General features: G+C 35.9%; 1 protein-coding gene across 9 annotated transcripts; it reads right to left on the reverse strand.

Annotated features, from left to right (window-relative positions):
* Positions 1 to 10,566: 10,566 nt before the first annotated feature.
* On the reverse strand, positions 10,567 to 118,252 carry B4GALT6 (beta-1,4-galactosyltransferase 6). Of its 9 annotated transcripts, XM_001369324.4 has the most exons (9): positions 116,759 to 118,252; positions 90,005 to 90,121; positions 63,928 to 64,041; positions 51,568 to 51,692; positions 46,794 to 46,910; positions 33,422 to 33,609; positions 21,475 to 21,597; positions 14,352 to 14,453; positions 10,567 to 12,931 (listed from the first exon to the last, which is right to left on the reverse strand). In XM_001369324.4, the coding sequence occupies exons 1-9, from the start codon at positions 116,871 to 116,873 to the stop codon at positions 12,784 to 12,786; spliced, it is 1,149 nt and encodes a 382-aa protein (XP_001369361.1). In that variant the 5' UTR covers positions 116,874 to 118,252; the 3' UTR covers positions 10,567 to 12,783. The 9 variants fall into 9 exon arrangements, with proteins under 9 accessions (XP_001369361.1, XP_007487263.1, XP_007487264.1 ...); XM_007487201.3 differs by lacking the exon at positions 63,928 to 64,041 and having other exon boundaries at positions 116,759 to 118,235; XM_007487202.3 differs by lacking the exon at positions 90,005 to 90,121 and having other exon boundaries at positions 116,759 to 118,216.
* Positions 118,253 to 144,179: the final 25,927 nt, after the last annotated feature.

Here is a 144,179-nt window from a genome sequence, read left to right on the forward strand (position 1 = left end):
AGTTTTTCATGCTAGACTCTGTAACTCTGGACTTTTCTTGTGCTGTTTTCTGCTTCTTGCTTATTTCCTTCTCTTTGGGGATTTGGAGAATCAAGTGAAAGCTTTGGATTTGGTAAGTTTTCTGTTGTGATGCTGGATGTAATTTAAGAACTTGTGAGGAATCCCTGTGTTGCTTGTTCCCAACCCATATTTGCATGTTAGAAAATTCTCTAAGTATGTTTTGACTTGTTCCTTGTTCATCCCATTATTCTCTTATGTGTTTCAAAGATTTTGTTTTTCATGTCTAATATCTCTTTTTGTAACTCTTCTTTTTCCCTTTCCCACTGTTTTAATTTTTCATTTTTGATCTCTGCCTCCCTAGATTCATTTTTTCCACTAAGAATTCCTTTAGCACCCTCCATGGTGAAGTGTAGCCCTTGCTATGCATCCCTGTACCATTTCTGAACTATGTATGATTTTCTCCCAGCTTCATAAGCTATGTGTATTTCCTTTAGCTACCACTGTTGAATATCTGGGTTTTTCCCCATCATTGATTAGGTTTTGCATTGTTTTAAGATCGGGGGTAATTTTATTTCTTAGCTCACAGTGATCACAAAATTTTGGTCTGTATGTGTTGTAGTATGTGTTTTCTCTATCATTATTTTTGTCATTTCTATTTTGGTTGTAGTGGTTGTATTATAGTGTCCTATTGTTCCCTTGCTAATATTGGGATTTCATGGGACAAAATTTGACTATATGACCAATTCTGTTGCAAAGGAAGCACCTTCTTGCACTCCCCTGACCTCTCTGTTGGTATTGGGGTCTTATTTGTGGGACTGTTCTAATTGTTGCTAGATTTTTTACTCCTTCTATCTCCTTTTGTTTCAACGTTTCTTTGGCTTCCTCTAACTTTTTTGCTTTAAGTCCCTGATCTGGTCATCCTTCTCCCTTTGTTGTTCTGAGTGTGTGTTATGCAAGTATGTTGCAGAATCACACAATTCTTGCAAGGAAAGCAATTCAAATTGTGGGCAGTAATGTTCAAAGAAATTTTTGAGTGTGTTATTCCATCCCCATAAAAACTGTCTCTTGACATGTGATATTGCCTGTTCACTGTCCTGAGAATACCCAAAAATTGACTCTGTGTTCTCTAGGAGCCTATAGAGATAAATAGAAGGGTGCTCTTTGGGGTCCTGCCTAATTCTTTCAAAATTTCCCCATGCATTCAGGTGAATACAGAAGGATTTGATTGATTCCAGCAAATCTCCCCTAGCTTTTCTTAAGTATGTTAAGTTTTGTGGTCTCGAAAATTGGACATCACTGTAGAATTCTGGCCAGCTGGCCAGATTTGCATCCTCCCTTGTTTTCTTAAGAAATTGAACCTGCCCTTGGGGGCTAAATAATTCTCCCAATAAAAGTTCAATGTCCTCAAAACTGGGTTCAAAAAGCCTGAAAGCATGTTTCAGCTCCTTAAAGTATTTGAAAGGTTCATTGCAGAATTGGGGCATTCACTTGCGAATTGCCTTCAAATCCTGGGCCAAGAAAGCTTTATGGACTTTCATATAGATGATAGCAGAGTCCTGTGTAATCTTTGCAAAGTCTTAGAGAGGCATAATCTTTTGTGCCCCTGCAGTCCCCTCAGCTTGTGTAGCTTCTGTGTTAATTTGCCTATCCATCATTACTTTCTCTGTGCACAGCCCTATAGTCAAAGCTGTTGATGTCACTACCCCATTGTCCTTGTTTTTGTCTGTGCCCATGTCTGTGTTTGTCATTATGTCCTTCCCCATCCCCAGTTTGTCCATCTTTGTCATGAAATCTTGATAAATGTCTGTCATGGCTGCCATTTGGGAAAATACTCTCTCAAATTTACTGTCCATGTTGTTGTTGCAGTCACCCTTGCCCAAGATCACTTTGAGTCCCTTCCTTACAATAGTGTAAAGTTGCCATGCCATCATGAGGGACCCATAGACAGCTGGAAACGTTGGTCATAAAGTTGTGATCTTAAGTTTCAATTGTTCCAAGTATTTTGTTATATTCATTGCTGCCCTCATGACATCATAAATCATGCTGGTTAACATGCCAGAGTGAATAGTAGAGGTTTACCATTATTAATAGTACTAGGCCAGTCCACAGAATTTTTTAGTACATTTTGTTCTTCTTTGTACCCCACCTTCACCCTGATTTCTGTCCAAACCTCCCCACAGGAAAAAAAGATGTCCATTTGAATCTGTCTTGTAAGCCCCTTCTCTGCTCTGAACAGTGTTCACAGGATTCTATGTAGCAAGATAGTTACCCCTTCCCCCAGTCACTCCCAACTGTCAGTTGTAACTGTTATGTGGATTCTTTGTTCTCTAACCAGGGTGCCACTTGTAATGTAAGGCCTAAAGGGAAACAGGGAGGATGGAGGGAGAGAGTGAGAAATGGGGAGAGAGGGTTGAGAGGGTGAAGAAATTGTTCTTCCCCTCTCTTCCTTTTTTTGGGGAAAGTAACCAAGTCTTGTTTCCTTGTCAGAGGGAGTATATCTCCTCAGAGGTTGGTTCTGGGAAATGGAGGACAAAAACTAGAGGGGGAAGCCCTAGTAAGATGACACACTGCCCCCCTTAAGGTCTAATCTCTGAGAGGCAAGATGAATTCTTCTGCCTCTGGGTTCCTTGGGGACCCCAACTGCCAGTTCCCTTCAAGATCCTGGGTCTATACCACTACCAAGGAGAGATATTTATTCCTTGGGTTTGGCAGTTTGGATCCAGAGGTTAACCCCCCTTTGGGGAAGATGTATGACCTCCCCAAATCTTCAGTCCCCTTTATTATTGCTAGGAACTGACCCAGACCTAATTCTAGAGCAACAGATAAATTTACTGGGTTCAAACAGGGAAGGAGTGGTAAAGGGTATCAAGCAGGGAAAATGAGGGTACAGGAGGCCCTACACTTGTCCCCTCTGGCAAATTGGCCCTCCAACATTTAGGGGTTCAAGGCTTTCTTGGCCTTGATCCCTCTTCTTGTACTCTGCCAGTTGATCCCTATTCCTAAGCTAACTAGCTTTAAATACAGGAGTTCAGGAAAAGGTTAGGGAGAGAGATAAAGAATGATATCTTTGAAAAGGGATCTCTGTGGACAGCTTCCTTCAAAGTCCCAGTCCACAATATCCAATGATGGCTCTTACTGCTGTTGAGAGCTGAGTGAGAGATATCCAGGGGTTCAAAGGGAAACAGTTGATCTCCAGTGAGACATAAGCTTCTTCCCAACCTAGGAGATCTGCCTCTTCTTTCTGGCTCCCAGCCAGAAGCGAAGCCTCCAGTTGGAGTTCTCCAAGCTTCTGGTTCCCTCCTAGAACTTTTAATTTTTCTTCTTGCACCTCCCCTGCTCTCCCTGCAGATGATCTCTGTCAGAGACTGCTCTCTGTTAAAATTAGATTGTCTCTCATCCTACCTTTCAAACCCAAGTATTCTACTTTGAGCATAACCCACTGTAATTTTTTTCTTTGACACTTTATGCCCCCTCTTATATAATTCAATCAGCATTGCTTTAGAGTCTTGTATGTATATTTTTGCAGTTAGTGATGAGATCAAAATGTTATCCACATAGTGTACCATTTTGCTGTATTTAAATTGTATTGATTCTAGATCTCTTTTCAATAATTGGCAAAATACATGCACTTTCAGAAAACCCCTGAACTAGTCTCATCTAGCAGTACTTGTTTTTTTTCCCAGGTGAATGTGAAAATGTTTTGGCTTTCCCTATTGAGGGGCACTGTAAAATATGCATCTGCCAGATCTATCACAGTATACCACTTTACTGAGCTTGGAATCTCAGATATTATAGCACTAGGGGATGGAGTGACCGTGTGGGTTTTTTTTTTCCACAAAATTATTGACCACTCTAAGATCGTGCACAAATCTCCAGGCTATCTTGCCATCAGCAGATGGTTTCTATTTCTTGATTGGCATTATTGGGGTATTATATTCTGAGATTGTTGGCCTTAGTATCCCCTGTTTTAGCAAGCTTTCAGTTATTGGGGTGATGCCTTCCACAGCTTCTTTGCTTAGCTTATACTGGGGGATTCTAGGTGGTATGCCCTCCTTGACTTCAATCTTTACTGGGGAAGCTGATTTGATTACACTCACATCATGGGAATGTTTATCCCCATTCCCCATCTGGTATATCTTTGGGTATTTCAAAGATAGATTTGTCCACGTGTAGCTGATCAGGTGTTTCATCTAATTGCCCCAGGAATAGCAGTGGAAGTTGCTAGGCATGTATCTTGGTGAGGTGCTACCCCTTCCTTCCTCCCCATGAGGAGAACCTGCCTGAAAGTACTGAGAGAGGATGGGATTCAAAGCAAGTAATACCAGAAACAAAAAAGATCTTAGGCTCCTCTTCTAGTCCTGTCTGAAGTCTTCAGAAAAATAACTAGGACAGAAATCCCAGATCAAAGGGGAACTAGCAGTTCTATTACTATGAATGAACAGAACTTCCCAGTTGGCTGACAGTTGCTGACATCAGGTGCAGACTACCATTGCTCAGCCCAAACCCAGGTAAGGAACTTTCAGAGTTCAGACTAGGGGGTCAGCAATCAGCCTTTGCCCTGGATCAGATCACTTTAAAAGCACCAAAAACTTGCAGGTCTCCAGTCAGAACTGTTTCTGGGATCCTAGAATAACACAACATTCAATTATCCAATGAAAATCAATGAAAAGACTAGTCCAGACTTTCCCTCCAGAAGACCACTGAGCCCGGCCCTAATATCAAGTTCAAAGCTGGGAAGGAGTCTGGAAGAATAAACAAACAAATAAAATTATCCCACCATATTAAAGTATTATGGTACCAAGGATGCTCAAGACAAAATCCAGAAAAGAATGACTCAAAACATCTATAAGCAAAGCTTCAAAATAAAAAACAGCATTGGCACAAATTCAACTAGAATTCTTAGAATCGATGAAGCAAGTACTAAAGAAAGAAAAGTTAGAAAAGAAATAAAGGCATGGGGAAAAAAGGAATAAGAAAAGAAATGAATAGCTTTGAATGAAAAGTACAAAACTTTATCACAAGCAACAAATTTCCTGAAATCTTGAATGTTCACATAGAAGCCAATGATTCTGGGATACAATAAATATGGAAGGGATGCCCATAGATTGAGAAATGGCCAAACAAATTGTGGCATATGATTATGTTGGAATTTTACTACACTGTAAAAAATGACAAACAGGTTAATTTTGGAAAAATATGGAAAGACATATATGAAATTATGAAGAGTAAAACAAGCAGAACCAAGACAACATTATATACAGCAATAGAAATGTTGTTTGAAGAATAATGTGTGTGTGTGTATATATATCTACAGAGAAAGAACTGATTAATAGAAACAAGCAAGTAATAATTTTATATATAATATAAATATATTTTTGGTCAAATGATGGCTTCTCAAGTAGAGGAAGGGGGGGATTAACAGGATATTTTAATGTAACAAATAAACAAATAGATAAAATGTTAAAAGAAAATTAAAAGACTGAATAAATAAAAGAATATATAAGGTAGAGAGCAGCTAGGTGGCTCAGTGAATTGAGAGCCAGACGTAGAGATGGGAAGTCCTAGGTTCCAATCTGACCTCAGACACTTTCTAGTTGTGTGCCTCTGAGCAAGTCATTTAAGCCGCATTGCTTAGCCCTTACCACTCTTCTGCCTTTTATACACAGTATTGACTCTAAGACTGAATTTAAGGTTTAAAAAAAAAAAAAGAGCAAATAATGTATCTCATAGCAAAGCATCTGACCTGGAAAATAGATCAGGAGTCATTAGACTACCTGAACACCATGGCCAAAAAAATAGAGCCTAGACATCATATTACAAAAAATCTTCCCCCCAAATGCTCAGATCTCTTGGGCACAGAGAGAAAAATGGAAATAGAATCCACTGCTTACCTTCTGAAAGAAACCCCAAAAGAAAAACTCTCAGAAACATTATAGCCAAAATCCAGAGCTTCCTTGTCAAAGAAGAAATATTGTAATATCCAGAAAAAAAAATTCAACTGCTTCAGCAGGGTTATGGTAGGCTCAGAATGAGAAGAAGATAGAATAGGCATTATATTCAAGAGATGTCACACAGGCATAGAGATGGAAGGTCCTAGATTCAAATCTGGACCTTAAAATTAGACACTTCCTGGCTATGTGATCCTAGGCAAGTTTTTTTTAACCCTTACCTTCCATCTTAGAATAAATACTTTGTATTGGTTCTAAGGTAGAAAAATAGTAAGGGCTAGGCAATGGGGGTTAAGTCACTCACCCAAGATTTGAACCCAGGACTTCCCATCTCTAGGCCTAAGCAAGTTTCTTAATCCCCTTTGCCTAGCCCTTAAGAGTCTTCTGCCTAATGATTCTAAGACAAAATGTAAGGGTTAAAAGAGGGAGGGAGGGAGGGAGGGAGGGGGAGAGAGAGAGAGAGAGAGAGAGAGAGAGAGAGAGAGAGAGAGAGAGAGAGAGAGAGAGATCAAAAAGGGAAAATTGACAGAACATGGCAACAAATTAAATGTAGAGGAAGTGAAAAGGTGAAGAGTTGACAATTAGGGTGCCTGAGAGGACGGGGGTGCTCTTGATAGTAATAGAGAACTTTCAGAACAAAATACAATAAAAATTACACTCAACAAAGGGCAGAAGAAAGACTAAACATTAACTGAAACTAAATAATTGTATTCCAAAGAATGGATAGGTCAAAGAAAAAAATCATAAAAGCAATCAACAGTTTCATTAAAGAAAATAACAATGAGGAGAAAACATCGGAATTTATGGGATGTAGCCAAAGCAGTACTTAAGTAGAAATTCATATCTCTAAATGTTTATAAATTAGAGAAAGAGCAACCCAATGAACTGGGCATGCAACTAAAATACTAGAAAAAAGACAAATTAAAAATCCCCAACCAAACAACAAATTAGAAATCCTGAAAATCAAGGGTAAGGTTAATAAAATTGGAAGTAGGAAATTCATTGAACTAACAATTGAAGGAGTTGGTTTTGTGAAAAAATAAAATAAAATAGATAAACCATTGGTTAATTTGATTAAAAAAAAAAGAAATCCAAATTTCCAATGTTAAAAATGAAAAAGGGGAAATCACAGCCAATGAAGAAGATATTAAAGCAATTATTGGAAGTTATTTTGCCCAACAATGTGCCAATAAATCTGACATATGAAATAGGTGAATACTTACAAAAATATAAGCTACCTAGATTAACAAAAGAAATAGAATAAACAACTCCAAAACAGAAAAAGAAATTGAATAAACCATTAAAGAACTCCCTGAAAATAAGGTCCGAAGGCCAGCTGGATTCACAAGTTAATTCTACCAAACATTGAAAGAATAGCTAACTCCAATACTACATAAAGTATTTAGAAAAAGAGGGGAAGAAAGAATTTTTCTGAACTCTTTTAATGGTATTGACGCCTAAACCAGTAAGGGCTAAAACAAAGAAAGAAAACTATAGACCAATCTCCCTAATAAATGTTGATGAAAAAATTTTACATAAAATACTTGCAAGGGGATTACAATATTATATCACAAGAATCATACACCATGATTAACTGGATTTTATATTAGGAATGCAAGAATAGTTCAATATTAAATAGTAATGGAGAACTTTGGAAGAGAAAAAAGTTTTGGGGGTGGGAAATAATTAGTTCAATTCTGGAAATATTGAGTCTGAGACATCTTCCAGGCATTCAATTTGAAATGTCCAAGAGTCAGCTGGATACTCCCTTACTTAATAAACTCAAATGATTCCTTATTGCCTCTAAAATAAAAATTTTAAACTCCTCTGTTTTGCCTGTAAAGCCCTTCATAACCTAGTATAAATCAAATTTCCCAGTTTCATTATTGCTCTTCTTCCTTCTCTCTACAGTTTAGCCAGTCCAAACTACCTAGTATTGTATTTTCTCCGTGCCTTTCTATTGGCTATCCCCCTATGCCTGGAATTCCCTTCCTTCTTGATAACACTTTGATGAAACCCTTCCTTCCATCAGGACTAAGTCCTGGAGGAAGATAACAGTATACTAGAGAGACTTCAACCAAGAAAAAATAGATTTAAGTCAACTCTACCTGTGAGTGTGAACAAGTCATTTAATCTCTCTAAATATCAGTTTCTTCATTTATGAAACGATAATATTGATACTATCCATGTCTCAGGGTTCTACATCAAATGTAAATGCTACAAAATGTAATATGTAGTTCCTATCACATAAGTTTCTAGATGTTACAAGGACTGTTACAGAGTCTAGAACCAAACCTTGTTAAATATCACCCATGGAAGAAGGGGAGAATACAATGATGGGCTCTTGGTATTCAAATAATCCTTTAAATATTCATCCTACTTTGTAAGTGAAAAACAAATAAATGTAATACAACTTGATTTATTGAAGTTCACAAGAAGATAAGAACACATTAAACTTGAACATCTGGGCGAGATACAAACTCCCTAAACAGTCCCCAGATAATTATCTAAGACTGTAAGTTGTAGGTCTTACTCCTGAAGAAAGTTTTCACACTGAGAGTTACCTATGCTAATAAAATCACAAGTCTAGTAAAATGCACACACACAAAATTAATTAGTAGGTAAGTAAATAATAAAAGACAACAGACAGAACTGAGAACAATGGGGTGGAAGCTGAAAGGAGAGTGATTTTGGCTTTATGTAAAGAAAAATTTTCCAAGAATTATTGCTATTCTACTGTGGATTGGCCTGCTTTGGAAGCAGATGGCTCCCCTCAAAACTGGGGTCCTCAAAGGTTGGATAATCACTTTTCAAGGGTGTTAAGGAAGAGATTGTCTTTCACACCCGGGTTTGACTAGATGACTTTTAAGGTCCCTTCCAACTGTGAGATTTGTGATCATATGTCCCTTTAGAAATGTATGATCAAATTGAGATTCTTCCACTAAACTAATTAAAATTATGGGAGCAAAGAGCTGTAGAGCCCATCGTTTATGTTAATATTTTATATCAATCATACTACATGCACTAAAATTAATCTAGAACTTAGGAAATGAGAACAAATCATACTAATAACCTTAAACAAAGCATGTGTGAGAAAAAAATTAAATCACACAAAATCTTTAGAACATTATATTTCATAAAAGACAATGATAAAAAAGTACAAACATTTTCATGAAGAGCAAAATAAAAATCAGGACATGATAATACACAGTAAGTTCCCAGTATTTCAATGCATTTTTGTAAAAGCCTTTCACATATTTATAAATAAGTCTTAAGTACACTTTCTCTTGACATACACAATTTCATCCTTTTTATTTTTCTTAACTAGCATACTCATGATTCTACTGCAACATGTCTAGTAGTCTATTACTTAGTTGAGAAGGACAAAAAAGAAGTATAATACACACCACTAAAGGCCAAATAAAATGAGAAAGTTTGCATTCACTTGTCAGAATATCCTCCCCAAAAGAGAGGTATTCTATTGATTGTTTTTTCCTTTTTGGTTTCAAATGGAAATCAATAATTTGGTTAGGAGAATAGTAGAGACAGTCTTTCCATAAGCAATCACTTTTCTATGCAAATTGAGTGGATAAGGCAAGGTCATTAATGCCCCTACAGCCCCCCACCCCACTTCTATAGAAAGAGAATTTGAAAACTGGATTTTGCAAGTTCATTATATCCTATATTTGGCATATATTTGTTCTATTCTATTTCTTTCAACTGTAGGAGCCAAAAAAAAGATGGTATTTTATACTTAAATTGTGAATTGGAAAAGAACTTCAGTATCAGACAGACCAAGTGTATAAAACTTTGCTCACAAGTCTGTACACCAGTCATTACATTTCCTTTTTGCAAAAGGCACTGTTAACACTTGCAATGGGCACTAAGAACATTTTAAAGTTACACCCTCAAGGTAGTCTTTTTTTAAAGATTCCGGACTGGTATTTAAATTATTGAACAATATTCTTTATATTCTTTTAATAAAATACATATAATTTGAGCCTAAGCAAAGCTGGGGAAGGGTCTATCCAATAATATGGAACCACTTTTATCTTCACTGTTTTTTAATTTAAAAAATGATTTTTTTAGACTTTTAAACAAAAAGTTACGTACAATTTCCAACTATCTGTACCTGAATATTTCCAAACAGTTTCAAAACTAAAAAAAATTAAAGTCATATATATATATATATATATATATATCAGGAAACATATACAACCTAAACAAACATGGCAGGCACCTTACAGTACTATGTTTTCCTTAATACTATAGCAAATGCTACATGAAAAGACCAAATTGTGGGCAACTCTCAACTTTCTAGAAGTTAAAAAAACAAAGATTTATATCTGGTTAAAACATTCTGAGAAAAAAAATTTCTTTAATAAGAAGCAGGAGTTCTTCCCTCAATCTGCAACCTTATTCCCCAATTTTCAGTTTACTAATTAGTGTTACTTTGTTCCCCTCCCCATCCCACCAAAAAACCAACTTAGAGCACTGTAGGCCTTGTTAAATGCTATTATTTAAATTACAGCTTCTTTGTTTTCTAGAAGAAAGAAAATATATTTGATAAAAGAAAAATGGCCAAGGAACAAAATTCTAAAAGCACTTTAAAGAACCATTTTTAAGTTTGGCTGACATTTATTTATGCCACAGAAGGAAGTGAAAAAAATATATTAAAAAAAAAACATTTTCCAAGCAACATCACAAATAATTTCTCATCTACTAACTTTATGACAAACAACTTTCTGTTTTCTCAAAATTACAGGAAACTCCACAATTTTTAAGATTCGGTTTGTGATCCTTTGGACTCTCAAGGTTGCCAGACCAAAAACTACTTTAAAGTTATACTCACAACCTGGGGTAACCTAATCATGGATCTTTCCAGAGGAATCCAGGAAGCAAATATTCAGTTTCAATAAGGTCGCACTTTTTCTAACTCTGCAATTACCAATTTTGTTTAACATTCATCATAAACATCTTGGGATTAAAAAAAATCTTTGGTTCAAGAAATGAATGACTGTGATTGACAGAATTGTCCAAAAAAAAAAAAATAGCACATTAGTATATTTTGCTTCAATGTTGAAAATTCACTGAAAATTTAAACTAAATATAACATGTTTCTAGATAAGGTGAAACTTTTTTACTACTCTAGTATTACAGACTTGACTAATACCTACTTGGGAACTTTTTTTATATGGGAACTTTTAGGCATTTTTTAAATGTAGTTATGGGGATGGGGTTGAGAAAGGGCATCACTTGAATCATCTCTAAATGAATTTCCTAACAGGCTCTTTTATAACAGGGTTCTGTCTGTAAATGCTTTTTTGTTGGCAAATGTAATCAGTAACACCATGTGAATGATTTCCTCAAAATGAATGATACAGAAGAGGCAATGTGCTATAATGAAATGAGAACTGGACCAACAATCAGGAGACCTAATTTCTGATCTTGATTCTGCTCCTTGCTATATTATGATCTTGGGCAAGTCAATTCATTTCCACCTCAGCATCCTCACCTGTGAGATGGAGAAACTGGAACAGATGATCTCTTAGGTCCCTTCCATCTTTACCTTTCTGAATATAAAAAATGTAGACTGAATCAAACTTTAAAAATATGATCATTCCTTCTAATATTTATCTCCACAAAATAGAAAGTTAAATCCTTTATTGAAACCCTCAAACTGATTAGCATAACACAAGCACTGCAGGGTTTTCTATAATTCATTCTTTAGAAACAGCAACAACAATGACATCAACAACAACGAATCTATAGGAGATGGTGGTTTCTCTTTGAAATGAAGACTTTTTGGCTCTTTTGATTTGAGAAGAATAAAAGTATTGTTTACTAGTAATAAGAAAAAAAAATACTACAGTATACAAACACCAGGAATTTGAGAACATTGTTTTAGGCACAGAATCCCTGACACTAACACTAGTGGCACATGTGAAGACAGCTTAAAATAAGAGGTCCTTTATATAATGATATATATGACCTTTTAAGATTTTCTTTGTATTACACATGCAATATGCATAAACAATATGTTGTGATTCAGCAAAACTACATAAAGAATTGAGCAAGGAAATTACATAAACCCAGCAGGAAGAGAACTATTTAATTTCTTTCTTCTTTGCCATTAACATCTGATGCACACTATGAATTTGCGCCATAAAAAAAGGCTGGAGGCCTAAAGCCCAAAACTAGTATAACAGTTTACTATCCTAGCTGTACTATCCATCAGTTATTGACTGTTCCTTCATTTCACACAAGGTTATTTCACACATTTCACACAGGGTTAACCTGTTTGGTAACAAATTTACATTAGTTCTTCCATGCAAATTTTTTTTTTAATTCCTGCAAAAAACAAATAAGAGCATGCAGAATTTCAACACATTATTAGATTTAAAAGCTATTTGATCACATAAATTTACATCACATATATATACAAAACATTTTTAAAAGGAAATAAAGCATTCACTTAAATTAAAATCATAGCTTTTAGTATTAAAAAAAAAGGCTTTTTTTCTGATACAAGAGAGCTCCCTCACTCCTAAGCAATGGTATCTGATTTTTGCAGTGCTATCCATTTTTATAGCCAAGTGGTTTCTTAACGGAGAATACAGGGAAAGAAGGCTTGACCATTAATAATTCCATGCTGTAAACACTGAGTTTTGGCTGCTGGCATTTCTTCTTTTCAGCATACAGTGCACTGTCATGCACCTATTCACTTAACTTCTTTTCACACATCTCTCAATAGCCATAAAGCTCCTATCAATATTTCCCACCAGTCCACCCCAAGCTTCTAGTCCAGTTGGTCTTGCAATCAGATCCATTTCTTTCAATAGTCCTGAACAGGAGCTAAATCTGGAGTGAGGTTTACAGTGATGTTTTTATACAACCTACTGATCAGTATTTTGGGAGTATATATTAAATTATTCAATCCATCAACGTACTGACGCTCTCTTGAATACCGTAGCAACTTGTATCTGCAAGATGAGAAAGGACAGAAAATATGGTGAAATGTTTAGCAAGAAATAACAAAGAAAAATATCTTTGGGTCCATTTTACATTGAAAAAAATGAAATGTCTTGGATATGCAAAAAACATCTCAAAATTTTAAAATTTATAAATACTTATTCTAAGCTCAAATAACTACTAGCATCCTGCATTTTTTTACTTTTCTCCTTTTTTTTAAACTCTGACCTTCCATCTTAAAATCAATACTGAGTATTGATTCTAGGGCAGAAGAGTGATAAGGCCTAGGCAATGGGGATTAAGTGACTTGCCCAGGGTCATCCAGTTGGGAAGTGTCTGAGGTCAGATTTGAACCCAGGACCACCTGCTTCCATGCCTGGCTCTCTATCCACTGAGCCATCCAGCTACCCCCACATCCTACATTTTCAAAAGTTAAAAAAAAAAAGACAACAAAAAAGTAGCCTTTTTTGCAACATGACAACCTTTGGTATTTAAATGACTACCATTCTTACTGATGCCATTAATTTATATGAGACTCACACAGAACCTATAAAGAAACAGTAAGTTTTTTTGTTCACCACTTTGCCTTTGAATGAGATTCATATGTTCCTGAACATTTAATGCCAGATTGCCTTTTTATTAACATACTCTGCTAATTATCACATAGACCTAAAAAGAAGGAATAGAAATTGGAGGCTTTTCTCTGATCTTCATTTATAATCTGTTTAACTGAACAATGTATAGTTTACTTCACATATTCTTGAGAATTCAGGATGCAAGATCAAGTTTAGAAAGAAAACAAATAAAAACAAACTTTAGAAAGAAAACCAAAAACTGACAAATCATTATATATTTTTTGTAGAGATGTCAAGAAACTGTCATTTTTACTACAAGTAAATCAAGTCCTTTAATGCCATGCGATCTTTATTATGGGGAGGAGGTGTCATTATGTTTTCCTTTTATAAAGAATTGCAATTTTGAAATATATAAGCAAAAATTTTAGAGGATTTCATCAACATACCAATAATTCTTTTAAAATGCTTCATATAACTTATGACAAAGAATGCTATTCACCTCCAGAGAAAGAATTATTGGAATCAGAATACAGATCAAAACACATGATTTTTCATTTAAGTTTATTTGGGGTTTGGTGGTATATGATTGTTCTCTTACAAAAACGAACAATATGGAAATGTGTTTTGCATGATAATTCATGTATAACCCAGATCGAATTGCTTGCCAGCTCCAAGAGCAGGAAGGAAAGGGAAGGAAGGGAGATAATTTGGATTATATAATATCAGAAAATTTATGTGGAAATTTATTTACATATAATTGTTAAAAAATAAAATATCTTTGTAAAAATGCTTCATATAGAGATAAGACCATCTATATGTGAAATTTTCATATTGAGATTTCTAGATGTGAACTTACCGTCCTAAAAACTGGACTTCCCCTCGATGATGATGAGGAATAGACTTGTATTTTCCTAAGTCTCCCTCAGGTCTTGTTACATTATATCCAGCATAATGAACTCTAAGGTTCAATATATGTGAAGAGAGGAAAATATAAGGAAGGCAAATTTTACACATGAAAATCTGAACTATGTCTTCTATTTAAATATGCAAAGCAATTCTGAGGAATCTGTTTATAATCCTGTGAGTTATACTAGACTGCCACAGTAATATGGCCCCTCTCCTTTTTTTTTAAAGGCACAGGGTATAGAAAGAGAAAGGCAACTATGGAATAGGAATTAGGAATCCCATCGAAAATGTCATCCAAAAGGAATTCACACATTCTTGAGAAGTCAAGATATACCTAGAATAGTAATATCAAGGCTAGGGAGTTCATGGCAAAACATATATAAACAATAGCCACCTACAGAATGGATTCAGAAATACTAAAAAGGTCTGTTCAACAGACATTAGGAGACAAAAGGTATATAATCAATTCCATTCAATTCACTAAAGATTTTTATCATAACATTGGCAATGTCATGAACAAAATGTTCCATGTTAACAATGGTGTAGTCTGGCTTATTTTTGCATCTGTTCTGAGCTTTCTGCATGCTATGGACATGTCTAGAAGAGAACAGAAGATGAAGGTGTCTTTCTGCAACCTAAAGAATGATAACAAGAATTCCTGCTTAACACAAATCCCCTTTACAGAATCTAGAATAGAGTAAATCTATGATTTCACTGACATAAAGAACTCCTGGGTAGGGAAATCTTATCCACCAATTCAGGCTGGCACTTTCCCTGCAATAAATAGGGTTTGAGAATTAACTAGGGCATTCTAAGAGTTTAAGTGACTTGCCCAGGGTCTCACTGTCAGTATGTATCTCAGAAAGGGCTTGAACCATGCATGGGCTTCTTGGCTTTAAAACCAACTTTTTATCCATGACTACATCATACTGGCTTTCACAATGAGACTTCCAGAAATTTGTAAAGTCAGTCACAATACTACCTTAAAGAATAAGAATCCTTGAATTTTCAATATTGAGGGCTCACATTCTGTCAAGTTTATGTAGCCAGTATATGACCCTGGATGTAACATAAGAAATTATTACAATACAAACTAGAATTTGAGAATTGTTCAGAAGAGGAAGAGGAACAATTTTTACTTCTTACTAAAGCTATAAGACTTGATGCTAACTTCTTTAGCCACCTCCAGAATTTAGAACCAGAAATCATCACATCTCTTTCATCTGTCTTCAATCTTTCCTTCAAATGTCTTACAAATATGCCCAGTTTCCCCTAATATCCATAATCCTTCTGCCTCAGATACCCACCAATCCATATGTCTTCTCTCAGACTTCTTGAAAACAAATTTGTCTGTTCCCAATACCTTCATCACTCCCATCACCAGCCCAAACTCTGCTTTGGCTTCCTTCCTACCATTTTAGTGAAACTGCTCTCTGAAAGTTGACCCAGCTCTGATGGGTTTTGGACTCATCATCTTCAGTAACATATAGCATAATTGATTACCTCTTCACTTTTGAATGCTTTCTCTTCCTTTGGTTTCAGGTGTGATATTCTCCTGCTTCTCCTCCTGCCTATCCAACCATTCCTCTGTATTTGTCATCTTCTTGACAATTTATGTTAGATGTTCTCTCATGATTGTTCTCTCTGCGCCCTTCTCTCTGTATACTCTCTTCCTTGACAATCTCATTCTCTCCAAAAGCTTCCTCTATCTCCACTATGCAGACTCTCGACTTTATAACTCTGAACCCCTTCCCAAAGCTCTATATATAGTCTATAAGCCAGCTCCAGCTGGAGGTGTCTTCAGCATCTCAACAGCAAAATGCTCATAACCCAAGTTCATTCTTTTTTCACCTTCAATATTTTTGTCAGTGTTACAAGTAGTTTTCCAGTCTTCCACATTTGAAACCTTAAAGTTCTTTGTCTCTTCCTTCTCCTTAATGTCTTCCATCCAATAACATGGTTTTGTTGATTTTCCATCCAAAATGTCTCGTGAATCTGTTTCCTTTTCTGTATTCTTATTACTACCCACATAGACTAATTACAAGCTATCATGTCAAGACCTGGAACTAAGTCCTAGAGATTCTCCATGTCCAGAATGCCTCCTCTAGGAGTATCCTGGTGATGCCTTATTTATATACTACATCCAGACCTGGCTCCAGCAGTGCTTTATATAAATTCCCAGCCCTTTCTTTGCTAATCTATGTGTACATTTCACATATCTTCCCCTTTCCATTAAAAAAATACCCTTACTATGTATTAGTTCCAAGGAAGAAAAGCAGTAAGGGCTAGGCAATAGGGATTAAGTAGCTTTCCCAGGGTCACACAACTAGGAAGTGTTTGAGGCCATATTTGAACCCAGAACCTCTCATCTCCAGACCTGGATTTCTATGTTTCCATTTTTGTATACAAAATTAAATCATACCTGTTTTTAGTCCTAGAAAGGATTTGTCAATCAATTCCTTTGTGACTATCCTTACTACCCCTATAACTTTCCAAACTAAAATATCCCTCCATGGCCACCTTTTTCTATGTGTTTTCCCCGCTATTTTTTTTTGCTCCTAAAATATTTAGAGCAATTTTTTTGCATTAATAAAGAACTGGAAACTAAGGAGGTGCTCATTATTTGGGAATGACTAAACAAATTATAGTGTATGAATGCAATGGAATGCTATTGTGGCATAAGAATTGTCAAAAGGGTTTCTGGAAACCTAGGAAGATTTATATGAACTGATGCAGAGTTAAGTGAACAGAACTAATAGGAAAAAATTATGTAATAACAAGAAGACAAAAAACTTTGAAAGATTTAAAAATATTAATCAATGCAATGACCAACATTGGTTCTAAAGGACTGATGATAAACTATACTACTTACATTCTGAAAGAGAAGTGATGGGTTTGAAATAAAAAAGTGAAACATATTCATGGTGGGATGAAAAATTAAGAGGATATTGTTTTGTTTCACTGTGTTTAATTGTTATAATGATTTTGTTTTTCTTTTTTTTCTTCTAAATAGGAGTGGGGGGAGGTTGGAGGGAGACACAATAACTACGTGTTAACTGAATAATAAAATGAAATTTTAAGAAAGAAGTTATACCTTTTGAAGGCAAGACTAGTTTTACTCTTACATTTGTATTTTCTGCACTTAGCAAAGTGCTTGACATGATAACTGTTTAATAAATGCTTTTTTCTCCTTCATTCATTCAGATCACAGAAAAAGGTCAAGTAACTGTGGGTTTTAGGAACCCCGCAAAGCTTATGAGAACCTATAAAATAAGGATACCTTCTAGGAGATAATGTTGCAAGATTAGCTCAGAAAGTATTCAGAGAGTCTAGGTAGGGTGTCCTTGGCCCAGAAATCTGGACAAGCCAAATACCTAGGAATAACTGGCTTTTACTGAACGTCCAGCTTGATTTCTTTACACAGTAGAGGCAAGGAAGGGAAATAATGAAGGGAGGGAGGTTTGACAAATTTCCCACTTCTCTTGACACTTGCTGGTACCAACATACAAGGTTTATGTCTATGTTCCTACTGGGTTGACATAGAAGATAAGTACTAAAGAGGCAAACTTGTAAAGATTCATTACAAGACTCAGTTGTTAACTGACTACAACAAAGGAAACCTGGGGTTGTGGTAAAAGACTCAAAGAAATGAAGGGGCTTACAGATCCTATATACTGGGCCTGGAAAGCAAAGGCTACATAGGACAGTTTAATTTTCCTCTTTAAATATTTGACTATGGTTGGGATGGATGGGGGTTAGGTATATCTGAACTCACCAACTAACCATGGGTAATAACTGACACTGGATGGATAAATATCCTTTCTTAGGTTTGGTGAAGGACTACTCATTATCAGGTCTCTTTCTTCAATGGACTGAGAGTTAGGATGGAAAAATGAATTGTTTTCTCCTTTAGTGTTTAACATGTTTTCTATTTTAAATTGCTTCTTGCTACTGACCTAGGGGAAGGGTTCAAATGCTTTGATCCATTTATTTATCTGGGTTCCTATTTATTCTAAGAGTAAAAATGTCTGCATCTTGACTATGGCCGCAGGTCACCTTTACATTTGGGAAAGCAAGAAAACTTGTTATTAGGTTATTACAAAGGTCAAGGCAAGAGGTAATGAGAACTGGAATGAGGTGATTTTAGTGGGGAATAGAAAAAAAGTTCAATAAACAATGGGGAAGTGGAACTGGCACCACTAGGCAACTGATTGAATGTGTCAAGGTGAGCCAGAGGAAAAAGAGGCTCAGGGTGATTAAGAAATGACTTATAAGGATCCAATTATTGATGACTGAGAGGATGGGGCTACTAGCAATAGAAACAGAGAAATTAGGAAAAGAGGGGGAAGACAATGAATTTAGCTAAGTCACATGTTAAGTTGAAAATGTTAGCAGGACATGCTGGTGGAAAAAATCTAACAAGTAGAAATGTAGGTCTGGAGATGTGGAGAGAGGTCAGGTTAGAGAGAAATAAGTTTGGAGAAAAGTGGTTACTTTAGTCAAGATATGAATTAAAAGAGAGCCAAGGACATAAAGAATGCCATATTTAGAATTCAGAAAAAAGAAGAATATGCAAATGAAAGAAAAGGACAGACTGGTCATAAAAGTAGAACCATGAAATTGTAGAGTCATAGAAGTTGAAGCAGATAATGTTCTCCATTAGGACACATTAGGGTTTTCATTCTTGCCTCTTCTTTCTTTTCTATCACTCAGATACCTTCTATCACTCCTTTACTCCTGTTTCACATGATGAAGTGGTCTTACTCCTTAAGAAAGCTAACACTCTCTATTTGTTTTAAGCAATCTCATTCCATCACATTTCCAACAAAAGATTACCACCCCTTCATCTTGCCTATTCTCTCACTTATTTTCAATCTCTCCCTCTACTGGGTTCATTTCCTACTACCCATATATTTGTCCATTAATTCCCCCATTCTGAAAAAAAAACACCCAGATTTGGTCCTTTCACCCTACTATCATATCTCTTCTGCCCTTTATAACTATAAAGGTCATCTACAAAAGTTTTCTCCTCTTTCTGATCATTTTCTTCTTAACCTACAATCCAGCTGCTGACATTATCATTCCACTGAAACTGTTCACTATAAAGTTACTAATGATCTCTTAGTCACCAAATCCAATGGTCTTTTCTCAATTGACATTCTCCCCAACTTCTCTGCAGTCTTTGACATGCCTCTTAACTTTGGGTCTTTCTCTACTAATTATTTCCTATTTAGCTTGCTTTGGGTATATTTGTTTGTATGTCATCTCATTAGATTGTAAGCTGCTTCTTTTTTAGTACAGTCCCTGGCACGTGATAAATACTTAAATGTTTACTGATTGATTTTCATTAGGATAGGGAGGTCAACTATGTCAATTGATTTGTAATATTCAAGGACAATGAAAGAAAGAACACAATATTTGATAAAGATGTCATTTGAAACTTTGGAGAAAGTCATTTCTGTCCATGGAAAGTGATTGAGCAGTGACTGTGTAGAGCAGGGAAAGCAACAAATACAGACTTTCTTTCATGAATAAAACCATTAGTTGTTTGTTTTTTTAAAGAATTCAACAAAGGCACAATCTACTAATTTTCAAATGAAAACATTAGCTAGTGGAAAGTTAGTTCCATGTCCCAGAAGATATTAAAGTAAATCACTATTATAAAATAATGGTTAAATATTTCAGTCCTTAGATCTATGGGTTACTATCTTATTCTGTCTAAAAATGGAATAAAGAATACAAAATATAATCTAATTAAGCAACTTTGATTTATATTCACTTTTTAATGCATCTGAATAACTGTATATTCCTGTATATTCCTATTAGATAATCATTATTTTACTGATAAATTACAAGAAATAATTCTAATTGTTAATTTATTGAATGATTGTATATGAGAGTCGGTGAATAAAATCCTCTGAAATATCTTGGCAAAATAGGCTTGCCAAGGGGGAGTTGTATGCATGTATACAGTATCCTGGAATGTGTCCAGACATTATGACATCTCAGCTTTGAAACTATGAGAATGGCCTTGACTTTTACCCTACATGGAATGAATCATTACTTTACAGTATATACTTTCTTTAAAAAAATACCTTCTTCTCTGGTTACCCTTTCTGAGAAGATATATTCAGAAGACCATTCCCCTTTTAAGGGAGGGGTCTGTGAAATCTAACTGTGTATATACCAGTTGACAAATGTGCTCTAGGCCTGTTGCCAGATAGGGGATAGGCCTAGACCCTGACATTCTGTAATTTACAACCTCTACAATAAATGTTAGTATGGTTCAAATAGAGGAACTATACATGAGCTACTTAGAGATATCTAAAAAAGAAAGACCGGTAAATGTTAGAGACCGGAAAAATTCATTTCCCTTCTCATTGTCTCCCCATCCTTTCCCCTTCCTCAATCACAGAAAAGGGTTAAGAAAATGATCACCTTCAAATAAATGTGTGTGTTAAGGTGTATTGAAGTTGATGAAAATTTATCCAAGATACAAAAATTCTGGGGACTGATCCCTCTAAGGTGGAAGTGGTATATTGGGTAGGATGAAGCAGACAATCATAATGCCAGTTTTTAAAAAAATCTATTTGCTGATGGATTTTGAATACAACATAGTATTGTTAGTACTACTGATTATTATATCCTGTTTTGTTTATTCCTCCTTCCTGACAACTTTAAATATAGTTTTGAGAATCCAGGCTCTTCTCTCTTTGCCTCTAGGACTTAGTTTTTTCTTTTATAAAATGAGAAGGTTAGACAAATTTTCACTTATGGAGGTCTTTCCAGTTCTATCTATAATCCTAGTAGCTTTTTGAAGATGGTAATTTATGGTATCTAGAAGGCCAATATTTTTCAAAGAATGGCAATTCAACTTTATAAAACAATTTATTTAACCTAAAATTCCCTTTCTAGAAAACTTTATTGAACCATTTCTATTTCAATAAGAAAGATATGGCTATAAGAATTACTTAGGTAGTCAATCCTTTTTCTTTCACTTCCCCACTAGTTTTTTAATCAAAAACAGATTTGATCCCTTACATGAAATGAAGAACTACAGTCAAGCAACATACCTATTCCAGAGATCATCATCTTCTCCTCCCCATCCCCAGAAGGCATTAGGAAATCCATTGATTTTTTTAAACTGATCCACTGTCAGTCCACTCACACCACCAAAAAACTCATTATATGGGAGACTGAAAAAGAAAGGAGGTAAAATTTATTCTAAGCAATAAAATTTACCCAGCAGTTTTATGTACAAGTCAGAGTTTTAAGTTTATAAATGTGTATACTTGGGGGAGGGGATGACAGTAATCTTATTTTCATGAAGAAAATCCACTTTGACAATATTAACCTTCATGAAAAAATATTGATTCAGTCATAAAGTTTTAAAAATGTTCATAAGAGCTTCTTATTCCAACAGACAAAAGTATGTGGTATTAAAAACATTTAAACTTTTAACTGGGTCAGCTAGGTGGTACAGTGGATAAAGTGCTGGGCTTAAAGTCAAAATTACTCATCCTCCTGAGTTCAAATCTGATCTGAGACACTTACTAGCTGTGTGACTGAGCAAATCACTTAAACCTGTTGGCCTCATCTGTAAAATGAGCTTGAGAAGGAAATGGCAAACCATTCCAGAATCTTTGCCAAGAAAACCCAAAATGGAGTTACAAAGAGTCAGACAAGATTAAATGACCAAATGAGCAACAGCAAAAAATATATAACTAAAAATTGTCAACAAAAAGAACATTTTTATACCACAGTGAACAGGGAAAATGCCCTTCAAATGTACTGTTAGTCACAAAGATAGGACTGTAAAAAGTAATTATGATAGTTGTTTTCCCAGAACTGAATACTAATAGTGTTCAAAGTATCCTGCTTGATTTTTTTTGTGCTAAAATTAAACTCTTACCAAGCCTATCAACAATTATGTCTGAGTTGCTAAGCACTTATTACAGCAGAGTTCCATTAAAAGGTGTACCTCCAGATAACAAGAATTGCTTTGTTTTTGTCTTTCTATTCTCACCTCAAGGCATAGTACCTGGCATGCAGTAGGTATTTAATAAATGTCTGCTTATTAGTTAGTTGATTACATTGATAAAATGCAGAAACATTATTTAATTTAAAATATGCTAGTTTTGGGGGGAATCAAAATTAAGATGGATAACTAAATAAATTTATTTGACCCAGCTGCTTATTTCTATAACATTCTTCAAAACAAGTCATAAATCAAATATTTTACTGTTGCTAACTAAAGTGGGAACTATTCCAACAACACAGATAACTGGTCAAAGATATTTTGAGGCACGGACTCTGAAAAATATAGCATGGCGTAGAGAAATCTTCCAGAAATATTGAAGCCATTGGATATAAGCAGGAGGATGATGGAGGAATTTTTCCTCCTGAATAATGACATTAAGAGTTCCTATAAGGGGGTAGTTAATTGGATAGAGTTAGGCTTATAGATGGGAAGTCCAGGGCTCAAATCTGCCCTCAGACACTTCCTAACTGTGTGGCCCTGGGCAAGTCACTTAATCCCCACTTAGCCCTTCTCATCTGCCTTGGAATCAATTGTTTCTAAGACAAAATGTAAGTTTAAAAAAAATTTAATATTATATAATCCTTTATTATACACTATCTCATTTGATTTTCACAGCCAGGTAAGTAATTAATAGTAATATACCCATTTAACAGATGAAGAAACTCAAAATTAGAAAGGCTAAGTGGCTCTTTCCCAAATACTAATTAATTAATCAATAAGAATTTAAGTGCTTGCAACATGCCAACACACTACTAAGGGTCTGAAATAGTATTCAAACAAAGGTCTTCCTGACTCCAGTTTTAGCTCTTTTCCCATTATGCCATTATTTCTCTACACAAACTTGAGTTCATTATTTCTTATTTATTCTGAAAGAGGAACTTAGAAAACAATGGCAGTATATAAAACATTGGAAATTTTTTTAGTCCCCCTTACAATCTCTTGGAAAGTTCTTTGATTCCTCATTATGGCACAAAAGAAATCATCAATTCAACAAACAAATATTAAAGGTCTACTATATACAGGCAGCTAGGCAGTGTAGTAGTTAGAGCACCAGACCTAGATCCAGAAAGATCTAAGTTCAAATCTAGCCTCAGACACATTAACTATGTGGCTTTGGGCAGGTCACTTTACTCCCTATTTGCCTCAGTTCCTCAGCTGTAAAATTGTAAAATGTGTAAAAATGTGTAAAAATACATTGAAGAAGGAAATGGCAAACCACTCCAGTATCTTTGCCAAGAAAACCCCATGAACAAAGTTCAAAGAGTCACTAAGAGTTAAACATGACCGAATGACTTATGACTTGAACAAATGTTCAAGAAACTAGGAACACAAAGACAAAAAAAAAATGGTTTCTGCCCTCAGGGAGCTTACATGGGCACAAACTGGTTCTACCAAGATGAAAAAACATTAGACTACTAGCAGACTATGTTTTCTGAAGACTAGCCCAACCATAGATGAAAAGCCTAGTCACCTTTGATTACATCAATCCATTTTAAGCAGAAAGCCACACACACACAAAAAGGTACCAAAAAAAAAACAAACAAACAACTCTTAGTCCTGTGCTTACCCATTTGTTTCCTAGGTCACAAGAAAAAGATATGATGATAAATAGCCCACAAGACAGAGAATGCTCTGACTGATGGAGATCAATCATAAACTGAACTATTGCTATTTCCTAATGGTGTAATTGGTGTCTCTTTTTAAGCATGTACCTTTATTCTATTATCAAATCAGTACGCATTTAAACACAATAACACCAGGGGCATCAAAAAAGGAAACAAAGATCTAAGATTCATAGCAGCACACTTAATAGTAGCACAGAAGTTGAAACAAAGTGGCTATCCATTATCCATTAATTTAGGAATGGCTGAATAAACTTTTATAATTGTAATGGGATATTGTCTTGCACTAAGAAATGATGAATATAAAGAAGTCAAATAACCATGGGAAGATCTGTATGACTCAAAAGTGAGATATTCAGAACCAAAATAGCAACAGATCAATTATTATAATATCACAATGAAAAGATCCCTAAAAGGAAGCTGAATTCTGAAGGACTAAAAAGCCTAATATTCTAAGAGAATTAATAATGAAACATATTTCTCTCCTTCCTGCAAAGAGGTCAAAAGCTAATATTATATACATTAGATAATATAGTTAGTATTTCCACCTAATTGATTTTTCTTACAGGAGTGATTAAATCTAGAAGAGAGTACTAAAAGTACTTCCAGAAGTGAATTATAATGTAAAAAATAATTACTGTATTTTTTAAAGGAAGGTTTTTTCTTCTGCTTCTTCTAGCTTTTTTTGAGATACTGAACAAAGAGTAAATGTTTGTGAATTTGAAATTCCTGGCCTTACTTTCCTAAATTTTCCCTTCCTGGTAGAAACTATATCTGCCATATCCTATCTCTCTCTCTTTTTTTTTGCATCTTCTATTATTCCTCCAGATAAATCAATGAAGAACTGCAGGTTACTAATTATTTGTTAGTGCCTGGAAATTAGAGCGAGAAGGCTGAAGCCAGTTTTTTGCATTATCAGGCCAGCCACTTGACTCTCCTTTTAAATCATCTACCATCTTCATAGAGGGAGTAAATGGAAACCATTTCATGAAATGAACGGTTTATTTTGTGCATGTAATAATCATGCATGGTAACTTAAGTTTAAAAGTATGACTTGTTCAAGCAGTAATTCTACAGTGACTAATCAGATTTGCTTTTTTGTTTAAAATAAAGAACGGTATGTTTCAATATGCATTTCAAGACTCCATCTGTTTCTTCTATGGTAATAGACACCCTTTTCCAAAATGAGTCCCTTGGAATTATCCTAGATCCTTGCCTTGTTTATAATAGTTAAGCCATTCTCAACTTATTGCTGTTATTGTATGCAATGTTCTCCTGGTTCTACTCACTTCACTTTGTCGCACTTTATGTCTTTTTAGGTTTTTTGTGATCCTCTTGTTTGCCATTTCTCATGGTTCAATAGTATTCCATTACAGTCATATACCACAACTGGCTCAGCCATTCCCCAATTGATGGACATCCCTTCAGTTTCTAGTTCTTTGCCACCACAAAAAGAAGTGCTAGCAATATCTTAGAACATAGTTTCTCTTCCTTTTTCCTTGATCATCTTAGGAAATAAACCTAATAATAGTATTCCCAGATCAAAAGGTATATACATTATAATTCTTTGAGTATAATTCCAGATTGTTCTCCAAAATGGTTGAGTTCATACATAGTTCTACCAACAATGTATTAGTTTCCCAATTTTTCCAAATCCCCTCCAACATTTGTTATTTTACCCTTTTATCATTTTAGCTGATCTGATAGATGTAAGATATCTCACAATTGTTTTGATTTCCCTCTCTCTAATCAGTAATGATTTAGAGCATTCAAATTTACTTTTGAATGTTTAATTTTTATTTGAAAGGAAGCTTCTGGCTGTTCAACTTCAATAAGAACAACAGCTCACATGTGTAATAGCTTTATGGTTTCACAAGGAACTTTCCCCACTGTGAAATAGATAGTTAATGAATTATTATCTTCATTTTATTGGTAAAGAAACTGAGGTTCATAAGGTTCAGTAGCTTTCCAATGACCACTCGGCTCTTAAGAATCAGAGCTAGAACTTGAAACAGGTCTGTTGGCTCAGTTCAGCACTCTTACACCAAATGGCAATGTTAAACTTATAAACCTAATTGAGACCCTCATGCATCTGTATTAAGACCACAAGTAGCCAAGATTAGAAGGAAAGCAATAAATTGAAAAAATAACTAGATAAATTCTTTGATAGAGGTCTCATATCTAAAAGATATAATAATTCTGTCAAATATATGAGAATATGAGGCATTCCTCAACTGACTAGTAAAAAGTATGGATAGTTTTTGAATGAAGCTATCAAAGCCATCTATAACTATATAAAAATGTTCCAAACCTATATAAACTTAGGCAAGTGATGTAGCATCTTTGAGTTTCAATTCCTTTCCTTCATCTACAAATGAGGGAACTGGACCAGATGATATCTGAGATCCTTCTAGTTGTAAAATAATTAATAATAATTTACCTCTGTTGGGGACACAGAATTCTAATAAGGAACATAAGAACCATGGAGACAAAAGAAATATGTGGCAAGAAAACACATTATTTTTTACTTATTTCCAAAGATTGTTAAAAAAAAACAGATACTAAATTGTTTTAAAATAAATTTTTTCTTACATATTGTGGTTATAAACCACAAGTCTATTTTTTACATTTTCTCCTAAAAGAAATATTAAGCATTCCATTGACCTTTGTTAAATGGATTTTAGAAGCCAATGAGGGATGGGGGAGGGAAGTATTATAGGAGGAAGCCAGCTGCTTGACATCTATGAAATCAAACTACAAAGAAAGCTATTTAGTTCACTGTATTTAGAGCAAGTCAGCCTTGAATGGGCATAACTAACAAAGTACTCTTCTGATTATACAATAGAGAGAGGATGAGAGGGGAGATGAAAGAGGGGAGAGAGAGAGAGAGACAGAGAGACAGAGAGACAGAGACAGAGAGACAGAGAGACAGAGACAGAGAGACAAAGAGAAACAGAGAGAGACAGAGAGACAGAAAGACAGAGAGACAGAGACAGAGAGAGAGAGAGAAAGAGAGAGAACGAGATTGATAGAGAATGATACCAAGAGTGAGAGAGAGAGAGAGAGAGAGAGAGAGAGAGAGAGAGAGAGAAAGTATGTGTTTGCAGAAGGGAGAAGACAGAGACACAGACATACACAGAGACAAACTCTAAGAAAGATCTCTGGCTTTCAACCTTATCATAACTGATACTACTGTCTCCAAAGTTATAAATGACCTCTTAATTCACAGATCTAATGGACTTTTCTCAATCCTCATTCATTTCAACCTCTTGACAGTTTTTGACAGTGTTGATCAACTTATCCTCATGGATACTCTCTCCTCTTGGGTTTTCATAACATAGCCCTTTCTTGTTTTTTCTCCTCTCTCTGGTTGCTCCTTTAATATATCATGCATGTCACACTCATAAAACATAAAAATAATGCATATGTAAGAAATTTAATATAATGCAGGCATAATAAATGACACATGGCATGTGTGATATTTGTCTAATATGTTCTGATGTTCTATCTCATATTGTCCAGTCCAAACACTACTATTCAAAGTCTTTGTCAAAGTTTACACCAAATATATCATATGGGGGATGGTAGTATGCAAAGGAGAAGCACAAAGCATTAAAAGTATGGAAGGAATCCAATATATGCCTGCATTTATTCTTCCTATTCTACTATAGGGTCCATAAGGATGACACCATGTCTTACTTATCTTTTTATTTCCCCTAATGCTTAACACCATACACTGCATGTAATAAATTCTTAAAAATTAATTTGAGTGCTTCTTGGAGAGTATCAATACCTTTTAGGACAGGCAATATTTTTGAGAGAAAGACACTCTAAATCAGCGGTTCTCAACCTGTGGGTCGCAACCCTGGTGGGGGTCAAACAACCAAAACACAGGGGTCGCCTAAAGCCATCTGAAAATATATATTTCTGATGGCTTTAGCCGCTGAGAAATCGTGCTACTTTACAGCAAGATCTTGGAAAGAACGGGGAACCCTGCTGCCCGCACATTGTACTAATATTAGTTACCTATAAGCAGCCCTCCCCCTATGAGGGGCGATGGATTTACCCTGTTGCCTGGAGAACAGACTCAAACAGAGACCCAGAGAGAGCACCAGGGAGCTGGCTCCAGAGGGGTTAAGAATGAGTCCTGGAGCGGATAACTCCTGGAGCAGATAACAGAGACGAGTAACCCCAGCAAAGTGAAGCCTCAGCTCGAGCTGGAGGGAGATGACAGGAGGAAGAAGGCAGTGTCTGCGGACCCCCTCCCCAGGCAGGACTTACCTCCTGCCCCAGCGCTCAGGCTTCCTCCTGCTGGATTAATATTTCTCAACAGATAATTAAATATTGTTTTTGTGATTAATCACTATGTTTAAATTATGTTTGATTTGTAGCAATGAGAATACATAATGCATATCAGGTATTTACATTCTGAATCATAACTAGCAAAATTACAGTTTTGAAGTAGCCACCAAAATAATTTTTTGGTTTGGGGTCACTGCAACATGAAGAACTGTATTGCGGGGTCACGGCATTAGAAAGGTTGAGAACCACTGCTCTAGATCTTTCTGCCTAAAGGTACTACCTATTCACTTCCACCTCTTAGAATTGCTGGTTTCCTTCAACAGTCCTTGTATCATCTTAAAATTTTGACTTTTCCTTTTAATTGATGATAAAGGTAATTTCAATTTTCTCGTATACTTTTGTTTTGGAGATTTTTCTGCATTACTCTTCATTACCTTTAATTAAGTGATATGACATTCAGGTTTTCCACTATCCAGACCAGATATTGATATTGGCGTATTACAATGCTTGTCCACAGAACTTTATTAGCTTTCTAAAGTCCACATGGCTGACAAAGTATTCTAAGAACAGTTTTCTGATGATGTCACTCTCCTGCTAAAGAAGCACCTGTGCCTCCCCATTGCTTTTAGAATAAAACACCTCTGTCATTACAGCCCTTTACCATCTGGATCTGGGGCAGCTAGGAGATCCAGTGGATAGAGTGCTGGGCCTGGAGTCCAGAACAACTGAGTTCAAATCCAGCCTCCAGCATGTCCTAGCTATGTGACCCTGGGCAACTCACTTAACCCAGTTTGCCTCAGTTTCCATATCTGAAAAATGAGCTGAAGAAGAAAATGGCAAATCATTCTAGTATCTTTGTCAAGAAAATCCTAATTGGGGTAATGTAGAATTCAATACAACTAAAATGACTGAGTAACAATAACAATCATCTAGATCTAATCTACCTTTTGAGGCTTAATATCCATTACTCTCATTCATTCATATTCTACATTTCAGCCAAATTAGTCTACTTGCTGTCCCATTTCTCCTAACCTCCCATGTTCTATCTTCCTACCCTCAAAAAGGCTTTCCTCTATGTCTCCTTCACTTCTGCTCTAAGATTCCCTGGCTTCTTAGTAAGCTCAGCACCAGCATCACCTTCTACATAAGGCTTTTTCTTCATACTTACCATTACTCCCTACCCCCAAAGCAATTACCTTCCATTATTTACCTGAGACTTAATTTGTATATATGTATATATACGAATATGTGCATATATACAGTAGGTATTGTAGAGATAGTGACATACACATACACAATGGACCACATCATGCTACTGGGCAGATTCCTGCTTTGAGTGGGAGACTGGAGCAGATAAGCTCTGAAGTCCCTTGCAACCCTAAGATGCATTTTCTGTCCTCCTGGCTGGACTACTTTCTCTTCTCACTTGAGTCTCCTAGAATCTCTGGCTTTCTTCAAAATTTAGCTCAAGCAATACCTTCTGGGGGTGTCCTTTCTCTGCCCCACCCCCACAGCTACCATCCCTCAACTCTGCCTGCATTTCATAAGTGCATATTTGTGTATTTACTATCTGCTTCCTTTAGAATATGAGCCCTTTGGGGGCAGTTAGGAGCTCAGTGGACAGAGAGCCAAGGCCTGGAGATGGGCAGTCCTGGGTTCAAATTTGGCCTCAGACACGTCTTTACTGTGTGACCCTAGGTAAGTCAATTAACCTCAAATACCTAGCCCACTCTTCTGCCTTGGAACCAATATCTAGTATTGATTCTAAGACAAGAGATAAGGATTTTTAAAAATATGAGCCTTCTAAGGACAGGAATTGTATTGGCTTTTTTCAGTATTTCTAGCACTTAATACATAGTAAGCAACAAATGCTTACTAATTGATTGAAGAGAGATCTAATATCATCTTCTGCATGAGGCAAATACTACCCAGCCCTAGCTGTTAATACCTTTCCCTCAAAAGTCACCTGGCATCTGCTGTGTATATGTGTCATATATACCTACATCGCCAGTGTCCCAAAAGTCTTAGTATAATTTTAAGCTTTAATAGATTAGTGGATTTCTGAAGACATAATTGTAAGACCTAGAATTGTTATCCTTAGTAGCTGCCTACTGATTCATTTCATAGATTCAAGGCTCCTGAATAGACAGAGCACTGGGCAAAAGTCCTGAGTGAATGTTAAATTTCAATGCCTTAAAACTGCACTAAGACTTTTTGGGATACCTTGGAGTGAATGTTGTCTCTCCTGCTAGAACACATGCTCCCTTCCTACGTCTGTGACCCTGGGCAAGTCACTTAACCTCAACTGACTAGCCTTTACTGCTCTTCTGCCTTGGAATTGACTTCGTTTCAATTCTAAGACAAAAGGTAAGAGTTTAAAGAAAAAAGAGCATATGCTCTTTGAGGGCAGGGTCTGTTTCACTTTTGTATTTATAACCCTAGCACCCAGTACAGTGTCTCCTAGTATGCTGTAGGTACTTAATGCTTACTTTTTTTTATTATTAAGAGTTGGGTGTGCTGTGGAGCTGGAAGTGAGGTGGGTCAGGGAGGCAGCTGGGTAGCTCAGTGGATTGAGAGCCAAGTCTAGAGACAGGAGGTCCTAGGTTCAAATCTGGCTCAGATACTTCCCAGCTGTATGACCCTGGGCAAGTCACTTAACCCCCATTGCCTAGCCCTTACAACTCTCCTGCCTTGAAACCAATACACAGTATTGATTCCAAGATGGAAGGTAAGGGTTAAATAAATAAATAAATAAATAAATAAATAAATAAATATAGTGGGTCACTTCAGTTTTTCATGCAATTCATTCAGCTCACAAGAAAAATCACTTTTTGTTTGTTTGTTTGTTTTGTTTGATTGTTGCTGTGTGAGTGTTTGGTAAAGCTAGAAACTAGTCATTATTTGGGATGGCAAAACATATTCAGTAAGGAGTATGTTACTGAGCATGGAAAAAGCATTTTGTCTGAATTGGAGAAGAAATGACAACTGGAAATTATAGGGCAGCTGGATATTCCCCATAGTAGTGGTTTTTGGTATTCCTTTAGTATCATTATTAATTTGGTATCTCTCTTTATGTCATCATTATGAATTATTAAAGGAGAAGTAGGAGGAGTCTCAAATGTTAGCAATGGTCCAGGTTGTATCATGTGACATTACTAAGCAAAAACTTTGCAATAGCATGGACAAGTATAGAGTACAAGAACTATTGAAGCTATGTCTGTTCTGATTTTATTAGTGAAGCCTACTGCAGTTCCCATTCCAAGTACAGGCAATAGTAAATTGACTTTCATAAGGTATCTGTCAGTTTTCTAGATCCCAGGAGTTCATATCTATGAATAACCATTAACTCATTGGGAATTTGAATAAGGTGCTTCCTGGCAAAAAAAAAGGTGTCATTAATTTTATTCATGGCCTGAATTTCTAATTTAACACTTCTGAACCAGTCTGTACCTTTTAAAGCAAGGGTTCTTGGATTCTGGGGAACCATGAGGTCTATGGATTTAAATGAGAAAATAATCACATCTTTATTTCAATATGATTGGCTTCCTTTGTCCTTATGGTACTATAATGTAAATGATCTTACATGACAAAGGAGAAAAAAGCTAAGGGTCACTATTGGAAAGAATTCAGAAGAAAGATAAGTTAGAAAAATCTCATGAACTAAAATTCTACAAGGGTAAGTAAACTACGGAAGGATGAGAAATTTACAAGAATGAAATTCTGAAGCCACAACTGTAGGGCCTATTCTAGTCCCTGGTAGTTTTTTGCTGATTCATCTCAGAGAAGTAAGACTTCTCAATATGCAAAGGGTGGAACAACATTCCTTCATGAATGTTAAGCTCTTTATTACTGTACCTATAAAGTGCTTTTTAAAAGCAGGTATTCTCAACTTTTGGGGGAGGTCATGGACCTAGTTGGCAATATGATGAAGCTTATGAAGTACTCCTCAGGGAAAAAATATGTTTCTACAAACATAAAATAAAATCATAGGTCCAAAAAGGAAGTCAATTATATTGAAATAAAGATACAATTATTTGACTAAATGAACACCCTAATACAAATACCAACAACACGGAAATGGGTTTGAATCAAGGACACATGTGATACCCAGTGGAATCGTGCATCAGCTAGGGGAAGGATGGTGGGAGGGGGGGAGGAAAAGAAAATGATTTTTTGTTTCCAAGGAACAATGTTTGAAAATGACAAAATAAAATAATGTTTAAATTGGAAAAAAAAAGATACAATTATTTTCCCATCTAAATTCACAGACCCCTTGGATGAACTAAGTGTGGATAAACTAACAATAGCTCAGTTCTAGGAATACTGACTAGAGTTCATATTAGATGAGAGTCAGTAGAGGAAACTGGAGATGTTTAGCCTGAAAAGGACAAGGGTCATCAGGAACACGATAGCGGTTTATCATGTATCTGAAAGATTGCCATGTGAAGGAGGAATGACATTAATTCTGTTTAGTCCCAGAAGAACTAAGACCAATGAACAAAAGTTGCAAAGAGCCAAAATTAAGGCTGAAATAAGGAAAATTTTCTTAACATTAAGAGCTATACAAAAATGGAACAGACAATAGCCAATGGACTGGGTTTTCTCCTTGTTGGAGATTTTTTTAAAGGGCTGAATGATCACTTTATCAAGTAAGTTGTATGGTAAATCCTTCTTTCCTTTGAGAAATAGTCCCCTGTGCTTTTCCTGAGTTCTAAATCTTTCTCCCAATACTTTCTGATTGTGTGACCCTAGGCAAATCACTTATATTCTCTCAGTCTCAGTTTCTTCATCTACAAAATATAGATAATAATAATACCTATTTCACAGGGACTTTGTGAGGACTAAATGAAATAATATATGTAAAGCACTTTTCAAGCCTACTAAAGCACACTATAAACATTAGCTTCCATTTTTTTCATGTATATGTTAGACTACAAGACTACTACTATCTTTTCCAACTTTGAAATTCTTCAACTATGACTTAAGCCATGTAATACTATGCAGTTATTAATAATTTACAAATGCATTTTCCCAAATAAATTGTATATTACTTACATGTACATGTATTTGTCCAACTTTGCTGCAAAATGACGTGGCATTTCTCCACAACCATAATAGTTTCGGTCATTTTCAGGTAAATGATCCACATCATGAAAAATTATACAGTCCCACACCATATCTTTCATAGCTTCTTTAAATCCAACATTAAAAAGCATTGCACGATTAAAAGGTTGGGTGCCAGTCTTTGAGGAGAGAAACCAAAGAGAAGACAAATTATAAGAACAAGAAAATATACAGGTCTTACACTATAGAGGAAGAACATTTATTTAAAAAGCAAAAAAGCCAAGGTATTGTTTGTAATCATTTCTCTATAAAACTAAAAACAGTAAAATCATATTAAAATAACCAAAAAATTTAAACAGGAACCACTATCTGATTGAGCAGAATATAAAAGCAATAAACACTTCAGAGTATAAATATTCAAGTACGAGCCTAGATGGCCTTGACAATTAATAGTCACTTCAGGCTCTATGCCCAAATAGAAGATGATATCAGAACCTGATTATTTCTCAGAAGATTATTTTCCAAAGTGTCTGAACCAATCACAATTATCCATGAGTCTCATGAGAACCTGCCTATATAAATGAAAAAGTGGTTTCCTTTCCTAATTCTGAGACCTCAAAAGAAAACAATGTTACCCTAAAATTTCACCGCACACTGTGCAAATTAGCAAAAATTACCAGAAAAATGGCAACAGTCAATGTTGGAAGGGTTGTGGAATGACAGGTATATTACTTTATTGTTTGTGGAGCTGTGAAATGGTACAACCATTTTTGATAGGTAATTTGGAATTATGCCGATGAAGTGACTAAAATGTCGATACCCTTTGAACCAGAGACTCCATTAGTGGACTATCAAGGAAGCCATCAACATGAAGATAGTCTTTATATACATCAAATATTTATAGCAGCAATTTTTGCAATAGCAAAGAATTGGAAGCAGAGTAGGTGTCCATCAATTGGGGAATGGCTAAACAAATTGTACTATGTAAATGAAATGGTATTTAATATGCAGTAAGAAATTATGTGTGTGATAAATAAAGAGAAGCATGGAAAGATCTCTTTGAACTTATTAAGAGTAAATCAAGCAGAGTTAAGAAAATATACATCATAAGTACAACAGTATAAATTGAAAGAAGAACTACACATTAAAAACTAAAATGTAAATGTAACAATACATAATATAATGTAAAAAATATAAAATAAATATAATATATTATAATAAAAAATAAAAATATGATGTAAAAACATAAAAATCAAGTAGGACTCCAATGAAGAGATATGAGAGGACATCCTCCATTCCAAGCTTCTATGGATATAAGAGGTCTATGGGTGTCACATATTGCTCATATTTTAGGACTTTTTTCAATGTACTGATTTTTTTTCTCTTAAAAAAAAGCCTATTTGTTACAGTATATATGAGAGTTATTTGGGAGGATCAAAGAAGGGATATTTGGAATAATTTTCATGATGTAAGTAACAGAAGACATCAATAAAAATTTATTTTAAAAATATACATTGGTACAGGTAGTTGGATTTTCAGGAAAAACAAATAAAAGAGATTGATGGATGTGACATAGGGTATTGACAATTTTGGCTACTTTCATAATGGATAGAAAAGGAATTGGCTTCCTTTCCTAGATGAAAATAGAAGAGAACTAGATGATTATGATGATAATGATGAAAGCCAATATGACAAGCTGGCCATATTATTTTTTTAAACCCTTGCCTTCCATATTGGAATCAATACTGTATTTTGGTTCCAAGGCAGAAGAGTGGTAAGGGCTATGCAATGGGGTTTAAGTGACTTGTGTGAATTTTAAAACTATTCCACCTTAATCAGAACATTCTTTAGAAGACGTGATTTAGCTATTTCCTGATCAGTAACAATGGAGATACTTGGAATAACAGAATCAGGTCTTGGAAACTACATTTCTCCTCCCTTCTTAGTTTAACAAGATTTGGAAGGTCTGCATCAAACTCAAGATTTAATTACCTAAGAAAATGGCCTTCAACAGACATGTGCAGAAAAAAGGACAGACCTCTGGGCTGTCCTAAGGCAAGCTAAATCATCACTGGTACAGATGAGATGCAGAAAAGTGATATAAAACTGTCTATATAAGACACGTCCCTTCCTCACTCCTCCTCTTTCCCTGGAGAGGCAACTCTGGCTGGCAGCGTGCTAGGCATTCTGACATCTTGGAAGTGGTGGCAGTTCTTTGTCTCGGTTTTGGTGGTGAGTTTTCTCCTTGACTTGATTCAGGTTCAGCCATCTCAGCTGAGCCCCTTTTAGAGTTCAGGTTGATTCCTTCCTCCTTCACACTCTAAGCCCTTACTTTCTAGATCTTCTAATCTTCCCGCCGGGTACCAACCAGGAGGGGGGAAAATCTTTCACCCTCTCCTTCTCCTTTCTCATTAATCTCCTCCACTATCAGTTAAATCACCATAAAAAATTCCAGCTGACTTGGGTATTTTATTATTTGGGATTTCCCCTGGCGACCACTTAAATTTAGATTTTTTTCCAGTCTCAACCATAATTTTAACTTTTACACCTGCCCAGGATCACACATATAGGAAGTGCCTGAGGCCAGATTTGAACCTAGGACCTCCAATCTCTGGGCCTGACTCTCAAACCACTGAGCAACCCAGCTGCCACCCAGGCTGGTTATATTATAATTAGAGAGATGCACATTTCATATGAATGGAGAACAAAATTTAATAAAGATAAGGAAAAAATGTTTATAGAAACAAGGAAAAAGTGACATAAATTCCTGAGTTTTTGAGATTCAGAGATACATAAAAAAGAAAAGAATAGAGAAGAAACTTAAGTCATGAAGTGGTACATATTAATAAGCTTTCTAGATAAGAAATTTGACTTTTAAAAATTGAATAGGAGGGAGTCTACTGATAAGGCCTGAAACTCCAGAAATCCACAAAGTCTAGAGGACCACTTGTCATGGTGTTATGGAGCATATATTTAATATATATGTATATGTATATATATAGGAGCATATATTAAATATATGCTCCATTCTTCAAAGGAAGGTTAGATTAGATCAATTTGTATGAGGTCTCTTCTCATTCTAAAGTTTTATGATTCTAACTTTGGCAATCAATTTCAAATAAGAAATAAAAAGTGAAATGATGAAAGTGAGAAGTTGTCCAAAAGTCAGAACCAAAAATATTTACAACACAAAAAGCACTCATATTTGGAATAGAAATACACCATTTTTTAAAAGATGGTGCTAAACTTCAGAAATTATTGTAATGGTTGGAGGGAAAAAAGGGAAATAAAAGTGACCTCTTAAAAAAGATGGTAAAAATGACAGGAGAAAAAATATGTATACTATCTAATATGTTCAAATTCAAGATGTTGAGCTTAAAACTGTGTCTAAAAGGATAATGGCTAGATAGAGATGTGATACTGGAAAGAAATTAAGAGGTTTAGAATCAACTGTCAATATGTAAAGTAAACAAAGGGAGGAAAATGTAACCATTCCATGAAGTAAAAATATAGATGTTAAAAAGAAAGGGATAAAAGCTAAAAAGGCAAAGGCACAGAAGTGGTGATAGCATCATTACCATAATAAGGGTGTAATGTTTATTAGAATAGAGATCGCTGGTGAAAGTTAAAGTTAAATGATATGTCAAAGACAAAGCAGAACATTAAGGGAGAAGTAATTCTGAAAGTTTAAACGAATTGATTATATGAGGAATCAGAACAAAGAGTTTCAATATAGAAAAAACTTAAGGTAATGAAAAGCAAGAAGACAATGAAAAGAATGTTTAAGAAACCAGACCTAATGCTAGAGAAAAAGATGATCATAAAACAAAAGAGTAAAGGATAAAAGCAGGTAAGTTATCAAGTTCTGAAGAAAAAAACTAATTTTTTTTTTCTTTTTAAAAGGTTAAAATTATGAAATGACACAAGATGTAACTACAGGATACTAAAAATATTTTGTATGTGGCTTATGGTAATCAGTCCTATTGCGTTGTCATGAATTGCATTACTTGGTTGTATTTATGAAATAGCACCAATTTTAAAATTTTAAGAGAGACTACATAAAACTAAGTTTTAAAAAAGGAACACCTGTTACTTAAAAACAAACCCAAAAAAGTATATAGTCATTAAAAAACATCACAGCCAGTTCAATTACTACTCATTTTTATAGCTCAATGCACATTTGCAACAGCTTTGTAAATAGTGTTCAAAAATAATTAGACCTTCAAATTGTATATGGACTCCACCTATATTTATCTGTTCAACTGTCTTCTAATCCTAAATACTGCTTCCCATAATTAATAGGCTAGGATAATACAAGCATCTGCCTACACTGTATAAAACCAGAGCTCTGTTATACATTCAGAAGTTTCCCAGTAAAATCCAACAAAATGGAAATCAAAAGAACAGAAAAAGTATATTAATCTACATTTAAGTAGCCTATCGTCCAATTTTCACTTGACCAATCTTGAACTAGAGAACCTGATATAGTATTTATTCTTAAGATGACAGGAGAGAGACTTCCGGTTAAGATGGCGGCTTAGAGAAAGCTGAAGTTCAGATCTCCGGAAAACCCTTCCCGACCGATCTCAAACTAGAAGCTCCTAAGGCGCCGAAATTCAAAACGATCAACAGCACAGACCCTGGGAACCCTCCTCCTGGACCTGGACCCGGTTCAAAAGGTACGGCTCCCCTTAAAAGCCAGAACCCGAGATCCCTCGGACCTCAGGGGTAGGAGCGCAGAGTCCAAGGCTCCCGGAAGCGGCAGCCGCCGGGCTCAGAGAGCAGGGTCTGAGGAACAACAACCCTCAGGGTCCTCTACCCAAGTCCCAGTCCGGGTGAAAGTTACTGCCTGGGGCCTCCGCTGCAAAGAGCTGGTCAAAACAACAGCAACCCTCAGGGCGGGCAAGACAGCCTCACGGGCTGGATCCTGCTATCCAAGTCTCAGTGAAAGTCTGTGCTCTCGGAGCTTGGGGAAGCGGCAGCCCATCCCCCCGCAGGCCGACGAAACAGCCTCACGGCCAGGGATTCTGAAGGCAACTTCCGGAAATCGAGCCAGGGGAAGAGTGTGGCCTCGTGGTCCGACCCTTCCATTCCAGTTCCAGTGAGGCATATTCAGTTTAACCCAGGGAACGCTCATAGAACCAACATCTGCCCAGGACTAAAGCCTCTGATCACTAGACAAAGACAAGAAAAGCCAATCCTCCACGTTCAGAGATGACAAACTCCACAGAAGCACAGAAGCCCCAAAATACCAAGAAAAATAAGAAGAAAGGGGCAACTCTGGACACATTCTATGGAGCCAAAATACAAAATACAGAGCAGATAGAAGAAGATATACAAGAAAATTCTCCAAAATCTTCCAAAGGAAATAGAAACTCTCCACAAACCCATGAAGAATTTGAATCAGAAAGGACCAAAAAGATGGAAGCCCTCTGGGAGGAAAAGTGGGAAATGATGCAAAAGAAATTCACGCATCTACAAAACCAGTTTGACCAAACTGTAAAAGAAAACCAGGCTTTAAAGCAAGAACTAATAAAGCAAAGCCAAAACACCAAGAAATTAGAAGAGAACATAAAATATCTCACCGACAAGGTGATAGATCTGGAAAACAGGGGGAGAAGAGAAAATTTAAGAATAATTGGACTCCCAGAAAAGCCAGAAATAAACACCAAACTGGACATGGTGATACAAGATATAATCAAAGAAAATTGCCCAGAGATTCTAGAACAAGGGGGCAATACATCCACTGACAGAGCTCACAGAACACCTTCTACACTAAACCCCCAAAAGACAACTCCCAGGAATGTAATTGCCAAATTCCAAAGCTATCAAACAAAAGAAAAAATCCTACAGGAAGCCAGAAAAAGACAATTTAGATATAAAGGAATGCCAATCAGGGTCACACAAGACCTTGCAAGTTCTACTCTGAATGATCGTAAGGCATGGAACATGATCTTCAGAAAGGCAAGAGAGCTGGGTCTCCAACCAAGAATCAGCTACCCAGCAAAACTGACTATATACTTCCAAGGGAAAGTATGGGCATTCAACAAAATAGAAGACTTCCAACTTTTTGCAAAGAAAAGACCAGAGCTCTGTGGAAAGTTTGATACCGAAAATCAAAGAGCAAGGAATACCTGAAAAGGTAAATATTAAGGAAAGGGGAAAAATGTTATCTTCTTTTACTCAAACTCTCTTCTATAAGGACTACATTTATATCAACCTATGTATACTAATATGTGGGGAAAATGTAATGTATAAATAGGGGGTAAAGAAAGACCAAATAGAATAATGGTTCTCACACAAAGATTCACAGGGGAAGGGGAGGGGAAGAAAACTCCTATAAGAAGGAGAGGAAGAGAGGGGGGGGGGTTTACTTAAACCTCAATCTCAGGGAAATCAACTCTGAGAGGGAAAAACATCCAGATCCATTGGGATCTTGAATTCTATCTTACCCAACAAGGGTAAGGAGAAGGGAAAACCAAGGGGGGGAGGGGGAGAGGGAGAACAAAAAGGGAGGGAAAGAGAGGGGGGAGGGGGAGGGAACAAAAAGGGAGGGACTAAAAAGGGAAACATCAAGGGAGGGGACAAGGGGGACTGATTCAAAGTAAATCACTGGACTAAAAGGTAGAGCCGAAGAAGAATAGGTTAGAATTAGGGAAGGCAATCAAAATGCCAGGGAGTCCACAAATGACAATCATAACTTTGAACGTGAATGGGATGAACTCACCCATAAAACGTAGACGAATAGCTGAATGGATTAGAATCCAAAACCCTACCATATGTTGTCTTCAAGAAACACACATGAGGCGGGTTGACACCCACAAGGTCAGAATTAAAGGATGGAGTAAGACCTTCTGGGCCTCAACTGATAGAAAGAAGGCAGGAGTGGTAATCATGATATCTGATAAAGCCAATGCAAAAATAGACCTGATCAAAAGGGATAGGGAAGGTAATTATATTTTGTTAAAAGGGACTCTAGACAATGAGGAAATATCATTAATCAACATGTATGCACCAAATAATATAGCACCCAAATTTCTAATGGAGAAACTAGGAGAATTGAAGGAAGAAATAGACAATAAAACCATACTAGTGGGAGACTTAAACCAACCATTATCAAATTTAGATAAATCAAATCAAAAAATAAATAAGAAAGAGGTAAAAGAAGTGAATGAAATCTTAGAAAAATTAGAATTAATAGACATATGGAGAAAAATAAATAGGGATAAAAAGGAATACACCTTCTTCTCAGCACCACATGGCACATTCACAAAAATTGACCATACATTAGGTCACAGAAACATAGCACACAAATGCAAAAAAGCAGAAATAATGAATGCAGCCTTCTCAGATCACAAGGCAATAAAAATAATGATTAGTAATGGTACATGGAAAACCAAATCTAAAACCAATTGGAAATTAAACAATATGATACTCCAAAACCGCTTAGCTAAAGAAGAAATCATAGAAACAATTAATAATTTCATCAAGGAAAATGACAATGGCGAAACATCCTTTCAAACCTTTTGGGATGCAGCCAAAGCGGTAATCAGAGGCAAATTCATATCCCTGAAAGCTCATATTAACAAACAAGGGAGAGCAGAGATCAATCAATTGGAAATGCAATTGAAAAAACTCGAAAGCGATCAAATTAAAAACCCCCAGCAGAAAACCAAATTAGAAATCCTAAAAATTAAGGGAGAAATTAATAAAATTGAAAGTGATAGAACTATTGATTTAATAAATAAGACAAGAAGCTGGTACTTTGAAAAAACAAACAAAATAGACAAAGTACTGGTCAATCTAATTAAAAAAAGGAAGGAAGAAAAGCAAATTCACAGCATTAAAGATGAAAAGGGGGACAGCACCTCCAATGAGGAGGAAATTAAGGCAATCATTAGAAATTACTTTGCCCAATTATATGGCAATAAATACACCAATTTAGGAGAAATGGATGAATATATACAAAAATACAAACTGCCTAGACTAACAGAAGAGGAAATAGAATTCTTAAATAATCCCATATCAGAAATTGAAATCCATCAAGCCATCAAAGAACTTCCTAAGAAAAAATCCCCAGGGCCTGATGGATTCACCTGTGAATTCTATCAAACATTCAGAGAACAGTTAACCCCAATACTATACAAACTATTTGACATAATAAGCAAAGAGGGAGTTCTACCAAACTCCTTTTACGACACAAACATGGTACTGATTCCAAAACCAGGCAGGTCAAAAACAGAGAAAGAAAACTATAGACCAATCTCCCTAATGAATATAGATGCAAAAATTTTAAATAGGATACTAGCAAAAAGACTCCAGCAAGTGATCAGAAGGATCATTCACCATGATCAAGTAGGATTCATACCAGGGATGCAGGGCTGGTTCAACATTAGGAAAACCATCCACATAATTGACCACATCAACAAGCAAACTAGCAAGAACCACATGATTATTTCAATAGATGCAGAAAAAGCCTTTGATAAAATACAACACCCATTCCTATTAAAAACACTAGAAAGCATAGGAATAGAAGGGTCATTCCTAAAAATAATAAACAGTATATATCTAAAACCAACAGCTAATATCATCTGCAATGGGGATAAACTAGATGCATTCCCAATAAGATCAGGAGTGAAACAAGGATGCCCATTATCACCTCTACTATTTGACATTGTACTAGAAACACTAGCAGTAGCAATTAGAGAAGATAAAGAAATTGAAGGCATCAGAATAGGCAAGGAGGAGACCAAGTTATCACTCTTTGCGGATGACATGATGGTCTACTTAAAGAATCCTAGAGATTCAACCAAAAAGCTAATTGAAATAATCAACAACTTTAGCAAAGTTGCAGGATACAAAATAAACCCACATAAATCATCAGCTTTTCTATATATCTCCAACACAGCTCAGCAGCAAGAACTAGAAAGAGAAATCCCATTCAAAATCACCTTAGACAAAATAAAATACCTAGGAATCTATCTCCCAAGACAAACACAGGAACTATATGAACACAACTACAAAACACTCGCCACACAACTAAAACTAGACTTGAACAATTGGAAAAACATTAACTGCTCATGGATAGGACGAGCCAATATAATAAAAATGACCATCCTACCCAAACTTATTTATCTATTTAGTGCCATACCCATTGAACTACCAAAATACTTCTTCACTGATTTAGAAAAAACCATAACAAAGTTCATTTGGAAGAACAAAAGATCAAGGATATCCAGGGAAATAATGAAAAAAAACACATATGATGGGGGCCTTGCAGTCCCAGACCTCAAACTATATTACAAAGCAGCAGTCATCAAAACAATTTGGTACTGGCTAAGAAACAGAAAGGAAGATCAGTGGAATAGACTGGGGGAAAACGACCTCAGCAAGACAGTATACGATAAACCCAAAGATCCCAGCTTTTGGGACAAAAATCCACTATTCGATAAAAACTGCTGGGAAAATTGGAAGACAGTGTGGGAGAGACTAGGAATAGATCAACACCTCACACCCTACACCAAGATAAATTCAAAATGGGTGAGTGAATTAAACATAAAGAAGGAAACCATAAGTAAATTGGGTAAACACAGAATAGTATACATGTCAGACCTTTGGGAGGGGAAAGGCTTTAAAACCAAGCAAGATATAGAAAGAATCACAAAATGTAAAATAAATAATTTTGACTACATCAAACTAAAAAGCTTTTGTACAAACAAAACCAATATAACTAAAATCAGAAGGGAAACAACAAATTGGGAAAAAATCTTCATAGAAACCTCTGACAAAGGTTTAATTACTCATATTTATAATGAGCTAAATCAATTGTACAAAAAATCAAGCCATTCTCCAATTGATAAATGGGCAAGGGAAATGGATAGGCAGTTCTCAGATAAAGAAATCAAAACTATTAACAAGCACATGAAGAAGTGCTCTACATCTCTTATAATCAGAGAGATGCAAATCAAAACAACTCTGAGGTATCACCTCACACCTAGCAGATTGGCTAACATAACAGCAAAGGAAAGTAATGAATGCTGGAGGGGATGTGGCAAAGTAGGGACATTAATTCATTGCTGGTGGAGTTGTGAACTGATCCAACCATTCTGGAGGGCAATTTGGAACTATGCCCAAAGGGCGACAAAAGAATATCAACCCTTTGACCCAGCCATAGCACTGCTGGGTCTGTACACCAAAGAGATAATGGACACAAAGACTTGTACAAAAATATTCATAGCTGCGCTCTTTGTGGTGGCCCAAAACTGGAAAACGAGGGGATGCCCATCAATTGGGGAATGGCTGAACAAACTGTGGTATATGTTGGTGATGGAATACTATTGTGCTCAAAGGAATAATAAAGTGGAGAAGTTCCATGGAGACTGGAACAACCTCCAGGAAGTGATGCAGAGCGAGAGGAGCAGAACCAGGAGAACATTGTACACAGAGACTAATACACTGTGGTATAATCGAACGTAATGGACTTCTACATTAGGGGCGGTGTAATGTCCCTGAACAACTTTCAGGGATCCAGGAGAAAAAAAACACCATTCATAAGCAAAGGATAAACTATGGGAGTGGAAACACCGAGAAAAAGCAACTGCCTGAATACAGAGGTTGAGGGGACATGACAGAGGATAGACTTTAAATGAACACTCTAATGCAAATACTATCAACAAAGCAATGGGTTCAAATCAAGAACACATCTAATGCCCAGTGGACTTAGGCGTCGGCTATGGGGTGTGGGGGGGAGGAAAAGAAAATGATCTATGTCTTTAACGAATAATGCTTGGAAATGATCAAATAAAATATATTTAAAAAAAAATAAATAAATAAAAAAAGATGACAGGAGAAAAAATATATTTATATATTTATATATTATATAAATATTCTGAGGAATGGCCTATACCATTCTCCACTCTAAAAAGATATTGCATTTTTATAAATTATGCATTGTCAAAAAACCTTTAGATAATTCATTCTTTATACATGGATATATATGTGGGCAGAAATATACATACATATAAAACACACATATAATTAAACAACATACAAACATGATACTCTCCCACAGATGCTACATAGCTGTGAATCATGGAACACCACACTCTGAAGAATCAAAAGTGTGTCTAACCTAAGGACAATGTAAAGACCAAGACCTATGGTGTGAATAAGTAGGGCATAGCATATGCCAATAATGACTTGCTCTAAAATAGCACAAAAGACACCATTAAGGTCATGTAGGACCCAAAAGAAGGTATAACAAGATGAGTAACAGACAGAAAAGTATGGTACTCATACACTCAAAATATTAAAGACAAAGAAGGGCTCCAATGTACTAGGTAACTCCACTATGGAGGATTTATGAGAGGAGACAAACAAGTATTATAGAGGGTAAGAAGATATGTAGGAGTTGCTGTTTGAACACAAAAAGGGCACACTGGTTCCAAGAAAATCATAGATTCATTAAAGTGTGCATACATTATGTTTAAAATGTTTATGAAAGGTAATGTAGTATAGAGAGAAGAGAATCAGAATACAAAAAGATATGAGTTTTACATTCTGACACTTAACCCTTATAAGTTGTAGTCAAATTACAACTTCTTTAAGCCTTATATGTAAAATGGAGCTGCTGATAGACATACATTTATTTTACAGGGTTCTTAAAGAATCAAAGAGATAATGTATATAAAGTGCTTTATAAACCTGAAGGTACTCTCTCTTAATAGGTATGTCTATGTATATATACATATATAAAATATAGACACACAGAGATATATCCATAAATATCAGTTATGTATTTAAAGGAACTCTGTGTATTTCTCTATTTAAATTCACAAAATTCATATACTATAAACTGAAATAGTCCCTTTTAAATTTTTGGTCACTTTCTGCTTTATTGATGTGTTTTGTTTCATATTTCATGCATTTACAGATTATTTTCACTTTGTTACTTTAATAAAACATTTAATTAAAATGAATAATACAATGATCTAATCTGAAATTCCCTGAAACATTTCACATTTATAGCACGGCTCCCACCTCTCTAGTTTTTAAAATTAACTAAAGCCTGTTTCCTCTTCCTCCCCACCATTAAAAAAAAAAGGAAAAGAAAGAAACCAAATTTTATAGCAAATATACATAATCAAGCAAAACAAAACCTTAAATGGAAGTACACCAAAAAAATGTCTCTCATTCTACACCCCAAATCAATCACTTCTCTATAACAGATAGCATGTTTTCATCTTTGGTCTTCTGGAATCATGAATGATCATTGTATTAATGATAGTTGTTACAGTTTTTAAAGTTTTTTGGTTTTTACAGTATTGTTGTGACTGTATAAACAATTGTTTTCCTGGTTCTGTTCATTTCATTCTTCATCAATTCATAAAAATTCTCAAAAATATTCATTTTTATAATATTGATGTTATGATATGAATTGTTCTTATGGTTCTATTCACTTTGTTCTACATTAGTTCACTCATGTCTTTATTTCTTTATTTCTTATACTATACCATCTCATTCCTATACCACAACTTTTACAACTCCTAAACTGTTGGAAATCCTCTTAGTTTCTAGTTATTTGTAATCACAAAAGATGCTGCTACAAATATTTTTTACTAAGGAACTGTTCCCCTTTCTTATTCTTTTTTGGTATATAGTCTTAGCAGGATTATAGCTACATCAAAGTTTTGTATATAATTCCAAGTTGCTTTCCAAAATAGCTGTACTTATCCACAAGCTTATCAACAGTATTAATTAATTTAGATAATATTGTCACTTTTATTATATTGGCTTATCCTATTGATTGCTTGTTTTTCCAGTTATTTATGTCTGTATTTATTTCTGAAAACAGTTGTCTGTAGTTGTTTTCATATAATTCTTTTCTATATTCTGGAAGTTAAACTATTTAGTGCCTTATAAATTCTGTATATAATGAGAGTGATTAGAAGAAGGAATCTTGGGAAGATCTAGATCCAAGGAACTCATTTTATGTAAATTAAGCAAAAATATTCTGAAAATTTTAATTCCACTCAGAAGTGGAGGGTTATGTATGAAATGTGGCAACACAACACAGGTGTTTAAGGGATATTACTGATAGGGGTGTGGAAAGTGATTTCAGCCCTAAAAACTGATGTAAACTATAATCTAACAGACTGTTATTTTAGGATAGTGCCCAATTACAGGGTTTCTGGCCAAATGAAGGAATTTGGCAAGTTGGAATTTAAGCTAGCTCTGAAATACAATTTTAGATCATACACATAAGAGCATTAGTTGATCCTGATAAATAATTTAAATCCTAATCTATTTAATGAACAAGGTCCCAGAACTCAATACATTTGCCACTCTAGATAAAAAGTCTCACCTGTTCAATGACATAAAAAGCAAATTCCAGTCGTTGTTTCTGTAGCATTGGTATCAGATGCAAGAAAAAAATTGGAAGATGTTCATGCCGATTACGAAAAGGAATGAGAACCGCCACCTTCAAAAAAATAAATAGTGAAAATTTCATGTAAATAAAAAATTGGTATAAAATAAAAATGATAATTCCCAATGGATTTAATATTTAATTTTTGATACAAATGCTAATATTTAGTAAAAAAATGCAATTTTTTGCTATTACAATTTCAATATTTCAAGGACCTTTGATTTAATCACTATGAGTATAGAGAGAGAGATCACAATCTCTCTGACTTAATAATTGTCTTCAAAAATTGCTCTGGCCATAAAATTCATCATCCTGTGATCATCAGAGTTTCTTGGTACTTAGCTGGACTAGTGATCAAACAATAGACATGGGCTCAATACCCAAAGCCTCTCTAGATAGAGCAATGGATACAGCACTGCATTTAGAGTCAGGAAGACTTGTGTTCAAATCTAGCCTCAGAAATTTCTTAATTCTTTCATCTTAAACCTGTCACTTAACCTCTGTTTGCCTCAGTTTTCCTCCAAAACAAAATTCCATTTCCTGCCTACAGTATTCCCCACAGACAAAATAGCTTTATCAATTGGAAATTACTATATGATACTCAGAAAGAGGGTGAAATTCACCAGAAAATAAATTTTTCTTGTATTCAAACCCATAGATGGGTGTGTTTTTCTGTAGTTTTGACACATATCAAATTTGTTTTATTTTCCAAGGAAGAAAAAAGAGAATTGACATCAATAATAAGAAATGAGAGTTGGTTCCTGGGACACAACTGTCTCTTGGGGAGGAGCCTACCACCATATGCACATGCCTATTGTGAGTGGATATGACTGAAATCCAGACAAATTAATAAGGACAATCCAAGAAACTACTAGAATTCATGGAAAACTCAGGCTCCCAGATGCATCCCAGGACAGAGCAATATAGCAGGTAAAAGCTGTGCCAAAACATTGAGGGTCAACCTTTATCTTTCTAATCATCATACTAAGTCCTCAGAACTCATTGATACTTGGAATAATTCATTCTCCCAATTGACCACATTCTTTCATTTCTTCTTATACTTACTAGCCCAGTAACCAAGCAGCCAAAATGCAACTGTCTCAACTCAACACCAGCTATTTTGCCTCTTCATTCCCATAAGGTTCCACTCTAGAAGAGCTCATTCCTTCCATATATCCTCTGGAATTAATGATCCAAAATTAACCAACTTACTCCATTTCCTCTCTTGATCCTTTCAACTTCTAGTACTTACTGCATCCTGGCTCTCTTTGGACAAAACTGTACTCCTGGCATCCCTTTCCTCATGGGCAATTGTTACATTCTCTTACTGGACAGGCTCTATATCTTCACTAGGCAAATGATTGGCAGATCTGTATCTAACCGAAGTACCTCTTCTGAGGTTGCCACAATGTGTGACAAGGCAATAACTTTTAAAAGACTGATATATATTAATTTAAGGTCGCCAAGGAATTCAGCTATGTAATTCCTAAATGAAAACTTAAGTCAGCCGTCAACCTTTTATGGAGTTTTAATTACAAACAGGAGGAAGAAAGGAATTAGAGATAGAGAGATAGAGGTAGAGAGAAAGGGGAGAGAAGGGAATAGGGCTTAAATACCCCTTCTGTTTAGGCTGGGCCAAAAGGCCCAAGCCCTTAGATAGCTGGGGCAAAGAAAGGAGATCAGTCCCTATTACTCACGTGACCAAAATGGAGAAACAGTCTCAGAGCCCCCACCTTCAGCTTCCTTCAGAGCAAGCTTCTCAGAGCACACTCCAACCACTCAGACAAACTCCTAAAAACCACCCCAACCCTCTCTCTTTAAGGAAACCATCCAAGTTGCCTCCCCTCAGTTCTCACATCTACCAATCACTGTCCATCAATTTCCCTGTGCCAATGGAGGCTCTAGCTTAACCCAGGACCGCCCAGAGGTCTTTGGCTTTGCACATGTCTGTTGAAGGTCATATTTTCAAATAATTAAATCTTTGATCCTTTGCTACAGCCCTTCCTAAATCCTGTTAACCTGAGTAGGGTAGAGATTGGAATAGTTAAATTTTGATCTATGCTGCAGCCCTTCCTCAATCCTGTTAGGACTGAGTAGGGTGGAGATTGATTCCAAGTATCTCCATTGTATCAATTCTAAAATCAATCATGACTCAAAGAAATTCCTGTTTTTTGCTTAAGCATAGGTCAAAGTCCTTTCCATTGTTCAGCAAAAGGTTTCTGTCCTAAAGTAATCTTAAGAAGGGAGGAGGGGGAAACTCTCATGCCAATGGGGTTCACATTCCAATAGCCAAGACCCACTATCAATAGGAAATTTTTCAAGTATGAAATTTCCCAATGGTGAAATTTCCAACATTTATAAGTCTAAGAAATTTTGAGGTTTACAAATGCCAATTCCTTACTTGACATTTTGAACTGGATATTCCACAATCATCTTAAATTCAACATGTCAGGTGGAGAGTCTTTAGGACTTATATCAGCAGATAAGAAAACGAATATCAATCTAGGGGGAAGAGCATCATAAGCAAAGATGGGGAAGTAGCAGTGGGCTTAATAAATATAAGATCAGCTTATTTGGAACAGAAATACCATATGAGAAGTAGCAATTCATATAGAGAAGTCTATGTACTTGATCAGTAATTTACCATCATAGTCATGATACCTTTTAGAGCTAGAAGGGACCCTAGGGGTCAACTAGTCTAAACCTTGCATAGATGAAGGAACTGAAAGATGATGAGACAAGGTCACAGAGTTAGTAAGTATAAGAGCTAGAATTTTAACCAAAGCCAAACTCCAACTCCAAACGCTTCCCATTTGTATCATATTTGTTCTGCTGTTTTTGCCAACTATACCATAAACATGCCTACATATATAAAATTATTATATTGTATAATATTAACAAGCCTCCTATAAGAGATCTATAATCTCTCAAGAGTTATGGTCCTGCGGGCAGCTGGATAGTTCGGTGGCTTGAGAGCCAGGCCTAGAGATGGGAGGTCCTGGGTTCAAATCTGACCTCAGACACTTCCCAGCTGTGTGACCCTGGGCAAGTCACTTGACCCCCATTGCCTAGCCCACCACTCTTCTGCCTTGGAAACAATACACAGTATTGATTCCAATACAGATGGTAAGAGGTTTTTTTTAAAAAAGAGTTATGGTTCTCCACTCCCCCACCCCCCACCATTTACACATAGGAAACAAGGTAGATGAAAAAAATCTTTGCTCATATTATGACAAGCAACTCACTGAGCAACCTATAGAGAGGCAAACCATCAATATCTGGGACCAAACCTAAATAGACAACAAATCGTAACCAGAATTAATCAAGAGGAGGAGAATGGAAAAGTTGAGGACATTGGAAGACACTAATATCTCCAAACTTCTCCCAGAAACACAGGCTCATCTTTTTAATAACAATACTCTGCTGGTGTTGTCATATGGCTGTAGATAATGAACTACTACAGTAGCCAAACTGAACTATATTACAAAGACTAACAGAGAGGTGCATGGTGGCTTCAATCTATAATGAATAATTAACTTTGAAAAATTGGTGTTAAAGATATCACCAAGGAAATATATGAAGGGGAAAAAGATGTTCTGGCCACATGACAAAAACAAAGGATCCCAGGTAAAAGCCACAATTACCACAAATGTTCATATTTGTATTAGGAAACTGTGAGACCCCCAAAGATGCATGAATCAGATAACAGATTTCAAAAAAGAAAACCAACAAGATTCACACAGAATAGCTGGGCACGAATGGGTTGCAAACTGCATCACTGGAGAGAACATCCAAAGTAATGAGATTAAAGAACCATCTGATAATTTGAGTATTTTGAATGTGTGGGAAGGAAGTCTTGCAGAGATGCAACCTGTAAGCAGCTAGTTCCTGAAAATGCAAAGAAGAACAAAGGTCCTAACATGAGAAATGGACATTTAAAAACAAAAAACAAAAAACCTTACCTCTTGCCTTAGAATCAATACTAAAGACTAGGAAGGTAACCTGTGATGTCACTGGTATAAGAACTCCTAGGTGAAGACAATTCTCTCTACTAAAGCAGGTTGGCATTTTTTTTCTTCAAGTTTTAGTCTTAGAGAATTTCCTGGGCACTGAGAGGTTAAAATATTTGCCCAAAAGGTGCCACAGCCAGAATATGGCAGGCACTAGACTTGACTCTCAGTCTTTCTGATTCCAAGATCATAAGGCTAATAATTGATAATAATAAACATAGCTAGCATTTATAAAATGCTTTACGCATGTAATAAACATTTCATTTTATCATCACAGTATCCTCAGGAGATAAATACTATTAAAAGTGAGGCAGACAGAGCTTAAGTGACTTGGTTCAGGAGTTCACACCTAGAATCTGAGGTCAAATTTAAATTCACATCTTCCTGACTTCAGGTACAGGGTCTCTCCACCCTGACACAGTCAAGATTCAAAACCAGGTTTTCTAACTCTAAAGCCAAATCTCTTTTACTGAATCATATTGTATTTCAAGTGATATGATAGTCATCCGTTCATCCTAAATCTTTTTACTAAGAACTTTAAAAACACTTGCATAACATTTACAATTATGATGTTAAGTCATGTCACAATCTTTATATGACTCTTGATCAAAGGAGTAACGATAAGTGTGATCAGTTCCATACTCTAAATCTAACGTTTTCACACTCAAAACATAACATTGATATGAAAGAGTGTATCTTACCTTCCATCGGGGTTTGCAGTCGCTGGGCCTCCAATGACCACCTGGACCAATGTCTAAATCCTTAGAGAATACTTGTTGAATTTCATCTAAACTGATTTCACTCATATTGACATTGATAAGGCCCCCTAGGTAGAAAGAAGCATAAGTAAACATTTTAATGTTTTTTTACAAGGATTCAAAAATACACTAAATGTCAAATGACCAAGTGAAAATACATTTCCTTACCTGAACTTAATGTTCTTAATTGGCACACTGGATTAATAAATTATTCATATTTACTGCAAATCTTCCAATACCATTCAATGAATGTTAATTAAACACCAAATATGCACAGAGCAGAGAGGTATCATGTCCTCAAAGTGAGAGAGACCTGGTTAAAGTTCCATTTCTGGCACATCCTGACTAGCAAATCATTTAACCATTTTTTGGTCCAGGCAACTCTTTCAGGCTATAAGATGAGGGCATCTAAATTGCTCAGTGGATTAAGAACCAGGCTTGGAGTTGGGAAGACATGGGTTCAAATTTGGCCTCAGATACTTCCAACTGTGTGACCCTGAGCAAGTCACTTAACTCCATTTGCCTAGCCCTTACCACTCTTCTATCTTGAAACCAATATTTAATACTAGTTCTAAGACAAATAGTAAGAATTTTTTTAAACTATAAATTGCATAGTAATTACAAATTCTCATTGATTGAGAAAGTTTCCTCACCAGGAAACACCTAAACCAATAAATTATAAGTCTAGACCACTTTCTTCCTGCTCTGCCAAAAAAAATATATAATGTTTTAGGATTATATATTTAGGAATATATATATATAATAATAGATATAATAATCAATAAGGCAAAATCTTAGATCACATAAAGGAAGATACTACAAGACAGGAGAGGGATACAACAAAAGCACAAATATTACAAATAAAAAAGACCATAATAAATTAATAATAAAAATAATAAACCAATATTTATGTTGGTTTATTGTTTTTATTATATTATACACTATAGTGCTTACTATGTGCTAGGCATTGTGCCAAAATAGTATCTCATTTGAGCCTTATAACAATCCTGGGAGATAGGTGCTATTATTAGCCTCATTTTTCAGAAGAAGAAATGAGCAAATTGATTTGCCTAGGTCACACAGCCAGAAAATGTCTGGGGCTAGATTTAAACTCAGTTCTTCCTGACTTCAGACCTACTATTCTATCTACTGTGCCACCTAGCTGCCTACAGAAGTATGAAGTATTATATGCTTATAAGAATGAAAGATCATTTCCAACTAGAGGCTTAGAAAAGATCTGATAAAAGTGTTTGCATATGAGTTGGATCTTAAGGATCTCAGGAGGCTGAAGGAATTCCATATATAGTGTGAGCAAAGGCACAGTAATGGAAGAACCCAAGCTGGGTAGTCTGGATTGGCTGGAGGGTGGAGTGCATGGAGTGTAGATAAGGCTAAGAAATCAGTCTGGTGCCAGAAAGGGTCAGTTGAGGAGTCTGGATTTTATTCAGAAGACACTGGAGTTATTTTTGAATGGAGAAGTGATAAGATCAGAGTAATTTTTCCTAAATATTTATCTACCAGGAATATGAAATATGGATTGAAGAGAGCAAAGTCTGAGAGCAAAGATCAGTTGGGAAAGTAGTGCCATAGCTCAGTTCAGTGGTAATGAGGCATCTACCAAGGCTACAGCAGTGGGAAGGAAAAGGAAGAAGATGCAAGAAATATTGAAGAAATAGAATCAATCAGATTTTGCAATCGAAAGAGAGCGGGATGAGTAAAAGATAACACCAAGCTTATCAACATGAAGTGGCTATGTGAGCAATAAGGCAACTGACAGAAATCGGGAGGTGAGAAGAAAGAAAAAGATTAGGGGAGGGGGAAAAGTTCAATTTTAGACACACTGTATTTGACATGCCAGCAGGGCATATGTATTTAGATATAAAACATTTAAATGCCAATCAAGAGCTTACAACTATAGATTTTTGAATTATCTGCATAGAAGTGCTAGATGTGAGAGATAACAAGAGTACTAAGAGTTATTTATTTAGCACTTAACATTTATAGAACTTCTAGGTCTCATCAACAAAATAGAGGACTAGACTTTTTCTCTAATCCTCACAACTTCTCAAACCTCTCCAAAATGGGAATCATGTGCAAGAGACAAAGCAATTTCAGCTTTTTCCACCAGCTAGGACACCAAGACCCCGACAAGGTAAAAACCCTAAGAACCAACAGTAGAGAAAGTCAATTGTTGATCTAACCCACAATGCAGCATGACCCACACACACTCCCCACAATACTCTGGCAAGATAGTCAACGAATTCAACTCTACTGTGTCTACTTCCCAGTGATGTGGAAAACTAAAAGGAAGAATATTGCTCTGACTGAGATTGCAGTCCTCTGTGCCTCAATAGTACTCAGCTAGAGGACTGAGGAAGAAAGGAAACTGGGACAAGGTGCCAGAGTGTGTGTGGATCCACCAGAAATCAAAAGGTTCAATATCCATTTGGGAACAATTCTATTCTCCCAAGAACTCTCGACACAGAGTCTTATTTCCTCAGTGTAGAAAGAAGCTTACAAGCCTGTGAGGTCTACCTTTTAGAGAAACTGAAAGGAGAAACTATTATCAAAGAGGAAAGAATCAGAAATGAGCAAATAAGGAAAAAAAGAACAAAATTACTAGAGATCTCAGAAGGAAAAAAATTTAGTTAAGGATCTTGGGCATGAGTAGATAAAGCAATAGGGAAGAATATTAATAACAGAAAGGAATACGGTCTCCAGATCAACTAAAAGATTCCTGGCATCTATAAATAAATATTGCATGACAAAGGAAAATGAATCACCACCTGATAAGGCTGGTTGAAGACCCTGTGTGTTCCCAAGAGGATATGGAATACCCCAGCAAGATGTTTCTGAATGGTTTAAAAGAGAGATAGGAATTATGAAAGCAAAATGTATGACTTACGCAGCAGAATTCACAGAATAGAAAAACTGAATCCATGGTAGCAAAGATCCCCAAACAAACAAAAGAATAACTGATTGAAAATGCAAATACAAAGAAATGAAGAACAATCTGAAAGAAGTGGATGTTAAAAGAAAATATGGTCTACATACAAGCAAAACATTGATCTCAAAGACAGGAGAGATTAGTTAAGTATATATGTCTCCCAAAAGAAAACAGTCTCAAAACCTATGAATCATCCTCTATTCCTCAACCTCTCTCTCACCCCCCAAACACCCATATCCAATCTGCTGCTAAGTCCTGTCCATTTTACCATCCTCTACTTAGCTGTCAAAATGATTTTCCTAAAGCACAGGACTGTCCATGCAATCCCCTACTCAACAAGCTCCAATGACTCTTTTTCACCTCCAGAATTAAATATAAAATTTCTTGTTTGGCATTTGTCCCCCACCTTACCTTTCTTATCTTCTAACACCTTATATTCTCCCCCTCAACATACTCTTTGATCCAGTGACACTGCTCTTTTTTCTCTGTTCCCTGGCTTTAACCTCAGCTAAAATCACATTCTCTACAGGAAACTTTTTTCCCATACTCTTAATTCTATTGCCTTCCCTGTGTAAATCAACTCCATCTTTGTTCAGTATATAGTTGTTTGCATGAATCTCCTCCATAAACTGTGAGCTCCTTGAGAGCTTTGTATCCCCAGAGCTTAGCACTGTACGTGGTATAGAGGTGTACAATTAATGTTTATTGACTGACTAACAAATACAAGTCAAAAAGCCTGAACACCATAATGCAAAAATAACAATAAAAATTTCATCTTATTCTGGGAAATTTCTTTGAAGCAAAAAGCAAACAAATAGTAAAACTCAGTTTCCCTTTTCTCTCTAATCTCAACTAATTTTAGTCACTGTAATAGTTTTACTATCTTTAACACTATTTTGTCATCTAAAGTCTGATTGTGAACATTTTGTCTTCTAAAGGCAGCAAGCTCTTCTTGCTACTAGGCAATTTTGTCTTTTGATATAAGGTTAAATTGCCAATATATTGTACCTGTTAGCTTTCTGGAAATATCCCTTAAGCTATAATTTTCCTTTCCTGGATCAGAAACAGAAGTGACAGAGAAAAATCAAGCTGTGTTTTTTTCACACACCTCTGTTTTAAGCCTGCCTCCAGGAATTATTATTTGTTCCAATCAGCATATGGTCACCTCAGGAAATATGCTATTAACCATACAAATATCACCTTTTCAAGTTCAGTGCTGACATGCAAGCTATTTTGCACTAATGCTAAACAATATGTGTTAGCTAATGTCTTCAACTTGAGAATAGGCACTTACTAATTTTGTGGGTGACTAAAAGCTAGAATAAAAGCTATTTCCTTAGCTGAAAGAAACAAATTCAAAATTATTATGATAGGCTGAAATGAGACAAAGCTAATAACATGAAACTTAATAGGGATAAAAATAAAATCCAGAGTTTAAGTTTCAAAAACCAACTGCAAAGATAAGGTTGGGGAAAACCTGACTTCTTGAAAGCAATTCCCATGAAAAAAGATTTTAGTTAACTGAAAGCTCTATGAGAATCAATATTGTGTATTAATTTTGGGACAACTATGACAATCTTAAAATGTATTAATAAAAGTAAAGCATCCAGATTAAGGAAATAATATGTTATTGCATTCTTTACTGGTCAGACTACAACTGGGATATTTTTGGTTTTTGAGTACCACATTTTAATAAGAACAATGAAAAACTATTGACCTTATCCAGAGAAAGATCATCAGAATTGTAAAAATAAAAATAGCTAATATTTATATAGCACTTTAAGGTTTGCAAAGTACTTTACATATATAACCTCACTGATCTTCATAATAATCCCAATGTTATTGTATTAAAGTGTTAAGCCATTTCACCTGAAGTAATAAAAATGGTTAGCTTGGAAGAGAGAAAGTATAGGATGTACAATAGGTCTTCAAATATATGTAGTATTATCACATTCAATAAGGAGTTCAATATCTTATCACAAAGTCCAGATCTTGATGTTGTTCTGAATACACAGAAACCAAAATTTCCTTCCTGTAATCCATAAATCCTAGTCCTATCTTTTGAAGGCATAGAGAATAACCATCATCCTTATTGTAGGTCAGGCTAATTTATCCAGTTTTGTTACATATTTTGTTTTGATTCTTCTACCCTTCATGTGTGTACACACACATACACATACACACACACACACACACACACACACACACACAAAATCTCTGCAACTTTCCTGAATAACCATACATCTCCTATGATATTCCCTTATTTTTAGTGTACTTAATGATCCTTACCTTCATTGTTCTGTTTTCTACAACAAATTTATTATTGATCATTTTTTCTTTTATTCCCCTCTTTCATAGTTTTGAGTTATTTAAACCCAGAATAGAAACATAATTTAACTCTCCTGAAAAAGAACTCTGTTGCTCATAGTTTTGCTATACTACTAATTTTAATATCTGTAGTCATCATTAGTGTTGAACACTAGAAAGGGTCTGTTCCATATATGGCAAAGAGAAGGCATAAAACAATTATAAATCAAATTAGAATTCATATAAGGAAAAATGTGGCCTTTCTTCCCTAAAATAGACTGTGCCTGAGGCCATCATATCCCGACTGGCTGACAAGGTCACAGTCTGAGGAAAGGAGATCTGCAAAGCAGACACCCAAATGAAGGTCACCCGCTGATCCCCCTCTGACTTCTTTCCCCAAATTTTCCCCACTAATGGACTTGTTATGATTATTATTCTCTCCCCACTACAGGAGAAATAATATGAGAGCAAATACTTATAGGCTATATATATATATATATATATATATATATATATATATATATATATATATATATATATATATATATACCTTACTTTAAGCCCCCTAGGTTATTACCCCAAAAAGATTGCAATTACAGAATTAAAGCCCAAAGATTACTGCCCATGACCCCTCCTTTCTCAAGAACAAGACATGCTCCAAGGCCCTACAATAAACACTGGCCAAAAGCTTGAGTACTATAATGAATCTTTTCCTACAGTTACCACACTCCAATGAATTTGTTGAAACAGAAGCCAAGCAGCATTGCTAGGCACTTCAAAGTAACACAAGAAAAACAGAACTTGTAAATTGAGGAAAATCACAAAACTCGTTTGCTTTAAGTCCTTACACCTAGATATGAAGATATTTTGTTGTTCATCTCCCAAGCAATTATGATTGATAGTGAAAGCTGACCAAAAGCACAATGATCCTCTATCAGGTCAAGGAGTACTGACCTACAAATGGCTTTATTTACATTAATCATATCTATCACAGAGTGTTGCATAAACCTAGTAAATGATCACAGAATTCTTTGTTGTAGTAACATCACAAGAGTGTTGTTTAGGTGATTTGATAATATCCAATCTAATTGTAGAATGCCACATACATAGAAGACTGATTGTGTGTCAAAGAAGCATGTACCAAAAAACCTATATAATAAATGAACCACGGTACTATGGCAGAGCATTATGTGTGATGTCTGCATACATGGGTTGAATGCACAGAGCGTGTGTGTCTCATCTCCTCCTTATTCTGACCATGACATCACATCTGGGCAGAGAAACCTTGGATCCTCAGAGTGGCCGCTGGACAGACCCCTATAGGGCTGTATTTGGGTAATTTCAAAGTTAAAATACTAAAGATAATCATCTTTGTGTAAATACAAAACAAAATTCCTCTAGATAATTCTACACATTTTCACATCTACTAAAAAGAAATTAGGTTGCACCTTCTATTTCTTATTTCTAAGGTAAAGCAAATTTTCTACATCTAGTTGGATAGAATTTGGAAATGCAATGAAATCCATTTTGAATTTGCACCTGGAGTACCTATAAATATTAAAATAACCTTAAATTATTCATTTTAAATCTTGATATTATTATTAAAAAGATTTAAACAAATATTTCATCTTGACTTTGAAGATCAATTATATTTTGATATTAACTGTGACTGTAGTCTCTACTACAAGAAAAATGTATACCCCATTTTTAAGATAAAACTTCTCTACTATTGATTATGCTGAATTGAAAAATAAAACAGAATAATTCTATTCTCAATAAATTTTATCATATATATAGTATTCACATATTGAATAGTCAATTATTTTGTTAATAAGACTTTTGATATATATTTATTATGTTGTTCTCTATCAATAGTATAAAAATCTATTAAATGTTATTTTTTTTTAAATTTTAGTCAACTATAAAACTTCTCTGTGATAATTCCAATTTTACACATTTATTCTATTTCTTATTAATTAGAACATTAAGACTATTTTAAGTCTTTGAAAACAGATATGCAGCTTGGATGGAGCAACCAGCCTTTTGTCCCAGAGAAAATTTAGGGAATCCTAAAGCTCTTGCCCTGATGTGCTATCAATAAAGCTCAGTGAATATTTGTAAGATTAATTATAATAGGAAATACTCCCACATTTTACTGAGGTTTCTGTCTTCCCCAATACCAGGTTTCTCCTTTCAGAAGGCCAGTATCCCAGAGTTTCTCCCTATGAATTGAACTAACCTAGGTGCCAGAACTATTGAGTAGGGTCCAAACCAGATCAGGTTGTAGGTGGTTGGGGAACAATTTGTAATTATACCCAGAGTTATAAAGACCCATGAGCACCACCAGCTGGGCCTTTTTCCCAAGGAGATCAGGGGAAAATAAAAATAGCTCATATGTTGCGAAATATTTATAGCACCCCTATTTGTGGTAGCAGAAAAATGGAATCTGAGAGGATGTCCATCAACTGAGGAATAACTAAATGAATTGTGGAATATGATTGGGATGGAGTATTACTGCAAGAAACAATGAACAGATTCTATTTTTTTAAAAATTGGAATTACATGAGATAATGAAGAGTGAAATGAGTAGAATCAAGAGAACATTATATATATATATATGCATATATATATATACATGTGTGTGTGTGTGTGTGTATATATAAAAACACATACAGGTTTTATAGTTGGAAGAGTAATTTGTGAATGTTCACCTCCAGAGAATGAACTAATTGTAAACATGAAAACATCATATCTGTATTTTGCCAGGTGATGCCTTCTTTGGTGTGGGGAGGGGAGGGTGGAATAAAACAAGATTAAAAAAGAAAAGTTTATTTATAAAGAAAATATGTCTCTTAAAGGAAATATGTCTCTTGACAAGTTCTGACTGATTCCTGGGATCATGAAGAACAAGTATAATCCCTCCTCCATTTGACAGTCCTTCAAACACTCAAAGACAGCTATCATGACCATAAATTTTCTCTTCTCTTCAGCTGAATATTTCCAGTCCCTTTAACTGATGCTAATGTAAAAAGGATGAGATCGAAGTGCCTTTCTTGGGGCATGAGTAGAGATGGAACTCCTAGAGTCATCTCACAAAACAGAAATGAAGCTAAGTTTCCTCAGCTGCTTCTAGGGACATATCTGCTTAGCACTGAAGGATTTAAAAGTGACATAGCAATCACATGATGGTCACATGGATGTTCTAGGTACTCTTAGATTCAGGGCTCTGGACTACTTCTACAACTGTTTAAGGAAGGTAGTTGGCAAGATGACTTGACTTATTATCTCTTTTAAAGTCCTTTGCTGCTTCATATAGACTGGCTTTTCTGTCCCATTAAGGGTCAGTAGCTGGTGGTAGGGATGGTGGATCCCTTTTCCACAAGAGTTGTTCCCTTTAGTGATGGTTTTATGGGCTAGGCTGGAAGCAGGGCCAGTAGTCTGCATGTGCTATTGTTTCTAACATTCTCTCCTGACTTCTATTGTTGCAACATTAACTGCCTCTTGGATTTCCTGTAAGCATCTGGAATTTAACATGTCCAAAACAGTATTTACCCCTCCCAAACTTCTTCATGTGTCTTGATCATCACTATCCTTCCAGAATCCCATGTTTGAATCCTTCCCATTACCTTTACACTTCTCAAATCTATCTCCTCAATACTTAAACAACTACTACCTTAATTTAGGTTCTCATCATCATTTGCATATGCTATTGCAATAGCTTCTTTTGGTCAATCAATCATCAAGCATTTACTGAGCACTCTGTGTCAAGAACAATGTCCTTTGGGTTCTTTACCTAGCAACTCCTCAGTGCCCTTTGTTGGATCATCATCTATCTCCTACTTCTAATTCCTTTTTCCGAAGATCCCAAACTTGTGACCTGGATCCTTTCCTCTTGCTACATTCTCTCTTGATGACCTCATTAGCTACCAAAGTTTTAACTATCATCTCAATGCAGATCACATATAAACCTATATATGAAGCACTACCTTCTCTCCTGAAGTCCAGTTTTTTAACAGGAAATGACCTATGAATATGTCAAATTGGATATGTTCTGTGAACATGTCAAACACAACATATCCAAAATAGAGTTCATTATGTTACCTCCAAAGCCTACCCTTCTTCTTGTTTTCCTAAATTATGATGACCTTGATGGAAATAAGGAAATCAAGAAGGGTAGGCTATGGAGGTAACACATAACCAGATTCAAAACCTCAGGCATCCTTCACTCCTCACTCTCTCTCAAGCCACATATTCCATAAATCACCAAATTTTCTCAATTCTATCTCCACATTTCTTACCTTTCCTCTTCTATCCACTCACATAGCCACCATGATAGGTTAGACCTTCATAAACTCTCACCTAGACAATAGCATCTTCATTGATCTCAGTTCTCTCACTCCTTTTCAACCACTTCATTATGTCAAAGTAGGTCTAGTCATGCTACTCTTCTAATCAATAAGACTCCAATGGTTCCCTAGTTCCCCTAGGGTCAAATACCAATTCCATTGTCTGAATTATTTAAAACCTTTCATAACTTGGCTTCAACATACCTTTTCAGGATTATTACCCATTATTTCCTTTTTTTATACTCTATGGTCCTGCCTTAATATTTCTCCATTTCCCATCTCTTTATCTTTGTACATGTTGTCCCCTATGCCTGGAATGCATCCCCTCCTAACATCTGCATAGCAAAAGAGAAATCCTAAGCTTTCTATAAAGTTTAGCTCAAGCATTACTTTCTATATGAGGGCTTTCCTGACCCTCCCCAGAATTCTAGTGCCTTCCTGCACAAATTATCTTATTTTTGCATACTGTTATAAATGAATATGTTATTCCCTTCTATTCCTTGAAGGCAAGGACTGTTTCATTTTTGTGTTTGTCTTCTCAGCACCAAGCACATAGTAGTTGCTTAATAAATTATCTGATTGATGCTAAAACTCCCCAAATCATCTCCACATGATGATTATGCTATTAAGCCTGGTCATACTTCCTGAACCAGTACAGGTGATATTTGTAACCATGCTTGGAACTTTATATAAACTGCATCCTAATATATTCTAGCCTGCTAGCTTTTTAAACCTTTTCTTATCCACTAACCTTCCCAAATTTGGGCATACTTGATAATCATATCATCCATGATTTTATGAAAATCACTGATGAAATTTAGATCAGCACAAAGTCAAGAATGGTTCTCTGGGTCACTCCTTTGAAATAACTCCTTCAAAATTAACACTTTTTCAATTATAATTAGTGTGGTCATTCAACAAGTTTTTAATTAGTCTAACAATCTTAATATCTAGATTACCTCTATGAAGGTTAATAAAGCTATGTCACAATAAAAGCTAGATCTGACTGACTGGCTTCACTGGACATTTTGTCTTTATTCCACTTTCTCACCCTGGAACATTTCCAAAATACCAGCCTCTTCTCCCATTGTTGAGTTGTTTCTGATGTCTCCATTTTGGGGATGGGATCAAGCCAGCCATACTTTATTATTCTCTTGGCTATGCTTTGGATTCTATAAACTTTGTCACCACATTCTTTTTTTCAGCTCCTTTTTTTGGATTTTCTTCCTCCAAAAGAATGTAAACTCCTAAGAGTTGGTACTATTTTTTTAAACCTTTACCTTATGTCTTAGAACCAATACTAAGAATTGGTTCTAAGGCAGAAGTGTGCTAAGTACTAGACAATAGGGGGTTAAAAGAACTGTCCAGAGTCACACAGTTAGAAAGTGTCTGAAGCCATATTTAAACTAAGAACTTCCTGCCTCCAAGCCTAGTTCTCTATCCACTGAGCCACCTAGCTGCCCCTTGTACTATCTTTTTGCTTGTATTTGTATCCTGGCATACAATACATGCTTAACAAATCCGTGCTGCCTGTCTGAATTCTTGGGTTTATAGATACCATTACTGTAGTTATCTGTCTCAAATCATGGCACCCCTTCTTCTCTCTTTCAGCAATACAAACTGTTAATCACATATTATAAATAAGCCCACTTTATTATGTCTATGAGAAGAGAATCTCCTCTCTGGAAAGAATGTCTTCTAAGCATGGCATCATCATGATGATTCACATGTGATCTCAAAATGAGGCTACTGAGCCAGATTCTGTAATTTAAGATTGGAGAGCTTAATTCATTTCTAATTCAATTTTCTCCTGCCAATATAATAATATAGTTGGGCATTTTAGAACACTATAATGTTTTAATTCAGCTAGATGTCGAGGTAGATGGAGCACTGGACATGGAGGTTGGAAGACCTAAATTTAAATCCCATCTCAAAGACTTTCTTAGCTCTATCACCCTTGAGCAAATCCCTTAAACTTCCGCAGCCTCAGTTTACTCATCTGTAAAAAAGTGAACAATAATAACACCTACCTCATAGGATTGATATATGAATCAAATAAAATACGTATAAAGTTATTTTGCAGACCTTAAAGCACCACAATAATTCTAGCTAGCATCATCATCATCATCATCTTAGAGATAAAAGTTATATGCAAATTGGCCCAAAGGGCAATGAAGAGATACATGGTAGGCACAAGGAGTTTGTAGCATATTTCAATAATGATCTATGTTTTTAAAGTACCATAAGAGATAAGACTAAAGAAATAAAGAACAAAAATAGCCTTATTGTTATAATGGAGCCCATGAAATGTTTAAAAAAAAGAGAGAGAAAACCCACCTAGAAGGCCTCAAATGCAGTATGACAAAAAGAGCACAGGATTCAGAGAAATAGGACCTGGGTTCAAATTCCAGTTCTGCCACTTATTACCCATGATACTTTGGTCAAGTCACTTAACCTGACTTCATCTCAGTTTCCTAACCTAGAAAATGAAAGGACCTCTATTTGTCCCTTCCAGATACTCTGTGAAGGATCTATGGAAAAACATGGACAGGAATTATAGAGAATGAGAAAGCATGAATTGGTTGCAATTTTCACTGATGGAGGAAATTCCCACATCAATGAAATGATGGTTCCGTTGCAACATGAATTATAGCACAAAAAAAAAAAAAACATTTCATTGAATTAACATTAGGTTTCACTTACTCATGTAAGGCAGCTTTTCTGGGCATGGATGGAAAGGAGAATATGTGAAGTTTTCTGGAAGATACATTGTTGTTTGAGCAAGATAATCACTTGAATTATTGCCTTCAGGGTAATCTTTGAGGGGAAAAAAAGAAAAATTAGGGTTTCTATCTCTAGCAAATTACTTGATGTTTTATTCTCAGTTTTTCAGCATATATATTTTTATCAATGTGGGGAAAACTATAATACACAGAATTGGCAGAAGCAGTTCCAGTAATTATGTGCAAAGATAGAGATAAGGAGATGGACACACCATGGCTAATCTCCTTAGGATCATAGGATCACAGATTTATAGTTTCAGGGAACTTAAAAGCCATCTGATCCAACCCTCTCATTTTATAGATAAGGAAACTGATGCTGAGAAAAATTGAGTGACTTGCCTCAAGTGTCTGAATCAGGATTTGAACTCAGGTTTTCTTGAATACAAGTCATGTGTTCAATATTTGATGTCTGACTGACCCTACAAAGGGTACCACAAGGGAACCCTGGAAACAGGGTTTAGAAAAGAACACATCCATTTTATAAGAACATTTTTTATCCTTTTTATATATCTAAAATGCAGTTTGGGGTATTCTAAACTGTGGTCAGTCAGGGACCTTTGGCTCCCATACTTACTTTGGAAAGACACAATCAACTCTACAAGTTATTTGGAAATATAGCAAGGACTCCACTTAGCTATTAAATCACTGCTGGCTATCTATTACCTTAGACAGTTGCAATGGAATATTTCCACACTCACTACAAGGCATTCATCCATACAATCTATAGGGTCACCTGAGGCCCCTTAGCATGCAAATGAGAAATACATCTGTTTAGGAATATGAAATTTTCCATTACTGTTACCAACATAAGCTTTTAAATATATCATTCTAATGCATCACATATTAACACAATCCTGAATTGTATGAGCTTCATGACCAGTAGTCACCCAAAATGTTCTTCTAATACAGTTCATTCTACTCTGTATCTCTTTCTTCTTTTCTCTCCTTTTCTGTCCTCTCTTCCCACTCAGTGGAAGGCTATTTGTTTGTTTAATCACACTGTTTTTGTGTTATGTTTCAAGGAAATTTTTAAAGTATTCTGTACACCTATCCTAACCTATTTGATCTTTCCAACTTCTCTATATCTGTTCATAAATCCTAACCCTCACGCTTGGAAAAGATTTCTCCTCTATGCAAGAGTGGCTACATTTCCCAAGTCAGACATATCTGTGATCTGATCATTTCATTCAAAACAAAGGACAGAAGTTACTTCTTAAAATCAAATAAGAGACCTCTATAAAAAACAGAGAATTGATTTTGGAGTCAAAGCCTGGGTTCAAGTTCTGCCTCTAAAACATCTTAGCCAAAAGAAGAGAGGATCCCTGGGAAAGACACTTAATGTCTCATTTAACCAGACAACTCTCTAGTACTATACATTTTAGAGCTGATGCCAATAAACATTGATAGAACGTATTTCCTTACAGGAATTTTTGTTTACCAATTTATTCCAAATCCAGTAAGCAAATCCAGTTAATACACACATACACACACACATGCACTTGTGTGTGACTATAAAGTATAGTTTGAGGAGGAAATTATATCAGAAATATAACTTATTCTCTTTCCACTATATCATATTTCCCACTTTTTAAATTTTCCAAATTCCCAACATGCAAATACTAAAATTAGCTATTATATTTTAACACTTCTTATACCATCTGTAATAAGTTATAGTCGATATTTGACACTTTTCCAGATGACATATTAAAAAATCCTTTTATAGCTCTTGTTTCTACTAGTAACAATCTGAAGAAAGTATGTGCTAAAACAAAGAAACCTTTTGAATCAGGTTTATTAATTCCTTTTACTTTCTTTGCTATATATATATACCCACCATTTACATATCTGGCAATTACAAGGTCCTTTAATACAATAACACCTGTATCACATGCCTATTTAATAAAATCGCCACCAAACCAACTTTCTTTTGGTTCTTTTTTTAATTTTGCCCCCTAATTACAGGTAAAAATTTTCAACATTTTACAAAGAATATTAAAGATCAAATTCTCTCCCTCACTCTCTCTCCACCTTCCCCAAACTCTTCTCTATATTGAGATGGTAAGCAATCTTGTATAGATTTTACAAGTACAATCATGTAGAACATTTTTCCATATTAATCCTTTGTAAAAGGCAACTCAAAAACATTAGGAAAGAAAGTGAAAAAAGCTTGCTTTGGTTTACATTCAGACTATATCAGTTCTTTTGCTTGGGAAGTAGATGGCATTTTTTTTTTATCATGAGTCCTTTCAGATAGTTTGGGGTCACTGTATTCCTGAGAATAAAAAGCTATTCAGTTGTTCATATTGGGCATTCCTGACTCTGAGTACAGTGTTCTCTTGCTTCTATTTATTTCACTCTGGTTCAGTTAGTGTAAGTCTTTTCAGGTTTTTCGGAGTTCTTTCTGCTTATCATTTCTTATAGGACAATAGTATTCCATTACAATCATATACTATAATTTACTCCAGCATTCTTCAATAGATGGGTATCTCCTCACTTTCCAATTCATTGCTCCCACAAAAAGAGCTGCTTTAAATACTTTTGTACATAAAGGTCCTTTCTCCTTTTGTTTTTCATCTCTTTGAGATACAAACCGAGTAAAGATCTATACTGCTTTATAGCTCTTTGGTTCAAATTGTTCTCTAGAATTACTGAATCAGTTCACAATTCCCCCGACAGTGCATTCATGTCTCAATTTTCCTGCATCCCCTCCAAGTTTTGTCATTTTCTTTTTCTGTCATAACAGCCAATCTGATAGGCATTAGACAGTGCCTCAGAGTTGTTTTCATTTGCATTTCTCCAATTAGTAGTGACTGAGAGTATCTTCGGCATGACTATAGAGCTTTAATTACTTTGTCTGAGAACTGCCTGTTCATATCCTTTGACTATCAGTTAGGGAATGACTTGGATTCTTATTTTTTCAACTCATGTCTATATGTATTTGAGAAATAAGCCTTTATTAGAGAGACTTGTAAAAAAAATCTACACTGTTATGATTACTATGCATTACTCTACATCCTTTCCCCCCTGTTTAGTTTCTGACTGCCAGCTCCCCCAATTTGCCCTTTTTCTATCAGCCCTACCCCCTTCTCTTATCTGTTTCCCCTTCTAATTGCCTATAAGAAAAGAGAGATTTGTACACCATATTGATTGTATATGTTCTTCCCCCATTGAGACAATCTCTATGAAAGTAAGGTTCACAGGTTCCTCCCCTACTTCCCCCATTTTCCCTCCACTAGAAAGATAGATAGAGAGAGAGAGAGAGAGAGAGAGAGAGAGAGAGAGAGAGAGAGAGAGAAAGACAGATAGATATAGATATAGATATAGCTCTTTCATACCTCTTTTATGTGAGATAATTTACCCCATTCTATTTTTCCTTTCCCCTTCTTTCTAATGCATTCCTCTTTCTCATGCCTTAAATTTATTTTATTTTTATATCATCCTATCATATTCAACTTCTACCCTTGCCTCTGTCTATGTATACTCCTTCTAACTGCCCTAATAATTATAAAGTTCTTTGGAGTTACAAAAATCATCTCCCCATGCAGGGATGGACACAATTACTGAATGTCTTTTGACTTCTCTTAACTATTTACCTTTTTCATGTTTCTGTATTTGAAAATCACTAGATCCCTCAAGCTGGCCTTCTAAGTTGTTTTAAGCTGAAAATTTACTTCACCCCATCTCTTTGTGGGTTGTGCTGCTCCATAATTCATTCTGAGGTGTTATATCACAGTTTTTTGGAGGGTAATTTAGTAGAGATCAGATGGATCTGTGTTTCTTCTCCAATATCTTGGCTCTACTCCTAGCTCAACCAACTTTCTATCTCTCTAGAATTATAGGTTTATGGAAATTGCTTGAGGCATCAAACAGGTTAAATTAAAACCATTATAGACCCTCAAAAAATCACAGAATTTAAAAGCGAATGAATCTTTAAAGTTCATCTACTCCAGTCCCTAACTGGGGATTGTAAGAATGAATCCTCTTTCATCTCTACTCATAAATTACAGCCATTCAAAGTGAGGTTATAGGAATATTTTCTTATACTTTTCACATTAAAATTTAGGTAGATATTTTAAGAATTAAAACCTTTGTGTTCACATAAAAGTATAACTAGCACATTTTTATAAATTTATACTTGAAAATATAAATGAGAATTAAGTAAATATTCTGAATACTGTATAAAGAGTCTAAAAATAAAATCACAAAATCCTATAACTTCAAAGTTGATCATCTCATCCAAACCATATTTTTTAAAAGAATTCCCACTACAGTACACTTAACAAATGGTCATATAGCTTTTGCCTAAAATCCTTTAGGGGGAATAAATGCACTACTTCACTGAGGTAGTCCATTCTACTTTGGGACAGTTCTATTGTTGGGAAGTTTATCCTTACATTAAGCCTAAATTGACCTCTTTGCAGCTCCCTAATTCTGTTTTCTTAAGCCAACATCATCCAGGTGGGTGTCATCCTTATATGAAAGCATATATCTGATAAGAAATTTTACATTTTCCAAAAATGCATGCTATACAACATAGCTGTTTACAAAGATGAAATAAAGGAGCAGATTCATTCAAAATTCAATTCAATAATTCAGAAATATTCAATGGGATATATTAATTAAAAATAAAATCCATGCTAATTCATAAATGTTCAGTCATGAAATGGAATAGGGACTTGTATTCTTTATTGACCTTAAGGATAGCTCTGCACTTAGTTTTTTCCAATTTTAGGAGGAGACAGAAATTGATCAATTATTATAATATTATATTTAAATAGCTCCAAAATCCTTTGGATTTCCCTATCCTGGTGGTAAATTGGTAAGGTACACTACTAAGTAGCTGTTTGTTTTCAAAGCAATTACTCTAAACTATTTCATCATAACATTTTTTAGATAATAGTCAAAATCAAGTCCTGTCCAAATTTCCACATAATTCTATTCAATAAATATTAATCACCTTCTGAGAGAAGACTGGACATTGGGAAACCACAAAGTTTAGAGAAAACATAGTCCCTGCCTCGAGGAGATTACCATCTAGAAGGGTGAGGGGAGTTTGGCACATATATAAACAATAATGCAAAATAATATAAGCAAATAAAAGGATACAAAGTGAAGACTGGGAGAAAGAGGAAAGAGGAAATGATTAAGGACTGACAGAATCAAGGAAGTCTTCTGGAATAAGTGACAAGAAGGTTTGTGGGGAGTAAAAGAAACAGGATCTAGGGGAGAGAGCTGATGTTTAGGGTTGGCTCAGAGAGAGGAGAGGGGTTTTGAAGAATTTCCTCCTTCATCCTTCCCTCCTCAGATATGGCTGCTCTCACAGATTGGCTCTTGTTCCCCCTGGTCCTCCTCCACTACTAAAGCCTAAAATGTTTCTTCTTATGAAGATGTCTCTTCTCCTTAAGCTGTTCCACTCACACTTGATTCAAATTTAGAAAAGGATAACCACGTTAATGTAAATTAATCCAATTAGGGTAATACAGAGGAATGGCTGGCAGGGAAAAGAATGGGAAAGGAAAGTGGGGAAAAGGGAGTCCCTTTCCTCTAACTAACCCCCTTTCATCCCTCCTTGAGTTTGGGGGGAACTCAGGCTATGGCAGCCTGAACCTCCCTGAGAGAAAGTCAGGTTGACTGGCCCTGGATTTGGCCCCTTGGCTACAGTTCAGACCCAAGACACCAAGAGTTGAGGTAAAGTCTGACAGAGACTCAAAATGTCTTTTCTCAAGTTTCTCTTCAGTAATCTTTTCAATTGGGAAATGTTGGGGGGGTGGAGGATTTCCAGTCACTAGTAGGAAAAAGGTAGGTAATCCTCAGGAGAAAGTCTTAACCAGCCTTCTCTCTTCAGCTTCTCAAAACTGAAAGACCAACTGCTCTTCAGAAGGAACCTTCTGCTTCTCAAGATACCAGACTCCTGGGACCCCTCCACTGACAAGGAGAAAGACTCAGTCTGGCACTTTTCTTTATGTGATAGCCTCTGTCACAGAACATGGTGAAGAATGGCAGATAAAACAAAGCAGAACATGTAAAGTGGATGGTGAAGAACCTTGTTTTACTAGAATAAGATAAATATGCAAAGGTAAGGTAATGTCAAATTATAGTGTTTTAAAGTCTGGCAGTTATGTAAAGGATGAACTAGTGAAGGTAGGTAGTGAATATAGGGAGACCCAGTCTAACTGACTGATCTCTAACAAGAGATCATCTAGTTCAACAGTCCCATTTTACAGATGAGGTAATTGCAATCCATACAGTTCCAGTGACTTGACCAAAGTCATTTAGTTGGTTAAGTAACAGAGATTGGATTTGAACCTCACTAATGCCAAATCAGTACTCTGACTACTTCGGGTTGGTAATCTAATCAGGTGACCACAAGGATCATTTGTAGAATGATGGAATTGAAAACAGAAAAAAAAAGGAAATTTATTTGAAAGTTACCACAGAGGCATAATTCACAGGACCAGTTAAATGACTGACTATGGGAGTAAGAGAAAAGTAAGTATCAAAGATAAACTTACAGTTTCTAATGTAAAAGATGAGGTGAAAGAAATAGTAGGGTTCAAAAGAAGAGGACAAGGGGAAGATGGCTTGTTTCTTTTTTTAACATGTTGAGTTTGAGGTGTCAGTGGAATATCCAGGTGGAAATATCATATAAATCATTAGAGGAAGATTTTTCAAATTATTTGCATGAAAGTGCTGGTTAGAACTAACCCAGTAAAAGACATTAAATGAAAATGGCAAAGGAGAGAACATAGGGAAAGAAAAGGCTGAAGATAGACTTCTAGGGGAATGCCTACTGTAAAGACTAGAATCTGAAGAACTGGCAAAGTATACTAAGGGACTGATTAGAGAAGCAGAAAGGAGAACTAACTTTAAGAGAGACGATTATGACCTGAAGAAAAGGAAGGAGATGGACCTGGTCAACTATCCCAAATGCTGCTGAAGAGTCAAAGAGGTTAAATGTTTTAAGAATACTAGATTTAGCAATTAGGTTGTTACTGTTAAGACTGGAGGGATCTGTTTCAGTGGAGTAAGAGATATAGAGAATTACAAGAACTTTGACGAAAAAGTAGGTAATGAGAACCTTAAAGTATAATGTATATAAATTTGGAGCTAGAGAGTAATAAAAGAATGCTTTTTGGCTAGGAATATTCTAGGGATTTTGCTTTTAGGATTGATGTAGAACCAAGTTTATAGGCAGTTGTGAGGTGGCCAATGAAACAAGAGAGCTTAAAAATGAATGAGAAATTATTTTCTGTTGCAATGACTTTCTGGGAATGTAAGAAAGAATTACATGGTGGAAATCACCCATATTTTAATGTTAATAGGTTGGGAGTGAAGAATTCTGGGATAGTAACTAGTGACTTATTAAAGGAGCTAACTACAGGATCAAGAGGATATGGAAGCAAGTGAAGATAGAGTAGAGCTAATGGACTAGGAAAATAGAGAGGGGCCAGGCAACTCAAAATCAGGATATATACAAAGACCAAATACATTTATATGTATCAACATTGGATCATAGAGAAAATCAAAACCAGGAAAAATATTCATCATTGATCAAACATGCTTGGGAAAATTAGTTAACAATATTTAAGAAAATAGAAGTTGATCAATATCTCCTATTGTATACCTCAATGTTTTTAAGCTTGTTGTTATACATGAGCATAAATGAATAAAGAACTTGAAACAATGATTGGCAAATTGTGCATGGAGACTCATTTAAAGTGGCCTGAAATTCTACCTCTGGCTGGCTGTATTTTATCTCAGAAACAGACCCAGAGGTGATTTACACATCTCACCATTTGAGATGCTATTTGGACATCCACCTATTCAGGCACATTTACCCCAGCCTATACCTCACTGTTAGGAGGGGATACAATCATTGCTACATATATCAGACAATTACAACCAAAATTACGAGAACTCCATGACTCTGGAGCTGCTGTTCAGGCAGGCCCCATAGATTTCTTGATTCATGATTTAAACCCAGGTGAATAATGTGTACATAAAGAATTTCAAATGTACTGGGTCAACTGAACCTGCTTATGATAGACCATTCCAGATCCAACTAACTACACCAACAGTCATAAAAATTGGAGTGAGGGACTCATGGATTCATTGTAGCCTTGTAAAACGAATATCTTCTGTTGATGATGAATAATTGCTTGTTCTGATTGTATTTGACCACTAGTTGTGATAAGACTTCTTTATTGCAGGATTTATGCTATTTTGTTGCACTTTATTTGGTTGATCCTTGTATTTGCACAAATTGCTTTGTAGGGCAACACATATACTACCTCAAAGAAGAAAATCTGTATTAGTGACCTATGTGCCTTTTGTAACATTTTGCACCTTTTCTAATTTTTTTTGTATTTTCTTGAATATATTATTGCTTATCTACCTCGTTTGCATTCATGTTGTTTTATCTGCCTTGTTTGCACTCGCACTGAGGATCATGGCAAGTCAAAGAGGAAATGAATCTTATTTTTTGAAAACTAGCCTCTATCCTTTACCTTGGTAAATGTGAAATATACACAATTTTAATATTTTGTTTTCTTCCTACATGTGTCATACGGTATTTTATTTTTTTCTTCTTTTCTTATTTTTTGCCCTTGAAACACATCACTAATATTGAAAAGTGTTTTTTTTAACTATTCTTACTTTTTGCAATAGAATAAACTAAGATGTCCATTTACCCAGCACATAAAAACATACCCAAAAAGGCTTTGGACTATGGCAACCTGCCACTAGCTATTTAAATATTATGGGACTTTTGCTCAATGACTTGTCTAATTCAAGAACAAATGGACCACAAATGAATACAGAACTTGACCTGCAAAGTGCCAAGTGAGCACAAAAAGGTAAAAGAAACCAAACCAATCCTATGGGGATTGATGACATTCTGCACAAAAAGCACAATAACTTGATCATGTGTGAGACTTGAGGTTGTGGCTGTTTAACATAAATGCAGGACTTCCTTGTACCACACTCTATATCAAGCATATAACATCAATTGCTCTGACTCTATTATCCCAAAAAAGACTGCTAAAATGGGTTAGTGAATAACTGTTGTTACATGCTTATGAGACATGGATTGCTACAAGAACCTATTATGATTTGTGAATTTTTTTCTTTTTTTCCTTCTTCCCAGAATTTTTTTCAAGTTTTCTTTATATATTCTATATTTTACTCAAAGGTTATTTTTAAAATTTCTTTAACTTCTTTGATATTATTGATACTTGATTCATATGCCTTATGACTCGGTCATGTATCCCTGTATAATTCCTACATGTATCCCTGTATTCTCCTCAGGAGGGAAATGTATTATTACTTTCCTCGGGGGGATAGGGGGGAGACTATGTTATTGTTGTGAACTTTGACTTGAATTTGAGCCAATTTAGAACAAGAAACTATCTCCCAGAATCTAGAAGGCACCGTGAAGATTCCTACAAAGACCACCCGCTGCACCAGAAGATCCAGATTGAACTTTGAGATATGGTGAATTTGAACTTCGGGGGAGGTGAAATGCTTTTGTTTTGAATGTACACTCTTATGCCAAAGGGAACTGCCCCAATTGGTTTTTTGTCAATGCACCTATTTTTGGTTTTGTTTCTTTTCTCTTTTATTTTTCTCTTATCCCCAAATTATTGTAATTTCCCTTTAAAAACTGTAATATTTGTATATAACTCTAGTTCAGGTTATAAATTAGTAATGTTTTCATGATCCATTGGGAAGACTGGTCTCCCAAAGGATCACAGAGGGAATGTATTGATTGGAATCTTGAACCCTGGGGACTACAACACCACCACCCCCCATTCCCACTTTCCTTTATGTGCATCATTTTACATGGATTGAGGTTTTTTAGTTTCAGTTTTGGCCACCTTGCCTCTCACCTGGACAGGTTCTCTCTGGCTGGACCAGTGTGGAGGAAGGGAGTAGCTGGCTTGGTTTCTCTGGATTTTACTTTCCCTTTGATCTAAGTTTATTTTAATAAGTAGTATTAAATATAATACTTGGAGTATTAAATATTAATTTTAATCTTTATAATATGAACTACTGAAATGAAAGAAAATAGAATGATCAACCAACAAACATTTATTAAGAACCTACATTGTAACAGCACCATGGAGAAATAAAAATGCTAAGTAAGCAGAAGGATAAGAGGGGCTGGGGATAGCTTATCACAATTTACCAGGGAAACAACATGTCCACAAATAAGTATAGCCCCAAAATAAATAGATACAAGATATTTTGTGGAGGAAGTCACTAGTAGCTGGGGGAAAGCAGGAGAAAAACTTCATGTAGAAAGTAATGCTTGAGCTGAGTTTTAAAGTATACTAGGGATTCTAAGAGGCAGAGGGGAAGAGAATTTAAAGTTCGGGCATGAGAGATACTCCATGCAAAGGGAGAAAGATAGGAGATGAAATGTCATTATGTGAGGAACAATATGAAAGCCAGTGTGCATGAAAGAAGTGATGAGTTAAAAGTTTAGCAGGGTACTTTCAGGCAAAGCTGTGAAAAAATAAAATGCAAAATGGGAATTATAGATTCTAAAGGCAGCAGGAACAACGGGCATTTATTGAAGTGGTGGAGTTAGCATGAACTTGAGGAAAATCATTTTGGAAGCTAGATTGAGGGACAGACAGAATAGAAGCCCATTTAGAAGTCTAACGCAATACATGTCAGGCTAGAAGTCATGAGGGTCAGAACTCAGGCAGTAGTATGAGATGTTATGAAGATAGACTCAGTAAGATTTGGATACCCAAATGAAGAGGTGGGGAAAGAGAGAACATCTAAAAAATATAATCTCAATTTTTCAGGGAAATTGGCATCTTATATTTATTATACAGAAGGAATTATTAAGTTCAATATAAATATGCTCAATTACATCAATATAAAATTTTCTTTATAAAGTATGTAATCAAAAAAGAAATAAGAATTTAGAAAAATTTATGGTAAATATGACAGCTAAAAATTTGACATCCAACTAAAATCTAGAAAGAATTGGTAAAAATTTCAAAAGATAACCTTTAGACCCTAATAGCTAAATAGTCAAAAGATAATTTACAAAAGAAAAAACACAAACTGAAAATAATCACCTGAAAAAATTCTCAACTTCAGTAACAATCAAAGAAATGTTATGGCTCATACCCATCAAATTGGCAAAAGTAATTAAAAGTCTCAGTGCAACTAGCATAACTCTACAATTTTGTTACCACCTAAACTGCCAATTCTGAAAGTTAACATTAATATTTCACTATGTGTTACTTCCTCAACAGTGATACAAAAGTAATGAATTTCATATTGGTTTTACAAACTCCAATGCACATTTGAAAGTTAGTCTCAGATCTAAGAAAGAATTCAGTGAAGTAGAAATTTAGTTTCTGAACTCAGCTATTAGGTTTCATAAGTGAACAGTCATATTATCAATGATTTTTTAAAAAATTAATGTCCCAATCCCATTCAAAATTACCTTAGACAAAATAAAATACTTAGGAATCTATCTCCCAAGACAAACACAGGATCTATATGAACACAACTACAAAACACTTTCCACGCAACTAAAACTAGACTTGAACAATTGGAAGAACATTAACTGCTTATGGGTAGGATGAGCCAATATAATAAAAATGACCATCCTACCCAAACTCATCTATCTATTTAGTGCCATACCCATGGAACTTCCAAAAAACTTTTTTACCAATTTAGAAAAAAACATAACAAAGTTCATTTGGAAGAACAAAAGATCAAGGATATCCAGAGAAATAATGAAAAAAAATACAAAGGAAGGGGGTCTTGCAGTCCCAGATCTCAGACTATATTACAAAGCAGCAGTCATCAAAACAATTTGGTACTGGCTAAGAGACAGAAAGGAGGATCAGTGGAATAGACTGGGGGCAAGCAACCTCAGCAAGACAGTATATGACAAACCCAAAGATCCCAGCTTTTGGGACAAAAATCCACTATTTCATAAAAACTGCTGGGAAAATTGGAGGACAGTGTGGGAAACATTAGGTATAGATCAACACCTCACACCCTACACCAAGATAAATTCAAAATGGGTGAATGACTTGAACATAAAGAAGGAAACTATAAGAAAATTAGGCAAACACAGAATAGTATACATGTCAGACCTTTGGGAAGGGAAAGACTTCAAAACCAAGCAAGAATTAGAAAGAGTTACAAAATGCAAAATAAATAATCTGGATTACATCAAATTAAAAAGTTTTTGTACAAACAAAACCAATGTAACCAAAATCAGAAGAGTAGCAACAAATTGGGAAACAATCTTCATAAAAACCTCTGACAAAGGTTTAATCACTCAAATTTATAAAGAACTAAATCAATTGTACAAAAAATCAAGCCATTCTCCAATTGACAAATGGGCAAGGGACATGAACAGGCAGTTCGCAGCCAAAGAAATCAAAACTATTAATAAGCACATGAAAAAGTGCTCTACATCTCTTATAATCAGAGAGATGCAAATCAATACAACTCTGAGGTATCACCTCACACCTAGCAGATTGGCTAACATGACAGCTATGGAAAGTAATGAATGCTGGAGGGGATGTGGCAAAGAGGGGACATTAATTCATTGCTGGTGGAGTTGTGAATTGATCCAACCATTCTGGAGGGCAATTTGGAACTATGCCCAAAGGGTGATAAAAGACTGTCTGCCCTTTGATCCAGCTATAGCACTGCTGGCTTTGTACCCCAAAGAGATAATAAGGAAAAAGACTTGTACAAGAATATTCATAGCTGTACTCTTTGTGGTGGCCAAAAATTGGAAAACGAGGGGATGCCCGTCAATTGGGGAATGGCTGAACAAATTGTGGTATATGTTGGTGATGAATACTATTGTGCTAAAAGGAATAATAAAGTAGAGGAATTCCAGGGAGACTGGAACAACCTCCAGGAAGTGATGCAGAGCGAAAGGAGCAGAACCAAAAAAAACATTGTACACAGAGACTGATACATTGTGGTACAATCGAAGGTGATGGACTTCTCCATTAGTGTCAATGCAATGTCCCTAAACAATCTGCAGGGATCTAAAAAAGACTATCCACAAGCAGAGGATAAACTGTGGAGTAAAAACACCGATGAAAAGCAACTGCTTGACTACAGGGTTGAAGGGGATAAGACAGAGGAGAGACTCTAAATGAACACTCTAATGCAAATTCCAACAACAGGGAAATGGGTTCGAGTCAAGAACACATGTGATAACCAGTGGAATCGTGCGTCGGCTATGGGAGAGGGAAAGGTAGAGGGAGGGGGGGAGAGGAGGAAAAGAAAATGATCTTTATTTCCAGTGAATAATGTATGGAAATGACCAAATAAAATAATGTTTAAAATTAAAAAAAAACTAATGTCCCATTTTACAATTAAATATTTTTCCTTTAAAGAACATATACTGCAAATATAAATATATTTTTGCAAAAATAAAGTAAAATCTAAATAATTGGAGAAATATGAATTGTTCATGGATGGGAAGAGCCAATATAATTTAAAATGATAATTCTACCTAAACTAATCTACTTATTCAATGCCATGATGATTAAATTACCAAAAAAGCATCTTATTGAACTAGAATAAATAATAAAATTCATTTGGAAAAATAAAAGATCAAGATTATCAAAAGAATTAATGGAAAAAAATGAAAAGGAAGGAGGTCTAGTAGAACTAGACTTTAAACTGTTTATATTATATTATAGTACATTATATTTTTATATCATAAAGCCATAATTATAAAAAACCATCTGGTACTGACTAAGAGATATAAAGGTAGGGCAGGGGAGCAGGACAGATATACCACAAACAGTAGTAAAAGATTAGAGTAACCTTGTATTTGACAAAAACATAGAGCCAGAGTTTGGGGATACAAAATCACTATTTGGTAAAAATGGCAGGAACAACTGGAAAGTAGTTTGGCGTAAACTAGATATAGACCAATATTTTACAACATTTACTAAAATAAGATCAAAATTGACACACAATCTAGACATAAAGAGCTATCATAAGCAAATGAACAACAGAGAATATATTACATATCAGATGTATGGATAGGACAGGAATTTATGAATAAACAAGAGATGGAGAACATTTTATAAGATGTAAAATGGATAATTTTGAGTATGTTAAATTTAAAGGGGCTTGTAATAAAACATATGTTGCCATGATTAGAAGGAAAGCAGAAAAGTGGGAAATAATTTTATAGACAATTTGGCTAAAGGTCTCATATTTAAAATATATACAGAACTTTGTCAAATTTACAAGAATAAAAACCATCATGGGCAAAAGATATGAACAGATAATTTTCAGATGAAGAAATCAAAGTCATATATAAGTATATGAAAAAAAGCTCTAAGTCACTACTGACAAGAGAAATATAAAGCAAAACAACTCTGAGATACCATCTCATATCCACCAGACTGGCTAAAATGAGAAAAGGTCCAAGTGGCAAATGTTGGCGGAGATGTGAGAAAAAAGAGACACAAATACACTGTTGGTAGAACTGTGAATTGATCCAACCATTTCAGAGAGCAATTTGGAATTATACCCAGAGAATTATAAAACTGTGTACACCCTTAGACCTAGAAATGCCATTGCTAAATAAATTGTGATATATTATTGTGATGGAATACTACTGTGCCATAAGAAGTGATGAATAGGCTAATTTAAAAAAATTGGGAGGGGGCAGCTGGGTAGCTCAGTGGATTGAGAGCCAGCCCTAGAGATGGGAGGTCCTAGGTTCAAATCTGGCCTCAGACACTTGCCAGCTATGTGACCCTGGGAAAGTCACTTGACCCCCATTGCCTAGCCCTTACTACTCTTCTGCCTTGGAGCCAAAACACAGTATTAACTCCAAGACGGAAGGTAAGGGTTCAAAAAAGAAATTTGGAAAGAACTACATGAGATGATAAACAACAAAAGGAATAGAACCAAGAGAACATTATATGGTTACAGATTTAATGCTTAAAGAACAACTTGTGAAAGTTCATCTCCAGAGAATAAATTGAAAAAAATGGAAACTTGAAAGGCATAAAATATATGTGTGTACACACACACACACACACACACACACACACATACACACACACATCTATTTGTCAGATGATGCCTATTATAATGCCATAGGGGAAAGAGGGGCTGAGATACTTGAAAATAAATTCCATTAATATTTTTTAAAATTCCTCTATTCTATCATGTCAATCCTATCTGAAAGCATGCAAATAAATATTTAATAACTGGTTTTCTAAGGAAACAGAACATGTTTAATTAACATTTTCCCATTATTTTGCTAAGTCTAAGCAATCAACAAAATAATAAATTACTTCCTGGAGAAAAAAAAAGAACAAATTGAACAAATCTAAAATTTCAAACCCAAAAGAACATCATACAATTTAAACACTCTATTTTATATTCTAGTTAGTTCTCTTCTAGTCTATGTCTTATCAATCCTATTAAATTATAAGAAACTTGAGGGAAAGGTCCATATTATAAGTAGTGGAAACTGATTAAGTTGCCATACTTAAAAAAAATTTTTTTAATTTAATCTAGGTGCCATTTTGTGTGTGGTACATAAGAGGAGCATAATAAATGTTTAACTCAATGACTAATTTGGCTTAGATTTTTCCAGGAATCAAAGCTAAATCTGTTGCCTACCGTCTAAAGACCCCACTCTAATAGCTTTCTTAAAAATTGGTCCTGTCTGTAAACAAGCATATATTGAGCACTTCTATGTGGCAGGCACTGTGCTAAGTATTGTGGGTACAAAGAAAGACAAAAGCAGGCCTTGCCCTCAAGGAGCTTATGATTTAATGGGGGATAAAATATGAAATCAATTATGTACAAATACTATACAAAAGAAATAGAAGATAAACAATGGAGGGGAGTTACTGGCATTAAAGTTTCTTAAAGGAAAGTTTTCTTAGAGATGGTGAGTTTTCATTAGAGGTTGAAAGAAGCCCAGAGGTGAAGATGAGGACGGGGGAAGCATGTGCTTCTCCAGTCCTGCTGTACCTCTCCCATTTTCTGCATCTAGCAGAATCCAAATTGCATCCACCAGATCTTTTAATATCTTAGGCAATAGTTGTTCAGAGTCTAGTAACATAAAGAAGAGCTAAATTCTCTCTTATTTCCTCCCTATTCATCATAATGATCAGCTTCCTATTAACCAATTTTTTTGTCTATGCTTTCCAAACTGAAGATTATTCTTCTTGTCAAAGAAAAAGTCAAAATAAGAATTGAGCAGCTTTGTTTTCTTTCCACTGTCCATTATCAACATCCTCTCTGTCCTAACCAATCAGGAGTTCAGTCCTCCTCTTTTCCATAAACTCACTTTTAAAACCTTTTGTTGTTGTTGTTGTTGTTAGTTTTTCAGCACTCCCATTTCACTCAAAGCTTTGGATCCCCTGTCAAATATTTTTATAAGTCCATGCCAATTTTTTGCATTCCCTGTTACCTGTCACTCTTTCCTACTCCCATCATTTCTACTTCAGCAGGCAGCTCCTTATGGGAGAGAAGTAATATCCACCACAGTGATTTCCATTAGTGCTTCCTCCACCCTTTGAAAGTTAAAGCCATCCATCCTCCAAATAATAAATGGACAAACGATATGAACAATTTTCAGATGAAAAAAAAATCAAAGCCATACATAGTTATGTGAAAAAATGCTCCAAACCACTACTGACAAGAGAAATGTAAACCCAAACAACTCCAAGATATCACCTCATACCCACCAGACTGGCTAAAATGACAAAAGGTCCAAGTGACAAATGTTGGATGAGATAGGGGGAAATGGGGACACTAATAACACCATTGGTAAAACTGTGAACTGATCCAATCATTTTGGAGAGTACTTTGGAATTATATTCAGAGAGCTGCAAAACTGTGTATATTCTTAGATCCAGCAATACCATTCCTGGGTCTGTTTCCCAAAAAGATTAAGGAAAGAGGAAAAAGAATCCATATGTTCCAAAATATTTAAAGTTCTCTTTGTGGTGACAAAGAATTGGAAACTGAAAGGATGACTATCAATTGGAGAATGGCTAAACAAATTGTGGTAAATGATTGTGATGTAATACTACTGTGCCATAAGAAATTATTTTTTCAAGGCTAGAAACAAACTGATTTTTTTAACCTATAAAGAACTATACAAATAATGAACAGTGAAATGAGTAGAAGGAGGAGAATATTATACACTACCACAGACCTAATACTGGAAGAATAAACTGAGAATGTTACCTCCAGAAAGTGAACAGAAAAATCAAACATGAAAGACTTTTTTGTATGAACATGTTAACATCCTATGTGAGGTGGAAAGGGTGGGAAAGGGTGGGGACATTTGTGGACAGGATACAGAAATGAAGAAAAGTAATTTAAACATGGGACATTTGTCATTTCATTAGTGTAATATCTTTTTTCTTTATCTATGGAAATGTTTGTTTTGTTTGGATTTGTAAACATTTGGAATAAAAATTTAAAAATAATTTAAAAGAATAAAATTGTTAAAGATTGCAATTTCTTTGAGAACAGGATATGTCACATCTGTATTTATACCCTTAGTACCTTGTATGTGAAATACTTTTCTGGATTGAAATTAATAGAAAAGAGTGATACATATTGATTACAGACAACAGACAGAATCAACAAAAATCAAGGATCAAATTCTCTCAAAACTTACTGGTCACACATGGATAGACACCTAAGTAGTGCTGTGGAAAAGAAACAAGATTTGGAATCTGGACATGAGTCTGAATTCTGAGTAAAACATTTACTAGCTGGGTGACCTGGAACAAGTCACGAAACTACTCTGTGCCTCAGTTTTCTCATTTGTAAAATGAGGGTAATGATAGCATATACATCAAAAGGGTGCTGTGAGGATCAAATAACTTAACATATAGAAAGCAACTTGGCCAACCTTAAAGCTAATATATGCTCAAAGCCATCTCTCAAGAGAGATGGTAATCAGCATTTGTAGAGGGAGAACCCACACCACCAAAATTTTGTCCTTTAAGTTGAAGTATTTTCAAATTAGGGATAGTGGAAATGTTTAGACTCATTCATTAGACTAACTGAGGTATGATGCATTTTTTCTTTTGAACCTCAGCATCCATTCACAATAATATAAAAAATAATATGGCAAATTCAATAGAGTCAGAACCTCATTTAACACAATAAGTATTGGTTTCTATTAGTCCAATAGATCACTTTGCTGCCACTTTAAATAAAGGAGAAGGGAGGGGTGGATTAGATCCCTTTCGATTGTAATATTCCATGGTAACACTTAGATCATAAACAAAAACTAGATGCTATCACTTCAAGCCTTATCAGTAGCCCATGCTATTTTAAAAAGCACAAGAATGTATAGATGTCCTCCTTATTCTCATTTGCCCTTAAGTCTCCAAGGGAGTATCATTTATGATTAACTACACAGAAAAATATCAAAATGATTCTGATAACTTCAACTATACAGGAGAGTATTAAAACAGCAGATTATTTTCTTACTTTTAATTAACAGAGTATTTCATACATTCATACATTCCTCCTGTAAATTATGTCATTCTATGATTCTATAATCTACATAACATCCTAGTACTATTTCAAGATTTAAGGGGTTCCAACTCCATATCATAATCCCACATTATTCCAGAGGAAGCAGAAAAAATGTTATGCCATCTGTTTTTCATAAGAGAAGCCCCACCTCCATCACTTATCTACATATTCTCCCTAAAAGACTGATTAGTAAATTTCTTCATCATTTAACCACCAGCCAGCCTGTCAAGTAGCCTTCTTACCAAAGGGTAAGACAAAGGCAATTATCTGTCTAAGTTTCTGGATAGATGATGTCATAAAACATCCATAGAAACATGATTCTCTCAAGTGAGTAAAGAAAGTAGTGAGTTAAGAGTGGATTTTTTTTGGGGGGGAAGTATTGACTTTGATCCAGTCAATTGATAAATGTTCATTAAGAGCTTCCTAAGTGCCAGGCACTGTGCTAAAAGAGCTGGGGCTACAAAAAGAAGCAAATGTCAGTCTTTGTTCTCAAGGAGTTTATAATCTAGTGGATGAGATAACATGCAAACTATCAATCATTCATTAAGCACCTCATGACCAAGCATGAGCTAAGTGCTAAAGATTAAAGATAGGTTCCTGGCCTCAAAGAGCTAAAAATCTGATGGAGGAGATGTGAACAAATATATACAAAGCAAACTATACAACACAGCAGTAAGAAATGGAGACATGATTTCACATAGTAAGGAAATGAAAACAGTAGCCTATTTATTCCTTCTTTCCTGGCAGCCATAATGTCTAAGAATAACAATAACTTTGCAGACCTTCCATTCTACTGTCCTCTGAACAATATCACCTAACGGAGAAAGAAGATCGGAAAAGAGATTTCTCAGTTCTTGTTTTTGTTTTTCCCCCTGCAGAAAAGCAGTAAGGCATAGTAGAAAGAATACTAGACTTTGAGACAGTTCAATATGATCTGGTAACTACTAGTCTCTAGTTCTACAACTTCAAAAAATACGTGGCAGCTAGATGGAATGGTAGATGGAGTACCAAGCCTGGAATCAGTAGACCTGATTCAAATGTACCCTCAGACACTTACTAGAAGTGTGATCACTCCAGTATCTTTGCCAAGAAAATTCCAAGTTGGGTCACAAAATATTAGACACAACCAAAACAACTGAACAACAAAATCTCTGCTTCAGAACCCATCCTGTAACAAATATAGCTTTCATGATTCAATAGGTGCTAAGAATTTCTGCATTATGGCTCTGGATAATTAACTCTGATCAACAGAATATAAGCTTCTTGGATGCAAGGATTGTTTAGGTTTTGTGTCTTTATCTCAAATACCTACCAAAGTACCTAGCACATAGTAGAAGCTTAACAAATGTTTGTTGAATTTAACTGGTTATACTACGAACAATAAATACTTCTGATATATGATTCCAGTGCAAATTTTTTTTAATTATTAATGTATCCATTTTTATTTGACAATAGAAGTTTAGTACTTGAGAAATTAAAAATAAGCTTGATTTCAAACATTTTCATGTTTATGCACACATAAATTATATTCCATGTCCTATTTTTCAAAGAAGTTAAAGGTATTACAATAGGAAAATGATAAATATTATTTCTCAAACTAGCTCCCTATGAGCCATTTCCTCTAAAAAATGGTTTAAATGCCAACCTAAACTTTTTTAAATCTAATTAAAGATTGATATTTGTTGCTTATCATTTTATCTTTTTGCATTTACATTTAATACATTTAACTTTGATTCCATATAAGGAGAGAGCTTTTTAAAGGAGTTCAGAGAGAAGGGAGGTAATAAGGAAGACTTGTGAAAGACCATCTGGTTAGGAAGATTGACAACTGGTTGCTTCACTAAAAACAGGATTTAAAAACCTGAATTAGCCAGATTGAATACAGATTGAGAAAATTATTTTTAAATTAAAATTTTAAGTATAACCAAAATTATGTTTGCTAAAAATAAAGAGCCCCATGATATATTCTCATATTATCATGAGTGCAAAATTACATAGGAAAAATTCAGGTTTGTTACTGTGGGCTAACATTGAGGCTAGGTAATGCTGTTTGTCATTCACCTAATTGTCAGTTTACAATAGCCCATAATCCCTGACTTTTCCACTTCAGACCAAAAAAAAAATGATATTTCACCTCCAATCCAACCAGACCACAAAATAAGGGATTATTTTATTCTGAGGGAAACTATTTCTCTTGTAATTTTCTAATTTTTCTAAACTTTATTAAATTATCTGAAGAAAACAAAAAGCTGTTTCCTGAAATAGTATTAAATCTGTAGTCTCAGACATTTGAAGATAAAACCTACATTGTCAGATAAACCTATAGGAATATAAAAGAAAAACCTCTTAGTATGCATTTACCTAAACAAATACCCAATACCAAGATTTACTTAGAAAACACTTCCTCTCCTACAAGCAGTCCTCTGTTCCAGGCATCTAAGTGGAAAAAAAAAACACTAAAATTCTATCCCATTTCCCAATTAAGTAAAGATATAATAGCAAACACTAAAATTGCAACTTATTTTTAATAAAATTTATAATATCTCAACAAATTAACAAAGGCAAGTCAACAATCCATATTTATTTACTGATTGATAAATTGATTCAACAACTATTTACTGAGCCTGTATGACTGATTAGTAACACCAACAAAGTAAAATAATTATAGGACACACGGATGATTACTTCCTATTTAGACAGGGCTCTTTTGATTTTTTACCAGTATGCACTTCTCTTCAGTAGACTCTGACTTACACAACTAATTTAGATTATCTAATTAGTGTTCACTTATATAAATATGTTGCTGTTGTTCAGTCATTCAATCACGTCCAACTCTTTGTGACCCCCACGTAACATAGCATGGTACACCATTCTGTCCTTCACTAATCAGGCAATTTGTCCAAACTCATGTTCACTGTTTCCATGACTACCCATCTCATCTTTTGCTATCCCCTTCCCTTTTGCCTTCAATCTTTCCCAACATCAAGGTCTTTCCCAATGAGTCCTGCCTTCTCATTATGTGGCCAAAGTATTTAAACTTTGGCATTTGTCCTTTCAATGAATAGTCTGAATTAATTTTTTAAAGTATAGACTGATTTTATCTTTCTGTCCAAAGGACTCACAAAAGTGTTCTCCAGCACCACAATTTCAAAGCATCAATTCTATGACATCAACTTTCCTCATCCTCCAACTCTTGCACCCCTACATTACTACCAGAATAACCATAGCTTTGACTATATAGAGCTTTGTTTGCAAGGCGATGTCTCTACTTTTCAGTATGCTATCCAGATTTCCCATAGCTTTCTTTCTAAGGAGAGTCTTTTTTTATGGCTGCAGTAGCCATCTACAGAATGGTCTTTGGGCCCAAGAATATAAAATCTGCTTCTATTACTTCTTCCTTCCTGCCATCAGAATGGTATCATCTACTATATGAAATTGTTATTTCTCTTGGTGACCTTAATTCTAGCTTTTGATTTGTCCAGCCTATATTTCACTTGATGGGTTCTGTGTATAGATTAAATAAATAAGATGATAACATACAGCCTCGTCTTACTCCTTTTTCTATCTTAAGCAAACCAGTTTTTCCATATTTGGTTCTGTCACTTCTTGATCAACATACAGGCTCCTCAGGAGGCAAGGAAAATGATCTGGTACTTCCATCTCTTTGAGAACTTGAACAACTCTTTTGTGATCCACACATAGGACTTAGTAGTCAATAAAGAAGAAGTAGATGTTTTTCAGGAGCTCCCTTGCTTTCTCCACAATCCAGTAAATATTGGCAATATGGTCTCTAAGTTCCTCTCTCTCTTCCAAAACCAGCCCACACTTTGGTATTGTGGGTTCATATATTGCTGAAGCCTAACCTGCAGAATCTTAAGCACAACTTTCCTGGCATGTGAAATGAGCACAATTATTTGGTAATTTGATCATTCATTGGCGTCATTCTTTAGTTTAGGGACATAAACTGATCTTTTCCAATGTAGTGGTCATTGATGAGTTTTCCAAATTTACTGGCATATTGAGTGTAGTACTTTAATGGTATCATCTTTTAGTGTTTAAACAGCTCTGCTAGAATTCTGTCACCTCCACTAGCCTTACTATTAGCAATGCTTCCAAAGACCCACTTGACTTCATTCTCCAGGATATCAGCTCTAGATCAGTAACCCCATTATCATGTGTAATGTATTTAATGGATGCATTCCTCCCAATTATGTAGATTCTTTCATGTCAGGAACATCTGGGCATTTAATGTTATTCTATTTGTTGAATGGCAATGAACACAATAGAGTATTTACAAGCTTAACAACTAACCTTTACTAGACATTAAGGAGAATTCTGAACTCCCTAATTCTTTAAAATGGAAAATAAAAAAAACCCAACATTTCAAATGCTACTGAGAACAATGGGCTTCTGGTCATAGAAAATTTAAACCACAGTCAAGTAATGTAATATTTCTCTTTGCTATTAAAACAGGTGAGAAACATTTGGAAATTTATAGTTAAGAAACAGAAAATTTCTTAAGGTGAAGAAAAAAACATTCATTTGTGGCATCATTAACTAAATTATAAAAACTATGTTGATGATCAAAAAAGTATATAACATATCCTGAATTACACATACACATAAGGGAAATAAGAGATGCCAATATTTGGTTTTTATCAATATGGGGAGGGCTCCCAGTGTAGAGAACTCCCACCCTTATGCAAGTTAGCAACTCATGGAAATCAGAGTCCCAGAGTTACCTAGGGCACTGTAAAGTTTACTGACTTCCTCATTGTCACAAAGCAAATATATTACAGAGATAGGTCTTAAATACATTTCTTCTTGCCTTTTATATTACATTGAAAATTATAATGGCATATATATGTTTATATATGTGTATGGGACAGCTATGTGGAACAGTGGATGAAATGCCAAGCTGGAATCTTCCTCAGTTCAGATCTGGCCTCAGACACTTAGTAGCTGTGTGACCCTGGAGAAGTCGCTTAACCCTGTTTACCTCAGTTTGGTCATTTGTAAAATGACCTGGAGAAGGAAATGGAAAACCACTCAAGTATCTTTGCCAAGAAAAACCCAAATATAGATGAATCAGAAACAATTGAAAACAACTATACAACACCAAATAGATGCATACATATATGTGTATGTGTATGTGTGTTTGTATGCATGTAAACATATATATTTTGTGATCTTGTATTCATATTCAGTTAGTTACATTTTGGGGAAATTATATTAAATAAAATTTAAAGTCTCATAAAGCAATATGAACTTCCATCCCACAATTACCAAGCCTACATACAACACACTATACAACTTTTAATCTCAGTATATATTTTCAATAAAAATTCCACTTCTTAGCTTTATAGAACATAATGACTGAGTTAAATTACTGTTTCCAACTTATATTTAATATCCTTTCATTACCTAAAAGATTATAAAAATATATATCTATTCTATTCTGCCAATCAAAAGACTAAAGACCCTCAGTGGGTTTTAGAAACTATTTTTTTTATTATTTTCAAAAAAGCATGAGGGAATCCCAATAATCTTTTGAAAATCATGAAGAGAATTATCTTTATGTCACTAATTACTCCTTAGTAATAAAAATAATAAGTAAACTCTAAAAATCTGTCTTTATGATGTTTTTATGTTTTGTTTTTGTTGCAAAAGCTAAGAATATTTTTATCCTTAACATCATTACTTTACTAAGGCATGTCTTCACCTATTCTAGAATGCTTATGGCAAACAATAACTAGCTAAGGAAGGTGAAGATATTTTAAAAGAAGTCAATGGTGAATTTAAAAGATTCATCTTCATCTTTAATAATTATTCATATGGAACAATCTGGCACTGGCTAAGAAAAAGGGTGGTGGATCAATGGAATAAATTAGGTACACAATACCTAATAGTAAATGATCATAGTAACTTGGTGCTTGATAAATCAAAATATCCAGGCTTTGGGGACAAGAATTCATAATTTGACAAAGACTGGGAAAAGCTGGAAAATGATATGGTATTATGAGGACAGACTAACATCTCACATCATATACCAAGATAAGATCAACATGAGTACAAGATTCAGCCACAAAGGGTAGGAAGCATGGAATAGTTTACCTATCAGATCTATATATATAAGGGAAGAATATATAGTCAAACAAGAGACAGAACATTATGGGACATAAAATAGATCAATTTGGATAATGATTACATTTAATTAAAAAAAAGGTTTGTACAAACAAAACCAAAGTAATCAAGATTCAAGGGAAAGCAGAAATTGGGGTGAGGATTTTACAGCAAGTATCTCCAATAAAGGACTCATTTTTCAAATATATAGAGAACTCACTCAAATTTATAAAAAAAAATGGTCAAAGGATATGAACAGGCAGATTTCAGATGAAGAAAGCAAAACTATCTAGATTCATAATGCTCTAAATCATTCTTTATTAGAGAAAAAATATTAAAATAACTGAGGTATCATCTCATACCTTTCAGTTTGGTCAATATGACATAAAAAGAAAATGATAAATATTGGAGGGGATATGGGAAAATTGGGACACTAATGCACTGTTGGTGGAGTTGTGATCTGCTCTAACCACTCTGGAGAACAATTTGGAACTATGCTCAAATGGCTCTAAAATCGTACATACCCTTTGATCCAACAATAGTACTGCTAGGTCTGTATCTCAAAGAAATAAAAAAGTTGGAAAAGAAGTACCTATTTGTATAAAAATATTTATGGCAGCTCTTTTGTGGTAACAAAGAATTGGAAATTGAGGGGATGTCCATCAATTAGGGAAAGATAATAATAATTATTATCATATACCACAACTTGTTCAGTCTTTTGTGCTATAAGAAACAATGAGCAAGATGATTTCAGAAAAACCTGAAAAAAATCTATATGAACTGACTCAAAGTGAAGTGAGCAGAACTAGAAGAACATTGTATATAGTAAAGGCAATATTTTTGATGAATAATTATGAATGGCCTGTTCTCAGAATATAGTGATCCAAAACAATCCTAGAGACTCACAATGAAAATGCCATCTGCCTTCAGAGAAAGAACTGATGGGAGTCTGAAGGCAGACCAAAACATACTATATTTCACTTTTTCCTTCTTTTTCATTTGTTTGAGATCTCTTTGACAAAATTGCTAATATGGAAAAATGTTTTACATGATTACATATATAAAAACTATATCACATTGTTTACTATGTCAAGGAGGAGGAAGGGAAGGAAGAAGAAGAGAATTTGGAGCTTGAAATTTTTTAAATTAGTGTTAAAACTGTTTTTACAAAAAACTTTTTTACACATAATTGGAGGGAAATAAAATATTTTTAAAAACAAATATTTGTATGGGGGAATCTAGTGCTTAATAATTTCAACTACTGATTATTCTAACAATAAAAATCAGATGAAAAGCAAAACATTTTAAGCAAGACGTATTCTTACCTGTACCATTGAGAGTAGCATTTTTATTTGTGTATAGTCTGATCATATGTCCTATTGTTTTCACATTTTCTTTCAACATTATACCTCGGGCTTGTACCATAAAGAGATAGGTGTTTACTATAAAGAAAAGAAAAATAAAGTAACATACTATAAACATTTTAATTAATATATAAATTTCTCAATTTATTAACCACAACAACATAAACTGACTCATCTAGTTTGAGAAACATAAAATAGAGAAAAATAAAACATTTTCCAAATTATACACTTATTGTTATCCAAACATAAAGTGGTAGTGTCAAGCTAACAAATGAATTAAGATTCAATCGAAGAAGGATGGAAAAAATCCAATCTCAGTCTAATCTAATCTCAGTCTCACTAAGAAAAAATCCATTATCTTCATGATAGCACAATCCATATCATTCTTTCTAAGCACATTTTCCTGCTAACACTTTTTAAAACATGAAAAATGTGTTCTAACACCATGTAGCACAAAACATTTTCAAATTCTTGATTATTCCTTCCAATTCAGGCCTTTAATAATCTCTTTACATAGTACTTTAAAATGAACCCAGTGTTTTCAGGTCACTATCTCTATTTTACAGACAAGAAAGCTAAAAGTCAGATTTGCACATAAGAGGTTTTTTATTTCAGATTTGCTCATGAGAGTTAAATGACTCGAAAAAAAGCTGATATAGGCAGTCATAGATAAAAACATAGATTAAAACTCAAGTCTTCTGACTGCTCTGGCTTCCTTCAAAGAAAAGTAAAATTAACATCCAACTAAAGTGGTCTTTTCTGGCACTCCAAAGAACTGATCTGCCCTAATGCTGTAAAATATTGTACATTTAATGTATATGTATGTATTTTGTTTCCCCTATGTAGATTCCTCAAGGGTAAGAACTGTTTCATATTGTCTTTGCATCCCCAGTACCCAGATCAATGGCAGGTGCTTAATAAATGCTTGGGTTTTGAGTAACTGAAATTATAGGCAGAATAAAACTAATAAAAGATGGCATTTAGGGGGCAGCTGGGTAGCTCAGTGGATTGAGAGCCAGGCCTAGAGATGGGAGGTCCTAGATTCAAATCTGTCCTCAGACACTTCCCAGTTGTGTGACTCTGGGCAAGTCACTTGACCCCCATTGCCTAGCCCTTACCACTCTTCTGCCTTGGAGCCAATACACAGTATTGATTCCAAGATGGAAGGTAAGGGTTTTTATTTAAAAAAAAAAGGATGGCATTTATACATGGTCCTTTAAGTTGGCAAAGAGTTTTATATGTTATTTTATTTGATCCTTACAACAACCTTGTGAAGGAGTTATTATTTTAACTTTACAAATGAGGAATCTAAAGCTGGAAAAGATTATGTGATCTGTCCAGAGTCACACTGCTAGTAAATATCTAAGGCAGGATTTACTCAGGCTTCCTAATTCCAAATCCAGTACTCCATCCACTATGCACTGTGCATCAAAAATAATAATTTGCCCACCACTTGTTTACATCCTTCCCTTTTCTATGTATTAAACTGAATTTTTCAAAACTCAAGTGAGAAAGAGTATGTAATTATGCACAACCTTCTTACATACAAATGGAGAGCAATGAAATATGATTAGTAAAGAAATAAAGTTTTCTATATAATACATAAGTATATCTATATATACATATATTTCACTTGCCTCCCAGTCTTTAAAAAAGAAAATTGAGAATGTGACTTCATTATGGTTTTACTTCAGGCATGTTTACAATCTTTCTAGAAGTCAGCACTGTAATTACATTTGTTTTATTTATTCAGGCAGTCCTGGTCATTTGAGTTTATGGATGTCAGATTTTTCTTCTAGCTCTGGTTTTAGATTTTTTTAAGCCATAGGCTAAAGAAAAGGAACAATCACAAAGAAAGCCAAGACTAAAAATTATTTCTGCTGAAACAAATTATTTATGTAATACCACACCTAATACATTTAACTTACAGAACATGGGAAAATTGCATTCCTAAAATAAACTAGTAGTATTTTGATTCTGTTTTCAAAGATCTTTATATCATTTCAATTATTCTCCTAAAATCAAACATTAGCATCTTTTTTTTTTATCAATTTGCTTCTCTTTGCATCTGCTGTCATCCCTGGTGTCAAGTTTCTAGAAAAAGATGCTTCTCCCAGGATAAAATCATCACTTCTAAATTCATCACCATACTGCTAACTCAAGCTTTGACACTATTTCCTTCAGTCTTCTCTCTCCTCTAATTGGCTCTTGAGAGCAGAGATATAAATTGTTTCCAATGCCAGCAGAAACTGGACTCAGCTCACTCTTCTTGGCATCTGCTTTCCTGCTTGGTTTCAACTCCGGGGAATAAGATGCCCCTGCATCAAATAACTCCTGCTGCCTCCCCCTGCTCCTTTCTTTCCTCCTTTTCCACGTTGTTCCCTCCCATTAGACTGTCAGTTCCTTCAGGGCAAGGATTTTTTTCTTTTTATTAATTATATCTCCAATGCTTATCCCCAAGTGCCTAATATGTAGTAGGCACTGAATGTATACTGGATTGGATAATAAGATTTCCATGGAACAAAAATAATTTTGTGTTTGTCGAATATGTGACTGATTCAAACTCATACCCTTCTGAATTTGAGGGAAGGAAAAATGCACAAACTTGAACACATACATGTGGGCACACACATGCATAGCCCTCAAAAATTAAACCACAAAATGATAAAATGTTTAAACCACTGAAAATGACAGAAATTTAAAATATTAATTTTGGAATGCTGGAGGAATACAAACATATTAATACACTGTTGGTATTGTGAAGCTGTGAAATGATCCAATCATTTTTAATTATGATTATGCTTTTAAAAAGTGACTAAAATGTCCAGAGACTCCCACTGCTAGGCATATGCTCCAAGAAAGTAAAAAAAATAAATAAATAAAAGATCTTATATACAACAAAATATCCATAGCAAGACTTTTCATAGTAGCAAAGAAAGAACTCGGAACTATCCACCTATTAAGAAATGGCTCAATGAACTGGTTTCTGAATGTAACTGCATATTACTGCAACATCATAAAAAATAAATATGAAAAATTCAAAGAACCAAAGGAACAGAAGCTGAGTGAAGTAAATAAAAACCAGAAAATTAGAAAAGCAATATAGATGTTGATTATAACAACGTAAACAGAAATAAAAAATCAAACTGCATACCATATAATCATAATGATTAAGGGTAGTGTTCCATAGTTGGCAGTATGCAGTACTTTAACCTTGAAGTCAAGAAGACCTATTGCCTTTAGTCAATAATTAGCTATGTGACCATGGGCAAATCATCTAAACCTTCTGAGACTCTTTGCCCTCACTTGTAAAACTAGGTCTAGAACTATATGACCTCAAGAATCTTTTCTGACTTTCTAAAATCAAGAAAACACATTTTTAAATTCCTTTTAGCAACATGATAAAACATTTAAATAATTCTTTCTTTTTTTCCATTAAAAAGCTGCCTCTAAAAGCAATACTGATAAAATGGTCAACACCCTGATATTAACCACCTTGGACATGTAACTTTAATTCAATTTGAATACTTATTACACTAATAAATAAGAAAGGCAGCCTGATATAGGGGTAAGATCTCTCCTTGGGGTCAGATCAACATGTATTCAAATCTTGTTCTGTAGCACTGGGCAAAATATTTAACCTTTCAGTGTTCCAGGAAATGCTCACTATTTAACAGCAGAACAGCTAAAGATCTCCATTAGTAGAGTTTCCTTTGTTAGGAACTTATTACACTGAAGAAATCACAGGTTTAGATCTCTATCTCCATCCCACCACCCCAGTTTCTTCATAAAATAAAAGGGTGGGACTAGATTATCTGAAGTTCTTTCCAGCCCTAAATCAATGGTCCAAGGATTCCAGATTATGAGGAGACTTGATTGCAGACAATTTTTAAAATTCTTACAGCAATCAATCATGTTCCTGCTAAATCTTGTCTTAACCAGGAGAGACATCCCTATTTCTCTCAACTGTGGAATGCCTATGTCACACAAGTAATAAGTGGTAGAACCTATCTGGACTAGTCTTATAACTCAAAAGTCTTTCTAAAACTATAATGTCTCCTTCATGCCAGACAAAGCCTTTACTGGATTTAGCACCCTTCAAAATACAAAAGGGAAGCCTGCCCTAGAATAGCAGGCATAATTCAGGTGTGTCTTTTAAAAATAATATCCTCAACCCTCACAATTATATAGCATTTTAAAATTTGTAAACTGCTTTCTTTGCAACAATACTGCAAGGTAGACACAGCTGTCATCTCTATTTTTATAAAGGAAAAAAGTGAAGCACAGAGCAGTTAATTCATTTCCCAAAGCAACACAGTTAGCATTCATCAAACTTAAGTCTTTTAACTGCAACACCAGAGTTGTTTTCAATTCAGTACACTAGGAAATAAAAACAAATGATTATGAAAAAATCAGACTCTGAATATTGTAGGTTTTACCAAAATTAAAGCAACCAAACATAAGTGCTTAATATCTTGAAACCAAATAATAATAGGAAATCATGGTTTTTTATGCCCCAAGGTATCAGAATCAAAAAATGATGAACATGTGATCTTGAAATCACCTACGACTATGTTTTATGATAATTCCCAATAGTGTAGTATTTAGATGCATATTGAGATGGTAAATTGATTAAAATATCATATACTATGCTCTTAGAAACTAATATAAAATCAATTAGCTAAGTTAAAATAATTTCCTGTTAATTAAACAACCATCTTTAAATTATTATCCTTAGGGATCTAATTCCCAAAGGGCAAAAACCATTAGAAAACAAAATGTTGTTTGTAAAGACAGGCTTCTTAGTAAGAAAATATCAAGATAATACAGTATAAAAATATCTATGGAAAATGACTAGCTTATTATTGTTAAAAAGTGTTTCCATTGCCTATAATTATAACTTAAAATCACAATTTTGGTTAACCTAACCATGAGTAGCTGGAACTCATAATTAATAGGTTGCTGGTTAAGAAAGACAAGGTGAAGAACTGAATACTTGAAGTTCTTATCCAACCATGAGATAGGCAGATTTATGAGATAGATTATTTGAACCTATTTTGATTTTTATCATTTATTTATTAAATACCTACTGTGTGCCAGGTACTGTGCTAAGTCCTCAGGACACACAAGAATAAAACACTTCAAGCTTTCAAAGAGTATATGGAAAGAGGAAAATATTTATGTTAATTAAGTATAATATAAATATAGGGTGAGGGGACACTAGCAGCTGAAAGGGATCAGGAAATTTTTCAAGTAAAAAAAGTGATGTTTGAGCTAGGTTTAGATGGAAATAAGAGTCTAAAAGGGAAGAAGTAAGTAAAGAAAGCATTGGCGACAAGGGAAACAGCCTGAATAAAGACAAAGAACATGAATAACTTGTTAGCAAAGAATTTTTTAAATTCCAAATTAAGAAAAGTCTTATACGTATTCATTAAAATGGTCAAAGATAATACAGCCCATAATTTCTTATTCCGTCAAAGATGATTTAAGCAGATCTTTGATAAATTTTCATTCCCATGAAAGATAAACTTCAAACTAAAAGGAAACATTCTTCCCCCTTGCCCTTTATATGAAGAAGACTGCCAAGCCTTCATAGAAGAAAATTAGACTTAAGGAAGCCAAGGATGCTCAGATTTGGAGTTGAAGGACAGCATCCCATGCATGGAGGTGAATTGTGGGAGCAGAGACAAGCTGTGAAAATGCAGAGATGCAGTGTCATATTTGAAGAGTAGTAAGGAGCCCTAAGCCACTCAATTGTAGAGTCTGTGGAAGAGAGTAAGGTAGAAGAAGACTGGAAATGTAGGTAAGGTAAACTTAGACTGGAAATGTAGGAAGGGTAGGCTTACAAAGGGCTTTAAAAAAAGACAGTGCAAACTAATCCTATTTTGCTGATATAGATATAATTTTTTGAATGTGAAATTCTGCATATCCAAAGGTTTCATAATCTCTTCCTTATTAGTAATTCTATATAATGGATGCTATTTGGGCATGGTAGGTATATCTGAGTGACTGTCAGAAAGCAGAAAGACAACCAGACTTGAAAGTCAGTAAGACCTGAGTTCAAGACCCACCTCTGATACATACTGGGTATTAGTCCAGTATTAGTAAGTGACTCTCAGAGCTCTAGGCAATTCTCTAAAACAAATGGCAGCGAACTAGCCTGCATTGCTAGAGGGAATTCTCTACCAATGAAATAACAAGTTCAATCCCTATCCCTATCTCTATGTTCATTTGAATCACTAGCAGTATCAAATGCTTTTGGTAAAATTAGATTTTTTTCCCCCAATTGCAGCTTAGTGATGTCCAAGGACATGGGTGTTTAGAGAAATTCAAGGTGAGGGATAGCTCTTACCTTCTGTCTCAGAATTGATTCTAAGTATTGTTCCAAGGCAGAAGAGCAGTAAGAGCTAGGCACTTGACTTGACCAGGGTCACATAGGAAGTATCTGAGGTCAAATTTGAACACAGGACTTCTATCTCTAGTACTGGCTCCCTATTCACTGAGCAATCCAGCTGCCCTGATAGGAGATACTGAGAGGTTCTCTAGGTTATTATGTAATGACCATCAACATAAACTGCCCAAAATGAAAGGCATCTCTTCTGAATAACTACAATTTAGCTTTCAACAGGTTTTTTAACCAAATTGTTAACATACATGAAACTACTGATCATATAACTAAAATAAATTACCATAAAATTAAGAGTAAGTATTATCAGTAATGGAACAAAACAGAAGCCTTCCTAACAAGGTCATAGGTAAAGCAAAGATTTACATTATCATCATTATTATTCACTATTGCATTACAAAAGCTAGTTTCAGCAATAAAACAAAAATAAGAAATTTAAGGAATAATAAATAAGCAATGGGGAAACAAAACTAAATTTCAAATTATACTACAAAGAGGTAATCATCAAAACAATCTGCTGTGGGATAAAAAAATAGAGTGGTTGATCAGTGGAACAGATTGAATACATGATATATAGAAGTAAATGGCCATAGTAATCCAGTGCCTGATAAACCTAAAGATCCAAGTTTTGGGGATAAGAACTCACTCTCTGACAAAAAGTGCTAGAAGAACTGGAAAGCTATCTGATAGGAACTAAGCAAGATCTATATTTTACACCATATCACAAGATTATATCTAAATTAGGTATCCATTTTAAGTTTGAGAGTGATATAATAGGGGAGCATGGGAGAAATTACCTATGAGATTTATGAAAAAAGGGAAATTTTGTGACCAAATAAGAGACAAAGAGGATCACAGGAGGTAAAATAAATCACTTTGATTACATTAAATGAAAAAAGGCTTATAAAATTAATGCAGCCAAAATTAGATGGAAAACAAGAAGTTGGGGAAAATCTTTAGAGCAAGTTTCTCTGATAAAGACCTCATTTCTCAAATATATAGGGAACTGAGACAAATTTATAAAATTAGAAGCCATCCCCTAAAGCTATGTTGGTGAATGTATGGCACGTGTGCCTCCTTGTGCTGGAGAGGACTGCTCTGTTCCTCCTCTCCACAGTACCTAAAGATATTTTTCACATGCTCCACCCCTCTGCCCAGCAGCCCAATTTGAGCACTTCCTCCCACCCCTGTCTGAGGTAAGGCAGCGGGGAGGGGATGAGAACTCACAGGGGGAATGAGGGTGCATACTGGCCACATGATCTCTAAAAGGTTCACCAACACTATCCTAGAGAATAAATGGTCAAATGGCATGAACAGGCAATTTTTAGAAGAAGAAATCAAAGCTATCAATAATTACATAAAGAAATGCTCTACATCACTACTAATTAGAGAAATGCAAATAAAGCAACTCTTCAGTACTGCCTCAATATCAGATTGGCTAACATAACAGAAAAGAAAAATGACAAAGGATGGACAAGATGTGGGAAACTAGATACATTAATGCAATCCTGACAGAGTTATGAACTAGTCCAACCACTATAGAGAAAAAATGGCTGAACAAATAGTGGTATAAGATTGTAGATGGAATGTTATTGTGCTATAAAAAATAATGAACATGATGGTTTCAGAAAAATCTGGATTTCCCAATTGACAAATGGTCAAAGGATATTAATAGGTAGTTTTCAGATAAAGAAATCAAAGTTATCAATAATCATATGAAAAAATGTTCTAAATCACTCTTGATTAGAGAAATGCAAATTAAAACTCTGAAATACCACCTCAGACCTATCAGATATGACAGTTAAGAAAAATGAAAAATGTGTGAGGGGAAGTAGCAAAATCAGGACATTAATGCATTGTTGGTGGAGCTGTGAACTGATCCAATCATTCTGGAGGGTAATTTGGAATTATGCCCAAAGGGCTACAAAACAATGTATACCTTTGATCCAGTAGCATATCATTACTAGATCTGTATCACAAAGAGATTTAAAAAAAAAGGTGGGTGGAAGACCTACTTGTAAAAAAATATTTATAGCAGCTCTTTTTGTGGTGGCAAAGAACTGGAAATTAAGTCATTTGGGGAATGGCTAAAAGAGTTTTTGTATATAATGGTAATGGAATATTACTGAAAAGGATGAACAGAATGATTTCAGAAAGAACTCGAAAGATCTACATGAACTGATGCAGAGTGAAACAAGCAGAATCAGGGAAACACTGGACACAGTAACAGCAATATTGTGGAATGATCAACTGTAATAGACTTAGTTATTCTGATCCAGGACAATTCTGAGGGACATATGACAAAGAATGCTATCCACCTCCAGAGAAAGAACTGCTGGAGTCAGAATACAGCTGAAAGTATACAATTTTTCAATTGTTTATTTGGGTTTGTGTTTTACAAAAATGAATAATATAGAAATATATTTTACATGATAATACATGTATAACCCAGATCAAAATGCCTCCCAGTACCTGGAGGAATAAAGAAAGGGAGGGAAGAAGATAAGTTCAATAAAATAATGTAGGAAAACTTGTATAGAAATTAGTATATGTGATTATAATATGTAATTGGTAATAAATATTTAAAACATTTTTTTAAATCTGGAAAATCTTATATGAACTGACACAAAGAAAATGAGCAGAACCAAGCAAACAATCCACAGAAGAAAAGCAATATTGTAACAATAATCAACTGCAAAAACTTAGCTACTCTTTTTCAAGACAATGATACCATAACAACTCCTAAGAATTCATAATAAAAAAAATGCTATCCACTTCCAAGGAGAAAAATTATTAATTCCAAATACAAATTGAAGCATAATTTTTTCACTTTATTTTTCTTGAGTTCTTTTTGCAAAATGGAAACACAGCAATTTGTATTACATGCCTCCACATATAGAATGGGTATCATACTGCTTGCCTTCTCAAAGGATAGGAAAAGAATTAAAGGGAGGGATAAAATTTGGAATTGAAATTTTTAAATGAATTTTAAATAGATAAATATTTTTTAAATAGATCACCATGTAGAACTGCAGTAGCTTTAGAAAAAAATCTAATGTCAAAAGTTAAAAGTAGTTCTGACTGATTTTTCATTTTGGATTAAGAAAGGTAGAAGAAGTTGAGGGAATAGGGAGAAGGGGGAGGAGAAGGCTAGTTAATAACAAGATTAAATATAATCAGTTAAGAAACTCACAATTAAACTTCCCACTTTAAAAAAATCAAACTGCATGAACATGCAAAGATGGTAAATAGCTTTAAATATAATAAGTTCAGAATTCAAACGATGAAAACAGAAAGGCACCGAATCCATTTACTCATGAATTCTGCCTTGAATATATTAAGAAAAATGAAAAGAGTTTAGAGCATGGAATACAACACCGAAAAACTCAGAAAAATTATAATTTGTTTTTATTTTACTTACTAAGGGATTCTATTTGAATTTCAACTGACAATTAACAGCATGTTTTTACCAGATATTAAAGAGAAAAGTAGACTAAAGAAAAGGAACATTTGTATAAAAGAAATGAAGCCATAAGATTTAAATCAGTAAACAAACTATTTAAATTTTTTTCTAACTTTGCTTTCCTGATTTATAGAAGAATAAAATTCACATTTCTATGCCTTTGAGTCACTCTGAATACTGAACCACACTTATAGCTCTGAACACATAAAATAAAATAAAAACTCCTTTATTTAGTATTGAATTTTTTTGCAAGCTGACCCTTTGCTATCATTTCAGTCTTCTTATACATTAGTCCTGTCATCTCCTGCACTGTGGTCTAACTCACTGTGCAAGGCACAAAGTAAGCTTTTGCTAAATGCTTACTAACTGATTAATGTGGTAGAGACTTGAAGAGAGAGAGGTTTTGCAGGACAAGCCAAGATGCTGGGGACCTGTCTGTCAATCAAGAAGAAGGTTCCAAATGGAATGTTCCCAGGAGGAGAGGCAGTTGAACCTGGCTGAAGGACCCTTGTAGAGCTGGCTTGGCTTTGGGCTATCTGACCAAAGGAGGATCTGATTCTGTCTCTCTCTCTGGGGGTGGACTGACCAAGAAAGGAGGCAAGCCTAGCTATAGAGAGAAAAAGCTGAACTGATTTTGTTAGCTTTTGTCCCAGGCTGAAGGACCCTTGAGGGGGGCTTCTGAAATTAGGCTGAGAGACCTTGGTGGCTTTGTGAAGAAGAAAGAAGATTTTAAACAGTTGTCCTCCATCCATCTCTCTAACTGTCTGCTGTCACAGTTGTGACCAGACTGATTTCCCCAAACCCTCAAATTCTCCTTAGAATTCAGGGGAACCCTCATCCCTCTTCCCTCAATTTCCCATCCTGTTTGTTCCCAATAAATCCCCTCACTTGAGGAAGGAAGTGAAAAGAGTTTTTCTTCATAAATCTTATAATCCACTCGGGGGGGGGGGGGGGAGGGAAAAAGCCAAAAGGTTTCAAGAAGAGGGTGGTTAAGGGAGGGGCAATAAGGGAGGAGGAGGGTAGGAAAGTATTGATCCATCAGCCAATAGTGATCAGTAGGCAAACCCCAAAGCATTCCCCCTGCAACAGCATCCCTCTCTTTCTCTCTCTCTCTCAGTATCTAACAAAGTACTTCTATCTCCATCGTAACTAAGTACCCTCAGGTGTGTCCCCATGCCAGCAGCTCTCTAGCCGCCAGAGTGCATTATTCACTGCAACAAGAAATAGTCAACGATTAACATTTTTATCACATTTGGCACCCCTAGTCTGACTGTACCCAACAATCCCTTAGGCAGGGTAGTACAGGAAGAAAAACAAAAATGTTCAGACAAATGGTTTGTGGAATGGTGGTCATCACAGCCATTACCTGCTTTTAGGTTTACCATGTTGTATATAGTAGGATAACCCATATGGTAGTGGAAACTATAGATTATGTAGGCAACGTTACAATGTCTATTTTGCAGTTGCCATTTCAACATGAATTGGTACTCTGGCAAGTCCTGGCACAAGTATATGTAATCTTTATGGCTGTATTGCAGACTCTAACCCAAGTGAGTTAAATATTTAGATTTGTGGTTCCCCTTAAGGCAGAAAAGATTATGGGCATTGATAACAACTTAGAAGGCATGATTAAGGCTGTGTCTGAACAACTGATTAAGGAAAAAGGACTAGATCTAGTTATGGGCAAGGACAATGGGCAATCAGAGAATGGACCTCAGGAAACTGAAGATGGCAAGGAAAATGAAAATGAAAACAATCCTGGTGAACCTGAGAAAATCTGTCCTTTGAAAGAGATCACTAAGCTAACTAATAATGCTGGTGTGATACACTCAAAAGCCCATAGATAATTCTCCACACAGGAACTGGAATCCATAAAGCACCATTTCCCAAAATTTGTGGACAATCCTTTTAAATCCCAAAAGGAGCTGAAACGTGCATTCAGGATCTTTGATCCAGTTTCGATGATGTTGAGTTCCTATTGTCAGAACAGTTCAGCCCCCATGAACAGAGGCAATTTTTGGAGAAAACTAGATCTGACAGCAATTTGACTAGCTGGCCAACTATGGAACAAAGAGGGGATGTGGACTTTACCAATCCAACTAGCATGTCTTACCTGAGAAGGTGCATGGAGGACATGCTGCAGGTCATTAAATTATGCTGTTCTAAACCAAATGCATGGTCCAAGTTTGACAAGATCAGGTAGGATAAAGGGGAACATCCTGCCACATACATAGACTGTCAGAGATGGCAGAGTCAATCATAGGTCTAGAAGCCAATACTGAAGAGACAGCTGACCATGTCCATAGCCAATTTCTAAAGGGAAGCACACCCAATTTGAGAGCCTTTTTCGAAAACTATTTCCCTAAGTATGACTCAGTTTCCATGATTGAATTGAGAGAGGCTGCTGGTTACCTATTTGAAAATAATTCAGAACAGAGTAAGCAAGTTCAAGACCTGAAAGATAAGTTGGAGAGGACTGAGAATGATTTGAAACAAAAGGAAATTGAGGAAATTAAAAATTTGAACACGGTTAGGACTTACAAAACATTTAGTTCCCAAAAACATGGAAGACCAGTGCAAAGAGAGACTAGGCAATGTTTCTTTTGTCACAGGAAAGGTCACTTGATTAGCAACTGCTTTTTAAAGAAGAAACATGAGAGTAATAACAAAGACAAACAAAATGCACAATTTAGGTACAAGAAGTCCACTTGTTCACATTGCAAGTTAAAGTCCTCACAGCAAGCTCCAGACTTGAATGAAATGCAAAATGCTATAAAAACTGGAGCTAAGCCTAAATATTCTGATATGGTTAGAAGAGAACTATGAAGCCAGACCCATACGTTATATAGTGTGACAATTGGAGATAGAAGAAATAATGAGAATAAGGCTGCAGTTGAAAATAGTAGAAGAAACTGGGGAAATAGTGTAAAATTGTTGCAAGAAAGTGACTCTGTGAATGATAGCCATTGCAATAAAGCAAGGGAAAGGCTGAGACAGACTAGAGAAAATGAGGCAGAAATTAAGGACATATCATCCCAAACAGTACATGAGATGAAAGACTTTGAAATGAGTTGTACAGTAACTAAACAGGAAATGTCTGTAAAGGTAATAAAATCATTCCTAAAGAACTTTTTCCAGTGTAGAGTGGATAATGGGATTGAATTATGCAAAAGAAAGAAAAAGAAAGAGTCACAAGAACTCAAGCAAAAGTTTCTGACTAACACAGAGATACAAGATTTCAATTCCCTAATGGTTACTGTTGCTAAAGATGACAATGCTTTAAAAACATTCACAGATGAAGTCCCACCTAACTTAGTTAATTCTCCCAAGAGCTTTAAGGCAAAGGTACCCTTAGGAATAACATCTAATTTGAATTCAGAAGCTGATACCTTCCATCCAGCAATGAATGTTATAGATAAGGAAATATTTATTGAAAATGGAGCTGACATTACTTTTGAACACAATAATAATCATATTCAGAGTACTGGAGGTGACATTTCAGTTAAATTTGAAAAGCAAGATGGAATGGAATTCTTACCAACTGGAAAAACCACCATGGATTCAAAAGACAGGCTTGAAGACAACATTCTATGGGGCAAAGGGAAACCTAGCAAAAGCTACTGCTGTAATTTAGATTCATGTTCCATTGTAGACTTCAGTGGGAATGAATTAAATCAAAAGGAATTAACTGAGTTACATATGCACCTGGTAGAGAGTAGCAAGGACATGGCCAATGAGTCAGTAGTTATGAACACCTTAGCCAGAAAAAAATATATGTTGTAGTGGGGGACAACATGTTTGTGTTGTGGGACAACATGAAGACACACATCCTATTACTGACACAGGGGAAAATGCAGAATTACAAACCTTATTCCCAGAACAAAATACTGAAATAGTGGGAAAGATTCCTATCTCTACACAGTCAAAAGACAAGGGAAATGAAGATAAACATATACCTCAGACTAGTGTTAGAGTAGGATCTATGATTATTAACAGTATAGAAGAAGCTAACACCCTACCATCTAGTTTACCAATTCAAGATGTAAATCTAAAGCTTAGTAGTGTAAAACAAACTGAAACTGATTTGGAACACACAGAAGCTGGTGACATAGACTTAGATCAAAATACAAAGCCTGAGTTACCAACATCTGACAAAAATGAACACGGCATTGCGCAGAATCCAAAGAACATAGTGATTGGATTCAGTGATTCAGATTCAGACACTGAATCAGAAGGAATATGAGAAGGTGTGATAATAATGAATGAAGATGATATATAACAAATGCCTTATCAGTTTTATAAGCTTTATGAAGAGGTAGACAAAGAAGGGGATGTGTGGGACACGAGTGAAAAGACAGAATACCTGGAACCAGTGCAAGCAAACTCATACCAAGACAATGATGAGGAATTATTCTTTGGGCACAGAACAAGTTGCATACCATTGGAAGAGATTTATGCTAGCTTAGGGGTTGATAATGAAGATGATTTTATACATAAATTATACATGGCTTATGCAGATACAGATTTTGAATGGGATGGTGAATATCAAGAAACCTATTGAGAACTGGAGGAGGAGAGATAGATACACAATTTCACTTCTACCCTCTAACTTCAAACACAGGATAAATACCATTCAAGCTGTAACAGTGAAACCAAGATTAGTTGTAGTTCCATAGGGCAACATACTACACAATACCTTATGTGAATGAAGACTAGTCTTGGGGTAGAATAGTAAATAAGTTATTCAGCAAAAGAAGTACAAGTAATTCAACAACAAGAACAATCCTAAACTTGTAGCAAAATTCCAACCTCATAACTAGGACAGACACAAACATCTAGAATGCTAGAGAAGCATGAATTCACATTGGTTGAATCTATTATAGGAAGACTTTAACATCAAGTTGTAGTTGAGACCTGAAAGAAGAAGTTTTCCATATCTCTCAACCTTCATCCTACAATAGTCTCTACCGGGGAAAGGAAGAGAGAGAAGATATAACATAAAGATGTTACTTCATAGGTTCAGATGCCTCACATGTCTCATCAGTGATGATACATATACAGATGACATCTGGGGAAAAAAAGTCCTAGTCGTGAATTGCAACATGAATAGCCCAAGAAGAAGACATCAAAACAAAAGTCTTGTGGATGAAAGCCTACTGAAAGCACATGAGAATATTTGCCACCAGACTACTGAAAAGAGAGCCCTGCATGTTATAATAATAAAGGAATAGTATCCCTGAAATAAATAGTATAGTCTCTGAAAAAATGCAGCCAGTTACAGCCAAAAGGAAAACATTAGCAGCCATAAAAAAAAGCCTCAATATAAAATATTATATAGCCTCTGCCTGTCACACAGTAACAAAACAGAAAGAAACAATGTTGTTATAAATGAACATACAATTCTCTAGATTCTATCTCCCAGGTACAGAACTGAAGTAACCATATGATAAACCACCTTGATAAAAAAAAATTGAAATCATTATTCTTACCAAAGTCTTGAAAACCTATGCATAATGCTCACATCCATCCGTACATATGCAAAATCTTACCCCCATGCATGAAGAAAATCACATGTAATCCCTATGTGCAGACATGAAGAAAGAATGATAAATTCTGACAAGCATTCACAAAAAATTCCAAATCACTTCCATGCAGAAGTAACTTTCACTCTTACTTACACACACACATGAAAATCTTACTTGTACACAATTGTTCATGGTTTGTTCATGTGTTCCCGGTTCCTTCCTGATTATTGCAGTGGATCCTGATTGGAAGAACACATCTTCAATCAAGATTGGATAATGGCGACTGGCGTGCAGACCAGACAAAGGACCAGAGAGGAAGAAAGAGTTTCTACATGCAACATGAATGGACATGGAAGGACTTTGTAAATTTGAAATCTTGGAACTTTTGACTGTGAGATATGTAAGGATGCATTGTATATGTGAACATCACATATATGCATGCACATCCTACATAGCAAAGTAAGATATTTCATGGAATGGGTAAGTATACAATGTGCATAGTTGCATAACAAAGACACACTAATGAAAATTTCTGTGGGAAATTCAAACAGTTAAAGATATTTCTTTTCTGCATGAGTTTACACAGAAATTTGGAATGATGTACATATGTAAATTTGTATAGATCCTATGTACACATGTAAGTACTAATACCTAACTTGCTAACTATATTAGAGTAACTTATTAATAGTCTAACAACTAACAATAGTAATAGCCTAGTGAATTTAAGGCTGAAGGGAGTAGAGACATAGAAGTTCTGAAGTAGAGTTATATTGCATTATGATTGTAGGTTAGCATTTGTTAGTGATAGGAAATTTTGCTTATTGAATTTTTAGACTTTAGGAAATAGGACATTTGCATATTCTTAATGTTAGTGGAATTGAGATGATTTGAACGTTGTTAATTGACTTGTGATGTAAAAAACTATGTTCATGTAATTCCCTTACCTAAACCATTTTCCTATAACCCATTCTTAGCTTAGCATTTAGATAGATAGAATAACTAAGATGAGTTAGGATTTTGTTATTTTGGGGGGGTAAGGGTATATTCATAACAGAGCAGAGTTAAGATAGATAGATAGAATTATGATGATGATAAGTATCATTGAAAAATGCAAGTTGCATTTTTTTTTCGAATAAAAGTAGGGATTGTGGTAGAGACTTGAAGAGAGAGAGGTTTTGCAGGACAAGCCAAGATGCAAGAACCAAGGCTGGGGACCTGTCTGTCAATCAAGAAGAAGGTTCCAAATGGAATGTTCCCAGGAGGAGAGGCAGTTGAACCTGGCTGAAGGACCCTTGTAGGGCTGGCTTGGCTTTGGGCTATCTGACCAAAGGAGGATCTGATTCTGTCTCTCTCTCTGGGGGTGGACTGACCAAGAAAGGAGGCAAGCCTAGCTATAGAGAAAAAAAAGCTGAACTGATTTTGTTAGCTTTTGTCCCAGGCTGAAGGACCCTTGAGGGGGGCTTCTGAAATTAGGCTGAGAGACCTTGGTGGCTTTGTAAAGAATCCTCCATCTCTCTAACTGTCCCTCTGAGTCACAATTGTGACAAGATTGACTATTTCCATAACCCTCCTAAATTCTCCTCATAGATTAGGGACACCCCTGCCCCCTTCACCTCAATTTTCATCCTGTTTGTTTCCAATAAACCTCCTTACCTGGGAAAGAGAACAAGAGCAGTTTCTCTAAACCTCATTGTCACCTTTAAGTTACATAGAAAGGAGACTGACTGACAAGGGGGAGGGGAATGGAGGCAGGTGGGAGAGGGTTGGAGAAGGGAGGGAGTGAAGGGAGGAGGTTAGGAAATGGATTGATCTATTAGCCATCAGTAGGCAGACCCCAGAGCATTCCCCTTTAGCAATATCCCTGTAGCAGTATCTCTCTATCTCTCAATCTCTACCTCCACTGCTCTCAAGTATCCCCATACTAGCAGCAGCTCTCTCTAGTCACAAGCCAGAGTACATTCCAGTTATTGTAACTAGAAATAGTGTCACACAGATTATCCATCTATTAACACTAATCACCAGAAAAAATGCCTATGGCAACAATATGAGCTGAGTCCTAGGCTAGTACGTATATTCAAGGAACCTAGCCTGCTTCTCCTCTCCCTTGGGGGAAGAACCAGAGAAGAGATGAGGCTTTTCTCAGAAACAGATGGTGAGAAGACCCTTAAATTGAGTGTTAAATCAAATTGATTACTACTGGAAATCAAGTAAAGGGTCTTCCAAGTCTCCTATGACCAGATAATGATCCAGAATCTCTTCAGAAAAAGAAAGATGGTGATCATGACAGCATGATTTCCATCATCCTCCTTACCTTGAACTTTTGTACTACTTGAATAGCTATATCAATAGAAGTTCAAGAGAGGTTGACAACAACTTTGACTTTAGAAATTTTTCTGAGACTCTCCTTAGAGCAAAAAGGGTAACACTGACTCTAGTGCCTTCAAATATCCCACACTCACAAACACCCAAGCTTATTTATCTCTTTCAAGAATGAAAAAGGGAGGAACTAACAGTCTATGGAGCTATGGATTGATACAATCATTCTGAAAATTAATTTGGAAAAATACCCCCAAATTCCTAAATTGTGCATACCCTTTGGTCCAGTCATATTATTACTACTAGGCATATTCCTCAAAAAGATAAAAGAAAGAGGGGAAGGGCCTATACATAGAAAAATATTTATAGCAGCTCTTTGGGGGAGGGTAGTAAATAATTGGAAATCAAGTGATTTCCATCAGTTAGATAATGTCTGAAATTTATGGCATATAATGGGATATTCTTATGAGGCAGACTAGCCCAGGCTACACAGTGAAAATTGGCTGAGTGATAGTTACATGACCAAGACAGAAATAATGGAAGATACTTTTTTCTAGTACCATCCTTCCTTCCCTATCACATATATACTTTTAAGATATCAGTCAAACATTTATTAAGTACTTATTATATACTGACCAGTGTTCTAAGCTCTGGGGATATTTTTTTAAAAGGCAGCCATTGCCCTCAAGGAGATAACAGTCTGGTAGGGGAAACAACATGCAAACCAATGTGTGCTAAAAGCTATATATGGACAAACTGAAAATAAGCACTAGAATTGAGAGAATCAGGAAAAGCTTCCTGTAGAAGGAGATATTTGAGCTGTGATTTGAGGGAAGCCAGGAGTTATAGAACACTGGAAGAATGGGTACAGCCAGTCAAAATTCAGAGTTGAGAGACAGAGTGTGTCTTGATATGATATTGAAATCACTTTAAAAGACATGCATATTAATTTAAGGTCGCCAAGGAATTCCCTTATATAATTCCTAAATGAAACACTCAAGTCAGCTGCCAAATTTTTATGGTGTTTTAGTTACAACAGGAAGAAGAAAGTATTAGAGGGAGAGAGAGAGAGAAGGAAAAAGGGAGAGAAGGAAGGAAGTTTAACTCAGAACCACTCTGGCTCAGGATGAGCCAAAGCAGGCATTAAGGCCTTGGATAGCCAAGGCAGGGAAAGGGATCAGTCCTTATCACTCACGTGACCATTCTGAAGGAAAGCAGTCTGCAGGTCTCCTCCAATCTCAAGCACCAGCCTCAAACTGAACTCTCGCCCTCCTCCCAGGAAGTCATGAGAACTCCAGAGGCTGTTCTCTACCTTACTTCCTGCGTCTCCCATGTGCCAGTGGTGGCTCTAGCTTGACCTAAGACTGCCCAGAGGTCTGTCCTTTTTTGCACATGTCTGTTGAAGGCCATATTCTCAAATAATCAAATCTTGAGTTTGCTGTAGCCTTCCTAATCTTGTTACACTGAGTAGGGTGGAGAATGTAATTTCCAAGACCTGATTCAGTTATTCCAAGTATCTCTATTGTTATTGATCAGGAAATAGCTAAATCCAATCTTCTAAAGAATGGTCTGAATAGGGTGGAGTAGTTTTGAAATTCACCTTGATCAAGAACAGCAAGGTCACTGGTTCACAGAGCACATGCAAGTAAGAGAGAAGACTGAAAAGGTGTGTGTGTGGGGGGGGGGATTATATAGGTCTCTGCATGTCAAATGGAAAGTTTCTGATATCCATAAACTCATAACTCCCTTCTCTGCCAGATGCTTGGGGTTTCCCGAGCACTAGGCAGTGCCTGGCACAAAATGCTTGTTGATTGACTATCAGTAGCTACTCATTACACTCACATACCACAATTGTTGAGCTACTACCCAATCCTGAGTATGGACTTTGTTTCCAGTTCTTTGCTAGTAGAAGAATTGCTACTACAAATATTTTTATGAATATGGGACCTCTCTCATAAGAATTATATATAAGAGAGAGATCTAGACATACTGTTATATAGCCTAGGCAACAACAGTATGAGAAAAACTACTTTGAAAGACTTAATCAATGCAATGGCCAACTCCAAAGAATAGTTGATGAAGCTTGCTTCCTACCTACAGCATGAGATATACTTTCTTTGATTTGACCAATGTGTCCATTTGTCTTGCTTGACTATAATTATTCATTAAAAAATTATCATATTTATAAAAAATAACCAAAAATTTTAAATTGAAAAGCAAAAATGGTCCAAATTTTTCACTAGGTTATTGTGTTCTCAGGCAATTTATGCCAAATATCAATAAAACTAAAATATATGTGCATATACATATATGTATACATATATCTATGTATATATATATACACACACATAAGGGCTTTGAAATGCTCATGATTAACAATTTAATTTTATCTACTACCTTCACTAAGGACACATGCCATTCCTGAAGTGATTATGTTCTCTAAACTATATACTACCTAGATCCAGGAATGTCTATTTGGGTTTGCCAGTAAACACCAAGACTGAAGGACAGAATGAAAACCTAATCACTGATCCCTAGTCTGGAATACATTCACATTACTAAAAGATTTGGTTTAGATCCATGAGTATGTCTGTTTCTGTGTGCTTATCATCTTATTTTTCCACACAGCAGGAAATGACAGCATTCATTTCCGGTAAATTATATGGACAAAATGGCATATAGACTCCATGGGGATTCCTGGGAAGATTTTAAGGCATCTGTGAACTGGGATTAAGAAAAAAATTAAATCTTTATTTTCACTAACCTCAAATGAAATTTTGCATTTCCTCTGATTATTAATTTGGGCAATAAATATTATTCTGAGAAGGGGTCCATAGGATTTCCCAGACTCCCAAAGGGATCTATTTGTCTTTCTCCTCCCCCATACTCAGTTCCAAGAAGATCAGGACCTGAGAGTAAGCATCTGTAATAGTGCCAGCATTGGTGGTGAAAGGTATAGGTTTCAACTACTACTATTTACATTGACATTGCATGTAGGTGTCATAAATACAGGAACCTTCCCATAACCATTTTCTATAGCAATAATTACTTTTTGAAATGTGGATCTATCCACATCCAGGACAATTCTGAGGGATTTATGAGAAAGAACACTATCCACATGCAGAGAAAGAACTGTGGGACTAGAGACACAGAAGAAAAACATATGATTGATTGATCACGTGGTTTGATGAGGATACGATTGGGGATGTTGGCACTCTATTGCAAATATTAATAATATGGAAATAGGTACAATGATACATGCAAAGCCCAGTAGAATTGCTGGTTTGCTCCAAGAGGGAGAAGGGGACATGGGGGAAAAGGACATGAATCATAACCATGGAAAAATATTCTTAATTAATTAATTGACTTTTAAAAATAAATTAAAAATAAAGAGAAAATGATAAGAAAAGCAAATAAATACATACAATCAAATGTGGATCACAGGCCACTTGGGGATATGTGTCTTAGTATTACTCTGCAAACTAATTTCTTACATTATTTAAGTTTATAAACAAGAAAATGTCTACACTCCTTTTGCTAGTGTGAACTGACAAATTAGGAAAAATGTTTTGCAAATTACTTACATAGGATATCTGAGCAGTAAGTGTTAAAATTTATCATGGTCCTTCTCCTCCCCTCTTTAGACTATATGTTAAAAAGCAGAATTAAAATTTTAGACTACATTTCTTTCCATACTTATTGTAATGAAGAAAACTTTATCAATAAACATTAAGTGCCTACTATCTACCAAGTACTGTGTTATGCACTAGGAATGCAGAGAAAGGCAAAAATATGGTCGCTGCTCTTAAGGAGTTTAAAGCATAAATTGAAAATAATCAATAGAAGGAAAACATTTGAATTAAAGAAGGCTGGGGAAAAGATTTTGGTAGAGGGTAGGATTTTAGCAAGGCACGGAAGGAGGCAGAAATGAGGAAGGGTACAATTTTGGGTATGGGAGATGCCCCCCCAAAATGCCTGATGCCTAAAGATGAAGTGACTTGCTTTTGGAACTGCAAGAAGGCCAGCATCACTGGATTGAAGAATACAAGGTGGGGAGTAAGGTGAAAGAAGACTGGAAAGGAGGGAGAGGATTGGGTTATGAAGGGCTTTGAATATCAACAGAGGATTTAGTTTCTTGAGAGCAGGGGCCCTTTTTTTGCTTCTTTGTAACCCTGGCACTTGGAAGAGTGTCTGGCACATAGTACATTAACGTGCTTAATAAATGTTTATTGACTCCCTGATTTTGTTTTATCTTGGAAGTTATAGGAAGCCACTATTATTTGAGTAGGAAGGTGATATGGGCATACCTACACTTTAGGAAAATCACTTTGACAGATGAATAGAGGATGGTTTGGAGTGGGAAAAGACCAGAGGTAGGCAAACTCACCAGCAGCCTCTTTCAATGGTCCAGGCATGAGGTGATGAAGGCCTATACCAGAATAATGGCAGAATCAAAGAAGAAAGAAAGGTACATATGAAAGATGTTGCAAAGATATTGCCAGGTCTTGGCAGCAGACTGGATATGGGGTAGGCAAGAGAGGGATTGGGCATGGTAAAAGCTAGTGAGTCAAGGATGAAACCTAGGTTGTGAGCCCAGGTGTCTGTCCTCTACAATAATAGAAAAGTTTAGAAAAGGGGGCCAGATTCAGGAGGAGATAGTATGATTAGAGCAGAAGATGCATACTGTAAATCCAGGCAGTTGGAGCTGCAATTCTGAAGACAATTGTTATTTCCTTGGACTGAAAGATATGTTGAGCTACATACAAGTGAGAGCAAAGCAAACATGGACAATGTGTTGATGTAGTTTGATTATATTTTTTTATTACCAGGGAAGGGTCTGGCAGGTATGGTAATTGCTGAGAAATGATGTTGATATATAAGGCATTAATATAACATTGGGGGGGGGGGTGAGACATGAACCTTCTATGTGAACAGAAAACCGATACAGAATTTGGATAAGCTTGTTCATTTACCACTAGACTCTATGTTTGGTTTTAACTCCTTTATCATCTTCATCATGAGCTGCCCAAGATAAACTCCTCACCAGGAAATTCAACATGGTAACCTCTTCAGCTCTGCTACTCATAGCTCATCAGTAACCTCAGTCTCACTAACAACAAAAATTCCCTTCATTCCCTCCCTTTAAGTTCCAAAATGTCAGCTATCTCTTCATTTGCTACCAGCTGCTCTGCTTGATTTCAATTCTATCATCATCTTTCTCATGCCTTGTACCCTCTGGCATCACCCCCTGCTTCAGCTTCCTTTTGAATCTTCTCCCATTCAATGTGTAGGTTCCTTGAGCTTCTCCCTGAGAACTACTTTTCTTTTTCTTATTTATATCTCCAGCACTTAGGACAGAGCCTGGCACATAGAGAGTATTTAATTAAAATATTTTAATAAAGCATAATAAACATTAGTAAATGTTTACTATTATAAGCCTGAAAAAGATTTGCCCCCATGAAAACAGTCTCAGTCTTAGTGTCATCTCCTAAGAAGGCAAAAAAAAAATAGTTCTTTAAAATTATTTAATTCATAACCACATTTTGACACTCTCTTATAACAAATACACACACATCATTTACAATACCTATAGAGTCATTATTAGTAGAAGAGCAGTGTTGTAATTTGAAGCAGTTAGGTGGCACAGTGGAACAATGAATAGAACACTGGACCTGGAGTCAGGAAAACCTGAGTTCAAATCCGACCTTAGACACTTACTAGCTAGAGCAACCCACGGCAAGTCGGTTAACCACAGTCTATTCCAGTTTCCTCACCTATAAAACAGAGATAATAATAACAACTATCTCCCAGGATTGTCGGGAGGATCAATAAAGCACTTAGCACATTGTCTAGCACATAGAAGGCACTATATAAATGTTAGCTATTAGCTACTATTATTACGCTACATAGTGTATAGAAAGGTGGCCAATGAGCCAGGAAAATCTGGTTTTAAGTCCCACCTTTCATACATACTAGCTGTGTGACCCTAGGCAAGTAACTTAAGCTCTCGGTGCTCCTGACAACTCTCTGATCAAATGTTGCAGAAAAGGTGCTGCCATCGTGGTAAAGGAGCAATGAAATCACAGATCCAGTCCTCATTCCTGTAATATCATTTCTGGGACACCAAATGAAGCTCTTGGGCTTTTCAGAAATGTGGAAAGCCATCATTATACTATATTATTTATATCCTATAAGTAGAGTATCAGGCTAATCTTTTACAACTGCAAAGATAGATCATTAATACAGGATCATAGTCTAAACAAAGCCTGTTATAAATGTGTCATGCTAATTTCCACTAATGTACTGCAACTTGCCAAATGATTCAGAGGAACAAAATTATATTTATTTACAAATTAAGATTTTACTTTTCTTGACCAGTTTTAAATTGATGTTAATGATATAAAAAAATAGACCATGTTTTATAAAACTAATGAAGTCTAATGATCTTACTATGCATGAAGTCCAATTTCAGATTTTGAACATCTATGATATTCTAATAATAGTAAGTCTAAAGTCATTTCAACTTGGCTGCTATAATTACTACTATTAAAGATTTTATGGAAGTGAAAAAATTGCTCTTCTATTGTATAATTTACACACATATAATGTACATTCAGATAAGGACAGCATGTTATATACTGCCTGAGTTGTTCATTAACTTTGGTTTTCAGACTAATTAAATTTTAAGATCATATATATAATATTTTAATGTATTTTGAAAGTCCTTCAAAACTACTAATTCAAAAGAAAAGGTAGGGGAGGGAGTATAAATGGTCTTGAGAATAAAGTACAAGGCTCAGTCCCCTAATTTATGTTCTATAAGGAATTTAAATTTATTTTAATGAGGCCAGTTGTTGCAAATAATCATTAGAAAAATAATATTGTAACTTATTAGTCAAGTAATTTTTCTCTGAGATTTCAAAGAATTGGGTATCCTCAAAAAAGAGCTTGTTCCTTGAGAACAATACCTTTAAAGAATCAGACCACAAGCATAGATTACTAGAGATTTTGAAAACTTGATTTTTAAGACCCAAAAAATGACAGGCCTTTAAGATAATAAATCTTACTATGTTTTTTGTCATATAAATTGGTTCATTAATTCTATTAAGCTTTCTTTACTGCTAAAGAAATCAATCTCATTGTTTTTTTCATTTGATGGAAATACCTAGGCTGGGCCTGCAGTCAGGTACAGTAGTTAGAGTGCTGGGCCTGGCTGGAGAAGACCTCCCAGAAGACTGGCTGGAGTTCAAATCTCACCTCCATGTTTACTAGTTGGGTGACCCTGAGCACATTATTTTATCTCCCTCTGCCTCAGTTTCCATCATAATAATATCAACTAAGATCATTGTGAGAATAAAATGAGATAATATATATAAAACACAGCATATAGTAGGCGCTTAATAAATGTTTTACTTCCTTCTGGGGAAACATAATTACAGTACTCGTGCTAGGTCAAAATCTTTTTTAAGATATACAAAGGTTTTAGTTAAATTTTGTGTTTCTCAGACATCAGAGCTTAATATTACTTTTAGGTAGATAATCTAAACATCAACAGACCAAAGAAAAATTCCATTTTCAAGAATGCTAGTTCAGAAAATAATCTCTGCCTGCTTTCTGTGGCATCATCTTTTTTTTCTTTTTTTACCTTTGGAAATCTTTCAAACCAAACATTATTATTCAAGACCCCCGAAGTAAGTTAGGAAAACCTGAGTTCTAAAATCTTGCATCAGAAATTGAATAGGTATATAATTCTGGGCACTTAGCCTCTCTCAGCTTCAGTTTCCTCATATGAAAAATAGAGATAATAGCACTTGCTTCCCAGGCTTGTGGGCATCAAATATAACATATGTGAAGCTCTTTGAAAATTTTAAAAATCACTACATAAACACGATGGATTTTTTAAATGACCCTCAGAGACATAATTAGAAACTTACGATTTTCAAGATTCAACAATATGCAAATTTGGAAGTTTTCTAATGTAAATGTTCAAGTGACACAGTCAATGGTTTTTAATACAGATTATGGATAAACTAGAAAACATTTAAGGAAGAAATAAAATCAGCATTTGGAGAAATACAGCAAACTACAAAAAATATATTATGTACTGATTTCCATAAACATTAAATATTCCCTGATCGTATTCATAATGCAAGAATTAAATAGCCTTTGAATGATATGGTAAAACTGTCAACCAACCAAGCTAGTGAAGGAAGAAAACCCTAGGGAAATGATCATTCAAAACACTGAGTGGGCCATTTGTTCTGTATACTAAATCCAATGGCAAAGAAGCATGAGTCAGAACCTGTCTATGATATGAATTTAAATATATCTGTGGTTTAAGAATATAACCTTCACTCGAATTTTACACTGTCCTATTTCTGAAAACAGACAGCAGGGGAAGAAAATCTATCACTTGAAATGCAACCATATTTACTATCTCCACAGGGAGTGACTATGTTAACTGGTCAAGACAGACTATGGTACTCTCTCTCAAGTCCATACAGTAGAATAATACTGTCATTTGCCTTCAATCTGGAAATGCAGTAAATACATTCCAAAACTCTCAACTAGCTAAAAAAAAAAACAATTTTGGTGGATTGGTTCCTCTTTTCAATCTATCTTACTCCAAGGCTAATGAATTAGAGGACTTTGAAGATTACTAGAATTATACATGGGCAGCACTGATGGGTTAAACCTGACCACTACAGAATAACATTTTCATGAATACATAGAAAATGAATGGGGCATACAAAATGAAGTTGTGACCATTTGATCTAGCCCCTAATTTACTTACTTGAAATTGTTTTAGTCAGTTTCGAATCAACAGAAATGTGAAATAGCACATACAAGGGCATCGGGTTTCAAGTAAACTACTTCCTAAAGACCCTTAGCCAGTAATAACCAAATTATCTTCTCTAAAGAAAGCAATTTTCTGAATTTTGCTAGGTGTGAGCATATGGAGGTCTATAACTCCTGGTCTAAGGAGGGAATGCCTTAGTGCTTACCGATCCCTGGGGCCACATAGATGAAATATAGACAAGACGATGACAGGGAGAAGAAGAAGATGAAGGCGAGCAAAGAGCGATTGGAGACTCGCAGCAGCCACTTAAGCAGAGACATCTTCCTCCTCCTAATCAGGCGAGCAGGATGCTCAACGGTCGTGGGCACTAGGGCACTGTCCAGGCCTTAGACACCCATGAATTGTCAAACCACCCCGCAAATTGCAGAGCGGGAGCTGAAGCCGGGAGAGGGTAGAAAGAGAGACTGGAGAAAGAGAAGTGGGGAGGTAGGGGTGAGGGTAGACATAGAATGATTTAACTTGGAGGGGGGAGAGGGCGGGGTAGTAAGAGGACGGAATGAAAGCTAGAGTGGGCGGGGGAAAGCAGAGTAACTGGAATTTAGAAAAGCAAAGGTATAAAAGGTGAAAATGCACTGAATTAAAAGGGAAGGGAAAGGATGAGAAGGCGCAGAGGTGGAGGGTGTTTCTATCAATCAAACAGTATGGGGCTGGGGTGCAGGTGGGAAAAGGTAGCAGGGGGAGGCCGGTGTGGGGTGAAGCGCCAGGCTGTGAACCCTGGTTTTAGCCCTCCCTGCGGAGAAGGGACACCAAACTGCGGCACGGCCCTGCGTAGCGGCGGCGAGAGCAGCGGCGGTGGCGAAGGCGCCACCGCCTCAGACACTCCAGCCTTGCATCCTCATCCCGAGATCCAGGGCAAGGCGTTCAGTTCCCAGGAACGGGGGGTCTCCAGCTCGGACAGTTGCCCCCACCCCGTACTCTCCCGGCTTCCCGCAGCGGCAGTCTCCACAGCAGACACAATCTCTCCTTCCTCCGCCGGTTGTTCTCTAATCACCGAGACTAAAGCTGGAGTCCAAGCCGCCTCCGGCGTCCGCGATGCTCGGTGGCCGGGGGCGTCCCTGGGGGCCCGGGAGGTCTCGGCTGGCCGGTGCTGCGTCTCCTCATGCCTGGCGAGGCCCCGGCGCACAGCGACGGTAGCAGGAGCCAAGCGACAGCGGGGAAAACCCGGAAAGCAGCGAGGCTACCGGGAGAATCCCTCCCGGGACTGGCGCACGAACCCGAGGTCCTGCAGCCGCCGCAGCCGCCGCCGCCGCCGCCGCCTCCTCCCCTTCCAGGTGCTGTCCCGGCCGCAGGGGCAGCAGCAGCAGCAGCAGCAGCATCCCCGCTTCCCAGCCCCGGGGTAAGTCAGCAGGGCCCCAACGTCGCCCCCGCACCGCGCGCTGGCAAGTAGGGGAGAGACGTGAAAGCGACAGGGAATGGGGGCTGCAGGAAGAAAAGCTTCTACTTGCAGGAGGAAAGGAGGGTGGGGTGCGAGGTGACTGGGCGGCGCCGGAGCCGCGCCTCTGCAGGAGAGATGCAAGCGGTCAGCTAGCGGGTAGGGGGGAGAAAGGAGGAGGAGGAAAGAGGGAAGACTAGCGGACTCTCTCGGTTCCCACTGGGACTTCCCACGTGCCCCTCCCCTCCCCTCCCCGACTCTCACTGCAGAGCTTTTGCCGCGGAGCCTGAACCGGGGGTCGGGGCCGAGCGCACCACTCAGTAGAAAAAGGGGGGACGAAGGGGAGAGGAAGATTTGTTCCTCATTGGTAACGCAGAAAATCAAAGGTCTGCCAACACAGTGACCGGTACCATCTCGTACCTCTGTCTAGAGCCTTTTGATTAGCCAGACACACCAGCCCTTTCTTCATCTCACCCCCCCCCACCTCTCCACAGCGCCCCTAATTCGTGTTTCTGGTCTGTTCCACGGGTGGGGGTAGGGAGGAGCCCGCGTCCACCTCGTGCGTCACCACTCAGCCGCCTCTGCCACCGCCCAGCTCTGCCCTTGGGTCGGTCAACCCCCTTGGGGCCTGTGGTCTGGGTTGCCACCGCCTAGTCTTGGGATCTTTTAGAAGCTGCGCATGGGGCCTTGAGTATATCGAGGTGCTATGGTGCAGATAGGCGCTGGGTCCCTGGTGATGCCATGAGAGTGGTCACTGCTGCAGAAGCTGCCGGGCAACCTGGCTGAAACTAAACGTGACTCCTATTCTACACGAGCACATTTAAGATCAGCATTAGACTTAGCAGGGCTGCAGATGTGTGGTCCTCAGGGTGGTCGCTCATTTCTGAACATGACGGTACAGTTTGGTGCTGGTCAGTAGCACTGAGTTTAGTCGTCACTGGAAAGATTCAATGCTTCAGGAGGTCTTTCTGTGCTTCGCGCCTTCAATTTACAAAGCCCCCGATTGTTTTTATTCACCTAAAAATCTACTGTCAGCTTTTTGTTCAAAAACCACCCTTTTCTGATAGCTGCAGGGGAGATAGTGTGATGTCTGAACCTCGCATCATTTCAAACTGTGCTTCATTGTTTTGTTGGGGTTTTATATTGGGTTTTTTCGACAGGTTCAAAGATGAGGAAGGTACTGCAGTTACTCTTGGGATCATAAATTTAGAGCTGGACAGGGACCTTGGATCATTAATCCAAAACCTTTATTTTACAGATGAGGAAGCCGCCATCTAGGAAGGGCATGACTTGCATTGTTCATACGAAATAACAGGATCCGAATTAAATCCAGTTTTTCTTACTCCTAGACCAGCACTGTTTCTCCTCTGCTATTATTCACTCTCTGATCTCTTCAGGAGCTATTTGGACATTGCTGCCATTTTCCTCTGCCAGTGCCTTAACCCCAAAGTCTGTATCACTTCCTTATCATTGATCTACTTACTTTGCCAGCGAAGTACCAGATATAATCTATCTCTTGGGTAGATTCTAGACAAACTCACAAAAGTTCATTTTTAGGTTTATTCCGTAGTAGTAGTAGTCTCTAGGTAACAGAGGATGACGATTGTCTTTGTGTTTTCCATCTATGGTGTATAGATGAGTATGCACAGAGACACTTGTGCGTGAAGGAGATTTAAGTGGAAAAGTCACAGTGACAGTCCCACTCTCTCGGTGTTGGAAGCCTGGGTCCACAGGCACGAAAAGTCGTTACACCTGGAGACTTCCTCAGCTGCATTGGATGGCCATGTTGTCTTTTGTGCTCCAACAGGCCCTAAGCACTCCACAGTGCTTTGGTAAATGAATGTCTAACTAAATTGCCTAACCTCTCTGGATGATGCCATCTTTATTTAAAGACAGATTGTGAAAATAGATGAGATAATTTTGTAAAAGGCTTGAGATTTTTTTTGAAACAAAGATGTTTTAGATATTATTTGTATCAATTTATCAAAAAATAAAAGAGGAGATGAGATTTATTCAATAAAAGACCTATACAAATGTAGCTAGATTATGTAGAATGACCATTTATAATTTTTAAATGATCCTAGGAAGACATTTGAGTGACAGTTAAAAATATTTTAATTATTTTTGCCTCCTTTGAACAGTAGAATATAAGCTCTTTGAAAGCAGTAACTTTCATTTTTATCTTTGTAACAACCTAGAAAGTGCCTTGATAGGTGTATAATAAATGTCCAATTGAAGAGCCAACTTTATGGGCAAACTATTATATATATTTTACTACAATATATAATATATTTATGTGGAAATATATTATAATATAATAAAATATGTTAGATATTTATGTATAAATATGGTAAATATATATTTATAAATATATAGTTTATAGTAAAATTTTAAAATACAGGCATTAAATAATTAAATCAGAGCAGCCTAGCAAAATTATCTATAAATACATTTGTTAAATGAAGTCTTCCTTTTGATTTATGTTAATAAATATAATAAATGTAAAGATGTTTTTAGCTGGTAAAAATTTTTGTTTTCTAAATTAAAACCACTGTAAAGAAAGCAAGATAGGGGATAGGCAGAGACTGGACCTTGATTTCAATGACATAGAAAACTCCCAGGTGAGGAAATTCTTTTTACCAATGTAGGTCAGCACCTCTGAAACATATCATCTTAGATAGTTGTCTAGAGCAGTAGTGTCAAACTCAAGAAAGAACTGAGCCACTATTCCTTACATAAGGATCCCTGCAGATGGCATATTGACTTAGAAAACTACATATTACCTCTGATTAATTGTATTTTTTCATTGCATTAAATATTTTTCAATTCCATTTTAATCTGGTTTGGGCTACACTCCAGACTGCTGTGGGTTACTTGTTTGACACTTCTGGCCTAAAGTACTGAGAAGTTAAATGACTTGTCCAGGATCACTCAGAGAATATTTCATCTAGGCCTTCATGATTTTGAGACTAGCTCTCTGCTACAGCATGCTACCTTTGACCAATGGAGTCTTCAGGGTCTCCACTTGTTTTTCTTTTTCTATGTATTTGGTCAAGTCAAACAATTTTGAATGACTACAGATATTTGATATCATCCACAAAGAGGAACATCAGGGAAAAATCATCATCCATAGGGAATACTTGTCAGCTTAGACTCTGTTGACTTTTTCCATATCACCATGATGAATATGTTTTGGCAAGATACATTTCCCTCTTTTATGCTTCACTTGATATTTATACTAGTGGTTCACTGAGCAAGGTTAGAACTTTCAAGGAATCTTTAATGATTTTAATGTATCTCAAAAAGACCCTCCATTGGAAAAGAGGTTTTAAGGTGGAATACTCTACTGAACAAACTCATTTTTTTATCCTCAACAAGCAATAAGCACAAGTGCACAGTGTGGTTAGTGACTAGAGAGCAAACATTACAATCAGAAATATCTGGTTTCAAATCTTGCCTCTAATATATTATGGCCATATGACCAAGGGCATGTCACTTAATTTTTTGCTCCAGACAACTCTCTAAGACTAACTTAAGAGCAAATAATGGGGACAGCAAAGTCTCTTAGTGAATAGAGAGCCAGGCCTGGAGACAGTAAGTTATGAGTTCAAATGTGGCCTCAGACTTTTCCTAGCTTCATGACTAACCCTGGGCAGGTCACAACCCCAATTGCCTAGCCCTTAACCTTTTGGAACTGATACTTAGTGTTTATTCTAAGATAAAAGAGGGAGGAGAGTGTTGTTTCATTTTGTTTTTAAGAATAAATAGTGATCAGAATCTGTGGAAAGAGTTTTCTCAGTATGAGTTCCCTTTTGCAGAAAAAATGATAGACAAGATAAACAAAAATTAATAAGAACAGTGTGTGGAAAGGAAACAAGACTGACAGTTGGTGGGGGAAGGGGCAACTGAGAGTGGCAGTTGGGTCTTGTGACTAGCACTTCCTTCCTGCCTGACTTCCTTCCTTCCTGGTGTTGAAGGTGGGAGGAGTGTTGGCTTCCCAATCTGGATTAGGAGTGCCTCTACTTGGTTCAGCCCGAAGACACAGACCCAACCAGCTCTGAAAGTTAGAAGTGTTCTTGTTGCTTTCTGTCTACTGCTAAGATTCTGAAATTGACAAAACTAGCACAGAGGATGGGAGTGGGAGAAACCCTCCACCAGCCTGTGAGGCCTGGCCTCAGCTCCAAAGCTGAAGAGGACTCCAACCTTGACTATCTTTTCTGGGCATAGAGGGAGCTGAACATCAGCTCAGTCATTCAACGACAAACGGTCCTTATCAGACCCCTGCTGCTGTCTCTCAGCAGGAGGCATCTCTCCCTTAAACTCCTTCATTCCCTGCTACAAACCTTCCTTATCTCCTGTTTTTCCAACCCCCATCTTTCCAATAAATATTACAAGTGGAAGTTATTTGACCAGTTATAGGTAAAAATGTGAACCACTCCAGAATATCATTTTCAAAAGTTGTCATGTTACCTACTTATACCCTCAAAGATGTTCTTAATGTTTGTGGATCTGATTCACAGAAAAAAATCATGTAAAATATATAAAAGACTTATAAATCAATAGTTACTAATGTTCTCCTAGTTACTATTTTGGGGTATTAAAATCCAAGATATTTTTCCACAATTATGTATTATTCTCTCCTTCAAATGCTTTATGACTGATACCTTACCACCCTCATAATTGTGCTACCTCCAAAACAGATCTCAAGACTACCTAATCTAATCTTGTTTCTCCTTCTTTGTCTTTTTTAGTGCCACTTCCCCCTCTTCTTTAAGTCCATCCAAGACTGTGATGTTAGAGCATGAAGTATATAGTAACTTTCATAATTTGTTAGAGAGAAAGCTTGGTCAGATACCTAACTAAGCAAAGTTATCCAGAGGGCATTTGGGGAGGAAAATGGAAGGACTGAAGAAAAATGGAAAGAATCTATAGATATTTTTATAACAAATTATGAAAGTTACTATACTTCATGCTCTAACATGAATGGAATGATAGCTCCATAATTGCACAACTTGATTTTATCTCAAACCTCTTCCTTTATCACTCCTTCCATCTTTTGCTACTCACTGTGTTTGGCTCCCTCGGGATAACACTGCTTGCTTCCCTTGCCACTCTATCCAGTACTGTTTTCAACTTCATGTCCTTTATTTGGTGGTCAGAATGGTAAAGAGAGAATGTTCCTTGCTTCTAAATATTCCTCTTACTATCATTATTTAACATATTATCCTCCTGTATTTCATTCAAACCAAATTTATCCCCTAATCCAGGTTCTAATAACTATCACCCATCAACATACCATAACATTCTGTTTCTTTTCTTACTTCATTCTACAGAACTCCACCATACATATGTTTCCTCAAATATCCTAATTTCCCATTTCCTTAATCTGTTGTCTATTAAGATAAATAGAAGATATAGAAAAAAGATAAAATATAAAGTCCTTTGGTACTTAATGTTATTAACAACTCACCTCTTCCTCCCTTTGCATTCTTCTTATAATCTTTTCCTCTTTAACCCCCTTTCACCCAATTACACTAGCCCACTTGCTCTTCCTCATGCACAATATTTAAACTCCCATCTCTATACCATTGCACCAGTTCTTTACATTTTATGTAATGTTTTTCCTTCTAGCCTCTGACTCTTCAAATCTCTGTCTTTTTTTAAGACTCAACACTTCCTCCAGGAGGTCTTTTCTGAATCCCATAGTCATTCAACAAACATTTATTAAGCACTTAAAATATGTCTGGCACTGTGTTAAACTGTAAGGAATACAATTACAATCAGAATGTCGATCCTTGCCCTCAGAGAACTTAAGGAACTAGTGCCTTCCTCAATAAGATTATCTCCTATCATTCAAATTGATTTATCTTATGTGTTCTAATTTATATATTTTCCATTCCTCATCAGAATATAGGTATCTTGATGATACAGGCTGTTATACTTTTTTTTTTAAATTCCCAGAATTTAGCATAGTATTTGGCACCTAGTAAAAGCATAATATATGTTTGGTGATTGGTTGTTTATAATAACTTACTTCCTTCTTGGATTTCCTCTGAGCTGAAAGGGTTTTTGATTCTCTGCCTGAATTTCCATCCAGCTGAAGGAGGGGTTTTGCTCTGAGAGATTTTTCCCTGGATAGTCAAGATTTTGTGGAGAAATCTTTGACTTCTAGGTAGAGAATTTATTTGGAGGAAACCAATTTTCCTGAGTCCAAAGATCATCTGCACTGGTTCACTCTGCCAGAATTCCTCTTGGGATAAAGTAATCCAAAGATTTCCATCTGTAACTTTGGTTAACTTAGTGGATCAGCTAAACCCAGGCTTTTTCCCTTTCTTTATTAATCACTAGTGGGAAGATTCAGATGAAGGCAGGTAGTATGGGAAAGGCTTTTAGGTAACATAGGGAGTTGTATGCAGGGCCCAGAGAAGAAACAGAAGGCTCCCCTTAAGCAGGGGACTTAGAAGTTGGGTGGAGTTCGTTTTAAGAATGCTAGGGGCCTACCTACCAGTTTCCCTCATTCCCTAAATTGAATAAACTTTGTTTCCATAAGCCAAGGGTTTTGTGCTTAACTTGTCCTGAGAAGTTCCTATATGGGTTGTAATATCTAACATCCCTCTAGGACAGTTCCCCATTACACTAAGACTGCCAAGAATCTCACCAGAACTAATTCTGAAGGGAGTGTCCCACAGAAGCACCAACAAACAGATAGGATCTCCTCACCAAAGAATCAAGGAAGGAATCACTCCACTCACCACCATAAGCCAACACAGGATCCAGGGAAAGAGTCCCCTCCTCCAGTTCATCTCACCAATACAGAGAGAGCTCATCAGTCCTCAGGCTGGCCTTTTTAAAGCAGTTTTCTCAATGTCACTTCCTGTAGCTCACACTCCAATTGCAGTCTTTCAATTTGCCTAGCACTGCCCAAGGTAGGGTGGGGGCAGTGGCCTCTGAGGTCGTCACTCACTCTAGCAAGTGACTTGTGAACTCTCATACTTAGTGACTGGTAAGGTAGTAAGCAGGGGTCCTTAAGTTTTTGATTGATTAACTTAAAAGTCAATGATTGATAGACAAAGAGAGTTTGATTCACTTTACAATAAGAAATAATAAAGCAAAATCCACGTTAATGATTGTATATATTCATCAAATATTAATTTTCAAAAAGCCGCTTTGGTTTGCTTATCTTTGACACAGGAAGTTTCTTAAGAGTACAGGGGTACCAGGATGGTGAAGGCTGTTGTCCTGAGATATAGCTCAAATTCTGTGATTAACTAATCAGGAAGTTCTGGTTTTCTTAAGAAAACCAGATGTTCCAAGACTTGATTTGTTGGGCCTACAGGGTGAAGAGCAATCCTTGCCAAGGGTCTGAGGCAAATTTTCAAATATATATTTTCTGGCTGCTTTTGCCTCAGTGGACCTAAGATGTCCTTATGGACTTGTCAGGCTAAGGTATAAGTTATAAATGTGAGAAGTTTATGGTCTCTTGGCTAGGAAGCAGCAGGAGTGAACAGGACATGAGATGAGTGGCAAGCTGAGTTTAGCTAGGCAACCAGCCATGTGATTAGGTGCCTTTTCTCTCTCTAACTCACTTTAACTATCTAGTAAGTTATTATAAATCATGTACAATCTCCAGAGAATTTTAGTCTTAATAAGAATGATAAACAGAGAAATCATTCTTTTATATATTGAAATCTTATATATTTTCTTAGACAATAAAAGTCAAAGATAAGAGATTTGTAATCTACTTCCTTTAATGTCATAAAAGTTGAACAAACAATTAAACAATCATCTAATACTTCCCCCTAAGGAAATAAACATTATCACATAAGCTCTACAAGTAAATTAAGTCACATTGTGGATTAAGCTACATTTCCTTTCCTACCCAGAATCCTTTCCCAGGGCTTATCTCAAAATCCCCTTCTTTCAACTAACCCTGGAAACCAGTCTATCCCTAACTATATTCTGACATTAGCCTCATGTGAACTGAAGGTTCTCAGTGGATTCTTCAGTGTCTCCTGGTTTTTCAGATTTTGGGCTCCTAATTAGGATTTTGGATTCTGGTGAGATTCACTTTCAGATTTGCATATGCAATCTGGAGACATTAGGATTAAATTTAGGGTATTTTGTAGCTAGACAGTACTTTCTGTATCTTTATCTAGATTTTTCCACTTTTACTCTTCCCACCTCTTTGTAAATAAAGCTGCTAAAAGTCATTTTGACTAAGCTGTAATATTTTTAAATTGGCGACCACAATATTACTTTAGAATTCTCATATTTAGCATAAAACCTAAATTTGAATTCATATATTAACTTGGGAAATTGTTAGTTTTTCTTTTTCCAATTATAGTTCTTAATATATTGTTTTCTTTTGTGAGTTTTTTGGGGGTTTTTTTCTTCCATTTTGTGTAATCTTACATAATTTTTACAATTTTCTTGCCTTGTTCTTATTTTTTCTTCAATCTCTCATTTTTTTAGAACTTTTTTTTAAATCTCTCCCAAAATTTCTTTTTGAGCTTGTGGCCATTTATTGTATTTATTTTCTGTTTTTCAAAAAAAAGGTTTTTTAATTTCACTATCCTCTGAGTTTGAGCCAAGAACTTCTCTCTCCCTTTAACAGTTATCAGTAATTATGTTCTTTCTCCTTTGCTTGCTCATTTTAATTTATTATTTAAAATCTTAGCAGCCAAACCAATATATTTAATTATTGGCTTTTTACTTAACTCTCAGGGGTGTATGGGGTGCTCAGGGAGGAGTAGTATCTCTGGTACAGAGGACTTGTTGTGCCCTCTTAGGGCAGCTCTCCAACCTCTGACCCTCACCTGACACCCAGCTCTCACTTGTGGCTCCCAGTATCTGCTAGCATGCGGCAGAAGCCACACCCCAGGCAACGGCTTCAACAGGCCGGCTAAACCTTGTGAGGGTAGCCATTGGGTCATAGACCCCTGGTGAACCAGGGCTTTGCTCACCCAGCATGTGCAGACTGCTTTGGCCGAACAGATGGAAGAAACCAATAAAAAGGTTCAACGGCTGAGAGGGCGACACAGCAAAGCACTGTGGAGTGCTTAGGGCATGTTGGAGCACAAAAGACAACACGGCCATCCAATGCAGCTGAGGAAGTCTCCAGGTGTAATGACTTTTCGTGCCACTGGACCCAGGCTTCCAACGCTGAGAGAGTGGGACTGTCTTCTCTGTGCATCGACTTTTCCACTTAAATCTCCTTCATGCACAAGTGTCTTTGTGCACTCATCTATACACCATAGATGAAAACGCACAAAGACAATCGTCATCCTCGGTTACCGAGAGACTACTACTACTACTGTTTATAATGCTGCTCATAATCTTTGATCAACCTTCATAACATTTACAAAAAAATGAACTTTTTTGGATTATTTTGTTCTTCCTATTTTAACAGATGATTTACACTGATTAAACTTGAGAATTATCCTAAGAATCAATGCCATTTCTACCATTCATTACCTATTTTTATTTGTCAACAAATGAAAAGCATTTGTTAAATATTTATTTGGCATCAGGCATTATACAAAGTCCTAGAAATACATATGTTTTTAAGTGACAGCTTCTGACTTCAGGAAGCCTATATTCTAATAATTCTAATCTAAAAATTCTAATAATAATAATAATAAATTCAAATATAAGGTAGTGGTAGGCTGGGAGGGAAGGAATGTTGAGGTTAAACAAACAAAGAGATGATGAGTTTGCATTTATATCAACTCTTTAAATATACCCATTCCAGCATCAATTGGTCCAGAGCAAAGGCAGAAGAGAGCAGGAGTGAAAGATGATGGTAATCTGAGGTACAGAAAAACAGCAAAACAACCCTGAGTGGACATCTTACAAGAATATACAATTGAAACATGGTGTGAGATCTATAGCAAACTAGAGAGTCTTGACTAAGTGCACTAGCTGGCAATTAATCAGTCTCTCTAACCCAAGGACAGGACTTTTATCTATTAGTAAATTCACTTCCAGTGACTAGAAATGTAGATTCTGAAATCCATACCCTGGGTACAGATTTTTGGTCCTTACGGGGAAAAGTAGAGCCAGGTATAGGGCAAGATGGACTGGGAAGGCCTGGGTGATGAGGGGACTCTATATTTCAGTCACTCAAGGTTGAATTGTTTTAGTAGTATGCTATATCCTTGTTTATTTTCCATTATTATCCTCTTTTTACACTAAAATTTTGATCTTTGTTCTTAAAGGTCATTCTTCTGATTCAAGAATGACTCTCACATAAGTAATAAGGTAGTTTCATATTTTAATGATGCCTTCACTGCTTGCCATGGCTAGCTCTTAGTCTTTCTTATTCTTGACTCTAGCTTGTCAAAGGACCTTCTTCAAATATACATCACTTCAAAAAGTGATGTATACACCACTAGTACTCCCACTAAGTTCTTCAGTTTCTTGTCCAAGATTATATTGTTTAAGGTTATTAAAATATCCTATCAATAATTAACTTTTCATATATTTATGTTTCATCTCTCCCTCAAGCACATAAACCCTTAGAGAACAGATATTGTGCCCTGGACACAGGCAATCAATAAAAAGTTGATTTTATTGCACTCCAAATAAAAAGAAAGACTATTAATTACAGGGAAAGTATATCTTCATCAAAGGAGAGAACTTATCCATCTAGGTGTTATAAAAATGAGATAAGTCCAAACCCCATCACTCTTATTTTTACTAAAAGTAGAGTTGATGATCGTTTTCTATTTTAAAATGTTTTAAAAACTCTTCAGAATGGTTATCAAATGACTAGCCCTAATTAAAGTCATAACCATACATCTTACACACTTTCCAAACATAATCAGATGATAAAGTACTATTGGGACATTGCTTGCTGTCTAAAGCTATTACTGCAGAAAATAAGGAAAGAGGATTCCAGGACCTTTCCTAGGAATAGAAAAACTCATAGCTAGTTGTTTGCTGTATCAAGAGATCATTTCTTGAGGAAGGGGCCCAACCAATTTGGAGTTATTCCCAAAAGACTATGAAACTGTGCATACCCTTTGATCTTGTGATACCATTACTAGGTCTGTATCCCAAAGAAATAATTTAAAAAAGGGAAATAAAATGAAATAAAAATGTTTTTTAAAGGAAGGGATCTACTTATATAAAAATATTTATAGCACTTGTTTTTGTGGTGGCAAAGAATTTCAAAATGATGGGATGTTCATCAATTGGGAATGGCTGAATAAATTATGGTATGTGATGGTGTTAAAATACTATTGTGCTATAAGAGATGATGAACAGGATGATTTCAGAAAAAAACTGGAAAGACCAACATGAAATGATGCAGAGTGAAATAAGCAGAGTCAAGAGAGCATTGTACACAGTAACAGCAATATTTTTGATGATTAACTGTGAAAGACTGAGATACTCTCATCAATACAATAATTCAGGACAATTCTGAAAGACTTCAACAAAGTATATCTACCACCAGAGAAAGAACTATTGGAGTCATATGCAGATGAGAAAGCAAACTTTTTTACATTATTTATATTTTTATTTTGAGGTTTTGGTGTTATATGAGTACTGTCTTACAACAATGACCAATCTGAAAGTATGATTTGTATGATAATACATATATAACCCAGATCAAATTGCTTACCATCTCTGAGAAGAAAAGGGAAGTGAGAGAGAGAGACAATTTGGTTCTTAAAATTTCAGAAAATGTATGTTGAAAATTGTTATTATATATAACTAGAAAATAAAATATCTTTAAATTTAAAAAATAGACAAAGAGAAAGGGGCCCAACTGGTTAATCTCTTTCTTGTAGAGGAGGGTTGTCATTACTTTTCCTGTTCTAGGTGACATTTGCTATCTTTACCAGGTTGGACCCTAATATTTCTTAACTGGCTTTTATTAGTTACCAGGTCTGTTAGATCAGGTCCTATTAGACCTTTGAAGAAGTTAGAGTCAAAATTTGCTTGGCTCCCACAGGCATATGCTCTTGCTCAAAAAGAAACCAAATTAGCATGAAAAATTCTGGCAAAAGGCTAATCTGATTCTGAAGGAATATGAAAAAAGGTATTAAATCAACAAGCATTTATTAAATCATTGCTACATTCCAGGCATTGTGTTAGGGATACAAAAAATAATAATAAAAATACAAATATAAAATATAAAATGAGATACAAAGACAAAAATATAAAAGCAAAAAATCCTTGTCTTGCTTTCATTAAGTATCATGGGCCAGAAACTAGAAAGGAATCAATATTTCTATGGTAAAGTAGGGCAGCTACATCGCACACCAACTTCTCCAGTCTAATGGAAGATTACTATGCAAAACTCATTGTTCACATTCATTAAATATCCCCTAAAGGCCTGAAAGAGCCAACTCACCTTCAGAAGTACAAAGTGTCTCTAGGACAATGTGGTATTGCTAACTGCTAAGATTTGGGCACATTAATCAAAATTTTAAAATACCTTTAGCTTATTTGGGTACTTGCTAATATTTGTTGATTACTATTGGGGTTATGTTTGTTTTCTAGAGTATTTTAATGGAAGATTGCTCACAATAATTACATTTAATAAAATTTATATTTAATGTTACAAATTCAGTTAAAATACATCTGGTATTTTTCCCATTTTGTGCTATTTCTCATTGTTACTTCAAAACTATGAGCAAATCAGTATAATCCTCAATTGCTTATATGAAGTACAACTTAAATCATAAAATTTCAAAATAGAAAGATCTCAGAGACTAAAAAAATACAATTAATTTAATTTAAGATTCCTCTCTACTAGTGCCTTGGGCAATGATCATCCCAGTTTCTATTTTAGACTTCCATAAATAATAATAATGGCTAGCATTTATATAACTTTAAGATTTGCAAATATCTTTACAAATGTTGTCTCATTTGATTCCTTACAACAACCCTGGGAGGTAGGTACTATTATATACCATTTTACAGACAAGAAAACTGAGGCACAGAAAAGTTAAGTAACTTGCCCATTATCACACAATTAGTATATATCTGAAGCCAGATTTTAACACGGGATTTCTGGACTTGAAGTCTGATGCTCTATCCATTGTATTGACTACCTGTCTCTAATATTGCTTGAGAAAGCACAGTTAATTTTTGGTTAACTGTAAGTATTGGGAAGTTTTTCCTTATGTTTGTAATATTTATAGGAAAAATGGGTGGGATTTGCGGAAAGGAAACTAGAAATGAGTTCTGAACTTTCTGCCACTGTGTTGGAACAAGCAACAGTGGGAATATCAAGAGAGAAGAAATTGTCAAGACTGACAGTTGGTGGGGGAAGGGGCAACTGGGAGTGGCAGTTGGGTCTTGTGACTAGCACTTCCTTCCTGCCGGGCTGGACTTCCTTCCTAGTGTTGGAGGTGGGAAGAGCTTGTTCAGCCCAGTCTGAAGTGATGTGCCTCTACTTGGTTCAGTCCAAAGATTCATGCCCAACCAGCTCTGAAGGTTAGAACTTAAGTTTCTGAATTTGACAAAGCTAACACAGATATAGAGTAGACAGGCGTGGGAGAAACCCTCCACCAGACTGTGAGGCCGGGCCTCAGCTCCAAGATGCGGAAGGATCCAAACTTATTTAATGAGATCCCTCCTCTCTCTTTCCTGATACCTCTCCAATCCAAACTGGTTATTAAACTTTATCTTATTTGAATTCACAGTCAGATAAGTGGACTATCTTTCATCAGTTCAGTCATTCAACGACAAACAGTCCTTATCGGACCCCTGCTGCTTCCTCTCGGCAGGGGGCATCTCTCTCCTTTGCCTCACTGAGCAATATTCCCTCTCTCCCCTCAACTCCTCCATACCCTGCTACAAACCTTCCATTATCCCCTGTTTTTTTATCCCCCATTTTTCCAATCCCCCTATCTTTTCCCAATAAATATAACAGATTAAAAAACAGGGGAGACTGAAGGATTTGTAGCAGTGAATAGAGGAGTTGAAGGGAGAAAGGAAATATGGCTGATGGTGAGGTAAAAAGAGAGAGATGCCCCTGCCAAGAGGATATTTTTGAAAAATGGGGTTCCTGAGAAATGGGCCACTTATGATAGCCTGAGGGGATGTATTCTCTATAGATTGATTTTGCAGATACCCCAGATCAGGTAAGCATGGACCCTCCTGAGGGACAATACTCCCCCCAGACTTAGTCACCCAACAGGGGTCCAATAAGGACTGTTTATAGTTGACTGGCTATTCTGAGGTTCAGCTTCCTCTATGTCCCCTGAAATGATAGTCCTCTTATCTGACTGCGATATTCAAATAAAGATAAATTTTAATAATAAGTTTGGATTGGAAAGGTATCAGGGAAGAAGGAAGAAAGATTTCCCTAGATGGTGTTTTTGAGTCTCTCTCAGCTTTTGAGCTAAGAGCAGACCTCACAGGCTGGTGGGGGGTTTCTCTTATTCCTGTCTATACTATATCTGTGCTAGCTTTCTTAATTTCAAAAGTCTTAGCAGTAGACAGCAAGCGACAGGAAAAGTTCTGACCTTCAGAACTAGTTGGGCCTGTCTCTTCAGGCCAAAGCCCCTAAAGACAGGCCTTACAGTTCAAACTGCTTCCCTTAAGTCCTTTAGTTGATGACATGATCACAGGAATCCAGGGAGAGCACACAGTTGGGAAAGTCAGGAAAATAGAGGCACTTCGCCAGGAAGGAAGTGCTAGTCACAAGATCAACTGCCACTGCCAGTTGCCCTTTTCCCTACCAACTGTCAGTCTTGTCAATATCTTCTCTCTAACATTCCAACTGCTGTTGGTTCCCACTTAGTGGCAGAAAGTCCAGAACTTGCTTTAGTTTTCCTTTCCACAATCATCCCCTTTTTTGTCATGACCTTCCCAAGGTCACTTATTTTTATTATAGTTACCAATCTACTAAATCTAATTTCTAACTACTTAACCCAAAATAATAAACTTCCTTCAATTACTCTATCACTATTCTATGCTAACTTTATCTACTCTAAGGAATTTTATGCAGGAAAGTTTAGGTAAGGGTAGTTTTCGTGTTTTACAACAAATTCAGAACAATAAATGTTTGAACAAAACCATTACAAAGAAATTTTAATCTTAGTGCTAATACTACTTACTCTTGCTAAGTTAAACTAAAACAAACAGTTTTCCTATGTTATATGTCTATTATTATTTGCGAACTATTATATATATATATACATATATATATATATATATTTCCATTAAACACAATTTCAGCATCAGCTTTACAATAAACAATTAAAAGTTTACTGTCTGCAAATGCAACTTAAGTCTGTTCCTATCTATAACTAATTGTCTATGCTATGTTTAACTTAAATTATTCCTAATCTATTCCCTACTTATTATAACTATTATCTTATTGCAACATATATACGTGCTATGCTAAATATTTACAGACTCTATCACTATGTTACTAACCTAACTGACTCACCAAAAACTGTAATATTTATAGGGAAAATGGTGGGATTGAAAAACTCAGTGGCAGAAAGTCCAGAACTTACTTTAGTTTTCCTTTCCACATGTTAAACCTGAATCTGTCTCCCTGAAATACTCACTTTTTGCTCCTTGTTTCAGATCTCTTGGCCTAGGCAGAACAAGTCTTACTCCTCTTCCCTCTAATAGTTTATTTAAAGTCTTTACTTCTCTTTCTTTCAACAAACTCTCATATAAAATATTGTTTTAACTTTCCAAACTTTTATATATATTTTCCTTCACAGTTAGTCTGTCTTTCAGCTTCCAATAATGTTCAACTTTATAATGATCAATAATTAGAAACTGAATCTAAATCAAATAACATTTTTGTATGTTTTAATGGGCTCAAAATTAGCCAATTTTGAACTAGTTGAAAAAATGCCAAGATTTAAAGAGCAAAGAATAATTCAAGTAATAAAGATTAAACTTTAATGGCTTAAAATTACACTAAGACTTTTGAGACACTCTGTATATATAAGACCACTGTAACATTGCTAATTGGTCTACTAATATTAGCTGAAATTTATATATTTATATGTTTAAGATCTATAAAATTTTTTACAGAGATATGAGGCTTACATTCTTAGATTAATTCCTGATCTTTACTTTATTATATTTAATCATCATCATCATTAAAATAATAGTAACTGGGTTCTTACTGCAGCAAGGCAATCCTTTTACACTTCCCTAGTGGATTCACTATTCCACTCGCCAGAATCCCTATTTCAAACCTTTTCATCTCTTCTTAAGCCTTTCATGACCTACTTTCCTTTCACCCTTGTTCTCTTATTTCACTGAAAAAAAAAATTGAACTTATTTCCCATGAGCTCACTCTTCTTCCTTCCTCCTATTTCACATCACTTAGAGATGCCTTTCCCCACTATCTTTTCCCTTACTAGTCTCATGTAAAGAGATGATGATGTTGCTTCTGACCAAGACAAACCATTCTACTACATGCACAAATCATCCTATTCTATGCTGTCTTCTCCAGTAGATTACTCTCTCTGTCATCCCCTCTCACTAATCTCTAGTTTTCTCTATCAACTAATTGCTTCCTTTCTACCTATAAATACACTCATCTCTCCCCATCTTAAAAGAACTTTCACTTGATCCTACCATTACCACTATTATCCAACATCTCTTTTCCCTTTTCTGGCCAAACACCTTGAGAAACCCATCTAAGGTCTCTTACTCTCTGCTAAACTCTGCACTCTGCCTTCTGCATCATTCAATTGAAACTCTTCTCTCCAAAGTTAACAATGATCTTTTAATTCTAAAATATAATGGCCTTTTCTCAAACCTTATCTTTCTTGAGTGTTCTGACTTTTTTAACCCTTACCTTCTGCCTTATTTCTATTCTAAGGCAGACGAACAATAAGGACTAGATAATTGGAGTTTAGTGACTTACCCAGGGTCATACTGCTAGAGGACTAGTGCCTTATTCACTGAGCCACCAAACTGCTTCTGAGTTTTACAACTTTTAACAGTGTAGATCCCTCTCTTCTCCTGAATATTCTTTTCTAATTTGTTGTGACACTGCTCTCTCCTGGTCCACCCTTGCCTGTCCACCTTTCTGAATGCTCACCTGCCTTGTTTCCCCATCCTGGCTTTCCTGTTTTCCTTCAAGACTCAGCTCCAATATCACCACCTACAAGAGGTCTTTCCCAATTCCTCCCACTGCTAGTGCCTTTGCTTTTCGGTTACATTCTATTTACACTGCACATATCTCATATGTTGTTTCTCCCATTAGAATGTGAGCTTCTTGAGGGCAGGGACTGGTTTGGTCTTTTTCTGTGTCCTCGATGTAAAGCACAGTGCTCAGTATATAGGATCAACTGAGACATCATATGTAAAATGCTTTGCACATTTTAAAGCATTCTACAAATGCTAGAAATTTTTTCATGATGCTTAATTGATAGTAGTGGTTGTACTGGTCCTGGTTATACAGAGTGCTTTGCAATTTCTAGGAGCTTTCATTTACATTCCCTTGATTGATCCTTACAGTGACTATGAGAGGATTGTGGCAATATTATATCCACCAGAATATTGATAAGTAAAATGAGAATATTGATAAGTAAAGTGAGGAAAAAAACTGACCAAATAACTAACAAATAAAACAAATAATAAATAATGGAGACACAACTTGAATCTAGATCTTGTAACTTTTAAATTCAGTACTTTTTTGGTACTTTGGTATAAAACTATGCTACATAATTTTGTTCTATAGGAAGGTTACTTCTAAGTCAATGTAGCTGCTTTTATAGAGGAAAAAGCATTATGTATACATCTTTGAGGCAGTTAGGTGATTCAGTGCTGGGCCTGGAATCAAAAGACCTGAGTTCAAATGTAGCCTCAGCCACTTACTAGCTGTGTGACCCTGGGCAAATAATTTAATCTCTGTTGGCCTTAATCCACTAAGGAAGGAAATTGAAAACCATTGCAGTATCTTTGCCAAGAAAATCCAATGGACCTTATTAGCATGCTGTGGTCCAGAAGGTTCTGAAATGTCAGATATGACTGAACAACTGTCTCACTACTTCAGCTATTTCAGATTGGTGAATTCAGAGTCAGAAAGCCTGGATCTGTGCTCTCCCTCAGAGGAGGGGACATGTGCCATATAGAGCAAACCACCATATCTCTATGGCTACCTCCCTCAGACTCTAGAGGAGTTCACCAAAGAACCTGATTCCAAAAGCCCTTGGAAATAGAATGGCTCCAAGACTCAGAACTGCTTCCAGACCAGGCCTCACAGCCTTCATTGAGGAGAGAAATCCTGATGGAGAAAGGGCCCACCTTCCTCACCACCACCAATAACTAATTGATCGACTACCACCAACAGACAAAGGTACATACCCAAGGTGAAGGCGCACTCCTGAGAAAACCAGTCACAGATATCATCACTGCTTCTCCTCTGGTGAAAGGATAATTAAACTTTGGGAATTTGTAAGATCACCTAGGGAAAGAGCATGGACAGTGAAGATAAAAGAAGCCAAGACAGAGCTTTCAGGACTAGCTAAGGATCCAGGATAGGAGACAGAAAAGGAGCAAATATCTATAGAAAACAAACAAACAGAAGAGTCATGGAAGGAAGACTATCCAAGAAGAGCAGGGGTCAACTGTATCCTATGCCCAAGATAAAATTGATAAATAAAAAAGAGGACATTAGTAGATAAGGCAATATTACCAAATTAGATGGCCCACCCAATGACCAAAGACCAAGTTGTAGGACTGGTTATAACAAATAAGGAAAATCTTCCTGTTACTCATAGTGACATTTTGCTTTGCTCAGGCCATATAGGATGTAGATAAATCTCATACAAGCCCTACATTTAATGGAGGAAACACCCAGCTTGGAACTAAGGAGAAGGAAGAAAAAGAGGAGCCATCTGGAAAAAATGTCAGAAAAAAAAATTCAGAACTTTGAAAGACAGGATGTCAAAGCCTGAAAATAATGATACAGAAATCTCAAGAAAAGGGGGCAGCTAAGTGACTCAGTGGACTGAGAGCCAGTCTGAGAAATGGAAGGTACTAGATTCAAATATGATCTCAAACACTTTATAGCTGTGTGGCCCTGGGCAAGTCACTTAACCTCCCACTACCTAACCCTTACTATTCTTTTGCCTTTGAGCCAGAACAGTATTAATTCTAAGACAGAAGATAAAGAGGTTTTTTTTTTTTTAATTAAAAAAAATTTTTTAAAGAAATCTCAGGAGAACAAAATTATTATTTAAGTGAAATAAAAATTTTTATCTATTCAATTTTTTTTCAACATTTAATAATTTGTTTTTAAGACTCACAGTGTAAAGGAAATAATAGTCAGAAAGGAGTTTAAAGCCCTAGGTTTTATTTTTGTTTCTCCAGCTGTATTTCTGACCTTGGGCAATTTTCAGAATCTCACTAGACCACATTTTTCCTATCAGTAAATAAGTTTACATAATGAATGTTTATACAAATGAAGTTTATACTTCAAATGATCTCTGTGTTCCATTTCATTTTTAATGCTCTATCGTTCAATAAGCAAGCATTGTGTGATTAACTTCATTTAGAAAGAGAATTCTTTCCCCTGGTTCTTTTAAAAGTCACATACTCTTGGGAGAGGAGGATACCTATGTACCAGTAAACACTGTGCTGCTTAAAAATATATGCCCTGGTTAGACATTTCCCAACCATTCCACAAGTATATATTAATCTTTAACATTATTGGCCTACAATAATAGCATTATTTCCATACTTCAAACAGAAATTAGTTCAGCAAAGCCCTGCAGAGAATATGATGATAGCCCCAGGATATAACTCTTATGCAAAAATGTTCTCGCAAAAATAAAGAGCTTGGTTCAAACTCAGTGACCATCCTAAACTATTATTGACTGAGAGAAAACATTTAATAATATCAGGGAGGAGAAAATTCACCACAAATATATTCCAGGGACTATTTTTATTTCAGAGCTAAGGAAAACATGCAAATACTGATTTATGTCACCCAGAATATCTGGTACAGTCAAAAACAAATTCCACTTTCCCAACACAGAACAATACTGGCTAGGCACAAATAAACAAATAAGGGAATTTGAATAGTGGTGACTTGGTTGCTAACTGATAAACAGGACAATGTTCATAGTTACAGCATGAGTGGTTGTGTGAAGAATAAAGTAAATTTCCCCCAAATTAGGCCCCCTAGAAAACTCAATGGAGTCAGCATAGGTGATATATAGGGCAAGGACCAGGAGTGAAGGAATCCAGTTCTATTATAACACAAGAATAGCTAGCTAGACACAGTAGGAATTGTATTAATTTTAGAGTTCTCTTATCAGGAGTTTTATTCTATTTTCTCTTCCTCAAAATGAGAAAATTTAGTTATTTGTCTGTCATTTGATGTCTGATGCAATAATCTTTCTAAAAAGAAAGCTTCTTGAATGAATTCAAGTCATCAGACCCAGCAGGCAATCCCTCCCTACTATATTTCAAAATCCTGAAAGAACTTGTGAATGTGATAGCTACATCTGTGTAATTTTTTTTTGGTGTGGAATTGTTAAAAGGGGGGAGTTCCCATAAAATTGGAGGCAGGCAACTACTCCCAGTTTACAGAAACCAAAAGAAAGCAGAATATTCAAAACAGTCAGTAAGATTGTCTTCAATTTCTGTTCAAAATTCTAGAACCAATTATTGAAAGAATTGTTTATAAAATGATCACTTTAAAAGGGGAGAAATTATTATAAACTACCATGGGTTAAGGACCAATTATGCCATTCTAACTTCATTTCCTTTTTTTAATAAAACAATTAGATCAGGAGAATGTAATTGACTACATCTAGATTTAACAAGTCACTGGGAAAAGCCTCACTCAATATCCTCATAAACATGATTCAGATATGGATTAGATAACATGAAACTGGTTGAAAACCCCAAAGTAGTAATCAGTGGGTGAATATTAACCTGGAAGAAGGTTTCTAGCAGAAGACCACTGGGTTCTGACTCTAGGTTCATTTTGTAGCATGCTACTACTGATGTAATCCAATGTCTTTTAATTACTTAAATGGCATGTTAACTGAACTTGTGAGTAAAGAAAACCTTAGAAGCATAGCTAATATGTCAGATAATATAATTGGACTTCAAAAAATTTTCAATTAGCTGAAACAATGACACTAAAGTTAGCAAGATGAAACTTAATAGGCTTATATATAAAAAGTCTTAAGTACATGATGGATGACATGGAACTAGGAAACAATGAACAAGAGTTAAATCCATCCTCTGGAATATCAAGCTCTAAACTGCATTAAGACATTTGAGACATACTGAATATCTCACACTTATTTTTATTTCAAGCACTTTTGTAGACTCTTCTCACTTTACCCAGGTTTCTAAACATAGAAATGTATTTATCAATAAATAATTTCAGTGAAAGAAAACTTTCATTTCTCTCACATATTCTGAGGAACCAACAATGTGGAGAGCATTGCATTAGGCACTGAGGAAGATGGAAAGGTTTTCTTTAAATGTTTTTATTAATTTATTAAATATTTCCCAATTACATGTGAAATAATTTTAATTTAACGACTTTTTAAAATTCTAAATTCTCTTTCTTGCCTATTGCACCCCCATCCTTACAAAGGCAAGCAATTTGATATCAGTTATACATGGGAAGTCAAATAAAATATATTTCAATATTATCCATTTTGCAAAAATGAAAATATAGACAAAAATAAAACAAGAAAGATAAATACAGTTTTAAAAGGTATAATTCAATTTGTACTTAGAGTTCAATTTCTTTGGAATTGCTGTAGATCATTGTCTTGACCAGAGTAGCTGAGTCTTTCACAGTTAATCATGCTTATAATATTGCTATTGATGCCCTCCTGATTTTGCTCACTTTATTTTGCATGAATTCATATACAAATCTTCCCAGGTTTTTCTGAAACCATCCTGCTCAGCAGTTTTATAGCACCATCACAATCATATACTATATCCCCTCCAGCATTTTTCATTTGCTATGTTATTCTATTTCCTATTATCTTTATTTTCTGTGTTATCTACATTAGCCTATCCATTTTTTCATTTTTATGTTAGCCAATCTAGTAGGTGTGAGATGGTATCTCAGAATTGTTTTAATTTGCATTTCTCTAATAAGTAGTGATTTAGAGCATTTTAAAATGTAATTGTTGATAGCTTTGATTTCTTTTTCTAAGAGTTTCAATTTGCAATATTTCAATTTGAAATATCTTTCAGTGATGATCAATAGATACTTTAATTTCTATCTTATCTCCTTGTTCAAGAATATTGAGCAGTTTCCCTCTACAATTTCTTGAACCATGCTGTCAAGGCTCTTTCTTTGATTATGGCTTTCAGGTAGTCCAATAATTCCTAAATTATCTCTCCTTGATCTATTTTCCAGTCAGTTGTTTTTTTTTCGATGAGATGTTTCACATTTTCTTCTTTTTTTTCATTCTTTTGACTTTGCTTTATTATTCTTAATTTCTTATAGAGTCACTAGCTTTCTATTGCCAAATTCTCATTTTTAAAGAAACATTTTTTTCAGTTAGTTTTTGTATATATTTTTTTTTTGGTTTGGCCAATCCTATATTAAAGATGCTCTTTTGGTATTTTTTGTCTCTTTTACTGAGCTATAATTATCTTTCTATAATTTTCTTCTTTTGCTCTCATTTCTTTACCTAATTTTTCCTCTGCCAACCTCATTTGATTTTGAAAATCATTTTTTAGTTCTTCCATGAGTCCTTGCTGGGCATATACCCAATTCACATTTTCTTTTAAGGCCTTACTTGTAGTTCTTTTTATTTCATTGCCTTCTTCTGAGTTTGTTTCTTAATCTTTCCCATTGCCATAGTAGATTTTTGTGGTCGGGTTCTTTTTTGAATTATAGAACCATAAACTTAGAGCTAGACTAGATTGTAGAGCACTTCTAATCTATACTCCTCATTTTATAGTCAAGAAAACTATGACTTAGAGAGGTTAAGTGATTTAGTCCATGTCCTATAAGTACTGTGTTCTTTTTTCCTCTTCTCCAGTTTAAAACATGCCCTACTAGATTAATGTTAAAATCTGGGACACCTCTAGGGTCACATGGTATATATTACAAATGGTAAAAATACAATCAGGGCATGAGAGAGAACCAGCCAGACCAGTCACATTGCCCTATTACGCTACATAGTACTGCAAAATTAGAAGGTATGATATACATATGGTTATACTTACTAATCTTCAAAGCTTTACATTTCTCTCCCTTTGACACTAGTTAGCCGGAAATGCCCACCTGCTCTTCTATCTTTATATTCCTTAAAGACCCAATCCAAAATTTAACTTCTTGATGAAATTATCCCCAACCAAATCCTCATAGCTTGTTTTCAACTGTAATTTCCTTTAGCAAGTATTACCTGCACCACTCATTTGTCCCTTAGCTTTACTCCCATATATTGTAATTTATCTTATTATTATATATAGGCCCTATGTCTCTAACTAGAGAGTGACAACTTTTAGGAAAGGAAGCATAAAGATCACATAGTATCTCCTTGTGTCCTTGCTATGGCCTAGCAATAACCTCACCCAGACCTTTGGTTGTGTATTACTGTAACCTCCTGTATTACATATTAATATGTTCATGGGAGGACACCTGAGAAGGAGATTGGGAACTGAGGGAAAATGGATAGAGAGAGAAAGAGATTGAAAGAGAGAGAGAGAGAGAAAGAGAGAGAGAGAGAAATAAAGACTCAAAGACAAGGAGTTAAAAAATATGGGCTCCATCATGAGTGCTCTTCTGATGGTATTGAGAGAGAGGGCTCTTAGAGCCAAACTTTTGTCCCCAAACTTTTGTTGGAGAATTTAGGAATGTGGAGTGGGAGGTAGGTAATGAACATGTGACATGGCATAGGTTTTAACATTGGCTCAATTGACAATCACGAAATCAAAGAGGAGGAGGTTAATCAAACATATGACATGGTAAGGAATGTGTGCTAACAAGGTGGGAGCTAGGACCCTGTGACAAATAACGTCCTGCTCAGGAATTCTTTTGTCCTTTGGACTAAAGATTTGGAAATACAATAATCAAGAAGTAACATGACCACGAGTCTGGTATATGAACACATAAGATACAATATCAATATACCAATAATACTTTTAAGATGCTAATATGCCCAATGTGCTACAATTAAAAAAGTAACTTATGTCACATGCACCAACAGAATTTGCATGATAGAAGTAACATCAATGCTGCTATGTATATATGTGTGTGTATATATATATATATTTATATTTATATTTATATACACAGAGAGAGCGAGAGATTTCTTATTGCCAGATTCCCTGAATTCTTGACCCTTCAGAGAAAGTCCCCACAAATTTCCTAATGGTCCATTGCATAGGAAGCTGTTTTCTACTATAAAAACCATCTCCTTCAAAAATCCCACCCTTATCCTTCTGACTGAAAATTATTTAGGCCTTCTTCAAATTAACCTGTCACTGCATTTTCAATTATAGTTTGCATTGCAGTTATTTGTATTTAGAACTTATGCCTCTGTATTGCTCTTACTTTTTTGTCAGAGACCATATTCGGGGACAACTTGACCTGAAACAAGATTTAAGATCCTAGGGAAACTGAACAAACAAGTTACCTCCCAGGCGTTGCCAAGACCAACAGCCACAAAACATAACAATAACCATTCTTCATGTTCCCTCCTGGTACAAGCAGTCTTTAGTCACCACCACCACCACCCCTTTTACCTCAAGCACATATATTCTGCCTTGCACCTGCAATAAACGGAGCCTTGACACTACCAGATTGACTCTGTCTCTCTATTACGTGCTTGGTCTCCCCCTCTCTCCCTCTATGGTCTCTTTTTAGGTGGCTGCTCCCCGAACCCCACCGTTGCAGTCCGGCAGGCCCGGATACTTTTTTAAAATAATTTTTCCCTTAACCCTGAGATTATGATGAAAGAGGCAGAGAGACAGAGACAGAGACACAAAGAGTCAGAGAGAGATAGAAGTTGACAGAATAGATTCTAATAATTCTGACTCAAAAGAGAGTGATTGTCCCTCTCAAATCACCAGGGGCCTCAGGGAGAGCCACAAGGAAGATGGTATTTGATAGGATAGAAGGAAAAGCAATCCATAACATAGAAGGACTAGGTTTGTATTGATCTTGGCTTGTGGCTTCCATCAGGTAGCTAGGAGCAGCTATAGCTATAACTGATTTGTGACTGTTCCCACTGGATTAAGAGTTAGGAGAGATTAATTCAAGGTAAATCAGGAGTTCTTGACATTGTATCATGGACCTTTTTGGCAATCTGCTAAAGCCTATGAGCCCTTTTCAGCATAATGTTTTTAAATGCATAAAGTAAAATACACAAAATTACAAAGGATTCCTGAAATACAGGATTCAGAATGTTTTTGGACATTTTGAATTCATGGATTTCAGGCTAAAAACCCCTAGAAATTGGTGTCCAAGTGATCATAATTGAACTCTTCGGAGCTGATGAAATCATCCAAAGTCTAGACTTGATCCTGGAAAAGGGATGGTGACAGGAACCACACAGAGAGAATCTTGAGTTGCTGAAATTGCCATTCTATTGTGAATCCCTTGAGTTGATGTGATGGGAGTGAAAAATGAATAAATGAATGGTTGGGGAAAGATCATTTATTTAATGCTTACTATGTGCCAGGCACTATTTTAAATGCTGGTGATACAAATATAAAATAGTGTTTGCCTTCAGAAAGCTTGCATTCTAATAGAAGAGCAATGGTCAGGAAAGCTTGATAGTAGAATAGTAGAATAGAACAATTGAATAATGCACCCTTTTGGTAGCAATAATCGAAATCAGTCAACACATAAATAATTATTAAGTGCCTACTTTGTTCCATGTGAGGTCAATCCATACATCAGGAAAGAAAGGGTTCTAGGCATGAGAGACACCTATTATTGATTTGATTGCTCTTTCCGGCATAAAAGATAGAAATGGTATCATGGAAGGAAGATGGATGGAGGAGAACTATTTTATCTTCTTCACTATATTAAAAGGGCTTTGAAGTCTGGGGACATCCTGTCTTCCCAAGCACCTAATTCAGAACTTCTTGCATTTTGAGTGTTGGTCAAATTGAATTGGGAAACCAGATAAGCTTTGGAAGCCACTCATTATGAACTTCTTTTCTAAGAGAGCTAGAGTAAGGATCCTGAAGAATATAGAAGCCAACCAGTGTGTCATTGTTAGTTTGTTGCTTTTATAAATAACATTTTATC

Source organism: Monodelphis domestica, chromosome 3 (assembly GCF_027887165.1).
Source record: "Monodelphis domestica isolate mMonDom1 chromosome 3, mMonDom1.pri, whole genome shotgun sequence".
NCBI classification, from domain to species: domain Eukaryota; kingdom Metazoa; phylum Chordata; class Mammalia; order Didelphimorphia; family Didelphidae; genus Monodelphis; species Monodelphis domestica.

Bases quoted from the DNA above. Each gene is read 5' to 3' on its own strand.
- B4GALT6 (XM_001369324.4), bottom strand. From the start codon at position 116,873: ATGTCTCTGCTTAAGTGGCTGCTGCGAGTCTCCAATCGCTCTTTGCTC. The intron at 33,610-46,793 runs GTGAGACTTTTT...CTCTCCTCAAAG, and splicing joins CTTTTTATGTCATTGAACAG to ACTGGCACCCAACCTTTTAA. The intron at 12,932-14,351 runs GTAAGTTCACAT...CTCATCTTGCAG, and splicing joins GAAGTCCAGTTTTTAGGACG to ATACAAGTTGCTACGGTATT.